The 144,179-nt window shown below is 42.8% G+C and overlaps 1 long non-coding RNA gene across 1 annotated transcript; it reads right to left on the bottom strand.

The window, feature by feature from the left end:
* Positions 1-16,236: 16,236 nt before the first annotated feature.
* On the bottom strand, positions 16,237-68,931 carry LOC116755653. Its single transcript, XR_004350416.1, has 4 exons — positions 68,844-68,931; positions 23,163-23,236; positions 19,916-20,037; positions 16,237-16,302 (listed from the first exon to the last, which is right to left on the bottom strand). It is a non-coding gene; the product is annotated as an uncharacterized LOC116755653 (long non-coding RNA).
* Between the last annotated feature and the right edge of the window lie 75,248 nt (positions 68,932-144,179).

Consider the following 144,179-nt stretch of genomic DNA (forward strand, 5'->3'; position numbering starts at 1 on the left):
CAACCTGGAAGAAATGGACAAATTCTTAGAAAAGCACAACCTCCTGAGACTGAACCAGGAAGAAATAGAAAATATAAACAGACCAATCACAAGCACTGAAATTCAAACCGTGATTTAAAATCTTCCAACAAACAAAAGCCCAGGACCAGATGGTTTCACACGTGAATTTTATCAAACATTTAGAGAAGAACTAACACCTGTCCTTCTCAAACTCTTCCAAAATATAGCAGAGGAAGGAACACTCCCAAACACATTCTATGAAGCTACCATCACCCTGATACCAAAACCAGGCAAAGATGTTGCAAAGAAAAAAACTACAGGCCAATATCACTGATGAACATAGATGCAAAAATCCTTAAAAAATACTAGTGAACAGAATCCAACAGCACATTAAAAGGATCATACACCATGATCAAGTGGGGTTTATCCCAGGAATGCAAAGATTCTTCAATATATGCTAATCAACCAATGTGATACATACACCATATTAACAAATTGAAGGAGAAAAACCATATGATCATCTCAATAGATGCAGAGAAAGCTTTTGACAAAATTCAACACCAATTTTTGATTAAAAAATCTCTCCAGAAAGTAGACATAGAGAGAACTTACCTCAAAAAAATAAAGGCCATATATGACAGACCGAAAGCCAACATTGCTCTCAATGGTGAAAAACTGAAACCATTTCCTCTAAGATCAGCAACAGAAAAGGTTTCCCACTCTCACCACTATTATTCAACCTAGTTTTGAGATTTTTAGCCACAGCAATCAGAGAAGAAAAAGAAATAAAAAGAATCCAAATTGGAAAAGAAGAAGTAGTGGTGTCAGTGTTTGCAGATGACATGATACTATACATAGAGAATCCCAAAGATGCTACCAGAAAATTATTAGAGCTAATCAATGAATTTGGTAAAGTAACAGGATATAAAATTAATGCACAGAAATCTCTTGCATTCCTGTACACTAATGATGAAAAATCTGAAAGAGAAATTAAGGAAACACTCCTATTTACCACTGCAAAAATAAAGAATAAAATACCTAGGAATAAACCTACCTGAGGAGACAAAACACCTGTATGCAGAAAACTATAAGACATTAATGAAAGAAATTAGAGATGATACACACAGAGTTGAGATATACCATGTTCTTGGACTGGAAGAATCAACATTGTGAAAATGACTATACTACCCAAAGCAATCTACAGATTCACTGCAATCCCCATCAAACTACCAATGGCATTTTTCACAGAACTAGAACAAAAAACTTCACAATATGTATGGAAACACAAAAGAACCCGAATAGCCAAAGCAATCTTGAGAACGAAAGACGGAGCTGGAGGAATCAGGCTCCCTGACTTCAGACTATACTACAAAGCTACAGTAATCAAGATAGTATGGTACTGGCACAAAAAACAGAAATATAGATCAATGGAACAGCATAGAAAGCCCAGAGATAAACCCACACACATATGGCCACCTTATCTTTGATAAAGGAGGCAAGAATACACAATGGAGAAAAGACAACCTCTTCAATAAGTGGTGCTGGGAAAACTGCACAGCTACATGTAAAAGAATGAAATTAGAACACTCCTTAACACCGTACACAAAAATAAACTCTAAATGGATTAAAGACCTAAATGTAAGGCCAGACACTATAAAACTCTTAGCGGAAAACATAGGCAGAACAAAAACATAGGCAGAACACTTTATGACATACATCACAGCAGGATCCTTTTTGATCCACCTCTTAGAGAAATGGAAATAAAAGTAAACAAATGGGACCTAATGAAAGTTAAAAGCTTTTGCACAGCAGGGGGAACCATAAACAAGATGAAAAGAGAACCCTCAGAATGGGACAAAATATTTGCACACGAAGCAACTGACAAAGGATTAAACTCCAAAGTATGCAGGCAGTTCATGCAGCTCAATATCAAAATCAACCCAACAAACAACCCAATCCAAAAATGGGCAGAAGACCTAAATAGACATTTCTCCAAAGAAGATATACAGATTGCCAATAAACACATGAAAGAATGCTCAATGTCACTAATCATTATAGAAATGTAAATCAAAACTACAATGAGGTATCACCTCACACCGGTCAGAATGGCTATCATCAAAAAATCTACAAACAATAAATGCTGGAGAGAGTGTGGAGAACAGGGAACACTCTTACACTGTTGGTGGGAATGTAAATTGATACAGCCACTATGGCGAACAGCACGGAGCTTCCTTAAAAAACTTAAAATAGAACTACCATACGACCTAGCAATCCCACTACTGGGCATATACTCTGAGGAAACCATAATTCAAAAAGAGTCATGCACCACAATGTTCATTGCAGCTCTATTTACAAGCGCCAGGACATGGAAGCAACCTAAGTGTCCATCGACAGATGAATGGCTAAAGAAGATGTGGCACATATATACAATGGAATATTACTCTACCATAAAAAATGAAATTTAGTTATTTGTAATGAGGTGGATAGACCTAGAGATTGTCATGCAGAGTGAAGCAAGTCAGAAAGAGGAGAAGAAATACCGCATGCTAACACATATATATGGAATGTAAAAACAGAAATGGTTTTGAAGAACCTAGGGACAGGATGGGAAAAAAGACACAGATGTAGAGAATGGACTTGAGGACACAGGGAGTGGGAAGGGTAAGCTGGGACGAAGTGAGAGAGTGGCATGGACATATATACACTACCAAATGTAAAATAGATAGCTAGTGGGAAGCAGCCGCATAGCACAGGGAGATCAGCTCGGTGCTTTGTGACCACCTAGAGGAGTGGGATAGGGAGTGTGGGAAGGAGACGCAAGAGGGAGGAGATATGGGGATATATGTTTATGTATAGCTGATTCACTTTGTTATACAGCAGAAACTAACACACCATTGTAAAGCAATTATACTCCAATAAAGATGTTTAAAAAAAGAAAAAGAAAGAAAGAAATCACAGACAGTCATATCATATCATGTTACAGGGGCTGTAAGTATCTCTAAATATCATTTATACTCATCATGTCTTGAAAATTATTGTGGTTATTAGATCTGGTACTAGGTCTGTTATTTAACACATGAATGATGAAACTCAGTCATTATTTATCACAAAATTATTTTTGCTTAATATTTTGATGATTGCTTTTCAATATAATCAGTTTCATTTGTAATCATGTATATTTGATTCCCTGCATTTAAAAACATCATTCTGGTTTATAGGCTTCACCTGAGAGCCAAGGGGCCTATGGCACAAAATCGGCGAGGCACCCCTGTTCTAGGTCATCTAAGTGTACATAAGGATCACCTAGGAGTCTTATTGGAAGTAGAGAGCCCTGGGTCTTATCCCCAAAGGATCTGATTCTATTGGTGAGAGGGGGACCCAGAAACCTACATTTTTATAACATACCATATGATACTGGTACAGATGGTTCATGGACTGCATTTTGAGAAAAAAGTGCTCTGAGTATTCTTAAATTTATTCTGGGGTCAACTAAGATCACCAGAATCAAGCCCTTGAATACTGTTGCTTTAACTTATTATCTAATTATTTCAGGGTTTACACTTCACTATGTCATTGGCACACTGGGAAGATGTCATAAGTAGTGGCTGTAAAAAAGTTGATGCTGTCCCCATTGTCAGGATTCCATGAATGCTGTCAGCTTCATCATTGTATATTTTTATGGACATCCCTGGTAGAATTTTTTTGTTGAAGTATAGTTGATTTACAATGTTGTGTTAGTTTCGGGTGTACATCAAAGTGATTTTCAGTTATGTATGTATATTCTTTTTCAGATTTTTTTACCATTATATGTTATTACAAGATAGTGAATATAGTTCCCTGTGCTATACAGTAGGACCTTGTTGTTTATCTGTTTTATATACACAGTAGTGTATATCGGTTCATCACAAACTCCTAATTTATCCCTCACCCCTCTTTCCCCCTTGGTAACCATGAGTTTGTTTTCTATGTCTGTGGGTCTATTTTTGTTTTGTAAATTTTATGGCATTCAAATCAGAAAAAGTTGTGCTACTCCAAAGAAATTTTTAAAAAATCTTTGAACATTATTAATCCTGAGATGATTTTCCTCTTCACATTGGCCATGAGAATCTTAAACACAACTTTGTGTCTTACCTTTAAAAATCACTGATAACCTATGATATGCATCTGTGTCCAAATACTATTCTGCATGACTTCAGCTATTCTCCATTCAAATCATATGACAAGCATTCCTTTGCTATTTCTGGGAAACATTGTTCCAGCAGAAAAAAAAAACCAAAAAGGAACAAAAAGTGTCAGGGGCTCAGCTTCTGAGCTTCAGAGTCGACTACTGAGTCTCATAGCACAGAGAACAGAGGAGACGATCATTTTTAAGTCTCAACTAGCATGTCCGTATCAAATGCCACAGCCCTAAAAGGATCATGGCATAAAGTTTATGCTACAAATAATAAATTTCGAAATTACTGATAAAGTGCCAGACTACCCTGTTCTGACCAGCTGATTCTTCTGCAGGCTGGAGGATGGGAGTGCATGGTGGGAGGAGACTGTCAAGCTGGTGAATATCCAGACGCTGAGCCTGCAGCCTGCCCTCCCTCCCCTCCCCCAGCCCCTAGGCAACAGGACAATAGATCCAAAAGAAGCAGAGACCTGGGTGCAGCTGAGGAGGAGCTATTCAGGCAGGGTCCCCACCTCTCCTGCCAGCATGCCGGGGCAGCCCCACAGCAGAAAGGGCCTGGGACAGCCCCCTCAGGTCCTGCAGTCGAGAGTGATGGAGGATCAAGTCCCAAATATTCCTGTTCTCAATTCTTTTTTTTTTTTTTGCACATTTTTTTCACATCTTTATTGGAGTATAATTGCTTTACAATATTGTGTTAGTTTCTGCTGTACAACAAAGTGAATCAGTTATATGTATACATATATCCCCATATCCCCTCCCTCTTGAGCCTTCCTCCCACCCTCCCTATACCACCCCTCTAGGTCATCACAAAGCATCAACTTGACCTCCCTGTGCTATGCAGCAGCTTCCCACTAGCCATCCATTTTACATTTGGTAGTGTATATATGTCAATGCTACTCTCTCACTTTGTCCCAGCTTCCCCTTCCCCACCATGTCCTCAAGTCTGTTCTCTACATCAGCGTTTTTATTCCTGCCCTGCCACTAGGTTCATCAGTGTGATTTTTTTAGATTCCATATATATGCGCTAGCATACGGTATTTGTTTTTCTCTTTCTGATTTACTTCACTCTGTATGACAGACTCTAGGTCCATCTACCTCACTACAAAAACCTCAATTTTGTTCCTTTTTATGGCTGAGTAATGTTCCATTGTATATATGTCCTGCACATTTTTTAATTGAGGTGTTTGGGTTTTTTTGTGTTTGTTTGTTTTACGTCTTTATTGGAGTATAATTGCTTTACAATGGTATGTTAGTTTCTGCTTTATAACAAAGTGAATCACTTATACATATACATATGTTCCCATATCTCTTCCCTCTTGCGTCTCCCTCCCTCCCACCCTTCCTATCTCACCCCTCTAGGTGGTCACAAAGCACCGAGCTAATATCCCTGTTCTATGCGGCTGCTTCCCACTAGCCAACTATTTTATGATTGGTAGTGTATATATGTCCATGCCACTCTCTCACTTTGCCCCAGCTTACCTTTCCCCCTCCCCATATCCTCAAGTCCATTCTCTAGTAGGTCTGTGTCTTTATTCCTGTCTTACCCCTAGGTTCTTCATGACGTTTTTTTCTTAAATTCCATATATATGTGTTAGCATATGGTATTTGTCTTTTTCTTTCTGACTTACTTCACTCTGTATGACAGACTCTAGGTCTATCCACCTCATTACAAATAACTCAATTTCGTTTCTTTATATGGCTGAGTAATATTCCATTGTATATATGTGCCACATCTTCTTTACCCATTCATCCAATGATGGACACTTAGGTTGTTTCCTTCTCTGGGCTATTGTAAATAGATCTGCAATGAACATTTTGGTACATGACTCTTTTTGAATTTTGGTTTTCTCAGGGTATATGCCCACTAGTGGGATTGCTGGGTCATATGGTAGTTCTATTTGTAGTTTTTTAAGGAACCTCCATACTGTTCTCCATAGTGGCTGAACCAATTCACATTCCCACCAGCAGTGCAAGAGTGTTCCCTGTTCTCCACACCCTCTCCAGCATTTATCGTTTCTAGATTTTTTGATGATGGCCTTTCTGACTGGTGTGAGATGATATCTCATTGTAGTTTTGATTTGCATTTCTCTAATGATTAATGATGTTGAGCATTCTTTCATGTGTTTGTTGGCAGTCTGTATATCTTCTTTGGAGAAATGTGTATTTAGGTATTCTGCCCATTTTTGGATTGGATTGTTTGTTTTTTTGTTATTGAGCTGCAAGAGCTGCTTGTAAATTTTGGAGATTAATCCTTTGTCAGTTGCTTCATTTGCAAATATTTTCTCCCATTCTGAGGGTTGTCTTTTGGTCTTGTTTATGGTTTCCTTTGCTGTGCAAAAGCTTTGAAGTTTCATTAGGTCCCATTTGTTTATTTTTGTTTTTATTTCCATTACTGTAGGAGGTGGGTCAGAAAGGGTCTTGCTGTGATTTATGTCATAGAGTGTTCTGCCTATGTTTTCCTCTAAGACTGTTCTCCATTCTTAAACATAGTTGATGGAGGGCATGATCCCCAAAGAGGCATGGTGGCTCAGAAAACAGATGCCTTAGCTAATTCTAGCACACATCGTTATCAGAAACCAGGTGGCAACACCTCACAAAAAGCAAGAATGACTTTCTCAGGCCACAAAAGCCGGTATACACATATGGAATGTTCTTAAATTTCCATAACGTGACTCACTTTCAAACCCAAGTCTCTGTCGTGCTGACTAGTGAAAATTTGCTTCTAGTCAATTCAGTATTTTCCAGCCCACTGGATGTATTTTCCCTCCTCTGCTTGTTTCACTGGTGTGCCGATGTTCTGGGGTGCTGGGGACAGTGTCTTGGTCAGCTCAGGTTACTATAGCAAAATATCATAGGCTGGGGGCCTAAAACAAGAGACATTTATTCCTCACAGTTCTAGAGTCTGGGAAGTCCAAGATCAAGGTGCTGGCAGATTCAGTTCCTGGTGAGGGCCCTCGTACTGGTTTCTAGATAGAACCATCTTGCAGCATCCTCATGTGACCTCTTCTTTGTGAGAACAGGGAGAGAGAGAGCTTTGGTCTCTCTTCTTCTCATAAAGACACTACTCCCAGGAATTCCCTGGTGGTCCAGTGGTTAGGACTCGGTGCTTTCAGTGACATGGGCCCGGGTTCGATCCCTGGTTGGAGAACTAAGATCCCACAAGACACATGGCACAGCCAAAAAAGAAAAACGAAAAAAAGACACCCATCATGGGAGCTCCACCTTCATGATCTAATTTAAACATTGTTACCCTGGGGCCCTCCCTGGTGGCGCAGTGGTTAAGAATCTGCATGCCAATTCAGGGGACATGGGCTCGACCCCTGGTCCGAGAAGATCCCACATGCTGCAGAGCAACTAAGCCCACGTACCACAACTACTGAGCCTGAGCTCTAGAGCCTGCAACCGCAACTACTGAAGCCCACATGCCTAAAGCCTGTGCTCCGTAACAAGAGAAGCCACCGCAATGAGAAGCCCTAGCACCACAAAGAAGAGCAGCCCCTGCTCACTGCAACTAGAGAAAGCCTGCGCGCAGCAACAAAGACCCAATGCAGCCAAAAATAAAATAAATAAATAAATTTATAAAAATGAATAAGTAAATAAACCTAATTACCCCCCACAGACCCCAGCTCCAAATGCCATCGAATTAGGGATTAGGCCTTCAACAGATGAATTTTGGGGGGACATACAACCAGTCCATGACAGGTGGAGAGGGTCAGGGTTGCCCCCAGCCCTGGTCACCAGCTGTCTGGATGGCATCTCCTGGTGCACCTTCATCCTTGCTGCTTTTTCACCACCACTCACACCCTCTCAGAGCTCTGTTCGGCCAGTGGCCTCAGCGGAGATGCTCCCGGGATCTCACCTCCATGACTGCTTCAGCTACTTGGCCTATGGAGGCTCCGTCTTGGAGGCTGGAACGGTGGGACTCTCCATGTGTTCTTTCCAGAAACCCTGTGCTCTGAATCCTGCAGGACTTTGATTTTCAACCCCAAGCAGCTCTTTTCTCTCAAATGATTATCTCAGTTACATATTTCAAAGATCCGGTTGTAATGCCAAAACTGACCTATGCATTGACCATTTCTGCATCTCTGCTTCCAAGGATGGTGGCCAGACCAAGGAGAGAGGACAGTGAGCAGGGGCAGCCTGGAGGGAAGTGGCAGAGGGATTAAGGGATAAGAGGCCGAGCAACTGATGCTTCCAAATGTATCCTGAGTGCAGTCTTACCTCTGCCTCTAATATTTTCCTACCTTTACCCTGATTTTTATGTTATTCTCTTGAATTTGTGTTCAAGACAGAATTTGTTCAAATATTTTGCAGGTTAAAGTGAGATACAGATAACAAAATGTAACATATCATGGCGGGAGGGGGGTTCACTAAGTTGTAGCTATTAATTATCTCCATTTTACAGCTAATTAATAGTAGGTGCTCACTAAATAGTGGGTATCTTATTATCTCCATTTTTTACAGCAGAGGAAATGAAGAATCCAAGAGTTTAAGTGACTTGTTCAACATAATACAGCTAATGTTTGGGAGGACCAGGAGGGAAAATTCTGCCTCTAAACCCTATGCTTTTTCCACTGTAACAACTTTGTCCCTTTCTAATACTTTTTCAAGTGATTTTATATTCAAGCATCTAGTGGATTTATGAACCTTCCCTACCAGGGTGTTAAGATAGATCTTCAAATGGTATTTCTAAAGAACTTTGAATTTCCCTAGTGAAAATTCTCATTGAAAATAGCTGTATTGTCAGCTCTTAATTATTGGTGACAGTGAGAGACCGGGATAGAGCAGTTGGATGAGATTCATAAGTAATCATCTTTTTTGAGTCAAGAGTCTCAGGCTGCTTATTCCATCACTTCTCCTGCTGGAGCTTCCCACGGGGAGAACCTAGTTTCCCGAGAGGCTGAACTCCCAAGGTTTGAGCTGGGGAGAGTTGTCGTGATCAGACATCTGCATTAATATGGCATGGAAACAGCAATCCAAGAGAACAAAGGAACACGGGTAACTTAAGGAGGGAGTGGAGTGATCCAAGGAAGTGAATTTCAAGACAGTTTTTTAACCAGAAATAAGTGCTCAAATCAATGCGATGAATCTGGTCAGATTCTGCATTACCACACTCACTGTTTTTCTGGATCAGTGTCACCCTTTTTGGAAGGGACATGGGATATCCTTGTCTGTCAGAAAATCTGAAAAGAGACAGTAATCTAAAGAGTTTGTCACTTTTAAATTTTTTATTTCTATTTGGTGAGTTATTGGGCCAATCTCCATTTTTGCACCTAGATCCCCAAGGAAAGTGGGAATAACGGAGATAGCTAGAAACTTGCTGTTTTGTTGTAGAATAGATGTTACCAGAGCCATGAACATTATTAAATACCTACTATGTGCTAGGTAAAGAAAAGTATTGATTACTGCAAGGTAAGAGCAGCCACGCACCCTCTAACATTTAGCGTAAGAGCTTACAAAGGAGCGAAAGTCATCCAACAAGGGAAAAATAAGGGGGGGCTTATACAGTGAATACCATGGAGAAATAAGCAACAAGCCAGAAGTCAGACCAGAACTAGAACCATACATCTGCTCCCTTGATCTCTGATAGAGAAGCTCAAGGTGTCTACCTCTACACTCAGTCGAATACATTAGAATTAGGTATAATCCCATGTTTCCATGACAGTGTAACCAACCAACTCCAGCACATGAGATTGAGTTGGACAAAGACAGATCTGAACCAATTATGATTTCCTGGTACTGGTATGAATATAGAAGTGACAAAAGCAAAATGCCCAGAGGAAGACTGGATGTAGCTCAATGATCTGTGTGTTCACCAGACCTACCTTACCCCAAATAGAGTCTCACCTTTTAGCTGCTCCTCACGGAGTGGTCTCTGAAATTTTGAAGGCTACAGAAGAGATCCCACTTTATTTTTAGATCTGCCCTAGGATGAGGGTTTCTGATCTTCCATCTCTGCAATCTTAGCTGGAACCAGGGAGGCCTCTTTCCTGCTTCATCCTGGCCAACCCCATAATTGGGAACCAGCTCTGAGGTTGGCACCAGAAAGCTTGGGTTTTATTTCTCTGAAATAAATTAACCCCCCAAAATGACACATAAATAGAACAGTGAATGAGGCAGGTAATTGCAAGGCTTCCCCTGAAACACAGCCATTTGCAAACCTCTATCAAATGAGAATAGAGAATTTCCCTGGAAGAAGAAGAGAAGGCAGGGGTATGACCTAACTCTGTGCCTGGAATCTGGGTTCCAGTGACACAGCTTCCACTTCTGGCTACGTTTTTTTAGGGACCTGAGAAGTAGAGTCTAGAAACTATCCTGGAAACTGGAAATTATCCTGGAAAGTAGCCTAAGATCTTCTTTCCCCAAGAAAAAGGCCAAAGGCTCTGTCCCTGCTTATGGACACTGATCATGTTGATTAAGGGGGCTCTAATCCAACTGTTGTCATAAGGTATCCTCACATGGACCAAGGCTCTGGGCTAGAAGAGGAGACATCTCTATCTACCCTACAACAAAGCAGGGAGTCTCTTGCTCTCACTGACATTTACTATCACTGGTCAAAACTGTAGTGGTCCCTTATTTGGAATTCAGACTCAAAAATGGAGATTGTCTCAATAACTGCCCAAATGCCTTGGAGTAGTCAGGCACTGAGAGAAATTAACAAGCAGAAGTTTATCCAAATGGGATCATGAACCAGTTCTTCAAACTCAAAAAAAAAAAAAGAAAGGAGCTCTGAGTCAAATGCATGAAGCCTAAATCTGATTTTCAGAGTGTCAATGGTATAAAATCTGATTATCTATGCATGACTCTACTTTATACCCTTTCTAAAGTCATGTAAACCAGTTAATCGTAGTAATATGAAGTGGGGTTAAATATAGCCTTTCATAGCAATCTATTGTACGTAAGTATCGATAAATCCTTACTTCTCCACTCTGGGCTGGTTCCGGACCTGAGTTCCTCAGTGGTCAAGAATGTTAGGAAACTGGAGACCTTCCCTGGAAAAGGAAGATGAAGAGGAGAAGGAGGAAGAGGAAAAGGATGAAGAAGAACAGGAGCAAGAGGAAGAGATGGAGGAGGAAGAGGAAAATGAGAAGAAGAAAAAGAAGAAAAACTGTTCCTGGTGGAAGGGATCCTTGTTAAATACTCAAGAGGCTGGTACCTCAGAAGCAGGTAGAAAAAGAAAAAGCAGTGATATAGAGTCTAAAGACAAAAGCCTTATGAAAAAGATGAAACCCACACCTGGATCTAAAAAGCCAGGATCTACAAAATGAGGAGCAAGGAGTGGCCTGGCTGAGTGACCGAGGGAGGGCCCAAGAGGCCACAATGCAGAGTGGGCCTTCCTGGGGGTGTGCTGCAGGCACAGGGTATACCCCCACCCCAGACCCCTCCATCTGAGTCTGAATGTGACAAGGGTGTTGAGGGGTCTGGGGGCGACACACACTCCCCTCTCTCTCCATTCTCCAGTTTCAGCAGAACCAGGAGAGAAGAGCCCAACCTCACGGCTATAAGACATTTCCTTTGTGGAAGGGGAGGAGAGTAGCAATTTTTTTATCACAACAGATTAAAAGGTGAAGAAACATGGATAAGAAAAGTTATCTTTAAGACAATGATGATCATATTTGAAGGGTCTTTAGAGAAACACTCTTTTAGGCTCTTTGAGAAACTGACCAGGGAGGCCTGTTTTGTTGCCTTTGTTTCCTCCTGGCAGATTCCCCTGTAGCCAGCCAGACATGAGCTCACTCCAAGAGCTGCCCACTGCCATAGATATTGTGCTGTTGGTGCCCTATGTTCTTTGACATCACCACATTGCAGGTTCCTTCTGCTTACCCCTGTGCCTTGTACATTGCCTGGCATAGGGTAGGCCCTAGGTAAGTATTTGTCAAAGGCCATTAAATAGAATGACGCCTTTATGCATCTCGTCAGTAGTAGAAGATTCCTCCTAGACCCTCATTCTGCAAGTCTGGCTCCAATTGGATTCTATATAAGCCTGTCCCAGCTGGTCAGAGACCACCATCAAGCTGCCCATGAATGGAGTGCCCTGTTGGATACCCCATGTTCTTGGAAGTATTATAATTCTTCATCTTCCATGGTGACCACTCTACACCCTGTTAAATTTCTGACCATCTTGTCTACAGCCCTTCCTTCTTCTCTGACTCCCCTCTTTACCACCATTCTAGGTTCAATGCCTATATGGATGGAGAAAGATAGATAGATAGATAGATTGATAGATAGATAGATAGCACTTTGGTCTTATTACTGTAGAAAAATCAAAAAGAATGAGAGGTGCTACCCACCTCCTCTTCTTCCTCTCAAGAGGGTATGTAAGGCTTTGAGTCCTAGAAACTGTGCTTCTTTTGCCCAAAAAATAGGGTTAAAAGATATTTATTGTTAAAAATCATGTGATCTCAGAGACCAAAAGACCAAAAAAAAGAGTTGTCTGAAAAGAGGACTAGTACCAGAGCTTGGGATTGGGACAGGAGACAGTAACATGACACAGGCAGACCTTAGAGAAGGTTGGAAAGATTACAAGACACAGAGAGTTATGGGAGTTCTGGGAGTAGGAAGGGTCTATATACTGCTCCCTTGCATGCGCATAGGAGGTGTCAGGACCTCAGAGAGCAATGCCTCTGTAGGCTGCATCTAGGTGACTAGAAGATGTAGCTTGGGCTAAGCATGGGCTTAGCCCAAGAACTAAGCATGGGCCTCAGCAAAGGCTGTATGTGCCAGCTTGCACAGAGGCAGCCAAGCTTCAAGGGACTGTGTGGGCTTGAAAATTGGACAGTGTCATTTGAACTAAAGACCAGAGGGTGCCCGGCAAATAGTCCGCACTTTTTAAGATTCTATGACTCACACCTCAAGGAAGGCATAGAGCCGGGGGAAAGGAGCCCCAATTGTGGCTAAGATTGGATTTTCCATTGGCCTGGCAGGATGTGGGCTCAGAATAAAATAGAGTTAGAGGGAAGAAAACTTTCTTTATAACTCACCTTGTAAGTAGAGTAAAATTCATCCTTGTGCTGCCCTCCCAAGCAGCCCTGTACAGCTCAGCCTGGCTGGTCCCAGACATTCCAAGGCAGATCCGCCTTCAATATGCATGAACCAACGCTAGTTAGAAGTTAATATTTCATGGGTTTCCCTTACTATACTGTGGCTTTGCGATGTCAGAGTTTCAAAGCTTTGTCGTGAATGCTGTCTACCAACTTCCCAAGGCCCTCAGCTCTGAGCAGGCACTGAATGCTCAAAGGTACCTCCCTATTTCAGTCACCATTCCTGCCACAAAATTGCAAGCTGCAGCCCTCGGAACAACTTTGTTCTGTCCATGTATTACTTGTCATCTGTAAGGATTGAATCTGATATGTGGTTATAAAGTAATGAGACTGATTTTTAAACAAATCACAGACCTTATGAATCCAGATGAGTGCTGGCCTTCAGTGATGTCACCCTGGGAGGCTGACCACACACTTACAGCAATGAGGCTGCCACTCCAGGCACCAAGACTGGCATTTCTCTATGGAAACTGACTGCAGGGACCATTAGCCAATTACAGAGGAAAATAGAAAATCAGTCCCACCACTTGGTGGCACTAATGGTTCTCAAGTGTGGTTCATTGTTTGTGTGTCAGCCTCCCCTGGTAGCCCGTGTCCTCCTCAAGGTCATGTGTCTCATCCATCATTGCATCGCCCAGGCAGTGTACAGAACCCAGTACAGAGGAGGTACTTCATAAATGCTTGGTGAATAAACAATGGGCTCCTCATTGGCCCAGTGATTTTTTTCCTTCCCCTTTTTTCCATCTTCTCCATTAGATGCTTATTTTTTTTATCCATATCCTCCTTTTCTTGCTGTGTAAGTCACAACAAAAAATACCTAGGGAGGGAGCTAGAATTGGCCACAGAGCACAGAGGGACTGAGGCTTCTGTATCCATCAGGATAGGCTAGACTATGTCATAGTAACCAGCAACCCCCAAATCTCAGTGGTTTAAAAGGGTGAAAGTTCATTGCTACCTCATTGTACAGGTACAAAGTGTAGAGGTAAAGGTAGGGGGCTCTGCTGCATATAGTCAGTTGCCTACCTAGGCCAACAGAAACCACAATACTCTCAGCAGACACTTCAGGGTTCATACAGTACAGGAGGAATGGCAAGGCCAGAGGTGTTCACCCCAGAAATTAAATTCCCTACCTGGAAATAACATAAGTCCACGCACAGCCCACATGACCCACTGGTCTCATGACCTCACTATAAGGAAGGACAGGGAAAAAACTGTCATCCTCCTATGTGACTGGAAGAAGAGGAATACAAGATCAAGATAAGGGTAAGCATTCGAATTCTCTACCACTTCTGGATGTCAGCAAGAGCTGATCAATGAACACATCAAGTGTGGTATATTGTTACGTTAGTGGCCCCTCAGTGGATCATGCCTCCTATTCCTTTTCTTAGTTCATCCTCACATTGACTATGAACTTGGCCAAGTTACTTTCTTTGGCCAATGGGACATCAGCAAATGTAATGCAAGCCAGGGATTTATAAGTGCTTGCACACTGAGGCTTGCTCTCTTGAAATGCCGCCACTACCCTGTACCCTGTAGAAAGTCCAGACTTTCTGCTGGAGAGGCCACACAGAAAAGAATAGAGGTGCCCCTGTGGATAGCCCCAGCCAACTGGAAGATGTGCACGAGGCCATCTCCATCAGCCAGCTCCCAGATGAACTGACAACTGAGTATAATAAGCATATGACTGAACCCAGCCAACATCATGCGGGACAGAGATAAACCATCCAAGCTAAGCCTGCCCAAATTACTGAACCACAGAAGAGTGAGCAAATAAATGGTTCTTGTTTGAAACCACAAAAACGTGGAGTTATTTGTTGTACAGCGTTAGATAACTGCTAATGCAATTCTTATCTAGAAGGGGAGTACTGCCATAACAAAAATCTAAAACATGTGGTATTGGCTTTGTGACAAACCAGAGGATAGGAGCTGGGAAAGCAGTGAATAGATTGTCAGCAGAGGCTGGAGAAATGGTGAACAATCTTTTAGTGTATGCTAAAAATATAGTAAGGAAATTGTTACTAGGAGTTGGGAAAAGGACAATCTATGTTATGTAGTAGCAGAATCATTGGCAAAAATGTTGCCTGCAGTAACTTAAAAGATATAAAGTACCTAATGAACTTATGGATTTAGCTAAGGAAATTTCTAGACACAATGTTGAAGGCATCAACTAGATGCTTCCAGTTGTATATGGTAAGATACCACCAAGAGAGATAAGCCAAAAGAGAATGTGTTCAGTATTCAAGCATATTTTAGGAGAAATGTAGAGAGCCCAGAAATTCCTGGTTTAGAAAAAATCAAACTGTTTTTCATCCCTAGTATCTCCAGCCAGGCAAAAATTCTCAGATAAAAAGTGACCTCAGTATAAAGATCAAATCAGGGGTATGCTTGTAAGACCTCTGAAAGGAAGTGCCTAGGAGACCCTCTCAACTAGATAAAAGGACTTCTGAGAATCTTGAGGGCATTGTCCCACAGCAGCTTGATATGCTCAAAGAGAGGGGTCTGTCTCAAAAAAAAATTATAGATAAAGTTTTGAGGGCATAAAGTTAATCCCGATAATATTCCTAGTAAATGCACAAAAGTTTTGAGAGCTTTATCAATGAAAGCATTACAAGGTTCAACTAAAAGTGAAAGAGATCATTCAAAATGAAAAGAGGCCACTGAACCTCCACTTTCTGCAAGCAGGAATCAGACTGAGAAGGCTACTTAGCTACAGACATGCATAATTTCCTATGTGAAAGAAAATACATCTCAGAGGTTGGAGCTAAGGGCCCAGAGGGAAGAGCCACAGAGAACAATTGGCTAGGTATCCCTCTGAGAGAGCAGAATCGGGTCCTAATCAAGGAACATTTTCTGACCCTTATAGGGGAAACCAACATGTGACCAGCTGGACTTCATAATTTCTGTAAACTAGTGACTGCTTTGTGGTTCCCATCCTATCCACTTTAAATAAGAGTGGCTGTAGTGTCTATCCAGTTCCTTTCTCATTACTGTGTTTTAGGGGTGAAGGGATAGAATACTTACCTTTTAAGTTGAAGAGTTGAAGGTGAAGGTCTCTATATCAAGAGAAGCTTGGTGCTTTGTGTCCACCTAGAGGGGTGGGATAGGGAGGGTGGGAGGGAGATGCAAGAGGGAGGAGATATGGGGATGTATGTATATGTATAGCCGATTCACTTTGTTATACAGCAGAAAGCTAGCACACCATTGTAAAGCAATTATACTCCAATAAAGATGTTAAAAAAAAGAAAAGCTAAAAATTAATAAATAAATAATATTTTAAAAGAGAGAAGCTGCATCTGAAAAGCCATATTTGAGAAGTCTTACCTACGTGATAACCTGGTACAGATCATCATATAATGGTGAATAAACTATTATCCAGCTTGATGTCATAATGAGATAAAACTTTGGGGGGCCTTGGGAAGCGTGAGTGTATTTTGCACATGCCAGGGAGTGATTTGCTGAGGCCAGGGGATAGACTGTCATATACTGTTTCTACAGATGGCCCATTTCTTCCACCCATGCAATGTGACTCTGCAGCTCTCTCCATTGCAATGGGAAACCTATCTCTCCACCCCTTGCATCTCAGCTGGTTCTGTAATTTGCTTTGGCCAATCAAATGTGGCAAAAGTGATATTGTGTGACTTCTGAGCCCTGGCCTCAAAACAGCTGCTATCCTCGTCCTCTTGAAAAGCGACTGTCACCATGTAAAAGAAAAACTGATTATCCTGCCAGGAAGGGAGAGACCATGTAAAGGAGAACCAGAAACCCCAGCCAAAAGCCCTAGCTGGGGGCATGTGAATGAGACCAGGCATGTGAGTGAATCTGTCTTGGGACATCCAGCCTCCATCGAGCTGCTGGATGACTGCAACCACAAAAGTAACCCCCAGCTAAGCCCAGTCCATATTTCAGAACCACGAGCAAATAAATGATTGTTGTTTTAAGCCAATATTTTTTACATGGTTTATGTACAAATAATAACTAGATAATAATAACTAAAGTATAAAGAAATAGACTAATAGTTTAGTTAGTGTATCTGTGCTATATAAAAGCCAACTATCCATAAATAAACACTTTATAATACACAGTCTTATTTGATTTCCTCCCTGATTTGTGTCATAGCTGTTATTATCTCTATCTATAGATAAAGAAACAGAAGCTCGGAGAAGTTAAGTAACTATTCAGGGCCATGCAGCCTGTAAGTGAACCAGGACTCAATTTTTCCAGTTCTAAAAGCCAGGGTGCTACCTGTTTTTAGTAGTTCAAAGTCCTGGGCCAAGAGAAAGGGCATCTCTGGAGACACACTTGAGGAGCCTTATCTGCTTCTGAACCTGATGCAGATCATGAGATAATGGACTTCATGTCTGATGCCATAATGAGAAATAATTTTTTGTTATACCACTGGTGCCTCTTAGATCCTACAATTAGATAACTTCAACATAGTCTAGAAATTCAAACTCCTAGAACTTGAAGACTGGAATTAACAGTTTATCTATGGGCAGGTAGACAAGCATGGAGATGCATGGAGTAGACAGATGTTAATGAGACCAATCACACCCCTGCTTCCAGGCCTTCGCGCTTGCTCTTTCCACTGCATGAACCACTCCCCATGGAACCCATTGCGGATTGAACCTTCCCCTCCTTTAAGTCTCTGTTCTATGTTGCCTTGTCTGTAGGGTCTTCCCTGGCTGCCCCAGACAGACCCATGCACTGTCTATTCCTCTTTCTGGTTTGCTTTGCTCCACAGCACTTACCACCCTCTGACATGCTATTTGTTTTACTGCTTTATTTGTTTATTTATTTGTTGTCTGCCTCTCCCCCACAAGGATGGAAGCTCCATGAGGATAGGGATTTTCATCTTGTCTTACCAGTGCATCCCCAATGCCTAAAACAGTTCCTGGCACTTGGTAGGTGCTCTGTAAATGTGTGCTGAATGAATGAATACATAAACAAAATAGTTTTCACCGGCTCAGTAAGAAAGTTTGGCTTAAAGATGTTTAAATTCTAGAAGCCTCTGTCTGAATATCTGTAAATTCCCTGGCTCTCTGTGAATTCTGTTTTCCGTGCCTTTTGTGAAATCAACCTTCCCTCAGCCTCTGAATTCTAAAGGAAACTGCTGGCCCTCTTGGGATCCTAAGAAATGGGGCTATTCAGTCCCAATTCTCCCAATGTCCTGACCCCAGAATTTCAAGATACTCATTCTTCCCTGTTTTCCTTTCCCCTTTTCCATATGCTTTCCAGGGAGTCCCACGGCCACTGACTCAGCTCTTCTCTAACAAGAGCTTATCTGTGCACATAGAAAGATATACAAAGTGAAGTGATGAAAGGGGGAAAGGTAGAGGCTTCCTCACAGGTTCCAAGCAATGAACGTAGAGAAATGAGCATTCTGAGTGCTCTTCTCCCATAGGACAGGTGGAGCTCCTTGGAAAAACAGTGTGGGCTCTTGAACAGACCCTGCCATAACTGCTTGTTTCTACCACAGTACCTTTGTTTATGCTGTACATACACACACACACACACACACACACACACACACACACCCCTATCTGAAATACCAAACTCTAACCCCAGATCAACCCCATATTTCAGAACACATTTATTCCTTGCTATTTATTCTTACCACACTAACACTGGTTTTTCTCCTTCGGAATGTTACAGCATTTATGGTCCACAGCAATCTATATTAGTCAAGGTCCCAGCAGGAAACAGATGTCACAGTCAGCTGGGATGTTTAAAGAGATGTTTTATAGAAGATCTATTTACAGAGGTGTGAGCAAGGGTTAAAGGAACTGTGTTATTCTGGGTCCTCTGTGAAGAAGATGCCAAGACTAAGATTAAACTTGCAAGGATTTTTCAGGGGAAATATCTATGAGGGGAAAAAATGGGTAGGGTCCAGATAAAGCTAGAAGAACAGTCAGACCATGATGGAAGTTTGACCCTAAAGGGAGGCCAGAGGAATAGAATGTTGGGTAGAAGTATCCTAAAGGATGATACAATCTGAGGAAATTTTAGGAGTCCTCCAGCCAATGTCGGTCATCAGAGGATCTTGTGTCTCCCAAGAATGGACCTTCCTTACTATACCTGCAACACTCATTCATTGACTGGGAGCAGCCCACGGGAAGTGGAGCCTCAGTGCAAATGTGGTGGTGGGCTTTACAACTAGCACCCTTAGGCATCTGTGCTCCCTGTAGTTGGAGGTCTGCAAGGCTTATTCTCATGGTCACCACAGCCTATCCCTTCCACCAAACAAATCTACTTCTCTACAAGATTTGGGCAGCAGCTCCCCCATGGTTCCAGGGGGCCTTTTTTCCTGAGGGGGAATCAGAAGAGGGAGGTTAGCAGGGTGAATTACTGCTCCCATCTTTGCAATTGACTGTGGGGTCAGAACAAATACCACCCTCTCCCTGCTCCACTACCCTTTTTTAAATTTTCCTCAAGCTCAGCTATGACTCATCAAGATTTTGCCAGGTCTTGCTGGCTTCCCTGGTGGTGTGACCTAAACCTTCATTCCTGAGGGTTATGAACTCATGATAATCACTCATCTCAGGCCAGGGTGATTGCATGTGTCCATTCATACTTACAATGTGGCAAAGGAGCACAAGGAGAGACCCAAGTGGATCACCCAGTGTGTTAGTCAGCTCAGGCTGCTTTAAACAAAATACCACAGACTGGGGGGCTTAAACAATATAAATTTTTATCTTCTCACAGTTCTGAAGAGTGGAAGTCCAAGATCAAGATGACAGCAGGTTTAGTGTCTGATGAGAGCTCTTCCTTTTGTTGTAGACAGCCACCTTCTTGCTGTTTACTCCTATGGCTTTTCCTCGGTACCTGCACATGAAGAGACAGAGCTTTCTGGTGTCTCTTCTTGTAAGGATAAGAGTCCAGTCAGATCAGGACCCCATCTTTAAGACCTCATTTAACCTCAATTACTTCTTTAGAGACCCCTATTTCCAGACACAGCCACACTAGAGGCTAGAGCTTCAACATATGGATTTTGGAGGGACAGGTTTAGTTACTAACATCTGGATTCCGTGTGTCTTCTTTCCTGCCACTATTGTGTAAAAGCAGAGCTGCATCTTCCTGCTGGTCAAAGTCACTTGCCCCTGTAAGCGTAGTGACTCCTTTCCTTGCCCGTTGTCTCTGGGCACAATGAACCTAATGTGCCCTGACAGCATCTGCAAGTTGTATTTCAATGGTACACTTGCTGTGACCCATGACAAGGGTTCACCTCTTTAGCAATCCTCCAACCTGCAGAACCCAAAGCTGCAGGGACAAGGCATATAACATCCCCCCATGGGTCATTGGTATGATGGTAAATTTGGCCACCCCTGCTGCTACTCCTTGGTTCCTGGACCCTTGAATTCTTATTGGAGACGGAACAACACATAAGAGTCACTGACTTAATAAATATTCTTCATCCTGAATGATGGCATCCAATCGCTTCAGAATGTTTCCTCTAAGCTAGGGCTTCCGTGGTACTGATAGGCTATTCTAGTGTTCCATGAGGATGGCTGCCTCTGAGTATGTAGTATGTAATAAAACAAATATATCTGCTAGTTGTGGTCCCAGTCTCACACTTTCTTCAATGTGAAGTGGATCTTCTGATTGTATGCTGTACTGTTTGGGGTTCCATACCTATGGATCAGGCATTCTATAAACACCTAGATAGTAATTCTGGCTGAGGTTTTGCTGGTAGGAAAGGCAAACCCATACCAGCAAAGATATTTATCCATGTGAGAAGGAATCATTGACGCTTTCAAGGTGGAAGCAGGCCAATGTAGTCAACTTGCCATTAAATGGTCAATTGGTTTCCTTGAGGACTAGTGCCAGGATGAATTGGTTTCTTTTGTTAACAGTTGGGACATTCAGAAGCAACAGTAGCTAGATCAGCCTTGGTAGGTGGAAGTCCATGCACTTGGGTCCACACATATCTTCCTCTCTGATACTGTGGCCACTCCACTTATGAGCCCATCATACCAGCCATCAGTTGTTGATGATGAAGGCTGGCTAAGGTTCACAGACCAAGTCATTTGATCTGCTTGGTTATACAGTTGATGGTGGACACTTACTTGTGAGTGCAAGTGCAATACAAAAATCTTCACACATCATGCCCACTCCTACATGTCCACCACATGCCTCCACCCCAGACCTCCTTGTCTGTGTTCCTCTATTCCTTTTCTTTTCTGACCCCAGACCAGGCCATAAGCTATCCACTTTGGGCCACTTTTCCTTTCCTACAAAGAAGATGATCAGGTACACTGCTTGTAGTTCCACTGGGAAGACTTTCCCCTCTTTACTCTCTTTTAGGGACAACGCTGAATGTGGGAGAAATGCAGCTGCTGTCAATTTTGACTTACACACATGTACTGAGTTAATCTATCTGTAAACCAAGCTCAGGCTTTTTCCTCCTCTTCCAGCTGGTCATAAGTGATTCTCCTCTATGGCCATAAGCACAAGTCAGAGAAGAACATTGATCCAACTGTAATGGGTGACAAGCAGGTCTGGGCTACCTAAACGTGCAGGTTAGTTATGCCCTCTGGTCCTACTAGGGCTCAACCTTAGATGTACTATTTCCAGACCACAATGGATGCCTGCTGGACCTGCCTGGCTTTATGGTTTGGAGGTCTGACAGAACCCAGCTCATAATGGGCAGTTCCAGACACATTGTCACTTGATGATTATGGCCAAGTACTCTGCTTCTATCAGGTTACAGTAATGTGCCAAGAGCTATTTCTCAAAGGGTGCATAATTCTCCACTGAAGACAGCATGACTTTGCTCCAGGATCCCAGGGGCCTGCATTGTGATTCTCCCACTAGAGTTTACCATAAGCCAAGGTCACCCCACCTACCCTTCCCTCCTCCAGCCAAGTCTCTGGCCCCTTTCATCTTATTTATTTACCTCAAGACTCTATGCATTGACTTATATAACATTCTATTAGTTTGCTGGGGCTGTCATAGCAAAATACCATAAACGAGCTGGTTTAAACAACAGAAACTTATTGTCTCACATTTATGGAGGATAGAGGTCCAAGATCAAGGTGTGAGTAGGGTTGGTTCCTTCTGTAAGCTCTGTGGGAGAATCTGCCCCATGCCTCTTCCTTAGCTTCTAGTGGTTTGCTGGCAATCTTTGCCATTCGTTGCCTTGTAGAAGCATCACCGCAATCTCTGTCTTTATCTTCACATGGCATTCCTCCTGTGTGTGTGTCTGTGTCCAAATTTCCCCTTTTCATAGGGACACCAGTCATTTTGGATTAGACACCCATCCTACTCCAGTATGACCTCATCTTAACTAACTACATCTGCAGCAGTCTTATTTCCAAATAAGGTCATACTCTGAGGCATTAGAGTTAGGACATCAATATATGAATTGTGTGGGACACAGTTCAACTCATAACAAACATCTTGATGTTCTCTCCTCATTGAACACCCCTCTCTGATGCTTCCTTCCTCCTGGGATGAGGATAACTGCCTCTTACATCATCCAAACACTGTCATTCATTGAATCTGAACCACTCAGTTGGGATGGTAGTGAGCATGAGGCCCAAGAAGCAGCCTTCCCACTGACCCTCACATACTCATGACAGGCCCCGCCCTTGCCAGACTCTCTCAATCTCAAGACAACAGGGTGTCCTGAAGCCTGTCACTCTTCCTGACTTCAGCACATCCAGTTCCTCACTGAAGCCCTCACTCCAGACTTGGCTTTGACACACCACATTTCACATTTTCCTCACTGGACAGAGCATGAAAAGACACTTTTTAAAGAAGCTGTGTCCTCCCCAAGAAACACTGACTGGACATAGCTGTGAAAGAGCCCAGATGACTTCAGGACCCCAGATTCTTTCATCACTCTCATCAGGCCTTTGGAAACTCACAATTCTACCCTGCCCCTAAACATCCCTATAAACAAGTAGCACAATATAATAAAGAGAGCACTGAGCTTGGAGTCAGGATACCTGTGGTGCAACCAGACTCTGTCATTTAGCGCCCAGTTGGCCTTAGGTGAGTCACTTCACTTCCTGGTTCTCACCTGTAAAGCAAATAGGCAGATGAGTGACTATTAGATGATCTCTAAGTTGCCTTCAAGCATGAATGACCTAAGGTTCATTAACCACCAGCCCAGCTGGGGGTTAACTTGTCCAAAGAGAGAGGAATGTATTTTCTTAGATAGGACAGCTTATTTGAAAATGTCCCTTTTCCTCAATATGACTAATTATTAGAGAAATGCAAATCAAAACTACAATGAGAAAAAAAAAAAACAAACAAACAAACAAAAAAACTACAATGAGGTATCACCTCACACCAGCCAGAATGACCATCATCAAAAAATCTACAAACAATAAATGCTGGAAAGGGTGTGGAAAAAAGTGAACCCTTATACACTGTTGGTGGGAATGTAAATTGGTACAGCCACTATGGACAACAGTATGGAGGTTCCTTACAAAACTAAATATAGAACTACCATGTGATCCAGCAATCCCACTCCTGGGAATATATCTGGAGAAAACCATAATTCAAAAAGATACATGTACCACAATGTTCATTGCAGCACTATTTACAATAGCCAAGACATAGAAACAACCTAAAAGTCCATCAACAGAGGAATGGATAAAGAATATGTGGTACATATGTACAATGGAATATTAATCAGCCATAAAAAAGAAAAAAATAATGCCATTTGCAGCAACATGGATAGACATAGAGATTGCCATACTGAGTGAAGTAAGTCAGACAGAGAAAGACAAATATCATATATCATTGCTTATATGTGGAATATTTTTAAAAATAGTACAAATGAACTTATTTACAAAATGGAAATAGAGTCACAGATGTAGAAGAGAAACTTATGGTTACCAGGTGGGGAAAGGGGGTGGGTATCGATAAATTGGGAGATTGGGATTGACATATACACACTACTATATATATATACTCAATAACTAATAAGGACCTACTGTATACCACAGGGAACTCTGCTCAGTACTCTATAATGACTATATGGGAAAATAATCTTAAAAAGAGTAGGTATATGTATATGTATATCTGATTCACTTTACAGTACAACTGAAACTAACACAACATTGCAAATCAACTATACTCCAATAAAAATTTCTTTAATATTTTTAAAAATTAGGGAATTCCCTGGCAGTCCAGTGGTTAAGACTCCATGCTTTCACTGATGAGGGCCAGGTTCAACCCCCGGTCAGGGAACTAAGTTCCCACAAGCCTCACGGCAAAGCCAAAAATAAAATACTTTTTAAATCCTTTACATTTTTAAATTAAAACAAAACTTTTTAAGAAAAAAAAGAAAAGAACTTGTCCCCTTTCTCTGAAAGTAATAGTGAAACAGGATAGAAGACACGTTGGTTCATATTGAAAATTCAGGGGGGAAACCTTCAAGATGCCAAAGGAGTAAGACATGGAGATTACCTTCCTCCCCACAAATACATCAGAAATACACCTACATGTGAAACAACTCCTACAGAACACCTACTGAATGCTGGCAGAAGACCTCAGACTTCCCAAAAGGCAAGAAACTCCCCACATACCTGGATAAGGCAAAAGAAAAAACAGAAACAAAAATTAGGGATGGGACCTGCACCTCTGGTAGGGAGCTGTGAAGGAGGAAAAGTTTCCACACACTAGGAAGCCCCTTCACTGGCGGAGACAGGGGATGGCAGGGGGGGAAGCTTCAGAGCCTCAGAGGAAAGCACAGCAACAGGGGTGCAGAGGGCAAAGCAGAGAGATTCCTGCACAGAGCATCAATGCAGACCAGCATTCACCAGCCTGACAGGCTTGTCTGCTCAACTGCTGGGGTCAGGTAGGGGCTGGGAGCTGAGGCTCAGGCTTTGGAGATCAGATCCCAGGGAGAGGACTGGGGTTGGCTGCATGAACACAGGCTGAAGAGGGCTAGTGTGCCACAGCTAGCTGGGAGGGAGTCCGGGGAAAAGTCTGGAACTGCCTAAGATGCAAGAGACCATTGTTTTGGGGTGTGGGAGGAGAGGGGATTCAGAGCACCGCCTAAATGAGCTCCAGAGACGGATGCGAGCTGCAGCTATCAGTGTGGACAACACTAACAGTAACATAAACAAAAAAGTAACATAAACAAAATTGATAAACCATTAGTCAGACTCATCAAGAAAAAAAAGGGAAAAGACTCAAATCAATAGAACTAGAAATGGAAAAGGAGAAAAACAGCTGACTGCAGAAATACAAAGGATCAAGAGAGATTACGAAAAGCAACTATATGCCGATAAAATGGACAACCTGGAAAAAATGGACAAATTCATAGAAAAGCACAATCTTCTGAGACTGAACCAGCAAGAAATAGAAAAAATAAACATACAAAACACAAGCACTGAAATTGAAACTGTGATTAAAATTTTTCCAACAAACAAAAGACCAGGACCAGATGGCTTCACAGGCGAATTCAATCAAACATTTAGAGAAGAGCTAACACCTATTCTTCATAAATTCTTCCAAAATATAGCAGAGAGAGGGACACTCCCAATCTCATTCTACGAGGCCACCATCACATGATACCAAAAACAGAAAAATATGTCACAAAGAAACAAAACTACAGGCCAATATTATTGATGAACATAGATGCAAAAATCCTCAACAAAATACTGGGAAACAGAATAGAACAGCACATTAAAAGGATCATACACCATGATCAAATGGGGTTTATCCCAGGAATGCAAGGCTTCTTCAATATATGCAAGTCAATCAATGTTATACACCATATTTAAAAATTGAAGGATAAAAAGCATATGATATTCTCAAAAGATGTAGAAACAGCTTTTGACAAAGTTCAACACCCATTTATGATAAGAACCCTCCAAAAAGTAGGCATAGGGGGAACTTACCTCAACATAATAAAGGCCATATATGACGAACCCCCAGCCAACATCGTTCTCAATGGTGAAAAACTGAAACCATTTCCTCTAAGATCAGGAACAAAACAAGGTTGTCCATTCTCACCATTATTATTCAACATAGTTTTGGAAGTTTTAGCCACAGCAATCAGAGGAAAAAAACGAAATAAAAGGAATGCAAATTGGAAAAGAATAAGTAAAACTGTCACTGTTTGCAGACGTCATGATACTATATAAAGAGAATACTAAAGATGCTACCAGAAAACTACTAGAGCTAATCAATGAATTTGGTAAAGTAGAAAGATACAAAATTAATGCACAGAAATCTCTTGCATTCCTACACACTAATGATGAAAAATCTGAAAGAGAAATTAAGGAAACACTCCCATTTACCATTGCAACAAAAAGAATAAAATACCTAAGGATAAGCCTACCTAAGGAGAGAAAAGACCTGTATGCAGAAAAGTATAAGACACTAATGAAAGAATTAAAGATGATACAAACAGATGGAGAGATATACCATGTTCTTGGATTGGAAGAATCAACATTGCGAAAATGAGTATACTACCCAAAGCAATCTACAGATTCAATGCATTCCCTATCAAACTACCACTGGCATTTTTCACAGAACTAGAACAAAAAATTTCACAATTTTTATGGAAACACAAAAGACCCTGAATAGCCAATACAATCTTGAGAAAGAAAAACAGAGCTGGAGGAATCAGACTCCCTGACTTCAGACTATACTACAAAGCTAAAGTAATCAAGACAGTATGTACTGGCACTAAAGCAGAAATATAGATCAATGGAACAGGATAGAAAGCCCAGAGATAAATCCATGCACCTATGGTCACCTTATTTTTGATAAGGGAGGAAAGAATATACAACGGAGAAAAGACAGCCTCTTCAGTAAGTGGTGCTCGGAAAACTGGACAGCTACATGTAAAGAATGAAATTAGAACACTCCCTAAGACCATACACAAAAATAAACTCAAAATTGATTAAAGACCTAAGTGTAAGACCAGAAACTACAAAACTCTTAGAGGAAAACATAGGCAGAACACTCTATGACATACATCACAGCAAGATCCTTTTTGACCCACCTCCTAGAGAAATGGAAATAAAAACAAAAATAAACAAATGGGACCTAATGAAACTTAAAAGCTTTTGTACAGCAAAGGAAACCATAAACAAGATGAAAAGACAACCCTCAGAATGGGAGAAAATATTTGCAAATGAAGCAACTGACAAAGGATTAATCTCCAAAATTTACAAGCAGCTCATGCAGCTCAATATCAAAAAAAGCAAACTACCCAATCCAAAAATGGGCAGAAGACCTAAATAGACATTTTACCAAAGAAGACATACCGATTGCCAACAAACACATAAAAGGACACTCAACATCACTAACCATTAGAGAAATGCAAATCAAAACTACAATGAGTATAGCAATACAAGCCCACCTTAAGAAGCAGGAAACATCTCGAATAAACAACCTAACCTTGCACCTCAAGCAATTACAGAAAGAAGAACAAAAATCCCCAAAGCTAGCAGAAGGAAAGAAATCATAAAAATCAGATCAGAAATAAATGGGAAAAAAATGAAGGAAACAATAGCAGAGGTCAATAAAACTAAATGCTGGTTCTTTGAGAAGATAAACAAAATTGATAAACCATTAGCCAGACTCATCAAGAAAAAAAGGAAGAAGACTCAAATCAATAGAATTAGAAATGAAAAAGAAGAACTACTGACACTGTAGAAATAAAAAAGATCATTAGAGATTACTACAAGCAACTCTATGCCAATAAAATGGACAATCTGGAAGAAATGGACAAATTCTTAGAAATGCACAACCTGTCAAGACTGAATCAGGAAGAAATAGACAATATGAACAGACCAATCACAAGCACTGAAATTGAAACTGTGATTAAAAATCTTCCAACAAACAAAAGCCCAGGACCAGATGGCTTCACAGGCGAATTTTATCAAACATTTAGAGAAGAGCTAACACCTATCCTTCTCAAACTTTTCCAAAATATAGCAAAGGGAGAAACACTCCCAAATTCCTTCTACGAGGCCACCATCACCTTGATACCAAAACCAGACAAAGATGTCACAAAGAAAGAAAACTACAGGCCAATATCACTGATGAACATAGATGCAAAAATCCTCAACAGAATACTAGCAAACAGAATCCAACAGCACATTGAAAGGATCATACACCATGATCAAGTGGGGTTTATTCCAGGAATGCAAGGATTCTTCAATATATGCAAATCTATCAGTGTGATAAACCATATTAACAAATTGAAGGAGAAAAACCATATGATCATCTCAATAGATGCAGAGAAAGCTTTTGACAAAATTCAACACCCATTTATGATAAAAACCCTGCAGAAAGTAGGCATACAGGGAACTTTCCTCAACATAATAAAGGCCATATATGACAAGCCCACAGCCAACATCATCCTCAATGGTGAAAATCTGAAAGCATTTCCACTTAGATCAGGAACAAAACAAGGTTGTCCACTCTCACCACTTTTATTCAACATAGTTTTGGAAGTTTTAGCCACAGCAATCAGAGAAGAAACAGAAATAAAAGGAATCCAAATCGGAAAAGAAGAAGTAAAGCTGTCACTGTTTGCAGATGACATGATACTATACATAGAGAATCCTAAAGATGCTACCAGAAAACTACTAGAGCTAATCAATGAATTTGGTAAAGTAGCAGGATACAAAATTAATGCACAGAAATCTTTGGCATTCCTATATATTAATGATGAAAAATCTGAAAGTGAAATCAAGAAAACACTCCCATTTACCATTGCAACAAAAAGAATAAAATATCTAGGAATAAACCTACCTAAGGAGACAAAAGACCTGTATGCAGAAAAGTATAAGACACTAATGAAAGAATTAAAGATGATACAAATAGATGGAGAGATATACCATGCTCTTGGATTAGAAGAATCAAAATTGTGAAAATGACTCTACTACCCAAAGTAATCTATAGATTCAATGCAATTCCTATCAAACTACCGTTGGCATTTTTCACAGAACTAGAACAAAAAATTTCACGATTTGTATGGAAACACAGAAGACCACGAATAGCCAAATCAATCTTGAGAACGAAAAAAGGAGCTGGAGGAATCAGGGTCCCTGACTTCAGGCTATACTACAAAGCTACAGTAATCAAGACAGTATGGTGCTGGCACAAAAAGAGAAATATAGATCAATGGAACAGGATAGAAAGCCCAGAAATAAACCCACGCACATATGGACACCTTATCTTTGATAAAGGTGGCAGGAATGTACAGTGGAGAAAGGACAGCCTCTTCAATAAGTGGTACTGGGAAAACTGGACAGATACATATAAAAGTATGAGATTAGATCACTCCCTAACACCATACACAAAAATAAACTCAAAATGGATTAAAGACCTAAATGTAAGGCCAGAAACTGTCAAACTCTTAGAGGAAAACATAGGCAGAACACTCTATGACGTACATCACAGCAAGACCCTTTCTGACCCACCTCCTACAGTAATGGAAATAAAAACAAAAATAAACAAATGGGACCTAATGAAACTTCAAAGCTTTTACACAGCAAAGGAAACCATAAACAAGACCAAAAGACAACCCTCAGAATGAGAGAAAATATTTGCAAATGAAGCAACTGACAAAGGATTAATCTCCAAAATTTACAAGCAGCTCTTGCAGCTCAATAACAAAAAAACAAACAACCCCATCCAAAAATGGGCAGAAGACCTAAATAGACATTTCTCCAAAGAAGATATACAGAATGCCAACAAACACATGAAAGAATGCTCAACATCATTAATCATTAGAGAAATGCAAATCAAAACTACAATGAGATATTATCTCACACCAGTCACAAAGGCCATCATCAAAAAACCTAGAAACAATAAATGCTGGAGAGAGTGTGGAGAACAGGGAACACTCTTGCACTGCTGGTGGGAATGTGAATTGGTTCAGCCGCTATGGAGAACAGTATGGAGGTTCCTTAAAAAACTACAAATAGAACTACCATATGACCCAGCAATCCCACTAGTGGGCATATACCCTGAGAAAACCAAAATTCAAAAAGAGTCATGTACCAAAATGTTCATTGCATATCTATTTACAATAGCCAGGAGATGGAAACAACCTAAGTGCCCATCATCAGATGAATGGATAAAGAAGATGTGGCACATACATACAATGGAATATTACTCAGCCATGTAAAGAAACGAAATTGAGCTATTTGTAATGAGGTGGATAGACCTAGAGTCTGTCATACAGAGTGAAGTAAGTCAGAAAGAAAAAGACAAATACTGTATGCTAACACATATATATGGAAATTAAGAAGAAAAAAATGTCATGAAGAACCTAGGGGTAAGACAGGAATAAAGACACAGACCTACTGGAGAACGGACTTGAGAATATGGGGAGGGGGAAGGGTGAGCTGTGACAGGGCGAGAGAGAGTCATGGACATATACACACTAACGAACGTAAGGTAGATAGCTAGTGGGAAGCAGCCGCATGGCACAGGGATATCAGCTCGGTGCTTTGTGACCGCCTGGAGGGGTGGGATAGGGAGGGTGGGAGGGAGGGAGACGCAAGAGGGAAGAGATATGGGGATATATGTATATGTTTAGCTGATTCATTCTGTTATAAAGCAGAAACTAACACACCATTGTAAATCAATTATATTCCAATAAAGATGTTAAACAAATAAGTAAAAAATAAAATTCAGGATCTTAGGCACTTTCATTAAATATGTTTCCAGATCTCTATCGCTTTGTAGTAAACCATCTCATAACTTAGTGGCTCTAAACAATAATTGATGATTATCCCTCACGGCTCTGTGGTTCAATTGGGCTCAGTTGTGTGGTTCTTGCTTGAGGGTCTCTCATGCCGTTGTAGACAGCTGGTCTGACCCACTCACATGGGCTGGCAGGTGAAGCTGGCTGCCAGCAGGCCACTCAGCTGCTGAACTGAGCAGAGCACCTACATGAAGTCTTTCCATGTGCCTTGGCTTGAGGGTGGATTCCAAGAGGAAGTACCCAATGGTGAGTGTGCCAGAGAGGGAACCAGAAACCACAAGCCTCCTCTGTCCAGCCTTGTAAGTCCCAGAACACCACTGCTGCTGCATTCTGTTGACCAGAAAACTTTTTTAAAAAGCCTAGATTTAAGGGGAGAGGAATTGATTCCACCTCTTGATGGAGAATTGTCCAGACAACCTTGCAGAAGAACATGTTGGACAGGAGAATCATTACATTCAACTTTGGAAAATGCACCCTACCACAGTATGGAAATCTATGGTATAAATCTATATGATAGAATGTATAGAAATGTATAGAAAAGACATCAATAATACTTATCTCTGGGTGAAAGAATTTTCATTTTTTTTTGAAAAGTGCTTACACAGTGCTTGCTATATACCAGGCACTTTTTAAAAGACCTGAACACATATAAACTCATTTAATCCTCAAAAATTCATTCAAGCCCCTATATTACCTTCATTTTACAATTGAAAAACTGAGGCACAGAGAAGTTAAGGAAATTGCCTAAAATCATACAGCTAGTAAGCTGGAATTTGAACTCAGGCTGTCTGGATCTGATCTATATACTGCAATTAAGGTGAATGTTTATTTTTCTTTTTATTGAGCTGTACTTTCCAATTTTTATCAATGAACATGTATTATTTTACAAGTCAGAAAAATGGATACTCTCTGATATTGTGAGAAGTCTAGGCATATGGCTCTGGAAAGTCATCTGTGCACTGTTTGGTCATGAACAGGGTATTGCAGACATAGAAGTTCAGTCTAGACTGAAGGAGGAACAGGGGAAGCTGAGGCAGTTCCTGAAGGAAACAGTGTGGTGTTTTAATTCCTGCCCTGGGACTCGGGGCACTTGACTTCTTCTAACAGATCTAACTTTACTCACTCCAGTAAAATCAAGCTCCCCAGCTGTGGAGCTTCCAAATAAAATCTTTTCAGATAAACAGCAAACACTTCCGTTGCATAAGTGTGTCCCAAATATTGCATGGGATACACTTAAACAAAACAGGTATTTGGGTTTTATCTGAAATTGATATTTAACAGAGCATTGTGTATTTTTATTTGCTAAACCTGGCAACGCTGTCTGCAGTGAATGTGGTGAGATGCTCTGGGACCACCAGGAAGCCTGCAAGGGTGGGTGAGCCATCAGGATCCAGGGACAGGACTTCATGGAAGAACTCAGCTCCATGGTTTCCTTAATGGAGGCTGAAGGGGAGGAAATTCTGAAATCAGGAGCACCCCCAATTGAGGCTGTTCTGTGCTTGTGCCTAACAATAATAAATAAGTCAGAGAAACAAAATGAGTCAGAAGAGTGGGAATCTTTTATCTGAGCCACCTTCTACTGTGTCCTTAGGCTACAGTTCTTTGCTGTCACACTACGATATGAAACCACTTCCTTTGCTAGCCCTGAGGAATGATGAAGGGGGAAGGGTGGCATGGGTTATGGGGAGATGGACAATGCAAAAGGGCTTAGGGTTTACTGAGAGAACTTCTAGTTAAATCTGGAGAGAAATTTCCTTCCTTTCTTAAGGTTAAACCTGGATGAATCACTAATTCCTAGCGACAACACTTGTTTCAGTGGACATTTCTTGCCTGATGGTCTTTAAGGAGTCCTCTTTCTTGAGTTGTGGAGGGGAGTAATTTAACTCTGACATCCATTGCAATCCTATTTTCTGGGCAGGGTGTGCCAGGATGAGGACCATGAGCCTTGGATTTGCATCCCTGTCCCTCATATGCTAACAATGACTTGGGCATGTAATTTAACCTCTTTGGGCATCACATTCTCTCTTTGTAAAACAGCAGGCTCTCAGTCAGAATTAGTCTCCCCTCCCTTTTCATTCTTCCCAGTCATTACTCTTTCCAGACCCTCCCTTCCCCAACAGGAAGCGCATTTTCCCAGTCCCACTTTCTTGCTGCCCCACCACCCAATACTCTCTGAACCCTTTCTCTCTGTCCCTTCTCCACTCATGCCCTCCTCTACTGCCACCTCTCCTTGTGTCCACTGGCCTTTGGCTGAGAGCATTCCACATCTTCCTGTCTGCGGAGGTCAGCTCTTTGCTGGATGCGAGGGAGTGGCAGGCACTTGCAATGGCCCAGGAGTGCCAGGAGGGTGTTACAATGCAGTCAGTGCTGGATCAAGAGCAGAACCCAGACAACGAAAGGACTGTCTCATGAACACTTTTTATATGACAAGAGTGAGTGAGCAGGAAGCTTACAGCAACCATTAGTGTGCAATGAAGCAATTCCAGATATGATGTGTTTCAGCAACTTAGTATCTACAAAACCCTCTGCCTGAGGGAAGCCATAATCTTGCCCTGCACGCACACGCACGCACAATTATACACATTTCAGAAACTCCAAGAATCTTCATTTGGATCTAGGAATTCCATGGGGTCCTGAGCTCCAAGCCATATCACGGAGTTCCCTGATCATTGCCTTCCCGGAAGGCCACAGAATATACATTCTTGTTCCCAGGACGCTACTCCCAGAGTTTGCCCTCTGGCCAGGCTCTGTGAGGGATATAATTACATCCCAGATGTTCAAAGCATTCTGGTAAGAGTTGTACCACACTGTTAGTTTAAGTAGAAACAATCCCCCGTTCTCATCACCACCTCATCATCATCGTTTTGTAAAGAGGCCAGCCCCAGAGAATGCTTTCCTTATCTAATCATCTTAACTTCCATAATTATTTCCCTAAAAGGACAATTAGCAGATACACCTCTGGGATTTAAAATATATAGATAGCACAGCCTAATACAAAAAGTGTATCACAAAAGGGAGAAGAGACTAAAACACAGAAGAAAAGAGAGATGAAAAGATGGGGGAGAAGACAGAGGTGGGAAAATAAAAGGAGCAATGCAGGAGAAAGGAGAAATGAAAAGAAAGGAGAAGGGCAGAGAGAGGACTTGGAAGAGGTGAGGAAAGAGAGGGAGGTGTTGGCAGAAAAAGTGGTAAAGCTGGTGAAAATGAACGTCAGCACCCCTCCATCCCAGCAGCCTGAGTGCCTCTCCTCCTGACAACATGTCGGTCAGAGAATCCATCAAAAGTCATTGCAACCAGGATCTCCAATCCAGAGAATTGCTCCAGCTCCACACTTCTGGTGTGGCTGTCCCAGTTCTCTCCCATTGCCTAAACCCAGGGCCACCCTCACTGCCTCATCCTCCAGGTTGACAACGAACCTGCTGATAAGCACGCTGCTTCCTAGGCATCACCCTTGGCTCCAGGGACCAGAGCTTCTAGAGAAGTGACTCCCACTCCAGTGCCCTGGCCAAGCTTCTGGACAGACATTGTGCCTTAGGCTGAGCCCTGTCCTGGGTTGCTTCTTGTCTGGGAGTGGGCATGAGACAACAGACCCCTGTCACTCCTCCGTCTACCATCCCTGGAGTGTATGGATGTGCCATTAAGAACTAACTTGGAGAACAGGAGGCCTTGTGGCAGCATTACAGTTTCTCACCTCCTGCAGGTATCACAAGGCAGGTATGGTGAGGATCAAGCCCAGAGCCTGACAGTTGGGGCTGTAGAGTCCCAGCACAAATTAGTTCGCAAACCTGCCAGACCTTGGATGTAAGGTAAGGGCGCTAGTGGAGAAGTAGCAGCTCTCTGAAATACAGAATGGGGAACTTTGAACAGATACTGACAAGGCTGACAAATTTGATCCCCCAAATTCCCCTGCACCTCTCTGGCTCTTCAGGATGGGGTGGAAACAACGCTATTGCTCCTGGCCTCAAGTTCATGCACTGTCCATTACACCCTGCCCGTGCCTGTGTACCTAGTCCTTTTCTAAATTAACCCTCTTTACATTATTCCCATCTGAGCGTGCCAGCTGTTTCCTCTGGGCCCAAACTGATGCAATGTTAACAAATGTTAAGAGGGGAAAGGAGTTCTATGGCCAAATAAGGTTGGAAAAGTCCAGTTAAATGGAACCAGGATTTCCAGCTGCAAGTGATAGCCAAATAATGTACTAAGATATCAATATGCTTTTCATTCTCATTACTGTAGGAGACTCAGAAGGACTGGGCTGCTTCCCAGCCCTCAACCAAGAAGTTGGCTAACCTTTTTCTGAATCTGGTCTCCAGTGCCTCACAGTGGGAGTGGGGTTAACAGCATATTATGTCTCAGAGCCAAAATAATGGACACTGATACCAAACACCTGAATGACAAACCCAACTGAGATGTAGTTCAAGAAGTGGAGACCAGCAAAAGGGGAAGGGAAGGATCCCCAGGCCCAAAATGAAGAAAATAAAAAACAAAGATGAAAAGTAGGAAATAAATTTAGAAGATAATCCAAGTTCAATAATTATGTAATAGACATTCCAGAAAAAAAAAGAAGAAAACCATCCAATATGTGCTACAAAAACGTTTCCCATGAACTGAAATATATGAGTCCCCTGACTGAAATGGCTCTCTGATTGCCCAATAAAGTTAATGAATAAAAACCTCACATCTAGGCTCCTCATCATGAAATTTTAGAACAACACGGGTAAAGATAGCATCTTAAATGCTTCCAGAGAGGAAAAATGTCACATCCAAAGACATGAAACATGAATCACAATTGAATTCTCAATAACCACATAGGACTTTAGAAGACAAAATTCTGAGGGAAATTTATTTTCAACCTAGAATTAAATTCCCAACTGAACAAAGATTCAAGTATGAGGATAGAATAAAGATATTTTTAGACCAACAAGACACATTCAGGCTTTTCAGGAAGCAACTAGATAGGTAGTAGAAGATATGAGGAAGAAAGACAAAAAGGAGAAGAACATGGATCCCAGGAAACAGGGCTCCAGACAGGAGAATGGGAAGGTATATCCTAAGAAGACAGAGAAAATGAGTCCCAGACTGCACCTTTGTAACAGTCCCAGAGAGCAGCTGATCCAGATGGGAACAGTCAGGCTGCTGGCTCCAAGGAAGGATGGCATTTAAAAGAGAATCAAGCTGTTGTAAAACCTGATGTGACCATACAAGAAAGGAAATGTAATTATGGTATGCTACTTGGTTCAGCAGTACACTGATTCATGTACTATAATCATGTAAATACTGAATATTGGCTCAAACAAAATTTGTGATATAACTGCATTGTTATGGTGGCAGAAATGGTACAAAGACAGCTAAAGTGTTATTTCCCACAATAAGAATGTGCACTTCTAACTGCCAAGAGAGGGGCAAAGTAGGCATTCTCTAAAAATATGTCTAACTACAGAAAACCTTTGTGGTCAGGAATCCTGTGGGGCTGGTGTTCCACGGAATATCAGTGAAGGATTTTGTCCACCACTCTCTGATTCCCTCAACACAGGAGCTTGCAACGTGGTAAAGAGACCCAGCACCTGAGGCTCACATTTCTTGGGCATGGCACAAATTAACTCTACCTCTGAAACCCCAACATTGCTCTCTCAGACCACAGCTTCCCATCCAGTCAAGTAATTCCATGAGTTATATGGTTCACTTAACACTTGTTCAATTATTAAACTTAAGCTTGTTCATGTCTTTTTAAAGTCTATAATGGTGCTGTAACGTTACTATTGCAAGCAGAGTCCATTCAACGTGCTTTGAAAATGATGTGGCAGTTTTTGTTTTTTGTAGGTTTTTTTAACATCTTTATTGGAATATAATTGCTTTAAAATGGTATGTTAGTTTCTGCTGTATAACAAAGTGAATCAGCTATACGTATACATATATCCCCATTTCTCCTCCCTCTTGTGTCTCCCTCCCACCCTCCTTATCCCGCCCCTCTACGTGGTCACAAAGCACTGAGCTGATCTCCCTGTGCTATGCGGCTGCTTCCCACTAGCTATCTATTTTATGTTTGGTAGTGTATATATGTCCATGCCACTCTCTCACTTCAGCCCAGCTTAACCTTCCCCATCCCTGTGTCCTCAAGTCCATTCTCTACATCTGCGTCTTTATTCCTGTCCTGCACCTAGTTTCTTTAGAACCACTTTTTTTTTTTTTTTTTAGATTCCATATATGTGTTAGCATACGGTATTTGTTTTTCTCTTTCTGACTTACTTCACTCTGTATGGCAGACTCTAGGTCCATCCACCTCACTACAAGTAACTCAATTTCGTTTCTTTTTATGGCCGAGTAATATTCCATTGTATATATGTGCCACATCTTCTTTATCCATTCATCTGTTGACAGACGCTTAGGTTGCTTCCATGTCCTGACTATAGTAAACAATGTTGCAATGAACATTTTGGTACATGACTCTTTTTGAATTATGGTTTTCTCAGGGTATATGCCCAGCAGTGGGATTGCTGGGTCATATGGTGGTTCTATTTTTAGTTTTTTAAGGAACCTCCACACTATTCTCCATAGTGGCTGTATCAATTTACATTCCCACCAACAGTGCAAGAGGGTTCCCTTTTCTCCACACCCTCTTCAGCATTCATTGTTTGTAGATTTATTGATGATGGCCATTCTGACCAGTGTGAGATGATATCTCATTGTAGCTTTGATTTGCATTTCTCTAATGATTAATGATGTTGAACATTCTTTCATGTGTCTGTTGGAAATCTGTATATTTTCTTTGGAGAAATGTCTATTTAGGTCTTCTGCCCATTTTTGGATTAGGTTGTTTGGCTTTTTTTGATATTGAGCTGCAAGAGCTGCTTGTAAATTTTGGAGATTAATTCTTTGTCAGTTGCTTCATTTGCAAATATTTTCTCCCATTCTGAGGGTTTCCTCTTCGTCTTGTTTATGGTTTCCTTTGCTGTGCAAAAGCTTTGAAGTTTCATTAGGTCCCATTTGTTTATTTTTGTTTTTATTTCCATTTCTCTAGGGGTTGGGTCAGAAAGGATCTTGCTGTGATTTATGTCATAGAGTGTTCTGCCTATGTTTTCCTCTAAGAATTTGATGGTGTCTAGCCTTGCATTTAGGTCTTTAATCCATTTTGAGTTTATTTTTGTGTATGGTGTTAGGGAGTGTTCTAGTTTCATTCTTTTACATGTAGCTGTCCAGCTTTCCCAGCACCACTTATTGAAGAGGCTGTCTTTTCTCCAGTGTATATTCTTGCCTCCTTTATCAAAGATAAGGTGACCATATGTGTGTGGGTTTATCTCTGGGCTTTCTATTCTGTTCCATTGACCTATATTTCTCTTTCTGTGCCAGTACCATACTGTCGTGGTTACTGTATCTTTGTAGTATAGTCTGAAGTCTGGGAGCCTGATTCCTCCAGCTCCGTTTTTCTTTCTCAAAATTGATTTGGCTATTCGGGCTCTTTTGTGTTTCCATACAAATTGTGAAATTTTTTGTTCTAGCTCTGTGAAAAATGCCAGTAGTAGTCTGACAGGGATTGCATTGAATCTGTAGATTGCTTTGGGTAGTAGAGTCATTTTTACAACATTGATTCTTCCAATCCAATCTTTAAATCTTTCATTAGTGTCTTAAAATTGTCTGCCTACAGGTCTTTTGTCTCCTTAGGTAGGTTTATTCCTAGATATTTTATTCTTTTTGTTGCAATGGTAAATGGGAGTGTTTTCTTAATTTCACTTTCAGATTTTTCATCATCAGTGTATGGGAATGCAAGAGATTTCTGTGCATTAATTTTGTATCCTTTTACTTTACCAAGTTCATTGATTAGCTCTAGTAGTTTTCTGGTAGCATCTTTAGGATTCTCTATGTATAGTATCATGTCATCTGTAAACAGTGAGAACTTTACTTTTTCTTTTCTGGTTTGGATTCCTTTTATTTCTTTTTCTTGTCTGATTGCTGTGGCTAAAATCTCCAAAACTATGTTGAATAATAGTGGTGAGAGTGGGCAACCGTTTCTTCTTCCTGATCTTAGTGGGAATGGTTTCAGATTTTCACCATTGAGGATGATGTTGGCTGTGGGTTTGTCATATATGGCCTTTATTATGCTAAGGGAAGTTCCCTGTATGCCTACTTTCTGCAGGGTTTTTATCATAAATGAGTGTTGAATTTTGTCGAAAGCTTTCTTTGCATCTATTGAGATGATCGTATGGTTTTTCTCCTCCAATTTGTTAATATGGTGTATCACGTTGATTGATTTGTGTATATTGAAGAATCCTTACATTCCTGGGATAAACCCCACTTGATCATAGTGTATGATCCTTTTCATGTGCTGTTGGATTCTGTTTGCTAGTATTTTGTTGAGGATTTTTGCATCTATATTCATCAGTGATATTGGCCTGTAATTTTCTTTCTTTGTGACATCTTTGTCTGGTTTTCATATCAGAGTGATGGTGGCCTCATAGAATGAGTTTGGGAGTGTTAGCAGCTTATTTTTAAGATACATCTATATGTCTGTGTGCATTTCCCTGTGTATGATTACAATATGCAAATAATTATGTCCTTTTCAACTGGTAAACTAATGATGAAAACTTACATGTCAACTTCAATATATATGAAGGAGTATATTTAAAAGCAGCTTTCCTGCTCTCTTAACTCCATTATACCTTCTTTTCAACCTCAGTGATACCTGGTTCTTTGGAACTGTGTCTTCTCCAACTATCTTCTCTTGCCTTTCCTACACACTCTAGAATTCAGGTCAAGAGCTTCATGTATCCCTACATCAGACTCCTTAATTTTTTTCTCACATTCACATTCCTCTGTCACAGCTGCCCTAAAAACTCCTTTCTCTACAACTGCATCTGGGCATCTGAACAAGGCTAGAAAAATGATAAAACCATAGGGGTTGGAGGTTTGTTGATATTTTCTAGTCTCAAGTGGGTGCAAAGTACACACAGGAGTCTTTTTATTTGTCTGTGAATGCATCCTTTCCCATTCACAATCTTCCCTGATCTCTTTAAACTTGTAGCCTCTTCCCTCCTCCTACTTCATAGTGGAAGAGGCATCTGCCTTCAGGTTCAAAGTCAATCTCTCCACCCGTGCACTTGTTCTCACCTATTCCTACCTCAATCAATGGCACTCATTCATTCACATCGTGAGCTACTCCTCTCCACTTTCCCCTTCACCTCAAACCTTAAAAAATCTATGTCACTTGTAATTATTACCTTATCTCTCTCCTATTCTATTCTTAGTTTCTTAGGGGAAAGAAAGTCTGCACTGTGCCCCCACTTTCTGATCTCATATTTACTCTTTAATGTAAATATGTTGTAATATTTTTCTGCTCCCTTCATGCCAGGGAAGTTAGTCTTGCCAAAGACAACTACCAAGTGAAATGGATTCTTCTTAACTTTTAAATAACTTTATTCTTTGGTGCGTTTGGAATTCTTGACAGATAATTCCTTCCTTTCTCTCTCTCTATGGCCACACCCTTCCTGCTTCTTTCTCCTTCCTCTTTGATAATTCATTTGCTCACCCAGAAAACGTTTACTGAGCACCTCTACCATGCACATCTGGACACAGGAGCTTACGTCCGGTGGAGGAAGGCAGTCGGGGAGACCAGAGCACTCTTTAAAGTGCTACAGGGGCAGTGCTGGAAGTTTAGGTGTCAGAGGAGGCCTAAAAGAAGGGAATTGTCATTACATTTAGGAGGGAATTCTTCAGAAGGGAGCATATGCCAGAAAGACAAGGGGAGGCATGCCATCCTGGCAGAGGAGCTGAGGAAGTGCAGCCTGGAGGCCTGCAGGGGCCTGGGCCCCCAGCCCCCCATAAGTCATGTGGGGTGGCTGGGGGATAAGAGCAGGGGCTGCTCATCACTAGGACCTCTTCCTCCACCCACTCCCTAAAGTTGCTGTCACCATAGTCTCTCCCTTGTCTCTGTCTTCTTCCTCCTCAGAACCCTCTCACTGAGTGGTCTCAGGTCCATCCCCACCTATATGCACAAAATAAAACCTCATCCTCCTCCTGTATCCCGGTTGTTGGATACTGTACTCATCCCCCAAGGGACCAAAGATGGAAGCCTGGGGGTCATTCTTGACTCCCACCTGTCCTTCCCCTCCCCCCAGCAATACCCGGGTCCCATCAATGCCACCCCCACATCCCTCTGCCTTCCACTCCCCATGGCCAGGCTCTCAGCTTCTCCAAAGAGTTATCATGAGGGCCTCCTAACTGGTCACCCTGCCTCAAATCTCATTCTCCCTCTTCATGCAGACCCCTCATTTGACCTTTCTAAAACAGACAGGATGGTGACTCATCCCCGTACTTCCTGTCACCACTGCAGGCCTCCTCATACCCTCCAAGAGATCCCCCCAACCACGGAACAGAGCAAACACACTGCCGCTTAGGGGCTCGTCCAGGACTCCAGCCGAGGGGACTTCTTCCCCGAGGATGTTCAAGTAAAATTAATGTCTCAAGAAGATTGCTCTGTATCCATTTCTCTTGGGCCTTTAGCTGTCCTTTTTTGTACCGCCTTGAGCCACCATCTACATGCCTTCCCCTGACTGAGGAGCAGAAATGCCAGCCCCCTGGCCTGGCACATATACCTGTCTCAGCCTGTCCCATGCCTGGCTCTCCAGAATGAGTTCTTACCTCTCCCCACCTCACATTCATTACCCTCTCTCCCAACATTACCCTCTCTGTATCCTCAGATACAGCACAGGGCCTGTGCAGAAAAAAAATTTAACTAATTATACTCCGGTTCAGAAACTGTCTTCAACCAGAAGTCCCCTCTTGCTTTAAAACCTCAGGGCTCCCAGATTGCAGTGGACTTCTAGAAAGCTCATTATGTTGCATTGTTATTTTTATTAAGTAATAAAGTTACCACTCTTTATAAAACACACATGTTCATTATTTTAAAAGCAAGCAATAGAAAACTAATAAGGACCTACTGTATAACACAGGGAACTCTACTCAATATTCTGTAATAACCTATATGGGAAAAGAAATCTGAGAAAGAAAGATACATGTACATGTATAACTGAATCACTTTGCTATACACCTGAAACCAACACAACATTGTAAGTCAATGAATCTCCAATAAAAAAATTTTTTTAAAGAAAAATAACAGTATAAAGAATGCAACACGTTTATCAAACTCCCACCACTACCTAGAAATAACCAATGTTGACACATAAACCCCACTGTGTGTATGTAGCTTTGTGTTCATTTGTATGTCTGTCTCTAACACAATGCAGGAACTTCTCCAGGGTCCCAGCACCTGTGGGATGCCTGACTGTGTTGGAGAAAGGAAGGGGATCCCCAACTCACATCCTCCAGGAACAGGAGTCCACCCTCCTGCATGAGCCTCCCTGCTTCGCTGACCATTGGCTCTTAGCTCCAAAACAAGGGCTCCCCCAGTCCTCCAGCTCTCCCCTCTCCCATCACCCACCTTCACCACCTATTCCCAACCTTCTGCTCTGGGGTAGAGGCTTGTCCTGCGAGACTCTGGAGGCCCTTCTAATTACAGGGGAATTGACAGGGCGGGGTGGAGAAATTTGTATGCTTAGCCAAGGTGAAGAGAAAGGAGATCAAGAGAGGAAAGTTTCTGTCGTAAATTTCCCAGCTCCTGCTCCTGAACTCAGTGGGTTCCCAGGGTCTTGAACTTGCAAAGTTTTGGAATGAGAGAGAGCAAAAAAAAGCTATGGGAAGGCTGATGGGAGGGGAGGAAAATGGTTAACACTGCCGTCAGACCATCGGTTTTGGAGAGGTTTACAAAACAGTGAAATGTGTTTACTGTTCAATGTTGGAAAGCTAACAAGAAATAGATACAGAGGCAGCATGACGCTAACTGCCTTTGACACTGGTGATGGCCCTTTGGTTGGAACAAATTCACCCAGTGCCGAAACAGATTATTTCATGTGTCTGTTGTCTTGAGAGCCAACCTTTGCAAATATTCTAATGCCCAAATTGGCTCATCTGTCCATTTATTGATTTATTTGAAGGCAGATTGGTGTGGAGAAGCAGCTGGCAGGAAGGACCCTGCAATGATGCAGGGGCTGAAGGTAGGGAGGATGAGGTGGCTAATGGGAATCACTCCCGGCTCCAGGCCCTTGGGTCAGGTGAGGCATGGCCTCCAAGGGCCATCTTGGGCCAATAACTCATTCTGACCTGCCACTGCCACTCATTTAATCTTTGCAACTACACAAGGAGAGAGGAAGTGTTACCCACACTTTATAGAAACTGAGGCATGCAGCAATGATGTAGCTGTGATGTGGCCGAGGTAGAATTTTGGCTGAAAGTCCGAGCACCCCTCACTGCCTAACCCTTTCTCTATGTCCTGCTCCTTGAGAAAGGAAATCAAAATCTCTTCCTTCTGGCAACCTGAGCCAACCTCTCACTCCATGTGGGCCTGAAGAACTACCCTGCAGACATGCTCTGCCCTTGCCCAGCTTTCTTACTGGCACTGGGGTCCATATTCAGGGGTACAGGGATTAGGCTAACTCTGCTTCTTGAAATAAGTGCTTATTTATGTTTTCTGAGTAATGGATGTTTTTTTAATGTTTCAAATATATTTTTGAAAATAGGTAGATTAATATAGTTCAGGGACACCAATTCCCATTGACTGGTTATAGCTGCCTGGGTTAAGCTCTGAGCTGAGATGGGTTCTAAGGCCAAGTCCAGGTTTAGTGGGAAAGAGTCCAGAGGTTAATGTATAGTTGCTTTCTATACATAGAGTCATAAGCACATTTAATTCACTCAAATGAAATCATTTGGGCTCTATACAAATGAAAAGAGAAAGAAAGAGGAATTTTAAAAGTGTGGGTGATTCTACCCATCTTTACAGTCAATTAGCACATGCCCACACTGAGGGGGCAGTGCGCTCTCAGCGCCCTCCTGCATCCCCTGGTGTGAGCACCTCACAACACTCGGTAGAATTCTGGTGAAATACCAAGTATTTTCATACAATAAACTCCCAGATGAAAACTAAATACTTCATCCACACTGTCCTGTTCAAACACTGGAGGAAATTCTTAAAAGGCTTGATGTTTCCAACACAGAGCCTTCCTCAGGGATTCTCCAGGTTAATTTCATTTATATATAGTTTCATAAGGAACACATCGCTCACATCAGATTACATATGCACTGCTTGCCATCCTGGTGGAGTGAAGGTACACTGGCCTGGGATTTACAGCTGTCGGCTCTACAACTTACTACTTTTCCAATAACTTAGCAGTTTCCTAAACTGCCCTGCAGGCCTCATTGGAGATAGAAATCACTACCACGAGGCATTCCCCAGAGCCAAGTGCTGAGAAAATGCTTCAGCTGTATTGTTCTTCCAAGTTCTTAAGTTTATTTTCCTACTCCTCCTACTAGCTAAGCCAACTTTGGCAAAGTGAGTCACCTTTCTGCATCTGTTTCCTTATATTTAAAATGGGGCCAATAATCCATCATAGGGTGGTTTCAAAGAACAAACCCAATAAGATAATGTAGAGAAAGATGGACATATATACACTACAAAATGTAAAATAGATAGCTAGTGGGAAGCAGCCGCATAGCACAGGGAGATCAGCTCGGTGCTTCGTGACCACCTAGAGGGGTGGGATAGGGAGGGTGGGAGGGAGGGAGACGCAAGAGGGAAGAGATATGGGAACATATGTATATGTATAACTGATTCACTTTGTTATAAAGCAGAAACTAACACACCATTGTAAAGCAATTATACTCTAATAAAGATGTTTAAATAAAAGAGATTTTGAATTTTAAAAAGCACTCTAAAAATGCATTTTTGCTTTGTTTGTAAGTAGTTTTCTGTTTGTGTTTTTAGGCTGATGTTGTTGTATATTAGAATGCAGACCTGATTCTGTCACTAGTGTACCTAAAATCCTTCTGCTAGAGACTGAACATGTGTGCCCCTACAGAATCCATACGTTGAAGCTCTAAAGCCCAATGTGATGGTATTTGGAGGTGGTGTAGTTGGGGGTGATTAGGTTTAAATGAGGTCATAAGGGTGGTGTCCCCGTGATGATATTAGTGTCTTTACAGGAAGAGACTTGAGATCTCTCTCTCTCTCAGCTCCCAGTGCACACACCAAAGAAAGGCCATGTGAGGCCAGAACCAGGGAGAGGGCTCTCACAAAAAACCCAACTGTGCTGACACCCTGATCTTGGACTTCAGCCTCAGCACTGTGAGAAATAAATGTTTGTTGTTTAAGCTACCCAGTCCATGGCATTTTTTAGAGCAGCCGGAGCTGACAAAGGCACCTTCACTGACTACCCGTGCCCTTCGGGTAGAGACCACACTCCAGCCTAACACACAAGGCCCTTTATCAACTGGCATCAGTCTATCTTTTCAGGCTCACCACCTCTCCCCCCACATTCCTATAAACACATGCCTAACTTCAATTTCCCTAAAAAGCCATGCTTTAAATAACTCTTTACCAACATGCGTGTTGTTCCCTCTGCTGGCAAATGAATGAGACTTTAAGAATCAATGCAAAATCATTTCTCTGTGAGGCTGAATCAATCATTCTGTTGTCTATCCTTGTGCCCATTTCTACTGTAATGCTTATCGTAAATAAGTACCCTTATTTCTGAGTACTTAAATACCTTTCACTCCCAACTGACCATGGGTGGCATGAGGAGCTCTCACTCCTTTAATTAGTGTCAACCCTTAGACAAGAGTTCAAGCAAATGATGGGTGGATGAATTAATGAGTGAGGAATCCATTGGTTATGTGTTTATGACTATCTCCAGGCAATTTTGAAAGAGAGGAAAATATTGTTAATAGCAATTTTACATGGAGATTCTACTACATTTCCACTGAAAAAGGTAGTTTAGATATGATAAGGGAATAAAAACCTGAAGGTCTTGCTTTCTCCATCCACCTAACCTGTGTGTTGCGTTTCTTCCACATCCCCACTGTAAAGAGCAGGCTTGGAAAACCCTATGGGAACTGCTCTTTTCAAAGAGCACTAAGGGTAGAAACAAGGGTAGAGACCATAGTGATCAAGTTGAGGCACCAAGTACTTTTTATTTTGTGCCATTTAAAAAACATTATTGGACTTACCGCTAACATGGTACCTAATCCAAGATCTTCCCATACCCTTTTAAAATGCCCACAAAGATGCTGAAACATGAAAATGTGTAACAAAGGAAACTAAGAGAACTTTATGGGAAAGTAAACAGATGTATATTGGGGGGGGAAACCTAGCTAAGCTTTGCCTTATGAAATATCAAAGTTCTGTGTCATGTGAAATAAAGACTCTTTTTTTAAAACTTTAGGATAACATTTTATACTTTCTCCACTGTCTGCCTTCTGACTCCAAGACTCAGAAACACAGGTCTATGCCAAGCATAAATCTGAGGAACTGTCCCTTGGTGCTGATAGGAGTTTTGGCTGGAGAACAGTTGCTTAATCTTTTTCTCCCTCCTACTGGCCTCCAATCTTAATCTCTGCATCTTTTTACATTTCTTCAGCAAGAACCCTTAGAAATCACTTGTCAGAAGTAGAGGTCTTCTAGGAAATGTACTTTCTGATGTATTCCATCCATTCAGCTAATCAGAGAACAAGGCAGTGGCAGCAGGAGAAGATGCCTTCTAGGTAAATTATTACTAGAGTTTGGCACTTTGACTAGAGAGAGTTTACATGCACAAACCCAGCCAACAATTTTAGGTTTGGGAAAGTAAGTGTTAGAGATTTTGCCTCAAGTGAACTCAAAGAACAGGGAAACCTCTATACACAAACCTCTAACAAAAGAAGAATACAGATTTTAATTTGTTTGAAGATGAATAAAGGAAAAGTAATTCAATGAAAGAAAATTGCTGAACAAGATAAATAGAACATCATCTAAAACTCAGAGGAACAACATACCTCTGAAGAAATGAGCACCTCCAGGCATCAGGAAAAAAATTCTGGAAATTTGTATCCTCAATAGAATGAAACAAGTCATTACCTTTTATGGAACAGAATGAAAAGAATCTGAGATTTAAAAGACAACAGAATGGAAAGGGGAAATAAGTAAACTATAAAAATAATTACAAATCTTCTAGCATTCTAATGGACTAGACCTGCTGGATTATAATAATCACCTTTTAAAGCATTTTTGAGTTCTCAAGAAAAGGAAATCTACAAGAGAGGGAGAGAGGGAGGTAAGGAACACTGAGACATATAAAGCCAGGATTGCTATGTAATTAAATTCTTATATCTGCATTAAGATCAAGAGACTAGACTTGTGACCTTATGCTAATTGGGGGAAAGGAACATGAAGATCTTTTATTAAACTGAGGTCCTTCAAAGAGGCTGAAGTAGTCCTAGGGCAATAATGCTGCTTGCTTCCTAGTAGAAATAAACACAAATCCTCCCTGAGTAAAAATAACCCCATTAGAAGTTCTTAGTATTCCCACACATTAAGGTCAACCAAAGATTAACTCACACACACACACACAAAATTTATCCAGTCCCACAAGCAAATAAGCTAGCATGATTAAGAATCAATAGAAATAAAATACAGCACATTACAAAATCTATTTGAGGAAAACTAAAAAACTCTGATTTAAAAAATCAAAAAAGAACTAACTAAATGGAGATATATTCATGGATAGAAAGACTCAATATTGTCAAGATGTCAATTCCTTCCAACTTGATCTATAGATTCAATACAATTCCAATCAAGATTTCAGTTTTATAAGTGTCAATGAATTAATTCTAAGGAGACTGATACTACTTGACTTCAAGACTTAATATAAAACTACAGTAATCAAAAAAGTGTGATATTGGTGAAAGAACAGACAAATAGATCAATGCAACAAAATAGAGTTCAAAAACAGACACACACAAATACAGTCAACTGATCTTTGACAAAGGAGCAAAGGCAATATGATGGAGAAACAACAGAAATGTTGCTAGAATAACTGGACATCCATGCCAAAAAAAAAAGGAATCTAGACAAAGACCTTACTCCATTCACAAAAATTAATTCAAAATAGATCATAACCTTAAATGTAAAGTGCAAAACTATAAAACTCCTAGAAGATAACATAGGAGAAAACCTAGATGACCTTGGATATGGCAATGCCTTTTGAGATACAATACCAAAGGCATGATCCATGAAAGAATCAGTAAGCTGAACTTCATTAAAATGAAAAACTACTGCTTTGAAAAAAACAATACTAAGAGAATGAGCAGACAATCCACAGACTGGGAGAAAATACTTGCAAAAGACACATTTGATAAAAGATTGCTATTGAAACTACTGTATATAAAGAACTCTTAAAACTCAATAATAAGAAAACAAACAATTTGAATGAAAAAAAAGTAAGTCACACTGCACAATACTATTTTATAAAGCCATTAAACACTATATTGTTTTAAGATACATACTTGTGATAAACTGTTTCTTAAAAATAAAAGAATGACAAATATAAGTTAATGATGGAGGTTACCTGTGGGGGTGAAGCAAGCAGAGGAAGTCCTTTAATGTTATGGTTAATATTGCAGTTCTTAAACTGGATGGTAGAGTCAGTTGTGAGTTCTTATTTTAATGTCATAATTCATAACTTACATAACTTATATGTTATATATACATTATAACTTATATGCTACACAAAATTTTAAAACAAGAGAAATTGCAAGAAGTTTTCAAATACAGTATCAGAATTAAACAAAGACAGAAAGTAATAAAGAGCTGTCCTGACTCTGCTAAAACAAGAACAGTGCTATGAATTATGCATTTCAGAAGCCTTTTCTAATAAATGGGAAAGCCCAAAGAAACAAATACGAAGAGAGGACACGTTATGAATACAGAAGACAGTGAATGGAAATAAACATAATTGGAGTCCTGGAAGGAAAAAAACAAATAAAGAAGCAACAAGCAGAGACAAAATCGAAAAAAAAAAACTTTCTTGATATGAAAAACACCTGGATTTGCCAGACCAAAAGGAGTCACTTACAATGAAGTTTAAAAAACAAAAGAAAAGAAATGCTTTAGAGAAAATGATTAATTTCAAGAAAAAGACAAAGACTCATATAAAAATATAGTCAAGGAAAATAAAACAGCTCTCCTAAAACAAGATAGCAAACTAACTTCAGAATATACCTCTTAAACACCAAAGACAATGAAACAATAGAGACAGAGTTTTGAGAGAAAATAGTTACTACTTGAAAATTCTGTGCTAATTAACTTGTTGCTTACATGTGATGGCAACAGAAAATATTCTTAGATATACAAGAACACAAAAAATATAACAATCACAAAATCTTGAAGGAAATAAAAACTAGTCAAAGACAAGAAAGCTGAAAAAAGAAATGAATAAAAATAAAGGACTCAACAATGAAGAAGTCATGCTATTAAATGAGAGGTAAATATTGAAATCATTAAGACAAAGAATCAAATGAAAATATCTGCTCCCAAAGTAGTTATAAAACAAAAGGAAATGTCAAAAATAATTATAAAAAGAAGATATATAGGGGATGGAAAAAGATATTGCATGCAAATGGAAATCAAAAGAAAGCTGGAATAACAATACTCATATCAGACAAACTAGACTTTAAAATAAAAACTGTGACAAGAGACAAGGAAGAACACTACATAATGATCAAGGGATCAATCCAAGAAGAAGATATAACAATTGTAAATATTTATGCACCCAACATAGGAGTACTACAATACATAAGACAAATGCTAACAGCCATTAAAGGGGAAATCAACAGTAACACAATAATAGTGGGGGGCTGTAACACTCCACTTACACCAATGGATAGATCAGACAGACAGAAAATTAATAAGGAAAAACAAGCCTTAAATAACACATTAGGGCAGATAGACTTAATTGATATTTATAGGACATTCCATCCAAAAGCAGCAGAATACACTTTCTTCCAAAGTGCACACAGAATATTCTCTGGAATATATCACATATTGGATCACAAATCAAGCCCCGGTAAATTTAAGAAACTTGAAATTGTATCAAGCATCTTTTCTGACCGCAACGCTATGAGATTAGAAATCAATTACAGGAAAAAAAACTGCAAAATACAAACAAAGATTGGCTAAACAATATGCTACTAAATAACCAACAGATCACTGAAGAAATCAAAAAGAAATCAAAAAATACCTAGAAACAAATGACAGCAAAAACACAATGACCCAAAACCTATGGGGTGCGGCAAAAGTGGTTCTAAGAGGGAAGTTTATAACAATACAATCCTACCTCAAGAAATAAGAAAAATTTCAAATAAACAACCTAAACTTACACCTAAAGCAACTAGAAGAAGAAGAACAAAGAAACCCCAAAGTTAGTAGAAGGAAATAAGTCATATATATCAGAGCAGAAATAAATGAAATAGAAACAAAAAGAAAAACAAGAGCAAACATCAATAAAACTAGAAGCTGGTTCTTTGAGAAGATAAACAAAATTGATAAACCTTTTAGCCATACTCATCAAGAAAAAAAGGGATAGGACTCGAACCAATAAAATTAGAAATGAAAAAGAAGATACAACTGAAACCACAGAAATACAAAGGAAAATAAGAGACTACTACAAGCAACTATGCACCAATAAAATGGACAACCTGGAAGAAATGGACAAATTCTTAGAAAAGTACAACCTTCCAAGACTGAACAAGGAAGAAATAGAAAATATTAACAGACCAATTACAAATAATGAAAACAAAACTGTGATTAAAAATCTTCCAACAAACAAAAGTCCAGAACCAGATGGCTTCACAGGTGAAATCTATCAAACATTTAGAGAAGAGTTAACACCTATCCTTCTCAAACTGTTCCAAAAAATTAGAGAGGGAGAAACACTCCAAAACTCATTCTATGAAGTCACCATTACACAGATACCAAAACCAGACAAAGATATCATAAAAAAAGAAAATTACATGCCAACATCACTGATGAATATAGACGCAAAAATCCTCAACAAAATACTAGCAAAAAGAATACAACACATTAAAAACCTCATACACGATGATCAAGTGGGATTTATTCCAGTGATGCAAGGATACTTCAATATATGCAAATCAATCAATGTGATATACCATATTAACAAATTGAATAATAAAAACCATATGATCATCTCAATAGTTGCAGAAAAAGCTTTTGACAAAATTCAAAACCCATTTATGATAAAAACTCTCCAGAAAGTAGGCATAGAGGGAACCTACCTCAACATAATAAAGGCTACATATGACAAACCCACAGCAAACATTATTCTCAATGGTGAAAAACTGAAAGCACTGTCTCTGAAATCAGGAAGAAGACAAGGGTGCTCACTTTTGCCACTATTATTTAACATAGCTGTGGAAGTCCTAGCCATGGCAATCAGAGAAGGAAAAAGAAATAAAAGGAATCCAAATTGGCAAGGAAGAAGTAAAACTGTCACTGTTGTCATATGACATGATACTATACACACAGAAAATCCTAAAGATTCAACCAGAAAATTACTAGAGCTAATCAATGAATTTAGTAAAGTCACAGGAAACAGAATTATTACACAGAAATCTCCTGCATTCCTATACACTAACACCAAAAGATCAGAAAGAGAAATTAAGGAAACAATCCGATTAACCACTGCAACAAAAAGAATAAAATACATAGGAATAAACCTACCTAAGGAGGCAAAAGACCTGTACACAGAAAACTATAAGATACTGATGAAAGAAATCAAAGATGATACAAACAGATGGAGAGATATACCATGTTCTTGGATTGGAAGAGTCAATATTCTGAAAATGACTACAATACCCAATGTAATCTACAGATTCAATGTAATCTCTATCAAATTAACAATGACATTTTTCACAGAACTAGAAAAAATATTTACAATATGTATGGAAACACAAAAGAACCAGAATAACAAAAGCAATCTTGAGAAACAAAAATGGAGCTGGAGGAACAAAGCTTCCAGACTTCATACTATACTACAAAGCTACAGTAATCAAGACTGTATGGTATTGGCACAAAAACAGAAATATAAATCAATGGAACAGAATAGAAAGCCCAGAAATAAACCCACACACCTATAGTCACCTAATCTATGACAAAGGGGGCCAGAATATACAATGGAGCATAGAAAGCCTCTTCAACAAGTGGTGCTGAGAAAACTGGACAGCTACATGTATAAGAATGAAATTAGAACACTACCTAACACCATAAACAAAAACAAACTCAAAATGGATTAAAGACCTAAATGTAGGCCAGACTCTATAATACTCTTAGAGGGAAGAGACCTTCAAGATGACAGAGGAGTAAAACGTGGAGATCACCTTCCTCTCCACAAATACAACAGAAATACATCTACATGTGGAACAACTCCTACAGAACACCTACTGAATGCTGGCAGAAGACATCAGACCTCTCAAAAGGCAAGAAACTCCCCATGTACCTGGGTAGGGCAAAAGAAAAAAGGAGACAAAAGAATAGAGACAGGACCTGCATCTCTGGGAGGGAGCTGTGAAGGAGGAAAAGTTTCCACACACTAGGAAGCCCCTTCACTGGCAGAGATGGGGGTGGCAGTGGGGAACTTTCAGAGCCACGGAGGAGGCAGAACAATAGGGGTGCAGAGGGCAAAATGGAGAGATTCCCGCACAGAGGATTGGTGCTGACCAGCACTCACCAGCCTGAGAGGCCTATCTGCTCAGCCACCGGGGACGGGTGGGGGCTGGGAGCTGAGGCTCCGGTTTCAGAGGTCAGATTCCAGGGAGAGGACTGGGGTTGGCTGTGTAAACACAGCCTGAAGGGGGCTAGTGCACCACAGATAACCGGGAGGGTGTCCAGGAAAAAGTCTGGAACTGCCTAAGAGGCAAGAGACCATTGTTTCGGGGTGCGCAAGGAGAGGAGATTCAGAGCACCACCTAAACGAGCTCCAGAGGCAGGTGTGAGCCGCAGCTATCAGCACAGACAACAGTAACAGGCATGAAACGCTAAGGCTGCTGCTGCAGCCAACAAGAAGCCTGTGTGCAAGCACGGGGCACTATCCACACCTCTCCTCCTGGGAGCCTGTGCAGCCCACCACTGCCAGGGTCCCGTGATCCAGGGACAACTTCCCCAGGAGAACACATGGTATGCCTCAGGCTGTTGTAATGTCACACCGGCCTCTGCCACCACAGGCTCGCCCTGCATTCCTTACTCCTCCATTCTCCCGGCCTGAGTAAGCCAGAGCCCCCTAATCGGCTGCTACTTTAACCCTGTCCTGTCTGAGCGAAGAATAGACGCCCTCGGGCGATCTACATGCAGAGATAGGGCCAAACCCAAAGCTGAACCCCTGAAGCTATGCGAACAAAGAAGAGAAAGGGATATTTCTCCCAGCAGCCTCAGGAGGAGCAGATTCAATCTCCACAGTCAACTAGATGTACCCTGCTTCTGTGGAATACCTGAATAGAAAACGAATCATCCCAAAATTGAGGCAGTGGACTTTGGGAGCAACTGTAGACTGGGGGTTTGCTTTCTGCATCTAATTTATATATGGTTTTAAGTTTATCTTAGTATAGTATTTACAGTTTATTATCACTGGTAAATTTGTTTATTTATTTGCTGACTCTCTTCCTCTTTTTTTTTATATACAGATTTTTTTTCTTTTTCTCTTTTTGTGAGTGTGTATATGTATGCTTCTTTGTGTGATTTTGTCTGTGTAGCTTTGCTTTTACCATTTGGCCTAGTGTACTGTCTGTCCATTTTTATTTTTTTAGTATAAATTTTTAGTGCTTGTTATCATTTGTGGATTTCTTTTTTGGTTTGGTTGTTCTGTTCCTTCTTTCTTTCTTTTATATTACTTTTTAATTTTTTGTTTATTTTTAATAATTTTTTTATTTTAATAATTTTATTTAGTTTTCTTTCTTTCTTTCTATTTTTCTACCTTTTCTTCTGAGCCATATGGTGGACAGGGTCTTGTTGCTCTGGCCAGGTGTCAGGCCTGTGCCTCTGAGATTGGAGAACCGAGTTCAGGACATTGCTCCAACAGAGACCTCCCAGGTCCATGTAATATCAACTGGCAAAAGCTCTCCGAGAGATCTACATCTCAACACTAAGACCCAGGTCCACTCAACGTCCAGCAAGCTACAGTAATGGACACCCTAAGCCAAACAACTAGCAAGACAGGAACACAACCCCACCCATTAGCAGAGAGGCTTCATAAAATCATAATAAGGTCACAGACAGCCCAAAATATATGACCAGATACGGATCTGCACACTAGAAAGACAAGATCCAGCCTCATCCACCAGAACACAGGCACTAGTCCCCTCCACCAGGAAGCCTACACAACCCACTGAACAAATCTTAGCCACTGGGGGCAGTCACCAAAAACAATGGGAACTATGAACCTGCAGCCTGTGAAAAGGAGACCCCAAACACAGTAAGTTAAGCAAAATGAGAAGAAAGAGAAACACACAGCAGATGAAGGAGTGAGGCAAAAACCCACCAGACCAAACAAATGAAGAGGAAATAGGCAGTAGACCTGAAAAAGAATTCAGAGTAATGATAGTAAAATGATCCAAAATCTTGGAAATAGAATGGAGAAAATACAAAACGTTTAACAAGGACCTAGAAGAACTAAAGAGCAGACAAACAATGATGAACAACACAATAAATGAAATTAAAAATTCTCTAGAGGGAATCAATGGCAGAATAACTGAGGCAGAAGAATGGATAAGTGACCTGGAAGACAAAATAGTGGAAATAACTACCACAGAGCAGAATAAAGAAAAAAGAATGAAAAGAATTGAGGACACTCTCAGAGACCTCTGGGACAGTGTTAAATGTAGCAACATTCAAATTATAGGGGTCCCAGAGGAAAAAGAGAGAATGAAATGGACTGAGAAAATATTTGAAGAGGTTATAGTTGAAAACTTCCCTAATATGGGAAAGGAAATAGTCAATCAAGTCCAGGAAGCGCAGAGAGTCCCATACAGGATAAATCCAATGACAAACACACCAAAACACATACTAATCAATCTATCAAAAATTAAATACAAAGGAAAAATATTAAAAGCAGCAAGGGAAAAACAACAAATAACATACAAGGGAATCCACACATGGTTAACATCTGATCTTTCAGCAGAAACTCTTCAAGCCAGAGGGAGTGGCAGGACATATTTAAAGTGATGAAAGGGAAAAAAATACACCCAAGATTACTCTACGCAGCAAGAATCTCAAACACATTCAACGGAGAAATTAAAACGTTTACAGACAAGCAAAAGCTAAGAGAATTCAGCACTACCAAACCAGCTTTACAACAAATTCTAAAGCAACTTCTCTAGGCAGGAAACACAAGAGAAGGAAAAGACCTACAATAACAAACACAAAACAATTAAGAAAATGGTAGTAGGAACATACATATCAATAACTACCTTAAATGTAAATGGATTAAATGCTCCAATCAAAAGGCATAGACTGGCTGAATGGATACAAAAACAAGACCTGTATATATGCTTGTCTACAAGAGACCCACTTCAGACCTAGGGACACATACGGGTAGAAATTAAGGGTATAGACAAAGATATTTAATGCAAATGGAAATCAAAAGAAAACTGGAGTAGCAATTCTCATATCAGACAAAAGAGACTTTAAAATAAAAACTATTACAAGAGACAAAGAAGGACACTACATGATGATCAAGGGATCAATCAAAGAATATATAACAACTGTAAATATTTATGCACCCAACATAGGAGCACCTTAATACATAAGGCAAATGCTAACAGCCATAAAAGGGGAAATCTACAGTAACACAATCATAATAGGGGACTTTAACACCCCAATTTTACCAATGGACAGATCATCCAAAATGAAAATAAATAAGGAAACACAAGCTTTAAATGATACATTAAACAAGATGTACTTAATCGATATTTATAGGACATTCCATCCAAAAACAACAGAATACACTTTCTTCTCAAGTGCCTATGGAACATTCTCCAGGATAGATCATACCTTGGGTCACAAATCAAACCTTGGTAAATTTAAGAAAATTGAAATCGTATCAAATATCTTTTCCAACCACAATGCTATGAGACTAGATATCAATTACAGGAAAACAATCTGTAAAAAAATACAAACACATGGTGGCTAAACAATACAATACTAAATAACCAAGAGATCACTGAAGAAATCAAAGAGGAAATCAAGAAATACCTAGAAACCAATGACAATGAAAACACGACTACCCAAAACCCATGGGATGCAGAAAAGCAGTTCTAAGAGGGAAGTTTATAGCAATACAATCCTACCTCAAGAAATATCTGAAATAAACAACCTAACCTTACACCAAGAGAAATTAGAGAAAGAAGAACAAAAAAAACCCCTAAGTTAGAAGAAATAAAGAAATCATAAAGATCAGATCAGAAATAAATGAAAAAGAAATGAAGGAAACAATAGCAATGGTCAATAAAACTAAAAGGTGGTTCTTTGAGAAGATAAACAAAATTGCTAAACCATTAGCCAGACTTATCAAGAAAAAAAGGAAGACTTAAATCAATAGAATTAGAAATGAAAAAGGAGAAGTAACTACTGACACTGGAGCAATACAAAGGATCATGAGATTCCGATAAGCAAATTTATGCCAATAAAATGGACAACATGGAAGAAATGGACAAATTCTTAGAAAAGCACCTTTCGAGACTGAACCAGGAAGAAATAGAAAATATTAACAGGCCAATCACAAGCACTGAAATTGAGACCATGATTAAAAATCTTCCAACAAACAAAAGCACAGGGCCAGATGCCTTCACAGGCAATTTCTATCAAACATTTAGAGAAGAGCTAACACCTACACTTCTTAAGTTCTTCCAAAATATGGAAGATAGAGGAACACTCCTAATCTCATTCTACGAGGCCATAATCACCCTGATACCAAAACCAGATAAAGATGTCACAAACAAAGAAAATTACAATCCAATATCACTGATGAACATAGATGCAAAAATCCTCCACAAAATACTAGCAAACAGAATCCAACAGCACATTAAAAGGATCACACACTATGACCAGGTGGGGCTTATCCCAGGAATGCAAGGATTCTTCAATATATGCAAATCAATCAATGTGAATCACCATATTAACAAACTGAATGATAAAAAGCATATGATAATCTCAATAGATGCAGAGAAAGCTTTCAACAAAATTCAACACCCATTTATGATAAAAACTCTCAAGAAAGTAAGCATAGAGGGAACTTTCCTCAACATAATAAAGGCCATATAAGACAAACCCACAGCCAACATCATCCTTAATGGTGAAAAACTGAAACCATTTCCACTAAGATCAGTAAGAAGACAAGGTTGTGCACTCTCACCACTATTATTCAACATAGTTTTGGAAATTTTAGCCACAGAAATCAGAGAAGAAAAAGAAATAAATGGAATCCAAATTGGACAAGAAGTAAAGCTGTCACTGTTCACAGATGACATGATACTATACATAGAGAATCCTAAAGATGCTACAGGAAAACTACTAGAGCTAATCAATGAATTTGGTAAAGTAGCAGGATACAAAATTAATGCACAGAAATCTCTCACATTCCTATACACTGATGAAGAAAAATCTGAAAGAGATATTAAGGAAACACTCCCATTTACCATTGCAACAAAAAAATAAAATACCTAGGAATAAGTAGGTACCTACCTAAGGATACAAAAGACCTGTTTGCAGAAAACTGTAAGACACTGATGAAAGAAATTAAACATGATACAAACAGATGGAGAGATATATCATGTTCTTGGATCAGAAGAATCAACTTGTGTAAATGACTATACCACCCAAAGCAATCTTCAGATTCAATGTGATCCACATCAATCTACCCATGGCATTTTTCACAGAGCTAGAATAAAAAATTTCACAATTTGTATGGAAATACAAAAGACCCCTTGTAGCCAAAGCAATCTTGAGAAAGAAACACAGAGCTGGAGGAATCAGGCTCCCAGACTTCAGACTATACTACAAAGGTACAGTAATCAAGATGGTATGGTACTGGCATAAAAAAAGAAATATAGATCAATGGAACAGGGTAGAAATCTCAGAGATAAACCCACGCACCTATGGTCACCTTATTTTTGATAAATGTGGCAAGAATATACAGTGGAGAAAAGACAGCCTCTTAAGTAAGTGGTGCTTGGAAAACTGGACAGCTACATATAAAAGAATGAAATTAAAACACTCACTAACACCATACACAAAAATAAACTCAAAATGGATTAAAGACCTAAATATAAGTCCAGACACTATAAACTCTTAGAGGAAAACATAGTCAGAAGCCTCTATGACATAATTCACAGCAAGATCCTTTTTGACCCACCTCCTAGAGAAATGGAAATAAGAACAAAAATCAACAAATAGGGCCTAATGAAACTTATTTTTGCAGAGCAAAGGAAACCATAAGCAATATGGTCTCAGAATGGGAGAAAATATTTGCAAATGAAGCAACTGACAAAGGATTAATCTCCAAAATTTACAAGCAGCTCATGCAGCTTAATATCATAAAAACAAACAACCCAATCCAAAAATGGGCAGAACATTTTAAATAGATATTTAAATAGACATTGCTCCAAAGAAGATATACAGATTGCCAACAGACACATGAAACATCACTAATTATTAGAGAACTGCAAATCAAAACTACAATGAGGCATCAACTCTCACTAGTCAGAATGGCCATCATCAAAAAATCTACAAACAATAAATGTTGGAGAGGATGTGGAGAAAAGGGAACCCTCTTGCACCGTTGGTGGGAATGTAAATTGATATAACCACTATGGAGAACAGTATGGAGGTTCCTTATAAAACTAAAAATAGAACTACCATACGACCCAGCAGCTCCACTACTGGGCATATACCCTGAGAAAACCATAATTCAAAAAGAGTCATGTACCAAAATGTTCATTGCAGCTCTAGTTACAATAGCCAGGACATGGAAGCAATCTAAGTATCCATCAACAGATGAACGGATAAGGAAGATGTGGCACATACATACAATGGAATATTACTTAACCATAAGAAGAAACGAAATTGAGTTATTTGTAGTGAGGTGGATGGACCTAGAGTCTGTCATACAGAGTGAAGTCAGATAGAGAAAAACTAATACCATAGACTTACACATATACATGGAACCTAAAAAAGAAAAAAAACAGTCATGAAGAACCTAGGGGCAAGACTGGAGTAAAGACACAGACCTACTAGAGAATGGACTTGAGGATACAGGGAGAGTGAAGGGGAAGCTGGGACAAAGAGAGAGTGGCATGGACATATATACACTACCAAACGTAAAATAGATAGCTAGTGGGAAGCAGCCGCATAGCACAGGGAGATCAGCTAGGTACTTCGTGACCACCTAGAGGGGTGGGATAGGGAGGGTAGGAGGGAGGGAGAAGCAAGAGGGAAGAGATATGGGGACATATGTATATGTATAACTGATTCACTTTGTTATAAAGCAGAAAGTAACACACCATTGTAAAGCAATTATACTCCAATAAAGATGTTAAGAAAAAAAAAAGCTACATTGAGGTACCACCTCACACTGCTCAGAATGGCCATCATCAAAAAATCTACAAACAGTAAGTGCTGGAGAGGGTGTGGAGAAAAGGGAACCCTCTTGCACTGTTGGTGGGAATGTAAATTGATGCAGCCACTATGGAGAACAGTATGGAGGTTCCTTAAAGAACTACAAATAGAACTACCATATGACCCAGCAATCCCACTAGTGGGCATATACCCTGAGAAAACCATAATTCAAAAAGAGTCATGTACCACAATGTTCATTGCAGCTCTATTTACAAGAGCCAGGACATAGAAGCAGCCTAAGTGTCCATCAACAGATGAATGGATAAAAAAGATGTGGCACATATATACAATGGAATATTGCTCAGTCATAAAAAGAAACGAAATTGAGTTATTTGCAGTGAGGTGGATGGACCTAGAATCTGTCATACTGCGTAAAGTTAGTCAGAAAGAGAAAAACAAATACTGTATGCTAACACATATATATATGGAATCTAAAAATGAAAAAAATGGTTCTGAAGAAACTAGGGGCAGGACAGGAATAAAGACACTGACATTATGAATGTACTTGAGGACATGGGGAGGGGGAAGGGTAAGCTGGGACAAAGTGAGAGCATGACATGGACATATATACACTACCAAATGTAAAATAGATAGCTAGTGGGAAGCAGCCACATAGCACAGGGAGATCAGCTCGGTGCTCTGTGTCCACCTAGATGGGTGGCATAGAGAGGGTGTGAGGCAGATGCAAGAGGGAGGAGATATGTGGATATATGTATATGTATAGCTGGTTCACTGTGTTATAAAGCAGAAACTAACACACAATTGTAAAGCAATTATACTCCAATAAAGATGTTAAAAATAAAAATATATATATACCCACAGAAGATAATGCCATTGTATTAGCACACCCACTAAAAAACTCTTAGAGGGAAACATCAGCAAAACACTCTTTGACATAAATTGCAGCAAGATATTTTTGGACCCACCTCCTAGAGTAATGAGAATAAAAACAGAAATAAACAAATAGGACCTAATGAAACTTAAAATCTTTTGCACAGCAAAGGAAATTATAAACAAGATGAAAAGACAACATTTAGAATGGAAGAAGATATTTGCAAATGAAGCAGCTGACAAAGGATTAATCTCCAAAATATACAAACAGCTCATGCAGCTCAATATCAAAAAAAAATGAATTAAAAAATGGCAGAAGACATAAATAGACATTTCTCAAAAGAATACATACAGATGGCCAACAAACACATTAAAAGATGCTCAACATCACTAATTATTAGAGAAATGGAAATCAAAACTACTATGAGGTAGCACACCAGTCTGAATGGCTGTCATCAAAAAATCTATAAACAGTAAATGCTGGAGAAGGTGTGGAAAAAGGGAACCGTCATGCATTGTTGGTGGGAATGTAAATTTAGACAACTTCTACTGAGAGCAGTATCGAAATCCCTTAAAAAACTAAAAATAGAGCTACCCTATGACCCAGCAATCCCACTACTGGGCATATACCCAGAGAAAACCATAATTCAAAAAGACACATGCACCCCAATGTTCATTGTAGACTATTTACAATAGCCAGGACATGGAAACAACCTAAATGTCCATCAACAGAGGAATGGATAAAGAAGATGTGGTACATATATACAATGGAATATTACTCAGCCATAAAAAGAAACAAAATATGAGTCATTTGTAGAGACATGGATGGAACTAGAGACTGTCACACAGAGTGTAGTAAGTCAGAAAGGGAAAAACAAGTATCGTATATTAATGCATATATGTGGAATCTGAAAATATTGGTATAGACAATCTTATTTACAAAGCAGAAACAGAGACACAGATGTAGAGACCAAACATCAATACAAAGGTGGAAAGTGTAGGGAGGGGGATGAATTGGGAGATTGGGATTGACATATACACACTATTGACACTATGTATGAAATAGATAACTAGTGAGAACCTACTGTATAGCACAGGGAACTCTACTCAATACTCTGTGGTGACCTAAATGAGAAGGAAATCCCCAAAAGAGGGAATATATGTATACATATAGCTGATTCACTTTGTTGTACAGTAAAAACTAACATAATATTGTAAAACAACTATACTCCACTAAAAAATAAAAACAAATTAAAAAATTTAGAAAAAGAAGATACATAATGCAAGATGTTAGTAAATCACAGTAATTAATCCAAACATTGCAGATTAAATCGATGCATACTCTAAGTAAGGGAATGATTGATGGGGGGAAGTAAATATGCTAATTTCTAAATAATACATAAAAAGGTTTTTGATAATATTAGATAATACTGATAATATTATATATTTAGATATTAGATACTTGAGTGACATTGATACTTAAAGAAAGGGGACAAGTATATCCTTCTAATTAAAATTAATTACTAGACGAAAAAAATCACTAGAGAAGAAAATAGAAGGTCTAAATCAATTAATAAAAATAAAATGAAGGATGTATATTTTTAAATATAAAAGTGGCCAACAAAAACATGATGGCAAAAATAAAACAAAACTTACCTGTGATAGTAGTAAATAACAGTAGGATAAACTCATCTACTGAAATCAAAAGCCACTCAGATTGTATTTTTAAAAGAATCTAATTATAAATTATCTCCAAGACATACTTTTACAATGACACAAAAAGGTTAAAAATAAAAAGATGGGGCTTCCCTGGTAGCACAGTGGTTGAGAGTCCGCCTGCCGATGCAGGGGACACGGGTTCGTGCTCCGGTCCAGGAAGATCCCACATGCCACGGAGCAGCTGGGCCCGTGAGCCATGGCCACTGAGCCTGCACGTCCGGAGCCTGTGCTCCGCAACGGGAGAGGCCACAACAGCGAGAGGCCCGCGTACCGCAAAAAAAAAAAAAAAGATGAACAAAGATGTACCTGGCTAATGCAAATAAAAAGAAAGCAGAGGCCATAAGATTAATATTAAAATGGAACTCAAAGCAATATGCAATGAACAAGATAAAAGAGAATCACATTTATTAAGGACAAAATCCACAATGCAGATAAAATAATATAAAATGTCTATGTTTTGAATAACATAGCATCAAAATACATGAAATAAAAACTATTCAAATCACAATGAGAAGTTGGCAGAAATACATTAGTAGCATGATATTTCTTAATACATATTTCTGGGCCTTGATAGAACAAATAGGAAGCAGAAGAATCTGGAAAATGTAATTAATAAAATGACTTAAATTCTTCATTAAACGTGGCACTTTATGGAGGATGTACCTTCTTTTTCAGTGTCCATGAACATTTATAAAAGTTGGCCATATAATAGGCCCTAAAAAAAAACCTCAACAATTTATTCAAAAGCAAAAACTGTCATCCTCATTCTCTAATTTACGCTATGATAAGACAAAAAGCCAATGCAGATGCACACATATAGCCACTTAACCTGGAAATTATAAAATGCTCTCCTAAATAGTTACGAAGCTAAGGAGGAAATCAAAGTCATACTTAGAGAAAGCCTGGATAAAACAAGAGACAGACCATGTTCCCCATAAAAAGATTTAACATTATAAAGAGCACAATTCTCCACATGATTTAACTTACAAATTTAATGTCATTCCAACCAAAATCCCAATGATTTTTTTTTTTAATTTGGGGAAAGAATTCTAGAATGTATATAAAGGGTAAATTGATGGGCTTCATTTTTTTTGTAAAAAAAGATTTTGAAAAATAAAAATAATGGAGGGGAACCACAACTGTAAATTAAAATAAATGATAAAGCTAAAAACAACATTTAAAGAAGGTACTTAAACAAAAAAAAATTTATCCAAAGGTCTAAGAATATATAAAACTTCAATATATTTACATAATGTTTCAAATCAATGGGAAATGAGTATTATTATTAACAAATGGTGCTAGCAAAATTGATTAACAGGGACAGAAATAAAAAACCTATATCCCATCAACAAAATATTATACCCAGGCGACAAAAGTGTTCAAATTGAAACAACAAGGTACTATTTAATAATTAGGGCAACCTGCCTTGGGGACAATTTGATAATACATTTCACAAGTTTTAAAATATCCATCACCTTTTACCCAGAAATTCAACTTTAATTATTGAGAACTTGCACAATGGAAAATAACAGAGATATGAATAAAATTAAACTGATAGAGATGTTTACTACAGTATTAATAACATTATTAGAAAATTTTTAAATGTCCAATATAAAGGAACTATTTAATTGAGTACTAGAGATGTAGTCATTAAAAACATTATATTTAATAATATGAGAAGGGCTTCCCTGGTGACGCAGTGGTTGAGAGTCCGCCTGACGATGCAGGGGACATGGGTCCGTGCCCCGGTCCGGGAAGATCCCACATGCCGCGGAGCAGCTGGGCCCATGAGCCATGGCTGCTGAGCCTGCATGTCCGGAGCCTGTGCTCCGCAACGGGAGAGGCCACAACAGTGAGAGGCCTGTGTACCACAAAAAAATAAAAATAAAATAATAATAATCTGAGAAAATATTTATAATCTGGAGAAAGCTATATAGCATTGTTACTTTTATGTAGATCCTATAGGACTTTCTATGTAGACAATTATACTCTCTGAGAAAATAATAGTTTTCATAATCGGGATGTTTTTATTTCTTTTTCTTACCTTATTGCACTTACTTATTGCACTTAGGCTGTCTATACAATGTTGAATAGAACTACTGAAAGGTAACATCCTTGCCTTGTGCCTGATCTTAGGAAGAAAGCATCTAGTACTTCACCACTAAGAGTGAATAGGCTATAGAAATTTTGCAAATGATCTTTCTCAGGTTGAATAAGTTCCCTTCTATTCTTAGTTTGTAGAGGGTTTTGGTTAGGAATAGTACTGAATTTTATCAAATGTTTTTTTCTACATGTATTGAGATGGTCATGTGGTTTTGCCTTTTTAGTTTGTTAATATTATGAATTACACTGATTATTTTTTAATGTGAAACAAACCTGTGTTCTTGGAATAAACCCCACTTAGCCATAATGTATTATTCTCTCTCCAGGTACTAAGTTGGGGAAACCCTGGAAATCATATTATTTGTTTCTCATCTCTCAGGCTTCACTGTCTTTTGTTGCCTGAACTCCAAAGACTTGAAACTGTGGTTTCATATACACACATATATATATGGATGTGTGCATATGTACATGTATATATGTGTGTGTATATTTGTGTGTATACATATGTGCATGTGTGTGTATTTTTTTTCCACTTGTTTCACATAGGAGGATAAGTTGGAGCTCTGTTTCTCTAACTTGCCAGAAGCAGAGATCCTGACTGATATCATTTATTTTATTCTTCAAGAGATATAAGCTCTTTAGAAGCCAGTTCTAAGAAAGTTTTTACCAAGTCAATTTTACATCTGAGCCTCTGAGAGAGAGAAACACAGAACAAGAGATATTCTGAGTAAAAGTATGTTTCCTAGTATAGTAATTAGGACTGCTTAAAACAAAAGAAAACAAATCAAACATAAAAATTAACAAAGTCTATGTAGAAAAGGACATCATCAAAAAAACTAATATTCAAGAGAAATAAGCCAGACAGAGAAAGACAAATACTGTATGATCTCACTTATATGTGGAACCTTAAAAAAACTGAAATAGACACAGGGAACAGACTGGTGGTTGCCAGAGCCAGTGGGAAAGGGGGGACGGGGAGGGGAGATGGGGGGAATGGGTGAAGGGGGTCGAAAGGTACAAACTTCCAGCTATAATATAAAAAAGCTCTGGAAATGTAATGTACAGCATGGTGACTATAGTTAACAATACTGTATTTTATATTTGAGAGTTGCCAAGGGAATAGATCTTAAATGTTCTCATCACAAGACAAAAATCTGTAACAGTGTGAGGTGATGGATGTTAACTAAACTTATTGTGGTGATCGTTTTGCAACATATAAATATATCCAATCATTGTGTTGTACACTTTGGTGTAATACAATGTTATATGTCAATCATACCTCAGTAAAACTGGGAGGAAATTACCTCCCTGAAAAATAGAAAGATCTGCAGTAACAGCTTTGCTATATTCAGCTAAAGAGCTACTTGACATTAATAAAAGAAAAAGAAAAAAAGAGAGGAAGGAAGGGAGGAAAAAGGAAAGAAAGAGAGGGAAAAAAGGAAAGAAACAGGAAGGAGGGAAGGAAGGTAAGAAGGAAGGAAAGAGGAAGGAAGGAAGAGAGAAACCTAAAATGAAACAACACTGAAAACTTAAAGGCATGGAAAAAAATACATCAAAAAATTAATAAATGAAGCTGATATAACAGTATTTTTTAAATATCAAACATTTAATGAGGCAAAGAGAGACATCATTTGGTATTTTTAAAAGAAGCAATCTCCAAGATCATAAACAAACTAGCCTGGAATGTATAAAGGAAAAAATTACAAGGATAAATTGACAAATTCATGATTACAATGAGAGATTTTACATCTCTTCCTCTCAGAAACTGATGGGACAATCAGATGAAATTATTAAGATATAGAAATTTAAAACATACTTTTAGAGAAAGAATCTTATACTCAACAGAATAACTATTTTTTCAAGTATGTATAGAGATTTACAACAAAATGACCATATATTAGACCAGAAAAGACATCTCAGCCTCCCCAAAAAAGTAAATACCCAGATATCAAAATGGGAGAAAATATTTGCTATCTATAAAACTGAAAAGATAGTCTGTAACTACGGTTTCACTAATAATTAAGCAATAAATTAATGAAAATAATTTCACTGGTTTATTTTCATTCTTTTAATGTGGCTACTGGAAGATCGTGTGGCTCACATTATATTTCAATTAACCAATGCTGATCTAAAATATACAAGGAGCTCATGAAAATCAACAAGGAAAACAGCTACAGTAACCTCAACAGAAAATGGGCAAGGGATACAAGCAGGCCATGTATAGAGGAGAAATCCAAAATAATAAGCATATGAGGATTTGCTCAAAATAATTGAGAATAAGAGAAATTTAAATTAAAACAGCAATTAAAAATACCTTACATATTGACAAAAATGTAAAAATGAATAATGTCAAGAGTTGTTAATGATTTGGAGAAGTGGGAACCCTTTGCACTGCTGGTGGGAATGTGGATGGGTGCGGCCATTCTGGGAAACAATCTGCCAATACCTAGTCGAATTAAACAGATACATATGCTATGACACAGAAATTCCACTCCAATGTCTATATCCCAGTGTAATTCTTAGACAGCTACTAAGGGGCATATGTACAAGGATGCTCATTGCAATGTTATTTGTGGTGACCAGGAATTGGAGGCAACCTGGGTGTGTGTCATTGGGAAAGAGAACATAAAATAAGTGGTTGGTACTCACGACAGCACACTATGCGGTAGCTGAAAGCAGTAGATTACATTTAAACAGAGCAATTGGATGGATCTTGAAAACATAATGGATGGTGAAGAATATATGAGATAAATTTCTGTATACATCATATATTATATACCTGTATATATAAGATACACATATTATATATATATATAATGATACATACACATAAATATACATGTGTATAAAACAATACCCATTTGTAGGAACATAGTCTAACATAAAGTTATACACTCAACCCATCAGAATAGAGTTGTCTGTGTGGGGTAGTAAGGGAGGAGAAGGGTAATGAGAACAGAGTTTAGGGATAATGGTAATAAATACATACATAATATATACATACATACAAATTCGTATACATACAACAGAGAGCTCCTATGATGATAATGTACCTTCAACTGGGGATATAATAAACTCAATCCTCTACAACTTTGGTTGAAGAAAACTGGGACAAATTGTTGCATCTATTCCAGGACAAGAATAACTATTAAATTTGAGAACCTAATTTATCTGATTTTCCTGGCATCCAAGGCAAGAAGAGAAACACACAGAGTAACACATCTGAGTTATATCAACATAATCACCACTATCTGTGAGACGAGACAAATTTTGTCCTAGCACTAAATTCTCAACGTAAAGTCTACCTTAGACTAACGCTAACGATTTTTACACTGTGCTCAATGGAGCCCTTTAACAAGGGGTCATGCAGGGGACTGTGAAGTGGTGGGTAAGAAAAAAACTAGAGAAAGAAAAGCAGGGAGAGAGGGAAGACAAGGCTCTAGGACCTCCAGCTTCCACTTCAACCATGTTGATCTATTATAGGCATGAAGTTTCCACGTAAGCTTGTATTTGAAGAAAGGATTTTGTGATTAAAAAGAAAACAGTGGGAGCCACTCTCCTAGGCCTTTATATAAGATATTGAACAATCTAATGAACCTCATCCTCAACAGCTGTTCCGCAAAAGTTGCAGAGTATTCTTCATATCACTGTTTCTTTTATCAACACTGGACGGAAACTGAAGGCATATTAAATCACTGTTCTCTGGAAAGACATTTCTATGGGAAGCTAAAGTAAGGTAGTACAGTGTGTGTCTCCCTGGCTACAGAAATCGCTAAAGAGAGAGTAAGCTTAGACAATCCAGAAGTGATGGTTAATGTCCTTTGGACTAACTCTCCAAGGTCCTTGTCAGGCTGCTTCCAGGAGATTTAACAGGTTAAATACTCCAAGTTAACAGATATGTTCTATTGTTGACTGAAAGGGAGCCATCTATTTTAAGAAAAATTGCAGTGTTATTAAACACAAAGAGCTCAGTTTGTATTCTTTCCCAAATGGAGGGTCCCCTAGCTCCTCTCCAATGCACCAACATGCACGTACATATATGCAAGGATCCACACACACCTGCATGTAAGTGGGTTGCAGAATCACTTATAAGTAGGGACAAATTTCCACAGAAAGCAGTTTTCCATCTGCATAAGTACTTGAATAGTGGCTCAGCTGAAGTCCTATGCAGCCCTCCCAGGAAAGGGAAAAGTTGGGGGGGGGGGTTGCCTACATGATTTTAAGATCAGTCATAACCAATCTATTTAACCATAGAAGACCATAAATATTTTTCTACTTCTTGTAAACCATCAGAGGGCAGAATATCCGACCCTAACATGGGATCTGGGACCCTGGACCGGATTCAGGGGTAAACAAAATTAACTCACAGGCTGCCAAGCACAGACTGGAAGATTGGAAATTTAGCTCATGGACTTCCAGCTTTTGGCGAGAGTGGAGTAGCTCATACTGAACTAATATCCACGCCGCGGACAATTATAAACTCTGGACAATATATTAAAACAAGCACAACTATTTGAAGAGCTGCAGAATGACCTATAGCAGGGAGAATTAGAGGGGTGAGACTTAATTAAGGGGGGTGTATTTGCTTATTAAGGCTTCTGTAACAAAGTACCACAAACATGGTGGCTTGAACAACAGAAATTTATTGACTCACTGCTCTGAAGGCTGGAAGTCTGAGATCAAATTGTGGGGCAAGATTGGGTGCCTCTAAGGGGTGTGAGAAAGAATATAATCCATATCTCTCACCTAGCCTCTGGTGGTTTTCTGGCAATCTTTGGCATCCCATGGCAGGTAGAAACATCATCCCAATCTCTGCCTTCATTTTCACATGGAGTTCTCCCTATGTGTGTGTCTGAGTCCAAATTTCCCTCTTTTTAGGACCCACCCTAATAACCGCATTCCAACTTGATTACCTCTGCAAAGACCTTATATCCAAATAAGGTCACATTCTGAAGTACTGGGGGGTAGGACTTCAACATAGGAATTTGGCAAGACAGAATTCAGCCCATAGCAGTAAGAAAACTGGATGATAATGGCATTTAACTGGTTTTTCTTCTGAAGGCATGCCTGAGTCCACATGGCGCATGGGAAATAGATTTTGAACAGAAAGCGGCCATCTTACTGTGCTGCAAAGTCAGAGATTGGAGTGTGGGTTGTCAAAGTGGCTAGAAATTGAGGAGGGAAATCCCAGAAAAGAGTGGGCCACCAAACTGTGAGCCACAAAAATATGCATAAAGTCTGCCTTCAAAATCTTAGCTGACTTCTGAACTGCCCATGTGTTAATAGAGGCTCTAAGAAATCCTGCAGAAAGCTCTAACTGATAGGCTAAAAGAGGTAAGAAGACCATCTTAGTCAGTTTGGGCTGCTATAACAAAAGTACCACAGACTGGGTGGCTTAACCAAGAGACATTTATTGCTCACCCTTCTGGCAGCTGGGAAGTCTGAGACGAAGGTGTTGGCAGATTAAGCTCCTGGTGAGAGCCCACTTCCTGGTTTGCAATGGCTGCCTTCTCACTGTCCTCAAATGGCAGAGAGAGAAAGAGCTTTAGTTAGGATCCCAGAAGTCCTTGAAACTCTTCATTTTTTTCAGTCTATTCTCTGCTGTGCAGATTGGGTAAGTTATGGTTCTGCCTTCCTCTGACACCATTCTAGAAGGAGATGGGGAGACACTGCCTCTTTACTGCTGGATGAGGGTAGAAGTCCAGCTTCCCCACTTGGACCCTCAGGTGGGGAGGGGCTCGCCATTACTGCAGGGTGGGGCTGAGAGTTTGGGGTCTTCACGAGGCCTCCACTGAAGCCACCTGGCTGGGAGCATGGAAGGGAGGCGTCCTTAATTCTCTCTGGGTGGTCTCTTCTGGGGGGTGATGTCATGGTGACTGGGTGATGCTCAAAGTCCTCACTGTTCATTGGCCCTTACCTCCATGCCCCAGCATGGCTCAGGCACCTCATTACAGCCTGGTGAGAGTTAGAATCCAGGCTCCCCACTCGGCCTTTGCTGGTGGGGGCTAGGCTACAGTCTCTTCTGTGGTGTCTGTTTGGGGCACAGCAGTCAGATTCTAAAAGTTTTCTGTCTTGCTCAAGGCCCCTTTCCTGGTCCTCTGGCTAGAGAGCAGGCTTTCGGGGAGGCTTTTTGTCTCTCTGCACCTGTTAATATGCCTGGGTTGCCTGCTTCTTCAGCTCCAACTCTGAATATAAAAGATAATAAGAAGACCCAGGGAACTCACCATTGGGTCTCTTCTTGGGTTCCAAGAGCCCTTAAATGGTGCACCTTCTTTCCTCAAACTTTCAAAGTCTCTTTAGGCTTGTTTTATATATACATCCAGGATTTTTTCATTGTAGTTGGCAGGAGGAATAGGGAAAAGTACATCTGCTCCATCTTCCCAAAGTGGCAGTGCTGAATTACATTTTGCTTTTTCACCATTTTCTCATCCGGTGGAATGCTTTGAGGACAAGACGCAAACTTGATTCATTTTGGTTTCCTCAACACCGGGCCAAGATCATGTGTCCCGTAGCCACTGATGAACAAATGTCTTAATGAGTGTAGTGCCTAAGGGCCTGTAAAGAACCCTCTGCAGCACCCAGCTCTTTCCACTCTGCCTTACAACCTTTCACATGCGGAGGCTGTGGGTACTTCTTACCTATATGCATCCAGCTGGGACCCTGAGATCCCTCACTCTTTGCCATGGGCTTACACTCTGCTTTGACTATATGCTGTCTTAAAGACCCACTGCAGAAAAAACAGACCAGAGACAAGGAAAGAACAAAGGCCAGAGTTCTAAAGTGTCAGGAGGGCATGCCCTTCAGCAGAAAGATTCCAGTGAAGAAAACCCCAGAAAGCCTTCAGAGGGATTGTGCCCAAATGTTTTCATCTCATCTCTCCATTTTCTGCTGCCTCTGAAGCTGCTAGGTTAGAGTCAGAGCAAACAAAGCAGGAGCGCTCTGGGAATTTCTCAAATGGAAAGAAAATTGCATCTCATTAAAATGTGTGCACACACTCACAAACACATAGCACACTCGAGTTCTGAATTACATGAATTCCCACACCGCTGGGTAATTTATTCAGTTCCTATTCCCATGCCATTGAGATACACCGAACGAAGTACAACCCACCAAACATGAATAATGAACAGCTTTCGTGCCTTAATCAATCATAACAATTGTGTTAAGTCCCTCAAGAGGGGCTTGTAATGAAATCCTCCATTCGTGGTTTGGGGTGCCCCATTCTCATCTGGGAGACTTGTGGGCCAGCTTCTCCCCTTCTGTGATATTATTGGAAGGGGCAAATCCCAGTCTGGGGCAGTTTTTTAACCAGAACTAGTCAGTCTTACACACCCCAGTCCTTCAGAGGAACAGATATGATTAAATGAGCCCTGTACAGTAGAAATAAAATCTAAACCACATAGGAAATTAGAAATTTTCTAGTAGTCACATTACAAAAAGTAAAAAGAAGTAGATGAAATTAATTTTCATAGCACATTTTATTGAATGCAATATATCTAAAATACTATCATTTCAATATGTAAACAATGTTTTTAAAAATTTTTGATGAGGCGTTCACAATTTTTAGGCTAAGTCTCTGAAGTCTAGTGTGTATTTTATGTTTATGGAGCATCTCAGTTTGGTCTAGAACATTTCAAGTGTCAATAGCTACAGATGGCTAGTGGCTACCATATTGGATAGTATGGATATAAACCATGAGTGAATAAATATATGAGTGGGTGAATGAAAGAATAAATCAGTGAGGGAATTCCCTGGTGGTCCAGTGGTTAAGACTTCGCCTTCCAATGCAGGGGTGTGGGTTCGATCCCTGGTCAGGGAGCTAAGATCCCACATGCCTCGCAGTCAAAAAACCAAAGCATAAAACAGAACAATATTGTAACAAATTCAATAAAGACTTTAAAAATGGCCCACATCAAAAAAAATAAAGAATGAATCAGTGAACGGATGAAAGACTGACCACTCGTCAGCCCCTCATGCCCATCACACATGCTGGTTAGAGATGGGTGGTCAAGAACTAAAGACTTCTCCATTATTACCAGTGTAAATATTCCTGCCTTATGCTTGTATGCCAATTCACTCTTTCCAGAGTTTCTTCCCGTGCACCCTTTGTTCCTCAAGACAACCTTGTGAAGGTGGTAGGAATCTGCAGGAATCACAGGATCCCAGGCCTGGCAGACAGCTCCACTCCCACTCTGCTGCCCTCTCAGCTACGGGCAAACAGACAATGCCCCAGAACCACCCCCATGAGAAATTCTGGGCTAGGGAAGCTCTCTCTTCTCATGTCTCCTCAGCAGGAATGGTTCACCTCCACTGACTGCCTTTTAGGTGCTGCCATGTCTTGTTACTCACTTGGCGAGTGGCACCTGCCATGTTTTATTCCAAAGGCAGCCAGACCCATGGATGTTCTCCGGAGGAACTGCCTTCCTGGAACAGGTAGTAATGCCCATCCTTGTACTATAGACTGTACTATACCATTCACCAAAAACTGTCACACACACCTCTAATCTCTCCCCTCCCAGGGCCAGGCCAGGCCAGGCCATCTAGGCCTCAACCTAGAGGACCAATTCCAGGATAGGGTTTCAGAGCCCAGGGTGGAATCAGGCAGGATGTTTTACCCAGAGTAGGAGCACAGGAAAGGGCCATTGAGGGAATGCACACACACAGATCATGAGACCCAAAAGTTGTGTTTGCAAAGAACCAGAGGGAGGCCAAGGTGGTTGAATTATCGCAATCAGAGGGGAACATGGAACCAGATGAGGTTAGGGAAGGAGGCAGAACCCGGTCAGCCATGTTGGCCTGGAAGTGAAGTTAATCTTAGAAATTCTGTAGAGACAGAAAGCAGACCAGTGGCTGCTGGAGGTGAGGGAGGCGGGAAGAATGGGGAGTGACTGGTTAAAAGGTGTGAGGTCCTCTTTTTGAGTGATGAAAATGTTCTGGAACTAGGTAGTGGTGATGATCTCACGACACTGTGAACGGAGTAAATGCCACTGAATTGTACACTTCAATAATGGCTAAAATGGTAAATTTTGTGTTATATGTATTTTACCACAATAAAAAAAAAAATGAGTGCTAGAACTCACATGCAAAGCTTCTCACCAAGTCCAGCTCCCCTTCCCCATCAACCAGGCCCATGCAGCCCAGTGCAACAGACTCTTTCCATGGCTCAAGGGCATCTTTAGAGACAATCAAAATCATACCAACCCTAAATGCCCTGCCACACCCACAGAGAGGAACCCCCAACCAACAGCAGAGCAGCCCGGCCAAAGAGACTGGGAATTACCAACTGTCAAGTCTGGAAGATTTGATGCCTTCTATCTCTGACAATAGAGCAGAAAGCCCAGTCAGAGGATGAATGTTATGTAAAGGGTAGCATCCTAAAGTCCTAAACTCCATTCCTCAGCTCCTTAGGGAACGTCGATCTTTGAAATTTGTAAACCTTTCTTGAAGTTATTTATATGTTCAGCTAGTGCAATATCTCTTGGGGATAAAGAGTTGCATAAATTTATACTACTCACTGGGTAAAGCACAATTCCCTTTAGTTATCCTAAAATTATCTCCTGTCAAGTTTTATGGAGTTGTAGGAGAGGGAGGAATTTAGGTCTAAGATGTCAGGGTTTCAACATATACTCTCTCTTTCATGGTCAGCTAACTTTTCATCTCATCCTCTCTCAGACTTGATACTTCCAGACTTAAGAACTCTAATTGCTCCCCCGTCCCTCTTGATCATTTTAGTTGTCTTTTCTATAGCTTTTACCTGTTTGTCCTTTTGCTCTCTCTCTTAAAGGGGAGTGATTAGAATCTCCTGAAATACTAGGAGACGTTGAAGCAGCAGCATCTACCATTACTGAATCTACTATATGCCTGGCCCATCAGGCACATCCATGAATTTAAAATTCAATTCATCCCCCCTTCCCCCCTTGGCAACCATAAATTTGTTCTCTACCTCTGTGACTTTATTTATGCTTTGCAAATAAGTTCATCTGTACTATTTTTCTAGATTCCACATATAAGCGATATTATACAATATTTGTTTTTCTCTTTCTGACTGACATCACTCTGTATGACAATCTCTAGGTCCATCCACGTCTCAGCAAATGGCACTATTTCCTTCCTTTTATGGCTGAGTAATATTCCATTGTATATACGTATCATGAATTGGGAGATTGGGATTGACATACACTACTATGTATAATATAGATAACTAATGAGAACTTATTGTGTAGCACAGGCAACTCTACTCAGTGATCTGTGGTGACCTAATTGTGAAGGAAATCTAAAAAAGAGTGGATATATGTATAACTGATTCACTTTGCTGTACAACAGAAACTAACACAACACTGTAAAGCAACTATACTCCAATAAAAATTAATTAAAAAAATAAAATTAACATCCTCTTCCTAGGCTCACAAGTCTGTGGGGCCCTGCATAATCCAGCTCCCACCTTCCTCTCCAGCCTCATCTCACACCACTCTGCTTCTCGCTCACAGAGCTCCAGGCACCCTGGTTTCTTTCAGATGCATCAAGATCCTTTGAACCTCAGAATTCTTGCACATGTTCCCCATTTAACAGAAGAGAAACTGCGCCTGTTATGGAGAAAGCACTCCATACGTATTTTTTGAGTGATGATGACGCAGAGCTTAACCACCTTCTAGGCACTTGAAATTCAGAGATGAACAAAACACAATCTCAGCTCACAAGGAATTCTTAACCTCCTGGGAAAGACAGAAAAGTAAAGCAATGAGTAACAACTACAAGCAACAACTGCATTCATACTATGGTGGAGCAGAGCTGGGAATCACAGAGGAGAGTCATGTGGCCCAGGTGATGGGCATCAAGAAAGGCTTCCTGGAGGAAGTGACATTTGACATGAGCTTGGAAGGATGAGTAGGAATTGTCCAGTGGTGGCGGGAGCACCTCTTCCAGACAGAACAAACCACATGAGCAGAGGAACAGAGGAATGAGAGAGCTCTGTGAGTGACTGGAAGCAGGGTAAGTGGCAGAAGACAAGCCTAGGAGACAGATATTGGAAGAACTCAAGCAGCCAAGTCTTTTCAGAACCTCCCCTGAGCTCAACACCAAAACAAGTGCAAATGGGGACATGGAACTGCCCTCTAAGAGCATGGAAACTCCAAATGGAGCTGCTGCGGTCAATACTGTAGACTTACTCGGTTTCTTTCATCTCCTTCCTGTGGAGCAGATACTCCTTGGTCCTAATGGCCATCAACATTCAATACCCATTCATTGGAGACCTACAACATGCAGGCATGAAGCCAGGAGTGGAGAAGATACAAAGAAGAATATCTCAGGGCAGCTTTGATTCTTACACACACACTATGTTCTCACCGTCACTCATACACACTCACACCAGGGTAGTGGCCCCTCAGCTTTTGCTCCAAGACCGACTGGTAGCCCCCGATGAGGACTGTCCCTCCTCAAAGTCTCCCACCCACTCCAGTACCTCCTGAGATGGCTGGGGATCCATTGACCAGGGGGAAAGTTTCCATGATGACTTGAGAGGGAAGGTTCAAACTACAAACATACTTGAGAGAGTTATCTTGTCTGAAAGTCTCTCACACGCTGGTGCCCATGAGCAAGTGATCCCTTTTTGTTAAGTCTAGGCCCAACCCTCCAAACAGCTGGAGCTCCTGGGAAGCAAAGCCTCTTAGTCCTGAACCCCACTTGTAGACACTCACCCATGTGTCTTGGACTTTCAAGATTTTGGGTAAGTGTGTCTCCTCGGCCTTTCTCATGTGTCTTCCTGGAGACCTCCTGCTGGCATCTTCAATTTCTACCTCTCCTGGGTCTCCTCAGAGGTGCCACAGTACATTTGGTATCATTGCTGATGTACCCCCCCCACTAGATGGTGACCTCCCCAAAGACAGGGACCGTCTCATTCACCTCTCTCCCCACGACATCAAACACCATGCCAGGCACATGATAAAAGCTTGACTGAAATAAATAAATCAGAGAAGTCAAGGGGCAAGTTCTTTTCTGGCTGATGGAAAAGTTGCTGGATTATAAGGCCAGCTCCCCAGTTGCCCTCATGCCTCAGGACCCCAGCAGGCACTTGGGTTGTGGCTCTGTTAGAGGACATGATTACTGAAGACCATATCACTGGTGACAGATGGTTGCTTTACTGAACCGTCTCATACAATACCACCTTCCTTCAGCAGCCATGAGACTCTGCCCTGAGCTCAGACCTAGAGCTCAGAACCGGGAGCTTCCAGCTCACTACCATCTCCAGTGATGGCCTCGTGGGCCGGTGTGTAGAGAGAGGCACACAGAACAATTCTGAGCATTATTCCAGATGATCTGGCCCCTGCCTGTGATGCCACCAACAGCCCAACTCCTGCTTCAGACTGCATACCAGCTCCCCTGCCAATTCCCCATCTGGCTGTACCACAACAGAGAGGCAGTTCCCAGACAGGATGCTATAAGCCCCCTTTCCCCTGCTCCTCTCTTCAAAATAAGATGCTCGAAGATAATTCAACAGACAATCATAAAATTACTCTCCAATGCAGAGGAGGGTCGGATTGGGAGCTCAAGACTTGGAAAATGACTCGGCAGCAAGGACACTGGGTCTTATTTGTCTGACCCATATGTGCCAGACTGTGTACTGAAGAGACCACAGCCCAGAACCACCAGGTATAGACAGAGAAGTCAAAAGAAAGACACGAAAGACTGCTGTCTCTGGTGAAGGGGCTGGGAATGGAAAAGCCCAACGAGAACTTGGCCAGGAAACCCTTACCAAGTGGCCCAGTCTGCTGACGGCAGCTCCACCAACACAGCCTGAGCAGGCCGACTCTCCCGCATCTCACGATGCAAGCTCAGTATAAGCGTCTTCTTGTTTCACCACACGCGCCCTCCCATCCCATGGAGACACTGGGATCAAAGCCCTGCCAGGCCCACGCTCCACCGCGCTGCCTCTGGGAGCCCCCCGCTTCCCGCTGCCCTCAGATCAGAGCCCAGGCTGTCTCTGCTGCTCTGCCACAACACACCTGCTCACTGGGCCCCCAGCTGCTCCGGCTACCACTCCAAGCCCCTAGGGGCACCTGCACTGCAGCTGCCACCCACCCTTCAACATTCTTTTTCTTCTGAGTTACACTCTCTTGCAAGGGCCCCCCCAGCTGCAGAAATTGAGGGAACACCCCAGAGCCTCTTCCTCCCCAGAACAAGCGCATGCCGCCCACAATAGCAGGGCTGGAGGTTCTCAAATAGCCCCTACACTCGCCAAAGCCTTCAGGGGCCCCTGAGCCTCGGATCTGCCCCTGAGTCCCTTCCCATGATCCTATCAGCCAGGTTCTTTCAAGAGGCATCAGTTTACCCCAGTAATTTGTCCTCTTCCCGGAACCTATTTTCAGTTTACCAGACATGTCTCATCATGTCTGAACCCCAAATTCAGACACAGCTGGGCTGTTTCCCCCCCCCCCAGAAGCTTTTAGCCGCCATGCAAATCAGTGAACACCAATTGGATTTGCTACATAGCCCCAGATTCCACATGCTGAAATAAATCCAAACTTCTCCTGCAGGCCACCCTGGACTCCGTTAGGCATTTTGCTTAGGTGTGTTTCTTCAGACATAACCCACGTGTCTTCTGTAGGAAAATTAGTCTGACGTTTTACAAAAACCAACTTCCAAAGTCAATTCTCCAGTGGCAGCTGGAGGAGCAATTTGGAATCATCTGGACAGAGTAGCGCTGGCCCAGGATAGCAGACAGAGGAGAGCTGGTGGTGGGGCGTGTCCTCCGTAGGAGCCATAGAGGAGATTTTCTCCAGCTCACAAATCTAGAGTCATCAACTTCATTTTGAGTGGTTTAATTATGGCTAATTAACTGGATTAACTGCTTTGTATTATGGTAGTATAAATAAATACTTCTTTCCTTTGTCTTAACACTGCTGTTTCAATCCCAAGACCCAAGTTCACGTGAGTGTGTTACACATGTGTGTTTTACCCAGTTCACTTCAGGTGGCTAAAACTAGATAGAACGAGACCAGGAAATTTGGGGAGTGGGGATGGGTGGACCACACTGTCAGTGACCTCACCACTGACATTGATGGATCCTTCTCAAAAGTTCTAGACTACTTACACATATTATCATGGCCTTATAGGTTTCATAAGCATCACTAAACCCTGTGTGACATACAATCTCTTTTTTTTTTCTGTCCTACAGCTCTAAGGCAGTGTTTCTCAAAGTATGATCCATGGACAGCCTTCAACAAAATCACCCCAGGGTACTTGTTAAAAAGGGAGATTTCTGGGTTCCAGTGAGACCTGATTCAGGGTCTCTAGAAGTGCAGTCAGGAAGACACATTTTAAATAAACCCCTAGCTATTTCTGTGTTACTCCACACTCTTGGTAATTTTTTATTTATGCTCTCCTTTACCAGATCATGATGCTGATGACGGTGACAGGGACAATGATGGTGATGGTGATGGTGGTGATGGTGATGGTGATGGTGATGGTGGTGATGGTGATGGTGATGGTGATGGTGGTGATGGTGATGATAATGATGATGATGATGGAAGATACAATAAGATTCCTTCACATTTCTTTGGTGCTTTACCACTTATAAAGTTCTTTCACTTTCATAATTATTTCATTTAATTCTCACCAGGACTTGATTGTTGCAATCCCATTTACAGATGATGAAGGAGCTAAGATTTAGAGCGAGGTTAAAAGACTTCCCAAGCTCGGCAAAGTATTTGCTCTGAGCCATTTTCCAGAGGAGACAGACTTACATGAATCACTTCATTCTGAGCCTTTCCCTTCTCCCCAGACACCACAACCTGGAAGTTGATTGGGTCTCACCTTAAGGCTAGACAATCATTCAACTCAAGGGCTAACCCTAAGCCCTTGAGTCATGTTCTATGCAAGCGGGAAGACTCCAACCTGCCTGAGCCAACTACTCCTTACCTGGGAAAGGCCTACAAACCTCTTCAGCCTTCACACCCGTCAGAAACACCATACGGCAGTCAGAAGACCTGGTGTAAGTTGTGACTGTACCTCTGCTAACCAAATAGGTATCCCCAGATCAGTCACCTAACAGAAATCCCATCACCTGTAAAATGACAGGTCATAACAAGATTAAATGAAAATTATGCTTGTGAAGGTTCTCTGCAATTAGAAAGCGTACAAATGTTATCTCATAGGACTGTTAGGGTCATTATCATCTTTTGGGTTTCAAGTTCAGACCTCCTTCCCTCTCCTCCCTGCCACCTCTCCCCACCCTCCCCTGGTCCAGCCACCAGCACGGCTGCTCAGGCCCCCAACATCCCAGCAAAGAGTGGTTGGTAGTAATTCAAAGGCTGTTTTTCCTGCATATTTTACAGCAGTTCAGAAAGGCAAGTCACAGCCATAAATTGTGTACGGAAAGGACAGCGTGTCACCAAAGGGACCATTACCTCCTTGCAAGTCAAGCAACATAGATTAGAATGGAAATTATATGGGATCTTCATCAGTCACCTAAAATTGTTCAAAGCTCAGCAGTTCACTGAGGTCTGCTACCGGATCATTGATTTCAGTGGTGAGTGTGTATGTGTGAGTGTGTGAAGGTGTGAGCATGCATGTGTGTGAGTGTACATGTGTGTGCTCCATATTTGGTTGAGGCTCAAACAGAAAAGAAAAACAGAGGCCACCTCAAGTTCTCAGCAAGCTGAGATTGCCCCGAAAGTCTGAGCCTGGGTATTCTCAGCCTAATTCAGTCTAACAAAGTCTTCGCAGGGCCACAGAGAGATCCCCGTAGAACAGAAAGCTGCAGAGGGAGAAGGCTCAGTATGGGACTTCTGGGAAATTCTTTCCAGAACATGAAAAACACTACAGCCAAGGACAGGGCAACCTAGAAACCCAAAGACATCTTTAGAGCTGAAGCCTCAGACCCAGGTGCCGTGAACCCAGTGCGCCCACCCCTGGTCCTAACTTTGCCTCGGCCTCACCCAGCCTGGGATCCAGCTGCCCAATCTCATCTGCTGTACGCCTGGGTCAGGGCAGGAGTGCGAAATTAAGAACAAGAATAAAAGCTGAGCTTTATCAAGTGCTTACTCTGTGCCAGGCTCTGTGATAAATGCTTTACGTGCTTCATTTCATTTGATCCCACAAAAACCCTCTGAACTGGGTTCTGTTATTATCCCCAGTTAATAGATGGGTGAAGCTCACCATCACTAAGTGACTTATGCAAGATCACAGAACCCATCACAGGGGCAGCCCAGATTCCGTCTCCAGTCTCACTCTAGAACCTTGCACATAACTGGATTTTGCCAGTTCAACCCATTCTTCAGGGTCTGGCCCAAGGAAGGTGTAGACCAATAGTGCACAGGTTAAAAACTCAAGTTCTGGGACTAGACTACCTGATTCAAAACCCAGTGTTACTCTTCACTAGCTCTACTTTAGCCTTTCTGTGGCTCAATTTTCCTATTTATAAAATGGGTGCAATCCACTTCATAGAGTTTTAAGAGAGGTTTATATAAAGTTGTGTATGTAAAGTCATCTGAGGTCCTGGCACACGTGAATATTCAATAGATGAGTATTTGAAATAGAGAGATTTAAAGAGGCTGAGAAGCCAAACAGGAGTAATGGGACGACCCAGAGATTAGCAACCACAAAGAGCCACTAACCTCCTGGGCGGGTGGAACAAAGGACGAGGCTGGATTAAAGAACCCAGGGGCCTCTGTGACCTGCAGGCCTGGATTTCTGGTAGACCTACTCACTGGGGACTGGAAAGTTGGAGGAGATACAGCCAGTGTTAGAAACTCTGCCCAAGACAGAGAGAGAGAAATACCCCAGCTTCTTTCTCCTGGCCTCCATCTCCTGCCAGCATCTCCCACTGGCTGAGACCAGCTACAGGCCTGCTGACTCAGAGCTTGGAAAACCCAGCCTGTGAGGGTCAGCTCTGCCACACAGAGCAGAGCAAGGCCAGGGCAATGAATGTGTCAGAGGGCAGCAGCAGACTCAAGACGGGCTTGGTTCAAAGGACAAAATCCACACTCCTCAGCATTGTCCGCCCCCGCCAGCCTGACCTCCCTGCTCTGTGGCTACACAGGCCTTCCTTCAGCTCCCAAGAGCCCAGTTCCTGACAGCCCCGTTGGCTGCATTCATGCTTCCACCAAGCCCCCTTCTCCCACTCCGAGCTCTGTTCATCCCCACTCTTTCTTCACGTCTCAGCTCAAATGTCAAGTCCTCTGAGAGGCTTGCCCCCCTACCCCCAATCTAGAGTGGGTTCCTTATTAATTTTCTTTCCAGCACCCTCTTCTTTTCCCTGTTCTCCACTTGCCCCAGGCATCTAGCACAGGGCTTGGTAGATAATGGTTGCTCGATGCCTATTTGTTGAGCAAGTGGATGAGGATGGGGCCCAGCCCTCACCTGGCCAGCCAGACAAGTGCTCAGAGGACCAAGCCATGGCTCCATCCTCCCCGAGGCGCCAGGCTCATTATTCACCTCTTGCAAAGGCCCCAGGAGTCCAGCTCTACCTTAGGTCACTAACAAATACCTCCTCTGCAGCCTCGAGAAAGCTGGCACAGGTCAAGAGCAGAATGACCCCTCGTTTCACACCTATTAACACCCTTAGAATATGCCAGGCATCAGTATCATTCAGCTTTATAAGATCCTGGGGTCATGTTAAAGTTTTGGGGGTTCCTAGAGGTGCAGACTAGAGCCCTCAGAGGCTTCCAGGGTCTCCTTTCCCAGAGGGATGGGAGGAAAGAGCAGGAAGAGAGATAAGGAAGCGAGGGCGCTGGCTCGGAGGAGAAAAGGAGGGATGGGAGAGCAGAGAGTGCGCAGGCCCAGGAGGCTTGGGAGCTGCCGGTAAGTAGGCCATAGGGTCTGGGCTGAGAATGTGTGATTAGTACCGCTAATGATTTCACCAGCTCAAAATAGGTTCTCTCCTCAGAAACCATCGTCCCAGGGTCAGCCGTGGCTTCTGATTAGCCAAGGATGCTGCTGAGCTGCAGCAAGAGAGAAAACAACTCGCCAGAGGGTGGGAGGACCTGACATGGACCCCAGCGATCTGTGCCCCCGGAGGTCACTCCCCAGCCTCCCTGCACCCCCTGCAAGGGGGTACCTCGTGCTCATTGCTGGGGGACACCGTGAGAGGGGTGGTTCAAGCCCCTGCTCAGACAGCTGAGCCCAGCCAGCTGGGAGATAATTGGCAGGGCCTGGGGCCAGCCCCCGGGGGATAGTGATACAGGAGAATATCCTGTCTTCTGGATGTCACCCTCATTTAGCCTCGGGGTGCTGTGGCCCCCGGAGCCTCTCTGGGAGCTGTGTCACATCCTCTTCCAGAGCAGCATCTCTAGTGATTAAAACCACATGGCCCCTCCGTTCAGACCACTGTCATCTGTCGACCCAGCCACCTCGGCTGCCAGACGAGACAATCATTTTCTCTTCTCCTATGAAGACTCTTGTTCAACATGGTTGTTGGGAAGGGGGGCCAGCGGGGATAGAGACACAGAATTACAGCAGCCGTTAATTGCCTGGGTGGTGGCAGGGCCGACACGGGAACACGGGGGAAATGTCTGCCTCACAAGCCAATTTGGGTTCTCTGCTGAAGGTCATTAGGAGGAGGCCAGCTTCAATGTCTTCATCGCACAAGGACACATGGAAGATGACACGTCAGCCGGGCCTGAGCATGACACAGCTTCAAAGGTAGAGGCAGCATCTCGGTGGCCTGGGGGCACACTCCTCCTCTCCCTGCAGCCTTCACGTGGCTGGCACAGTTAATTGACAGCTGTGGGAACACAGCTGAGATGTCATTTCCCAGGACAGGTCCCTTTAACCAACAGCCCCGAACTCTCCCTTGCCTTATTCCTATCCTGCCTGGTTTTGCGGGCCCATCTCCTCCATGGAACCTGTCCTGACTACACTGCACAAACCCAGTGTGTCACTTGCCGGCCGGGAGGTAGGCTGTGCCTGAACCAAAGGGAGTGGGGAGCCAGTTCTGCGTTGGAGAAACAGCAGACGACATCGGATGAGTTCCAGGCAAGGCCCGAGTATCCAAAGAGACCCTGCCCCAAAGAGGTGATGAACACCAGGCCCCAGCCTTCTCTGGGTGAGGGGTAGGCACCTCCAATGGGTAGATGGAGAACAGAGGTGGGGGAACGTGCTGCAGGTGCGTGGTCCCAGAGGAGCCCTCCACAGGCAGGTCACAAATTCGAAGGGGGCCAGTAAAGGAAAAGCCCAGGCCAAGCCCACAGGGACTGAAGGCAACCCCTACAGGAGACAGTTTAGAGCGGACCCCCCAAAGCCAGGCCCAGAGGGCCGGAGAGCAGACCATAGAACTGCTTCTTCAGCTGGTTCTATAGCCTCAGGTGAGGACACACTCTGAACCCTTAAAGGACACAGGAAAGGAGACCCAGAGAAGCCCACAGCACGGCTCACCAGAAACTGGCCAACCAGGGAGACTGGTCTGGGCTGTGGGCATGAGCCATTGCTCTCCAACCCCATTCCCCCGCAAAGCTGGGGAGCACGGAGAGTCAGCCAGCAGGCCTGCCCACCCAGCCTGGAGAGCCGGGATTGGCCTCTGCCCAGGGTTGGCGCAGCTGCTTCCCAGCGCAGCCCAGCCCAGGCACAGGAGCACAAGGGCAAGCCTTCAGGCAACATGCAGCCCCGTTTGCTTGGGAGGCCCGCAGAGGCTGCCTGTCCTTCTAGGCAAGTCTGCTCTCCCATGCCTGTGAGTGGGTCCTGGGACTTTGGTCTTGGCTGGGGCAACAGGATGTCTGCCCCCTGAGATCATCGTTAGGGACGCTGGCCAGGCAGGCCGCAGCTGCCCACAACCAGCTGCTTCAGACAAAGAGCAGTGAGGCAACTTTCCCCAGACCCACTGCGCACTGCACAGCTGGAGTGCACAGACGCACACGTGCCCCCCACCCAGTAACACAGCTCCCCGATCTACTCCACGGCCACAGCTCCCAACGGGCAATGTATTATACACACTGCTGACTAGTCCTAATTTCTAGCTATTCCGTCCTGATCATTTTAGGGATTGGGGTTCATATAGGGACTCTGAGACCTCTTTCAGAATGCAACATCCCTTTCACAATGGCCTCAGTTTTGTTGATGAGTCAACTGGATCAGAACACTTGTCCAAAATCACAATAGCCCTAAGCATCTTGGAGGCATGAGAGAGGGATTCATCTAACATTAAACATGGTGTCAGACCCTGGGGTCTACAACCCAAATAATGCACAGTGTACTTGGAAAGACGAACATAAACACTCGCAATTACATCCTAAGGATCAACAAGTGGTCAAATTAAATCTGTCTGGGAGGTCAGGGACATCTTCACAGAGCAAGTGACACTGGACCTGCATCTCGAGGGATGAACAGGACCCCTCCAGCTTTATGAAGGGCCAGCAAGCAGTAAGAACTTTCCATGCACCGAGCGCTAGGAAAGGTGCCTACAGAGATCATCTCAGTTAATCCTCGCAACATCCCTAGGAGGTAGACAGTTTCCGTATTTCCACCTCACAGACGAGGGGAGTAAGCCTGAAGGTGTGTGACCCAAGTCACACAGCTGGAAGGTGTAGAGCCGGGATCTTAATCTTGGTGGTGTGACTGCAGGACCAGCACTCTTATCACCGTGTTGGACCGCTGCCCACTATGGGAAGGGGGATGGTTTCGGTAACAGTTTCCAGGTGGGAAATGAGGGGAAGGGCATCTGAGGCGTGTGCCCAGCATGTGCAAAGGCACGGGGATGTCCTGCAGACCTGTGAGCAGCCACATACAGCAATGGAGGGGTTGTCCCTAGAGAGGCAGGTGGCATCCGGTTTGGGGGTGTGTAAGCCAGGAACTCAGCCCTGTAGGTAACAGGGAGGAATTTCAGGGATTTAAACAGAGAGTTAACACAGTGAATTTTGCACGTCACCAAGATCAGCCCTGGACTAACAGATGGAAGGCTAGAGACAGGGAGATCAGTTAGGAGACCATGATCGTGAACAGAGATAGTGCCTCTGAGCCTGAAGACAGTCCCCAATTTGATGTGGGGAAAGTGAGAAAGAGGTAGGAGTCTAAGTTAGCTCCTAGGATCTGGCACCCAAGAGGAGGGCAATGAAATGAGCCCAGTTAGGGGCAGGTTGGATGGGAGGAGCGGCACTCAGGTGATACTATCTAGTGGGCAGTTCAGACCAAAGTCTGGGATGCAGGAGAGCAGTGTGGCCGGGAGGTAAGTGTGTGAGTGGGTGGAAATGAGCTAACTCATGGGGGAAAGCCTTGGTCTGGTGAAGGATGGAAAGAAAGGGAAAGGGGACAGAGAAGGACTCTGGGAGATAAGGGTTGTGAACACACTCAGCAGAAGAAAAGGAACCAGCAAAGATACTGGGAGATACTGGTCAGAGACCTCGGGAGAGGGAGAGCCAGGACAGCGTAATGGCTCAGGTCTAAGGGGCTTTCAGGGAAGATGGGTAGCTGGCTAATAAATGTCTCAGGGAAGTCAGGTGAGGGGTGGGCTGTAAAAGGGCACATCAGGGTCATGGGTGGCCTTTGTCATCAGAATGGTAGTTTGAAGAGGAAGCAGGAAATGAAGTTGGAGATAAAAGGCTAGGTGATCTTCAAGGAACTTCACTAAGATGGGACAAGCAAGACACCGGTAGCCTGGTGGAAAGAGAGTTATTTTCATTAAATCTGATTTTTTTTTAAATTATGCAATAGTGGATACTTGTGAGAGACTCTATGTAAAGTACCGATGAACCCTCCATTAACCTAAGAACCAGATCACTCCCAGGACCACGGTAGCAGACACCTCTACTCCTCCCCACTGCCTCCCCATCCAGGGAGAGTTGTATGAGCTGGGACAGGTTGGAGCATGTTTAAGGCCTGTGAGGAAGGAACTAATAAAGTGAAGAGGGCCTTGGGGGAGTACGTGCAAGAAAAAGTGGACCGGGAGGGCTACAAGCACAGGAGAGGTGAGTGGACAGAAACATCATTCCTTGCCCTGAGCCCAGAGGAGAGGAGGTGAGGGCTGATGTACTTGGATGAGTTGGAAGTTGCTGAGGGCGTTTATGCCAGATGATCCTCATCTTCTCTTCAATAGAATAATAATACTAACAGTAATAATAAATGGGCCAGTGGACCTTGAGGGGAGTGAGCTGACCAGAGATACATAAAGGCTATTGCCAAGCAGAACCAAGGGCCTGCCCAGTGGATCTGTAGTAGCTCCATCCCCCCAATTATGTAATTCCCTCCAAGAGTTCTCAGCAAGCTAAGTGAGGAGGGTTGCATTGACCCAAAGTGCCAAAGTCATCAGGGCGGGTCTAGTCCAACTAGAGGGCATCCGGGCTGGTGATCAGAATTGGTGCTGATTAGAATTGGGTTGAACGGATGCCCCCATAAGATCTTGGTTGTCCAGAGGAGAATATGACACCAGAAAGAAGACGGGATGTAGCCTGGGGACAGGGGGAAGGATCAAGGGACTGTACCTCCGATCAGATGACACAGTCAACACCCGCGGTAGGTGTCAAAGGAGTGCCGGAAAGCGCACTCATGGGGTTTGCATCTGACTTTGACACCTATGGGTTGTGTGGCCTTCGGCAGATTTTTTTAACATCCCCAAATCCCCAGAAACTTATTCATAACAATTCTTCTCTCAGGGGGGTGTCACAAGGCTCAAAGGAAAGAACAGTGTGAGTCCTTTGTAAACTGTGTGCAAACCTCAGCCTTGGTGAATCAAGCAGGGAGGTCAAGGAAGCTTTCAGGTTTCAGGCAGGATGGGGTTCCTTGCAGTTATCTCTGTGGCTGCCTTTTCCTCACTTTGCCTTTGTCCTTCCGGAATCTCATTTGGTTGGTTCCTGACCAATTTCTAAGACCTACTGGAGTCCATTTGAATTCTAATCTGATCCTCCAAGGTGCCCCTCCAGCCTCAGCTGGGTGTCATCAATGAAATTAATGAGCGTGCTCTCTGTTTCATCATGTAGTTCATTGTTGGAAACATTAAATAACCCAGAGCTCCAGACTTCGAATTGCTCCAAATGGCCTCTAGCACTCCCCAGGGATTTTCTTGTTTCGAGACAGACGGTGGGAAGGCAGGCTCCCTTCCTCCTAGAGTTTAACCATAACCCCTCACCCCAACCTCCATTCTCACCCAGAGAAGTGGTCTTTCTGTGAGGTACAAAAAGGACCACAGACATTTTGCAATAAAAGTTAAGGCCCCTACACTTCCCTGAAGAGCCCTCTGCTTCTACCCTCTAAGGCTGGACCCACAGCCTTGACCCTGACTCCCACCCAGTGCCCTTCTTCTAGGGACCTCTGAGTCATCCTTCTCTCCATTCATGATGTTTAGCGTAGAAGCAATCATTTACCACTGACCCAGGATTCTCGGGGCATCAGCTGGAAATGTCTTGGAATGCAACCCGGTACTACAAATCTGCCTCCACCCTGCTTTGCCTACAAGCCAGTCCTGAGATCCAGACCCTGGAGGCTGCATGCTTCTCCCACCTGCTGGCATGCTTCTTCCCTCCACATCTGCATGGTTCTCAAAGTCAGCACCCCGCATTCATTCAACTCTTATTCACTACCAATGAAGTGCCAGCCTCAGGCAGTGGCACACAGCCTTGAACGAAACAAACACATCTTGTCCTAAGGATCCTTCAGTCCAAGCTCTCTCCTATTCACCGTCTTCCCCAATCTCCCAAAACAGTTGTTCTCCACATACCACCCCGATCCTAGTTGGCAAATCCGCTGACTTCTTGCCCTACATGCTGAGGAAAATCCCCTTTCACTGCTGATCTTCTGCTCCAGTTCTGACTCCTGGCTCACCCTGAGCTCTTCCACATCATCTTTGTTGCCTTCCCTGCTCCTTTCTATTTTCCACCATCTCTCTATCTTGTGTCTAAGCAGGCATTCCTTCCCTCTCTTATAGGTCCTATCCTCTCCCACCTGAGCCATGACCAACCCTCCTTCTCTCCTCTTTCTGTCTCCATCGTGTCCACTTCCAGCTAATGAGCCAGTCAACAGTAATTTACACTTACAAAGCAACTTCTTTGCAACTCAGCTCTCTGGGTCCCAAAGTGGTCTGGCTTTGGCACTTCCATAATGGGGAGGATGCCCAACATCAGATGCTGGTGCCTTAGTGTCTCACATCTCAAGGCAGGAGAGCCAGCGCTTTTCTGGTGGAAGTTGGGAAGGATGCCCCACAGCTCCCCTCATGAGGGATCAGACCCTTGGGGTCCACTGGCTCATCAATCCTTTGACAATAATGACTGCAGCCATGCCTGGCATGGTGCTAGTCACCAGAAATCCAGAAATGATTAAGATGCACTGTAGTGCATGAAACTACTAACATGGAAACAGAGACAGTGAGAACAAAAGGTGTAGACAAAGCACAAAAAGAAAGAAATTCTTTTTTTTTTCTTGAGATCAGAAATATTTCATAGAGGTGACATGCAGAGTCAAAAAAGAGCAAGTAAAGAAAGTGTAAGCAATGACACTGTTTTTAACTGGGCAATCTGTCAGCTCTGCAGGGAAATATTGTTTTGCCTACCCTACTGAGCACACAGAACAGCTGAAACATGTGTGTGTCTACAGGGATCCAAGCACATGTTTGCACGTGTCAGTGTTGTCAGCCCTGGGAGGAAGGGTTGGTGATAGAGTTTCCTTTTAAGAAATTATAGAAGAGCCAAAGAGGAAGGAACTTGAAGGGCAAAGGGCAACTTCAAAGACCTCTGGTAGCCCCACCATCAAAATTCTTCTCTATTTGATCCCATCTACCCAACCATCTAATGGAGACCTTATTAACCCTGCTTTCCGAGCACCTCTTGCATCTGTGCATTTCTCCCCACTGCACTGTCACTTCCTAAATCAGACCCTCATCATCTCTCACCACGGTTACTACAACAGTCTTTTAATTGGTCTCCCTGCCTCCATTCTGACCAAACCATTCTCCCCACAAAGCCATGGTGTCCTTTCTGATGCACAGATCATGTCCCTTTTCTTCAGTGGCTCCCCCCTTGCCCCTTGCCTAATGAGGCTCTCCATGTCTGCCACATATGGCCCCCACTGATCTTTCCAACTTGATATCTCACCACTCTCCTGGCAAACCCAGGCTCGATGCCCCAGCCACACTGCACTGTTCTCTTCTACCTCCGTCTCTCAGGTGTCCTACATCTTCCTGAAACACCTTTGCCCTTCTCATCCTCTCACCCCCTCTTTGCATGGTTGATCCATAGTCAACCTTGAGGTCTCAGCCTAAGCTTCCAGTCCCCTTTCCTGGCCCCAGTCTGGGGTGGGTGCCCGCCCCCATTATCACAGGGTAATGTGATCATCTGTCTATTCATCTGATTCCCATGAGACTGTCAGCTTGGAGAAGGCAGAAGTGGTTCTTGTTCAAGACTGCTGTATCTGTGGCTCTAAATCAGTACTTGTTGAGTTAGAGGGGCTCGATGTTTATTGAACAACTGGATATGCTGTGACTCCTTAGTAAGGCTCCACCTTCAGCATTGGCTTCCCAACTAAAATGAACCATTTTGGTGCTTTCTCCTGAAAAATAATAGAATCCAAGTCTACGAGAAGTGGGGAGGACCTCGGAAGTCACCAAGTTCAAATCTCAGGTGTCAACTGAAGGAACTGAGGCCTAGAGAGCAGGGAATCCCCTCAGGCTAGAAGGAGAATTAACATGATCATTACTCTAACATTGTATGTGGTCATAAGTTGTACCAGACCACATCCCACACAAAGAAGGCCCCAAAGAACCCTGTTCCCAACTACAAAGCAATTTTGCATCCTCATCTCATTTCTTGTTTGAGCCACACAACTCCTACAAAATTGGTCAGGAAAACAATCTCAATGCCCCCATTTTATTGATTAGGCTATTAAGGCTCAGAGAGCCCAAGCCACAAGTCTGAGAGATGGAGGAAGGCTCCTCTGAATCCAGACGTCCTCCCCTCTCACCACACAGCATCTGGCCCTTTGCCCTTTCCCCACAATAAGGTTGGATGCCAGCAAGGAGTGGGATGATGCAGGCAATGCCATGTTGCCACGGCAGCACGTATCCAGGAAGCTGATAGCCCACAGACCCCCAGGAGGCAAAACCTCAGCTGAACCAACACTGTGTCCAGAGCTGTGAGGGTAAACATGCAGGCAACGGCTCTCAAACCTGCCAGCCTTCTGCCAGGTGCTTGATTTTATTTAAGAAAATTATTTTTCATTCAGTCTCATGGGCGATGGACTATGTCCTGGCTTTTAAAAATGAGATTGGCTAGCTGGAGCTGACCTGACATATCCCTCCAGTTTCCCTATGCACACTTAAACATTCTGCCAAAACTAATATCTTTATTCCTAAAATCTTCAATTCATGGAGGGAAAGCAGTGGCTGCCTATACTGTACGGAGCGTGCACTTCAGCCTTTATATTACCCAGAGGAATGAGCTGCTATTATGAAATCATTAAATTAATAACTTGGTAATATAGGCAGATATATAAAACAATCTGTTCATAGAACAAAAGAAATTACTACGTTCCAAACATTCATAATTTAATTTAACAGCAAATTAAAGTAGCATACATAATTTTAGCCTCAAAATGTCAATAGAATTATGTAAATACAGCACCAAGTCCTATTGCTGTGCGTGCATGTGTGTGTGTGTGTGTACGTGTGTGTAGTTGTGGGTGTAAAGGAAGGGCGGGGTGCAGAGCTGACATTTCCGTACAGTAGGCTGCTCTTCTTCACAACAGAGAAGCAACTGACAGAAATAGATGAGGTGCCCAGGTTTTAATTAAGAATTTATTAAACGTTCAAAGAGCTGTAGAGGAAAAAAGCTAACAAGGCACTCTGCTGGCTGCCAGGATTGGGTGCTGAGCAAACAGTAACAGTCAAGGAGAAGGGACCAGTGGGGCTCTGCCAGGGCTCCCTTGGGAAGAGCGAGCATCAGAGGCCAGCAGGCCTAGGTCCTGTCATCTTAAAGAGATGGATCTTACGAATATGGAGATTAAACAGTAGAAGGGGGGCTGCTGGCCAGTGTGGAATTCTTTGGGGGGAATGACCAGAATAGGGGAGCTATTCTCCTGCCCCAGCATTTGGTAGGAGCTTCCTCCCACCCATCCCTCTGAGATGGGTAAGGAGTAGAGTAAGCTGGACGGGCTCTGGCTTCCAATCAACTCCACAAACCACCTGCCTTGTGTGAACCAGAGGAATGTGAGCGAATATAAGGCTGTGTCAGGGACAGTGAGCCGCTCCACTGCAGAATTCTTGACTCCCCTCCCTGTGGACCTGGGAATGTCTCCTGTTAGAGCAGGAAGAGAACAAAGGCCTTCCTACATGAACTGAATTTGCCTCCATACAAGCCTTTCTTACCTCTGGGGTATAATATCTGTTCCTGCTCGCCTGAACTGTTTTTTAGGGACAACAGCTATCCGGTCTCACGGACTTTCAGCACTAGAAGGGACCTGACCTGTGAAGTCTGCAAGCCCAGCCCCTCTTCAAAGAAACAAAATACATATGTGCACACACACAGAGTTTGGTACACAAGTTCAGGGGGCTCACATATTCTGCAGATGAACCAAAGGTTAAGAATCTAGTCTAGCTGAAGACATGAAGCATGGAACTATGTGTACAAAGAGCAATGTGCCTCTAGTGCCAAAGATATGAGCCAGAGAGTAAGACAGGAGTTCACAGAAGGCTCGCTGGAGGAGGAGGAACATTTGAACTTGAAGGATGGTTGAACCTTAGATAAGGACATAGGAGGATGAATGGATGGGGCCAGGATTTTCTTTAAAAAAAAAAGCATGAGTGTATAAAGGATGATGAGCATTCCATGGATGAGGATAGGAGAGGGAAGAAGGTGTCCTATTGGGAAAAACCCTGGTTAACAAAAGTTTTTGAATAAAATCTTTTATCCTCTTAGAAATATTTTTTTTCCGTGAACATGAATGCTAATCTAGAAAAGAAAAGATTAGAACCAGGTAATCCAGTTAACCAACAATCATAGTAGTTTAAGGGTGAGGGGAGCAGCAACAATGCTAAAATAGTCTAAATAGGCATGGAACAGAGGAGACAGTGAGAGACATTATGAGGATGGTCTTGACAGGAATTCCGAATTGGGGGATTAGTCTATAAAGTCTGACCACTGTAATAAATAATCACAAAATCTAAGTGGCTTAACATAGTAAAGGTTTATTTCTCATTCACATCACAGTACAATGTGAGTGAATGGAGGGTCTTGATCCATGCAGTCATTCAGGGACCAAGGCCCCTTCCACCTTGTGGCTCCCACATAGTCCTCAATGTTTTCCTTCTGCATATGGCCAGCAGCTGAGGGTAGAGAGATCACGTAGATGGATGTAAAGAAGCTTTTATTGCCACCGCAGAAAGTAGTAAACATCCCTTCTGCCCAGGTTTTTTAGCCAGAGCTCTTTCATCTAATTGCTGGCAGGCTGAGAAACGTAGCCTCACTGCCCAGGAAGATAAGGGAAACAATTTACCAGTCTATAGCTGGCTATGAAGGGAGGGGACTGGAATTCAAGAGTAACTATTTTTAGGTCTAGAAAACTAGAAGACTGATGGGACCATTGATACACATAAGAAAATTCAGAGAGGAAGATAGAAGAATCATAAGCTTGGCATTGTAAATCCCTATGTCAAAGAATTAAACTAACCCAAGAGAATAATAAAATAGATTTGCACTTGTATCCCAAAGTTTTAGCATAACAGTGTGACTTTTCCTTACCTGACACAAGAAGTAATGTGTAGCTATGACACCAAAAGCATAGGCAACAATAGATAACTTGGACTTCATCAAGATTAAGAACTTTTATGCATCAAAAGACTCTATCAAGAGAGTAAAAAGGCAAACCACAAAATGGCATAAAATATTTGCAAATCATTTACCAGATAAAGGATTAATATACAGAATATATAAAGAACTCCTTAATGCAACAACAAACAAATTGTCCAATTTAAAAATGGGCAAAGGAGTTGAGTAGACATTTCTCAAAAGAAGATATACAAACAATCAATACGTACACAAAAAGAAGCTCAATATCACTAATCATTAGAGAAATGCAAATCAAGATCTCAGTGAGATGTCACTTCACACCCATCAGGATGGCTATTATCAAAAAACAACAAAAACAATAGAAAATAACAAGTGTTGGTGAGGATGTGGAGAAATCAGAATGCTTGTGCATTGCTGTTGAGAATGCAAAATGATGTAGCTGCTCTGGACAACTGTACGGTGGTTCCTAAGAAAATTAAACATAAAATTACCCCATGATCCAGCAATTCCAATTCTGGGTACATACACGAAAGAATTGAAAGCAGAGACTCAAACAGATATTTGTACACCGATGTTCATAGCACCACTCTTTACAGTAACCAAAAGGTGGAGGCAACCCAAATGCGTGGATAAACAAAATGTGGTTTATACATACAACAGAATATTATTCAACTTTTTAAAGGAAGGAAATTGGACGTATGCTACAATATGGATAATCCTTGGAGACGTTATGCTAGATGAAATAAGCCAGTCACAAAAGGACAAATAGTCTATGATTCCATTTATATGAGGTCCCTAGAGTAGTCAAATTCATAGAGACAGAAAGTAGAATGGGGGTTGCCGGGGGCTGGGAGGTGGGGGAATGGAGAGTTAGTATTTCATGGTACAGATTTTCAGTTGAGGAATATGAAAAAGTTCCAGAGAAGGATGGTGGTGATGATTGCATAACAATGCGGATGTACTTAATGCCACTAAACTGTATGTTTAAAAATGGTTAAAATAGTAAATTTTGTTACCTATATTATACCATAATAAAAAAAAAACAATGTGGGTAAGTTCATCTTCCTAAAAACACAGACTCTGTTTAAACACGATTAGCTTACAAGACATATTCTCTGAAGCCCTCTCAGTCCCACATCTGCCTTTCCAGGGAGTCCATCATCACTCTTCAGCCCCAAATCTGCTTTTCCTGAGTTCTTCACCTCAGTCCATGTGCCCACATGCTCCCCAAAATGAGCTTAGAAACCTCGTTGTCTGTCTCTTCGCTTCCCTCCCATAAGCCTCCAGATCCAGCAGGTAAGTGTCTCAAATTCACCCTCTCCTTTTCTCTCCATCTCCCCAGTCACTGCTTTCATTCTGGCTTCACAAAAGTGTAGCTCACTGTCTCTCATACTAACAATTCCATCAGCCTCCAAGCAAGTCTCATACCCCTTACGTCTCATCCAACTGTCCTCTCATCAGAGTGGACCTAACCCAGGTCCAGTTGGACTTGCTCTCAGGTAGGCACTGGGCAAACTGCATGCATTGTCTTACCAAAGCCTCACCCTAGGCAGATGCACTTCGACTGCCCCATTTATAAAAGAGGAAAGTGAGGACTGGAGAGCTTCAGCCATTACTTCAAGGTTATGTAGCCAACAAATGGCAAAGCCAGGAGTCCCACATGGGCCATCGAACACCAATTAATAATAACAGCTGACACCAACTCAAGGCTAACTATGTTTCTGGCATGACTCTAAATGCTTTCTATCTAACAGTTCATGGAATACTCACAATTCCATGAAAAAAAGATGATTATCATCTCCATTTTACACGTGACAATTCAAGGTAGAAAGAGGTTAAATGACTTACCCAAATCAACCCAGCTGGCAAAGAGTGAACAGAGGTTCAAGCCCTGGGCAGTCTGGTACTCAAAGTACCTACCACAGACAGTGGTCCCACAGTGTTAGGCCACATCCCTCCTCCAAAACACACAGAGTAAACCTCACCTTCTGTAACATGAGAACCAAAGCCCAGCCCCCACTAGCCACAATTTTCCATCTAGACACCCTACTGTGATCTACACACCCTGTGGCAGCCATACCCAACTAGTCACACACCCTCCACCAACACCTCGCACAGTTCCTCTCTACCCATAAATACCAGGTTAATCTTTACAAGGTTTGACTGACTGTCATCCACTCTAGATGTCCACCCTGATACCCAGGACCCATTTATAATTCACTCATTCAACCAAATGTATCAAATACTTTGGCCCATCTGTGTGCCAAGTGTTGGGGATACATTGATAAATGGGACGGACTCAAGCTTCTCTGTTAAAACAGTGCCAAACACGTATCATCATTTGATCCTCTTCCGTGGATTCTTGGATTATCATGAACAATTTATTTGTTTGTCTATGTTGCTACGTGGTGGGCCCCCAGAGATCAAGACGACATCTTATCAAACTCTGTGTCCCTTTCCAAGTACCTTGATCTTCGTAAATAAACTGAGAAAATGTGTTCGATGAATCAATGCTTGCATGACTCAGTGGACCCCATTGAAATTACAGGTCTCATGAAATAAAATGTAGCCTCCCATAATGAGTCCTGAGATGAGTGTCTTCATCTGTAGGACTGGCCTCGGCACAGTCCGCTAGGCTGACTCTCTTACTGCTACTACTGTTCCACTGGCAGAGCAGTCAACATTTTACAAAACATTTTCACATCCATTTTCTCACTTGATTCTCCATGGCAAGGAAAGATAATCTTTTGCATTCACTTGAAATTAATTTTCTATATGTTCATAAGCAAATTTTGATTGCTCCTGATTAAGTTGTCAAACTAAAGAAGATTCTAGAATTAAACGCAATATCCCTAAGTCATAATCTGGAGGGAGAGTGCCTGGGTTCATACGAGTCTTGGAACTGAGTCCTTATCTTTTCAATGGAGGCACCAACCTCATGGAGCCACTGTCAGGTTTAAGGGAAATAAGGGTACACACAGAACTTGGTACAGAGTAAACAATACATATGATAAAGGTTAAGTGTTCTTTACTAATAATGGTAACAAGGCAAGAATTAGGTTGTTGAACAGATCAGGAAACTGAGGCCCTGAGAAGCTGGGTTTAAGTGACTTTCCCAGGTCACAGAGTTTGCCTTAAATCCTAAAGTCATGGTCATTTCTAAGCCTTCAGTCTTTCCTGAAAGCATAGTTTCTTTTGGAATCTCACCCAGTCCTCACTCAGATCCTAATTCAAGCCCTAGAGAAATGTTCAGCACTTAAAAACCTACCCCTTCCTGGCTCTGAGTTGTTCATTCAAAAGTTCCAGTTCAACATTCGCATTTGAAAGACATGATGTTTTCCATTGGTTTGAAATTAATTTGCGGTAATTCACACCAGCATATTTTGATTGCTTTTGATTAAGTTTAACAAACAAGAAGTCTGCCGAAATTAAACATCAGAGTAAACAATGCCTTTTCTAAGGCTCCTTGTGCATAATTATCAGCCTTGTCATTCTTGCTAAATATATCCATTATGTGACAGCCCCTATGCCTGGGTAGCTGTTAATTAATACAGAATCCCAGAATCAATTCTAGAGAAATCCTCAAAAAACCAAGGGAAGCTCATTTGCATAACTTCTAAAATATCTGAATGAATTGTTTTGAAACCGGGATGGAAAAAAAGGGGCTTTTACAGGTCAGGGTTTCTTCGTAAAAATAAATAAATAAAACTGGCTGCATATTTAATGTTGGGTTTGTGTAAAGAAAAATATGTCTGGTGAAAAGTATGAATAAACAGGTAAATGGCTCTATGGAGCCATCACTTTGCGGAAAGCCTCATCAAAATTAATGGCTAATAATTAACCACCTAAGAAACTAATGTGTTGAGAAAAGTTCACAGGCGGCTTTGTAATGTTGCCGAAAATGATGGTAATTAGAGTTAATAGAGTTTTATTAAAATGTGGGAAAATAACTTAAATATGGGTATAAGGGGGGGGAAATGACCTCTCCATGCCTCCGTGTATTTACTTTCATCCAGGGAAATACAGAAAAAAAATACCAGCACTGGAACTGAGCTGCCCTCTGCAAAACTCCCTCTGCTGCTTAGAAGCTGAGTGACTCTGACACAGGTTCCATTCTCCTGAAGCCTCAGCGTCCTCATGGAAAAATAGCGACCACCGGCTCTGTTCCCAGAGCACTTGGTGGGGAGGGGCAGGGGCCCAGAGCGCTCAGCTAGTATCTCTTCTCTGTGGGGCCCAGTTCCTCTGACTTCAATTCTTCTCCATAATATCATCAATTATTAATGATAATAATAGCAAGAAAAAGAATATTTATCAAGAGCTTATCAGACCCTGTGCTAAGCACTTTTCTTAACGTTACCGCTTTTAATCATAACAATGACCCGATGAGAAAGTTACTCTTAGCATCATCTTTTTCTAAAAGTTCAAACAACTTTTCTGATGAGGAAACTCAGTCTCGGGGAGGGCAGCCAGCTAAAAGGCAAAGTTGGCTTCTGAACACGTGGGCCTGTATCTTTAACTGTTGCATTATGCAGTGGCCCTCAGGAAGGGATTTCCAACCTGGACCCACATGGGTGAGCTTCAGGAGGCAATATAATCTCTGAAAATATTAGAAAAATATTTATATATATGATTTTGTGAAAGTGTCCAAAACATTCACTTGATTCTCAAAAGAGTCTCTTACCCCCAAAAGGTTAAGGTTAGACGTTCTACATTGAACCAGACCCAACAGCCTAGAATGTTTTGCTATCTGAAGTGCAGTCCACGGACAAGTAGCATCAGCATCACCTGGGAGCTTGTGAGAAAATGCAAATCATCAGCCCTATTCCAGACACACTAAATCAGAATCTGGCTCTTAGCAAGATCCCCAGGAGATTGCTGTGTCCCTAAACCAACCTGCGAGAGCAAGGAAGGTCTACCTGGGTGAGGTGAAGCATGAAATAAGCACTAAGTGATGAGAAATGATCAGCCAAGGGATGGCGGAGGTGGATAAAGACATTTCAAACAAAGCGAAATGCCCAAGCAAACATGTGAAGGATGCAAGCTCAGGGGAGGCTCTGGGGAGCCACAAGCAGGTTAAATTGCTGGTGTGTGTGGTGTTAGGCCTGGGGTTCCAGAGGTACGAGGTGGAGAGGATGGTTCAAGCCACACTAAGGGCTTGGAACATATGCAGAGAGCGGAGTGGCTGCTTATGAAGGAGCCAGAGGTGGTCAGATGCACATTTTAGAAAATCACTCAGGTGACAGAATGGAGGCTGGACGCAGCCAACCCTCAGGACATTACTAAGAGGAATCGTTCCTCCCACCCTCGTATCACTCCTCCAGCAGTGGTTTGCTTCCCCCTCATAGCAAACCTATCTACACCATGCCCTGCTTCTGCTCCCAAATGCCTGTGACCTGTATTCCTCTGATCTGGGATCAGACAGGTGACAAAGACCACAGCTGACCATATGGTTAGATGCCATCTCCCTGAGAACAGGCCTGTGACTGTCTCCTTGACCACCCATCCCCAGGTCTAGAAGAGGACCTGGCACTGAGTTCTCAGCGAGGATTTCCTGAAGGAAAGAATAATACGAGATTAAGTCAGAGTTTTTCCCAGGAGCACTAAGACTTCCACAGGCCCCTGGGGTATCAAAGTGCATGGTGAGAGGGACCTTCGTCCTGCTCCTGCAGGTCTGTCCAAATGCAAGGATGCCTAAAAATGGAACAGAAATTCTGTTGCAATGCATTTGGCCAGTGAACAGGGTCTGTGAACTTGAGACTGAAGGAGAATCGTGAGCTGGTGTCCCCTCTGCCTCTCAGAGGCTGCAGGGGGAAGGGCGGATGTGGGTCAGCAAGGGTCCATAGGCCATTTTCCTTTTACTTCGCAGCCCCTTCCCTGAGTCCCCTCACACTTCTACCCCACAAGAGAAGCACTTATTAAGCACCTGCCATACACTAGGAAATAGAGAGTCAAGAAAAATATAAAAGGAAGGAAGTGGGAGGCCGTCTCCTGGTGGTATATCCATGGAAAAAGAGTAGTGTGGGTCCCCATTCCCCACCCCCAGAAGATTCTGAGCACAAACACCTTTGCCTAACAGTTCCCCCGAGCCACCTCTGGGGCTCGCCTCGCGGCTCCCGTGCTCATCAACTCCGCCACGGGGATGGGGGTGTTGAACATGAGGTTGACTGCCTCCCACCATCACTTTGAGGCTGCTGCCTGTGGAGGTGCCCTGGGTGCCGGGCCCCACCAAACTCTCGTGGCCACCGAGCTACTATGCCTTGTCTGCCCAGAGGGGGCGCCCTTCTCTAATTCACAGAAAGGTGCCATGCAGGCTAGTGGTGCCCTCTTCACATCCAAGCCAGGGCTTCCTTAAAGACCAGCTTCGCACAGGGAGATCAACTACATGCTTTGTGACCGCCTGGAGGGGTGGGATAGGGAGGGTGGGAGGGAGGGAGACGCAAGAGGGAAGAGATATGGAAACATAGGTATAATTATAACTGATTCACTTTGTTATAAAGCAGAAACTAACACACATTGTAAAGCAATTATACCCTAATAAAGATGTTAGAAAAAATATTCTGTAACAACCTAAATGGGAAAAGAATTTGAAAAAGAATAGATCCATGTATATTATAACTGAATCACTTTGCTGTACGCCTGAAACTATCACAACATTGTTAATCAACTATACTCCAATGTAAAATAAAAAGTTAAAAAAAAAAAAGACCAGCTTCGGACTCTGTTTGGGGAGTGAAATTGAGGAGCAGAAATTTCATTTTGTGAGTGCCTAGTAGGGCCCACGCACTGTGCTGAGAGCCTTACAGGCATTACCTAATTCAATTCTCACAACCTGGTGTACTCGGATCTTCTATTTACAGATGAAAAACTGGGGCTCAGAGTGAAAGGTAGAATTGATCCCCGAGTTGTGAGTGGCTGATTGACCCATCTCTGTCCTGCCCAAAACCCAGCTGCCTTCTCCCCCACCCAGCCTGCCGAACCAGAGACCCCAGGACTCCCATCCCTCCCCCTCGTGCTGCCATTTCCTATTCCCTCTTTTATTGTAAACACTAAATGAGAAAGTAAAAATCAATGAGAAATAATAAGCATTAAAAAATGACTCCATAAAAAGACAAATACAGTAAAAACATAAAAAGACTTAAAAACAGTAAAAACAAAAGTATGGCTTTAAAATATATATAGGCAAAATCAGCACAGGGGACCAGCCGAGGAGATTAATCTGAATGTTAACATCTCAAACAGTGTGGCAGAGAGACAAGCCAGAGGCCCCCTGCAGCACAGGTTTTAAAAGATGGGGGAGGATTTGGAGGTTGGACGCCAGTCCCCACACTCCCCTCCTCCTGGTTGGCAAAGTCAGCATTCATTGCAGTGGTGCAGGAAGGCTTCCTGGAGGAGGTGGAGTTTAGCTGACCTTTGAAGTTGGGCTACATTTGAGAGGGCAGTCTTCTCAGGATAGGAGAACTTTCCAAACAAAGTCATGGAAGCAGATGCAAACTATTATATATAGGATGGATAAACAACAAGGTCCTACTGTAGAACACAGGGAACTATATTCAATATCCTGAGATAAACCATAATGGAAAGAATATTTTAAAAAAGAATGTCTATATGTGTATAACTGAGTCACTTTGCTGTACAGCAGAGATTGCCACAGCATTGTACACCAACTATACTTCGACAAACATATATATATATATATATATATATATATATATATATATGATTAATTTTTAAAAGTCACAGAGACTAGGTGGTACAGAATTTTGGAGGATTTCAGTGGCAGTCACGCTGACTGGAGCAAGTTCTTGCCCTAGGGGAGGGGTGATGCAGAAGAGCCAAGTGTTGGTTTGGGACCAGCAAGGGAGAACCTCAAGCCCCAGTCCAGTAGTCTGAACCAAGATCAGTGGCTCTGCCCCATGAAACAAGGAGAGAGGGCCAAAGGGTCCCTCCAGGAAGCTTCAAGGTCACCTGTGGCTCTGTCCCAGCCAGCGGGGCTGAAGGTCAGCATCGCTGACTCAAGGTCATAAACCATGTGAGAGGCTCAGGCAGGGCCAGGCCCCGAGGGAGCTGAGTCCTTTGCTGAATAAGGACTTGGCCTAGTTTTGCTTCCCAAAGTGACTATGTGTCAGGAGGATGTAAAGGCTCCTTTACACAACAGCAATTCTTCTTGGCAGGATGTGAGAAGTCTGGCGGGGTGGCTGATCGGCCTCTCCCTCCGGCAAGGGGATGGACAATTAGAGTAGGGGAGAAGAGGAGGGGAAAGAGCACAAGGCAGGGGGAGGGATGGGGGGACAGAAGGGAGGAACGTCCCTTATAACTGAGCGGGCTTTCAGCAAGTCAGGGTCCTGGGATAATGTGCCAACTCCAGCTCCTACCGCTGTGCGCACCCCTCCCCTTTCCTCCCATCACACTCAAACACCTCGCCCTTCTCCCATCCTCAACACACACATGTGAACACACTCATCTGTGCACTCACAACCTCGCACCCTAACACTTACGCTCATGGAGACATTCACACACTTCCCTTCCCGCACACAGACTCACACTCAGGTTACCCACTCACACGCAGGCATAATCAGCCAAGCTTCAACTCAAATTACTAAAGCTTTCATCCACCTCCGCAAAATTAGTTTAAAAAAGGCAATACAGAGAATTTTTCCCCAATGCTATATTTATTCAATTTAAAGGACTACGCATTATTCTGAGATTATGTCCCTTCTCTCTTCTTTTAGGAAAGGGTGTTGATAACAGATGGCAGGGGTTTTTTTCTTCATGTCCTTTCTTAGCAAAACACAAAGCTGGTAATCCTATATCAGTTTCCAATTCTTATTGACTTCATCCGGTCTGTGAACTCCAGAGCCAGGTAACCTCCACCCAAGGCTGAGCCACAGAGGTTCTGGAACAGATCAAGCCCCTCCTGCCCCCAGACCTCTTAGCTGGAAGCACCTTTCCTCCTTGTCTCCCTGATGCCCTCTGATTGTTCATCCCCCCCCCCCCACACTGTGTCCCTCCTCTGAGAAACAAAGGACAGCCCCAAATCAGAGGCAGCACTGTGCCCTGGGGCCCTGCCCTCCAAGCGCTGCCCATGATGTGGGGGGCGGGCAGTCCTGGAGAGTTTGCTGGCAGGAGAGTCTATGGAATGTGGCAAGTTCTTCTGACCACAAAGGACTTCATCTCCCACAGCGATGGGGCTGGTGTATCAGCAGTCTGACTTCTGTACGGTGCCAAATCCAATCTCTCCTCCTCCACGCAGAGCAGATCCCTTAATGGCACCTTGGGCAGATTCTCTAACCTTCTGGTCGATTTTGATTATTAAAAAATTTAGTCCATTTTAGGCTTGCATCTGGGTCCATTTAAAATTCTTCTCCTCCTCAGCTCTGGACATGCTTCAGCTCCAAGACCTAGAGAAGCAAGAGGGTGTGGTCTGGTCTTTCACATCTTCCTTTTTGTCTCTCTGGGGTACTGGATAGAGGCGTGAGGACTACCTCAAAAACACCTCCTTCCTCTCCCTCTTCTTGGGTGTTGGGGTGGGTGCAGAATGAGACAGATCTTTTTACTTGACTGCCTTCCAGTGGCACAGAGGTCTTATGGACTAAGTGTACCCCACGCCAAAAAAAAGTTTGTATGTTGAAACCTGAACTCCCAACGTGACTATATTTGGAAGACAGAGCCTTTAAAGGAGATAATTAAGGTTAAATGAAGTCACAAGGGTGGGGTCCAAATCCCACAGCACTGTCCTTCTAATAAAAAGAGAGAGACCCCAGAACCCTCTCTCTCCATGCACACAGAGAAAAGGCCACGTGAGGACACAGCACCGGAAACCACTCTGCTGGCACCTCGACCTTGGACTTCCAGAAAGATGAGGAATAAACGTCTGCTGTTTAAGCCCTCGCACCCCTATCTGTGTTCTCTTGTTATGGCAGCCTGAACCCACTAAGACAGAGGTCTCCTGGGTCTCGCTCTGATCAGCCTGATTCCATGGACTGCAGGTAACCTCTGCCTGAGGGCACAGTTTCCTTAAGGCATTTCATGCCAGGTAAGTCCCTATGAGTCACCGCTTGTTGCCACAGGGCTAGGGACGATTCTACAGCATCACAGGGCATGGATTAAGGGGTAGGCTTTGTTGGAGAAAGGGAAATTTACAAGCCTGAGTCAGCCAGAGAAGAGAAGGTCGGGCCCCCATCCTCTCATCACCCCACAAGAGAGGGGTCCAGCCGCTCCACTGGACATGTAAGTGTGATCCCCTGTGCAGTGGAGACAAGCTATCTGTTCTCCCTCTGAATATGGTAAGTGTGGAGCAACATGGTCAGTGGGGGAGAGTTAGATCACTTTGGTGCCCAGTAGGTTGGGCTTGGGGTACCCACCATTTACAGGACTGATTGGGGAAGCCAGAGACCCAGTACCTGGAAAGCCCCTGGAATCCCTTTCCTAGAAATCCTGCTCATGCCAGATTCACTTGGCACCCTCATTGCTGATAACAGAGAAGGGTCAGGGTGCCCCTTTTCAGCCCTCTTGGGCTCTGTGCCCTCAACCTGCTCTCCTGGCCGGTGTGTCCTCCCTAGCTCCAGCCTCCTGCCCTGCCCTCAAGGACACTTCCCGCTGAACCCTGGGCCCTAGGCAGGGCGGCCGCCGTTTCCTTCTGTTGGGCAGCCCACCCAATTCTGCTATCCCCACTCCCACCCATGAACTGCTGCAGCCAATCTCCCACCGCCAGAGACCCCAGGTGACAAGCAGGCACCAGGATCTGTGTTCTGGTTCACCTCCAACTCCTGGCAACACACACCAGCTGCCCCTCAAGGTCCCTCGCTGCCTCACATACCATCCCAAAGATAGCACCAGGATGAGCCTGCCAGCACCCAGCGCAGCAAGAATCCAGCTGGGGATAGAGCTCATACAACCTCAGTTTCTATGAGTGATTATCTTATCTCTCATTATTGCCTTTGGAAGGAGATGCCCTCCCATCCAGATATAAAAGGAAGGGAGTATCCTCGGAACTTCTCATAGACAAATGAGTTTTCCCTCCCCAATTCCCTCCTCTCATCTCACAGGTGGGAGGGGGTAGAAGTCGGTAAGGTGGGCCCTCATCCAAAATGACTGGTGGCCTTGTAATTAAAGGAGATTAGGACACAGACACACACAGAGGGAAGATCATGTGAAGACAGAGGAAGAAGAAATGGCCACCTACAAGACAGGGACAAAGGTCTCAAAAGAAACCGATCCTGCAGATACCTTCATCCTGGACTTCCAGCCTCCAGGACTGTGAGATAATACATGTCTATTGATTAAGCCCCAGTCTGGTGTGTTTTGTCATGACAGCTGAGCTGACTAACATGCCATGCCTCATGGTAGGAGAAGTTTCCAGCCGTTTACCTCCTTTTCCCTCATTAGAGCTCCATAAGTGGCAGGGCCAGGAATCATCGTTCCCATTTGAAAGTTGAGGTAGTTGAAGCTCAAAGCAGATTAGTACCCGGGAGGACACTGGACCCTCCAGCATCTGAGTCTAGGACCCCTTCCCCTTCACCATGCTTCTCTCTGCTCACCTGGGCAACATGAGGGCTCAGGTCACCTCCCTAGCCCTCGCCGGGCCTTGGAAGGAGGCTCGGGACTGTCTAACTCCCCCCACATCCCACCCTTCCCCGCCCTCCACCATTCCCGAAGATCTCCTGCCCCTGTCCCACCTGACGACTCTGGGCTGCCTGGACCCACCATCATTTCCCAGAATGTCCAGGTCCTCCTCTCCCTGGAGGATTAGTCTGCACACAGCTTGGTTGGCAGCTGAACTGAGGTTAATAACAGGCTGAGTGTGCCTCCCACTGAGCAGCAGGGTGTTCATGGCTTGGTTAGGGGCTGGGGGCGGTGGAAAAGTTCAGTTAGTGAAAGAGATACCTGGGCACCAACCCTGAGGTTTGGAAAAAGAAAGCAGGAAGAGAAGGAAGCAGGAGGAGAGAGGGAGCGGGGAAGAAAATCAAACGAAAAAGGAAAGAAAAGAGGAGCTAGAAGGAGAAAAAAGGGAGATGTGAAGGAGAACAGAAGAGGTTGGACTGTCCGTGGTGTGGACCACAAACCCCGCCAGAGCAAGCAAAGTCCTCGGCTCCTTACCTCAGTTTTGTGGATGTCGTTTTACTCTGTGAATGCAAAACAACTTTCTAGACGGGGGAAGTTGCAAACCACCAGACAAGGGAACACTCTGTGTTTGCCCTCACCTTCCCTTCTCTTAGCATCACTTCCCTTCCATCTGTACCCTTTCTGCACCTCACTAGTTTTCACGCCCCCTTCCCCACCACTCCTTACAGCCCCCACCTTTCTTCTCAGCAGAACAAATCCACATTTTCTCCTACTGATTTGCTCTCTCTCAGCATAAAATGTGCGGAACAAGCAAGGCACACAATGTTCTTTCTGTTGGGCGGCCGTGGGGCTTGATGAATGGGCGAGGCGGACGCCAGCAGCTGTACAATGGTTGACAGCAGTGCATACATATCTTCACTATGATGCAGACTGTTGCACTCAATCATGTATTTACAGGCTGGGGCTATTTATAGACACACGTGCCCATAGACTATAGCTTGCAGTGGCCTTGGCCCTTCAACCTGCCATCTATGGGGACCTCACAGAAATTATGCCACCTGTTCTCAAAACAGTTTCGAGAGCTTTCCCTGTTTTTCTGAGCAGAGAATGCTCAAAGTCATGCTATTACTGGCTACCATTTATTGAGCATCTATTACGTGCTGGATTTTCACATACATTTTTTCTGATCTTTCTAACAACGCTCTGAATAGCCATTTGTATCCCTACTTCACAGATGAGGAAACTGAGGTTCAGAAAGATTGGGGAACTATCCACCAGTTCTGCAGAAGGCCAGGAGTGGGTCTGAGGTCAAAGCCAGCACTCTGTGATATACCACAGAAGGGGATTCATATGACCTTCAATGTACCTCCCACCCACAGCCAGCTTGGTCTGTTCATCACCATGAAATTAAGCTTTTCTAGTCTCCATACATCTTTCTATTCTCAAAGCCCAGCACATTTCTCTGGGCACAAGAAGGATTCAATAAATGATAAAGGATGATGAGAAAGCCACACAGGCAAACAAAATCCTGACTAACCAGAATTCTGCCCAAATGGACTCCCAGGTAACTAAAACAAAATCGTTGAGCTTTGATTTAAAGTGAATCAGGCAAATCACAGCAACATAGACCGGTCTCTGACTGTAGTTTTATGGAGATTCCCCCTTATTTCAGGTTAGTGGACTAGACAGACAGTGGAGTGTGTTGAGGAACACATGCGAGCTTGCAATGGGGTCAGTGTCTTGGCTCCACTGTCTGTGTGCCCATCAACTATCTTGCTCAGAGAGAACTGATAAATACAAACTTGACCCTAAGGCCCAATAAAACTACTAATATTCGACAGAATCAAGAAGGATGATGAGGTCCTATTTTGTTAAGCGCACTGCATTAGGTATTGAATGAAGTCTAGAATTATAATAACGGTCCCAACATGTACATTACATTATAGTAGCTGAGGCAGGAAAATAGTCAGAGACTACAAGAAAACTTTCAATGGTCAGGGTGGAACAGTACAATCTGTTGAGTTGACTCACAGTTAACTTGACAATTCAATTACCCAAGCTAACCAGTCTCAGTTAATCGAGGTTACAATGCAATTGGAATTGCCTCTACAGATTGCTTATACCCTGATGACCAAAATGTTCCATAAATATGTCCAGTTTTCAGTTCTCATCAGCTTCACCCCACCAGCTGCTTGTATCAGCGACTCCTCTCATTGATCAGCACATCTCTTTCTGAGTATATTTCTGAGCAGGAGGGGTTGGTGAAAAGAGACCAGGCTACAGAGTCAGCCAGGACTGAGCTCAACCTTGGCCATCTACTTACTTTCATCTTGATAACACTGGGCAAGTTGATTTACCCTTCAGGGTCTCAGTTTCCTCATCTCTAAAGGGGATACATCTCTACTCCCTGGAGTTCATTATTTATTCATATATATTCTTACTTCGCTCCAGATAAGTTTGAAGAGGGCTTATGAGATCACAATAAGATAGCAAGATAAAGGTTGAAACTCATGCCAAAAAGGAAAGGAATAAAGGTAGGGATAAAGCAGAATCCAGAAATGAAGCTGGAAAAGTGAAGATGGCAAAGATCTAAGAGTTGGCCACACACATGACCCCCAATGTTTTAGAAGCTGATGTGAAAAGGGAAGGTTGGTCATTTATGTAGTTCATAGGGTTCCTAAGAGAAACACTAAATGACCAGCAGTATAGCCACACTTGGCACTAAGGATGGAGAGGATGGTGTCTGTGGAAGCCTCTTAAGGAGGACCCCACGTGAGGCAATGAGCAACACCCTTGTAGTAAACACCTCCGCGATTTTTTTAACCACTCCCAGTATGGACTGAGAGCAGAGCACCCCACTAAAGTTTCATCTAGTGAAAGCAGTAAGATTCAGGGGAGGGAATATGGCAAGAACAGAGTGATGGGATCTCAGTCTCCAACTCTATTGATAGGACTTGAACTGGGATAGATGTTAGACTCTTTAGACTCCAGGTTGTCACTTGAACAATCTCCTTAAATATTGTTTCTCTTATCAGAATTTTTTAAAGTCAGTATTGAGAGACAATGAGCTCAAGGTTGTCCACCCTGAAAAGCACCCAGAGTGCAGCTAGTCTCACCTGCCATTTCAAACCCATGTTCCTTAACCAACAGCAGAGCCAAGAGTGAGGGTGGCATCCTCTTGTAGGAGCAGAGCTGAGGAGCCCCTCAGGGAGAATGGCTGAGGAGAAGCCATTCCTTCTCCAACTGGAGAAGCCAGTGGTCAGGCAAAGCCAATGTCCTTCTTGGGTCAATCCCAGTGCACAGATAAATGGGTGGGCAAGGCCACACCATGGAGAATGACCGTAAGAATTTTAGCCTGTAATTTTTTAAGTTGATATGCACAGAAGCACAATGTATGGACTTTCATAGCAAACTCTTTTACGTGTCAGGCTACTCTGGGAACTCTATAGGTATTAAATTATGTAAACTCACCAAGGAAGAAGGCCCTACTACTAAACATAGATGAAGAAAATAGGCACAGGGTCACACAACTAAGAAGTAGAAAAGCCTAGATTTGAACCCAGACCATTGGGGTCAAAATTTATGCTCCTAACCATGCACAATTTTTGCTTATAAAGCAGTTAAATCATTTAAAAATCTACAAAAAATTAGTAACATTGCTTCTGTGATCACTGCTCTGGAGGTCTCCTTCTAGCAGTAGGTATTAGACCCTTTGTCTCTTCAGGTCACACCTAATTCAAGGCAGTGAAGAGTATGATATAAAACAATGTGTGCCTTTCTACTCATTAACCTGGGGGGCTGGTGTCCCATTCATCTGGAAGGTGATAACAGTTAAGATACAAATTGAAATGATGGGGTTCAAAATACTTCCTGATTTTACTGCTCCATCAACTGACCTTGACTGCTATTATGAAACTATAGTACCAAGTATGTATAAGTATCAATAACTGTGAGTCTTTGATGAGCTTATATGTTAGTTTATAATCAGTATAAAGGCTAAGGAAGAGTCAATACAAACCACACGTGATCTAATATTGTTCCTGGAGGCCTTCACCACCAGGTTAAAACATGGTCTGTGGTTGAAAAGCCTTATCTAAAAGCCTGTCTGCTTCTCACATAAAACATTGGTCTGAGAACCCAGTTAGTTCATCAAGTTAGTTCATCCAACATACACTTCCTATAGAATGTCCAAAAACTAGTAAGTCTGTATTTGGGAGAAGCAGAGAGATGTCTCTTTTTCTAAGATGGTATAAACTACATCTTTGTCCAGGCAGTCAATCAATGTTCATAGACTCAATAAAGCTAAGCGAGTTACTAGGGCAGGGAACCCACCATTCAGAGTCAACAATAGCTCTTAGCACAAATGATCTTCCTCTGGTGTGGTATTCAGCTACAGTTTTGAACACTATTTGCTACAATTTTATACAATGTGAGAGGCTCCAATAAGAGCAACTTGGGATCTGCAAACATTGTGGTGGATGGCTTTTAGAGCTGGAGAACAAGCCTCCAAGACTCAGTTGGAATCTGAACCCCATGGTCTTAATCCCCATGGTGTGCCTCAGGTAATTGTCCTGAAGTCTGTTTTTATTACCAGATCTATCAGCCACATTCAGGTCATCTCACTAAGTTTTATCACAACTAAATGTTTTCCAGGCAATGTAAAATTTATAACAGACTTTAAATTTGATAAGGTCCCAGTTGGACACTTTTGATTTTTGCATGGGTCTCCCCTAATCGAGTTAATTTTGTGTGCATGTGCACTTTTTTGTTTTGGAGATGTTGTTTTGTTTTGTTTTTGACCATTAAGTCATTCTTGTCAAACCAGGAGCCAGGAAATTAAGGCTCAATTTCATTGGAACACTTGGCAACTAAACTCAATTTTAAGTTTTCTACACTCTGCTAGTAAATGAGACCTCCACCTTAAAAACCTGGAGAGAAAATATGTTGAGATCCCAAAGAGTTTGAAAGCTCTTTTGCCCATCCATTTCAGCCGCCTAACTTTTCCAGGACAAAGTTGTAGACCAGTGGATCGTGACGATCATGTCCATGGTTGAAACAAGAGGGACATACTCCCTTTCTATCCAATCCAGATTATACATTCTTTGGATGCCGTTAACCCAAGGTGGGCTGACTAATAGTGTCAATATTGCTAAAGGTGGCCCAATAGAGAAGAGGTACCACTAAAATTTCCCCCGATGTATTCCACAAGCTACCATTCCACACCATGGTTTCTACCTGTTAATGAGTTTCTTGAGAAGTTTCTCTTTCAATCAGGATAACTGTCTCTAAAGATTTGTCACATGAAGACGTGATCTACCCATCTCCCAGTGGCTCCCAGTGGAGCCCAAGCAAAGCTGCTGCCAATTCAGTTACTCAAGATCCAAAACAACCAGCTCTAACCGGAGTACAAATAAATAGAGTTCAAAACACCATTTTTATAAAACCATATGCCCAAACATACCTGGCAGGGGATTCTGAGTGTTAAGACAAATCACATCCAGCTTGCCAGGGAACAAGATCAACTCTAGAAGAAAAATATCCCTGTCATGTGAGCCAGGAGATCTGACAGCAGTTCCCCGGAGTTTGACAGAGATAAGAGTGGCCAATCCACCTTTACTTCTGCCAAAGTTATTTTTCTCCCTGATGGCTGGAGAGATAAAAGACCTAAAACCATAAACGTGAACAGGTGAATCTGTAAAACCCAGGTTCTCTTGAAATAGAAAATGTTATTCAAAAAACAAACAAACAAACTTCAAAACAGGAACAACCTCCGAGCTGTTATCTTTGGGGCCCCAAATGGCCACATTCCTAGAATGGAACTGAAGTCATTGTCGAGTTCACCCCAGGATGTGTACCAGGTCTAAAAAATGTTGGCATTTGCTTTTCTGGTTGGCTGGGAACCTTCCAAGTTATCTTCTTTCTATGTACCAACAGGCCTCCTATTTGCAGGCAAGACCAATCCCAGCCAAAGGGGAGAAGGGATTCTGAGGGGCTGAGATCACACTGGAAGTATTAACTGGGGAAGTGGACAGGGGGCAATGCTTGTAGGCTGTTACCAGGAGGAGAGGAATCAAGTATTTTTCCAGGAGAGCTGAGCAGTTGTAGTGAGACCATCCCTCAGTCAAGGGTGTGCTAGGGAAGGGGTTACACAGTAGTGTTTGATAGCAGCAGAGGGCTCCCACTAGTTGAGGTAAGGAAACAAACCACAAGAGGAGAGAGCTTCCCCAGTAGGGAAACTCATAGAGACCTGATGGGGATTTGGAACATGATCTATGTGGATTAAGAGCTCACAGTGGATTGAGCTACCTTTCAGGGACTATGCCATCTACTGGTGAATGAGACCAAAGATTCCCATTCCAATAGTTCACCCTCAGAGCTAACTTCATGCTTCAAGGGCATAGAGCGTTGTGCCCATGATATAACAAAGGGAGGATCCATCCTTCTAAGGGCTGCCTGGAGCCACAAAACTAGGGGGCAACTAACCCTTTTTTATAGCCCCAATCAGGGTGACCTTGGACCCAGTGACAGAGCAAGGAAGCCAGGAAGAATCACTACAGAATGGCCTTCTCACTGCCTTGCTGAGAAAGTAAGTGGAACAACCAGGCAATATATTGAGGTGAGTCTCAGGGGTATCTGCTGGGAATATCAACACTGTATGATTCTTCATCAAGACCAAGAAGGGAAGCAACGAGCCTTTCTCTCCTGGGATGTGACTTCTTGCCAATCTTCCTGAGTCATGACACACTGATGGGCATGTGTCTTAGCTTGGACTGCCAAAACAATCATAGACTGGGGCTTAAACAACAGAAATTTACTTTCTCACAGTTCTGAAGGTTGGAAACCTGAGATCAGGGTACCGGCATGGTTGAGTCCTGGTGAGAGCCCTTTTCCTGGCTTGCACATGGTGTCTATCTTGCCACGTGCTCACATAGCAGAGAGAGAGAAAGCTCTGGTATCTCTTCTTAAAAGGGCACTAATGCCAAGCCATCATGAGGCCTCACCCACATGACCTCATACAACCCTAATTACCTCTCAAAGTTCCCATCTCAAAATACCATCACACTAGCCATTAAGATTTCAAGATATGAATTTGGGGGAACACATTTCAGTCCAGAGCAGCATATTTTGCCAAAAATCAAATCACTCTGTTATGGATCTACATTAACAAGCAACATTGTTTCAACATGTCAGCCTTGATGTTAGCATAGTGAGGCTATGGTTCTGTGGAGGCTATTAAAAGAGACAATAGACAAATAATTGGATAGAATAAACGCTTAACAAATATTAGTCCTTCACTCCAACTCTTCTCCCCTTTTCTTCTAGAAAAGGATTTCTAAACCCTGTGCTGTGGCTCTAAACCTCAAAGGTCTTCCATTTTCTCTGCTCCAAACCAATTGAGACCCTGGTTTCTGGAAACTTCAATGATGACAGGTCACCAGCTCGTGAAATATCTTTCTGGCACTACCGTGGAAAGATTGGAAACTGAGAAAGAACACAAGACACTCTCCACCCACAAGGTGTGCAATGAGCAGAGACCCCAACTATTACCAACACCTATTTCTTGAAACCAGCACTGTGCTAGACACAGAAGAATGCAATGAGGAAGGTCCTCAAAGAACTTGCATTACCTTCATAGAGAGCACTGACGTTGTAATTTATGTGGTTCTGACTGTAGGTGTTGAAAGGGCTTGAAAGAAGGAGAGATCTGGGTCAGCCAGAACAATCAGAGAATTTATGTAGGAGGACATATGGGAGCTGGAACTTGAAAGACAGGTAAACATTTCAGAGAGGAGAGGAAAGAGTTTTATCAGGCAGGAACCAACATGCAGGAGCCCATAGGCACAGACCTGACAAGGGTAGGGAGTATGAGTAGATCTATGTAGCTGGAATGGTGGCTAGGTGTTAGGATGCATTCATTCATCGACTCATCCTTTCCTTCATTAAAAAATATTTATTGAGCACCTGTTATGTTACAGGAATTATTCTAGGAAAAGAGAACTAGATAGCGAAAAACAACAAAATTTCCTTGGCACATGGAGCTTTTAAGAAAGAAAAATATATAAATATATATTTCAGATGGTGATAAAAATTATGAAGAAAAATAAAGGAGGATTAAGGTTTCCAGTCAAGTAAGAGGGACCATTACTATTCTGCTTAAAATATTCAAAATATTAACAAAATATGCAATGCAGTGATTTTTAAGACACTGAACCTCAGGCAACAATAGACTGTGATTCTTGAGAGACAAGAAATAAACAAAGTGAACTCTACAATATTCCCAGCTTGAGAGAGTCTCCAGGTCAAGGTACAAAAGCCAGATGGAGCCCAGCAGGTTCCTTTAGTTGAGGATACAGAGTTGAGAGTCCAGGGAAGCCAAAGTATCCAGAGTTCCCAAGATAGACTAGAAAAGGAGAGAGATAACTCTGGAAATCAGGAGAAGGGTTCCATTGAATAGTCAATTAAGTACTGATCAGCACATGTGTATGTGTAAAACATCCAAGGCCCAGGAAAGAACCATCCAAGATGAGAGGGAACAGTGCCCAGTGTTTATACAGGGCCAGGAACAGTTCCTAGTCCCAGCAGCCATACTGTCAAACTTCATAATTCCAAGGTCTTGCCTCAATAGTGAGGAATAATAAGCCCTACACTGAGCATTGCTTTGATCCCACCTAAAAATCTTAAGCACAGGACCTAGAAAGACCAACTATTTCCAGGTAGTTTAACTTCATGGCAGAACAAAGCTCAAGAATACTTATATGAAAACAAAAATATCCAGCTCCTAAGAAGGTAAAATTCACAATGACTGGCATCCAATCAAAAATTACCAGACATACAAAGAACAGGAAAATACAACCCATAATGAGGAGAAAAGTCAATCTATTGAAACCAACTCAAAACTGAGACACACATTAGAATTAGAAGACAAGCACATTAAACAGTTATTATGACTGTAATTCATAAAGTTAAGACCAAAAATAGAAAGACACAAAAAAATGTTGGACTTGTGGAGATGAGAACAACAATGTGTGAGATAAAATTGAATGGTGTGAGATTAGTAGGAGATTAGGCATTGCAGAGAAGACATTAGAAAACTTTGAATACATATCAATAGGAACTATCCAAAATTAAACTCAGAGATAAAAAGAGAATTTTTAAAATGAAAAGAGTATCAATAAACTGTGGAACAAATTCAAGTGGCTTTATCTATGTGTAATTGAAGGCAAAGAAAAAGAGGAGGAAAAAAGAAGACAGAAAACTATTTGAATATTGGCTGAAATTTTTCCAAATTTGATAAAAACTATAAACCCGTAGATTCAAGAATCTCAATGAACACCAAGCCTAGGAAACATGAAGAAAAGTATACCACGTCACATTATAATCAAATTGCATAAAATCAATGATAAATAGGAAATCTTAAAAGCATCTAGAGGAAAAAAAATGCATGTTGTATACAGAGGAACAAGGGTACTATGACAGCAGATAGCTCATCAGCAACAACACAAGACAGAAAACAGTGAAGTAACATCTTTAAGTTACTGAAAGAAAAATTTAACAACCTAAAATTCCATAAAACAAAAATATATTTCAAAAACAAAGGAAAAATAATAACTTTTGAGATATACAAAAACTGAAATAGTTTATCACCAGCAAACTTTGATTACAAGAAATGGTAAAGAAAGTCCTACAGGCAGAAGGAAAATGTTACCAAATGAAAATGTCGATCTACACAAAGGAATGAAGAAACCCAAATATGGAAAATACATGAGATTTGTTTCTTATTAGTTAAATATCTTTAAAAGATAATTACACAAAAATAATCACAATGTAGTGTGAGGTTTATAATATCTATAAAAGTAAAATGTGTGGTAACAGTAGCACAAAGGACAAGAAATGGAAGTATATATACTATTATAAAATTCTTATATTATACATGAAGTACCATGATATCACTTAAGGGTAGACTGATAAATATGTATACTATAAACCTTAAAGCAACCACTAAAACAAAACAAAGAGTTATAGATAATCAGCTTACAAATGGAATAATAAAAACAATCAATCCAAAAGGACATAAAAAGAGGAAGATGAGAAAAAAAAATAGATGGGACAAATAGAAAACAATGAGCAACTCAACATCATTAATCGTTAGAGAAATGCAAATCAAAACTACAATGAGATATCATCTCACACCAGTCAGAATGGCTATCATCAAAAAATCTACAAGCAATAAATGCTGCAGAGGGTGTGGAGAAAAGGGTACCCTACTGCACTGTTGGTGGGAATGTAAATTGATACAGCCACTATGGAGAACAGTATGGAGGTTCCTTAAAAAACTAAAAATAGAACTGCCATACAACCCAGCAATCCCACTACTGGGCATATACCCTGAGAAAACCGTAATTCAAAAAGAGTCATGTACCACAATGTTCATTGCAGCTCTATTTACAAGAGCCAGGACATGGAAGCAACCTAAGTGTCCATTGACAGATGAATGGATAAAAAAGATATATACAATGGAATATTACTCAGCCATAAAAAGAAACGAAATTGAGTTATTTGTAGTGAGGTGGATGGACTTAGAGTCTGTCATACAGAGTGAAGTAAGTCAGAAAGTGAAAAACAAACACCGTATGCTAACACATATATATGGAATCTAAAAAAAAATGGTCATGAAGAACCTAGGGGCAAAACGGGAATAAAGACACAGACCTACTAAAGAATGGACTTGAGGATACAGGGAGGGAGAAGGGTAAGCTGGGACAAAGTGAGAGAGTGGCATGGACATATATACACTACCAAATGTAAAATAGATAGCTAGTGGGATGCAGCTGCATAGCACAGGGAGATCAGCTCGGTGCTTTGTGACCACCAAGAGGGGTGAGATAGGGAGGGTGGGAGGGAGGGATACGCAAGAGGGAAGAGATATGGGGACATATGTATATGTATAACTGATTCACTTTGTTATAAAACAGAAACTAACATACCATTGTAAAGCAATTATACTCCAATAAAGATGTTAAGGAAAAAAAAGAAAACAACGAGGAAGATAACAGATTTAAAGGTAACTATATTAATAAGCATATAAAATGTAAATGGTCTAAATACTCCAAGTAAAAAACAGAGATTGTCAGATTGGGAAAAGAGCAAGACCTAACTGTGTGCTGCCTATAAGAAACATGCTTATATAAAAAGTACAAATATGTTAAAAGCAAAAGGATGGAAAGGATATACCTTGCAAACACTAACCAAAAGAAAGCTGGAGTGGCTATACTAATAGCAGACAATGTATATTACAGATAAACAGTATAATCAGAGGTAAAGAAAGTCATTTCATAATGATAAAATGGTCAGTTCATCAAGAGGACAAAACAATCCCCAAAATATGATGCACCCAAAAATAAAGTTTCAAAATACATGAAGCAAAAACTGATAAAACTATAAGGAGACAATTTTAGTCAAGACTTTCAACACTTCTCTCTCAATAATTGATAGAACAAGTAAACAGGAAAGCAATAAGGACATAGAAAATTTAAGCAACAGTATCAACCAACTTGACCCAATTAATATTTATAGAAAACTCCACACAACAAATATATAATACACATTTCCTACAGGTGCACACAAAAAAATTCTTAAGATAGACTGAATTCTAGACCACAGATTTAAAGTTTTAATAAGTTTTAAAGGATTCAAGTCATACAAAGTATATTCTCTGACCACAATGGAATTAAATTAGAAATAAAAAACAAAGATCTCTGGAAAATCCCTGAGACATTTGCTAACACACTTCTAAACAAGCTAACAAACAAATCAAAATGGAACTAGGAAGTATTTTGAACTGAATGAAAATGAAAACACAACATAGAAAAATTTGTGGTATGACATTAAAACACTACTATAGGTAAATGTATAGCACTACACACAATTTTGGCGGAAAAAAAACAGTCTCAAAACCTCAGTTTCCACGGGAAAAAACTAGAAAAAGAAAAATAAACTAAACCCAAAATAAGTAGAAGGAAATAATTAATAAAGATCAGACCAAAAATCAATGAAATAAGAAACAGGAAAGCAATATAGAAAAAAAATCAATAAAACCAAAAGACAAAATTAGTAAAATTGATGAATTTCAAGCAGACTGATCAGGAAAAAAAGAAAGAAGGCATAAATTACCAATATCAGGAATGAGAAAGGTAACATCACCACAGATTTTACAGATATCATAAGGATGATAAGAAAATATTATTTTAAAAACTTTATGTCAATAAACTAGACAACTTAAATGAAATGGGCATATTTCTTGAAATATACAAACTACCAAAGCTCAATAAAGAAGAAATTTAAAACTTGAATAACCTTATATCTATTAAAACATTTCTTCCCACAAAGAAAATTCCAAACCCAGAAGGTTTCAACTGGCAAGTTTTATCAAAATTTTAAGGAAGAAATAATATCAATTCTATACAAACTGTCTTAGAAAATTGAAGAAACACTTCCCAATTCTTTCTCTGAGATCAGCAATACCCTGATACTAAACCAAATACATTGCAGTAAAACTGCAGACCCATATCCGACAAAGCAGGTGTCCATATGTAAAAACAAGAACGATAATAAACTCCAACCTGTATCTTATTGGATAAGATAATAAATGAATGTTCTTTTAAATCACTAAGTTTATGGCAGTTTATTATGCAGAACCAGAAAACTAATACAATGGAAAAAAGTTTTGAACAGATACTTTACCGGATAAGACATATGGGTGGCAAATAAACACATGAAAAAAATCCTAGACATAATTAGTAATTAGGGAAATCCAAATTAAAACCTCAATGAGCTACCACAACACAGCTTTTAGAATTACCGGGTATTGGCAAGGATATAGAGGAACTGGAATTCACATACAATACTGGTTTATCTGTAAAATGGTACAGCACTTCAGAAAATAATTTGATAGTTTCTTGACAATTAAACATATACCTACCATATAACCCCACTCATTAATTTTTGAAGTATTTACCCAAAAGAAAGGAAAGCATATATTCACCCAAAGCCTTTTACACGAATGTTCCAATATCTTTATTTGTAATAGCCAAAAGCTAGAAATACCCATGTAGCAATAGGTGAAAGGATCAACACACAATGCAATACTACTTGTCAATAAAAAAGAATGATATCCACTACAACATGGATGAATCTCAAAATAATTATGTTGAGTTAAAGAAGTCAAATTACAAAATACATACCGTATAACTCCATTTATATAAATTCTAGAAAATGCAAACAAATCTATAGCGACAGAAGGCAGATCAGTAATTGCCTATGTGTGTGTAGAGGCAAGAAGAGATTACAAAGCAGCAAAAGTAGACATTTGGGAGTAATGGATAGGTTCATTATCTTGATTGTTCTGATGGTTTCACTGATGGATACCTGTGTCAAAACTTACAAAAATGGTGTATTTTAAATATGCGTGGTTTATAGTGTGCCAATGATACCTCAATAAAGCTGTTAGATTTTAAAAACAGAAAGAAGAATTAGTGAATAGGGAATGACAAAGGTGTGTTTTAGATATGATGTTTGCTGAAGGCTCTCTACAGAGGTGCCATTTGTGTAGAGACCTGAATGAAGTGAGTGAACAGTATGACCCTCTGGGGAGGAGAGCAAACCAGGCAGATGGAGCAGCAGGTGCAAAGGCCCTGGAGTAGGATCATGCTTAGCACATCAGAGTGTAATGTGGCTAGGACAGAGTGAGCAAAGGACCACAGTGAGATCAGAGGGTAGAGAAGGCCCAGATCATGTAAGACTTATCTGAGAGAAATTGGAATGTATTGGATTGTTTTGCACTGACTTGTGACATGATCTGACAATGTTGTTGTTTTTTTAACACATTTATTGAAGTATAATTGCTTTACAATGGTGTGTTAGTATCTGCTTTATAACAAAGTGAATCAGCTATAGACATTTCTCCAAAGAAGATATACAGATTGCCAACAAATGCATGAAAGGATTCTCAGCATCACTAATCATTAGAAAAATGCAAATCAAAACTACAGTGAGGTATCACCTCACACCAGTCAGAATGGCCATCGTCAAAAAATCTGACAATGTTTTTAAATTATCATTCCACATAGAGAACAGACTTGTGGTTGCCAAGGGAAAGGGGAGTGGAGGAGGGGTGGATGGGGTATTTTGGGCTTGCAAATGCAAACTATTGTACGTAGAATGGATAAACAGCAAGAACCTACTGTATAACACAGGGAACTATATTCAATATCCTGCAATAAACCATAATGGAAAAGAATATAGAAAAGAATATTTTTTATGTATATATGAATATATCTGAATCACTTTGCTGTACAGCAGAAATTAACACAACATTGTAAATAACTATACTTCAATAAAAATTAATATAAAATAATCATTCTAAATTATCATTCTAAAATATAAGAGAGAAGAACAGAAGCAAGGAGATATCAGTGGACAATTGCAAGGATTAGGCAAGAGATCATGGTGACTTACTCCAGGATGGTTGTGATGAGGGAGGGGAGAAGGAATTGGGGCAAGCTTATTTCAAAGACAGAGAGAGCTGCCTTGTTCTGTTGATAGGTTAGATGTAGAGAATGAGAGGAGGAGAGATGTCAAAGATGATTCTAAGGTGTTTGGTCTGAATACCTGGAAAAGTTAATTCTCCATTACTGAAATGAGGAAGTCATTGCCAGTTTCTAAGATGTGTTCAACTTAGGATATGTTAAATTCAGGATGCCTGTGAGGCAACCAAGGAGCAGGATTGAGCAAGCTGGATATATCGGTCTGTAGGGGAGAGCGGTCAGAGCTGGGGTCAAAGATGTAAATTTAAGAAGGAAAGTGGAAAAGAACTAAGCACAAGGAGACTCCAACAGTATAGGGTTAGGAATAGGAAAATCCAGCAAAGATGACTGCTAAAGATCAACCTGAGCGTGAGCCAAGGGAAGAAATTGTTGCAAAAAATACAGTGGTCAACTATGACAAAAGCTATGACCTCACTATGATATGAGGACTCCTCATTGACCATTGAAGTTATCAATAAGCAACCTTGGCAAGAGCTATTTCAGTGAGGTGGTAGGAATGAAGGCTTGATTGGAATGGGTTCATGAGAGAATGAGAGGTGAGGAAGTGGAAAAAGCAAGTTATTGACGAGGTTCACTGTCAAAGCAAGCAGAGAAATTGAACAGTAGCTGAAGAGGGATGTGGGGGTCAAAGGAGATTTTAATTTTTTAAGATCGAAGGTATTACAGCATGTTTGTATTCTGGTGGGAACACTCCAGTAGAGAGTAGAGAGGTAAAAATTAATGATGCAGGAGAAAGAAAGAGGACAATTGCAGAAAAATAAGTCCTTGAGCTGTGGGAACAGTAGGAGATAAAGATGAAGAGGTGAGAAGAATCCAACTGTGCCGGGCTTTTGCCCAAATCTACTGCTCCAGATCCAGTACCAGGATCTAAAATTGATGAGTGCCTACAATATGCTAGGTACTTCCTGGTTATTCTCAGCCACCCTAGTAGAGATTATTTTTAGCCTTACTCTACAGATGTGGCAACTGAGGCTCAGAGAGATGTGATGACCCTCTGTATCACCCACAGCCAATCACAGTGACACCGAGCCTGCAGCAGTTACCTGAGCACAAGAAGGCTGCTTCCTCTCCCACCACACCGTCCCAAACTGCTCATCATGACGACATCCAAACACTGAGCCTGGGTCCAAGGCCAAGACTGTGCAAACACACTTTTACTCTCCCCATTCAGCTACACAGGGCAACGTAAACCATTGGCTTTCTTATCACCCTCTTTCCCCACAGATAAAAAGTGTAAACACTAAAGCCAAAATAGATCTCAAAAATCACCCAGCCCACCTTCATTTCCATAAAAGGAAATTGAGGCTCAAGGTTACAGAGCCCATGGTCAAAGACGAGCAGAACAAATTGTCATCTTATTGCCCATGAGCCATCAAACACCATTCCCTCCTTGTCCCCAGAGAGGTGACTGCACATGTCCATGTGTAAACAAACAATTTGAAGATGCAAATTGGCTACATTTAATTTCATCCAACTGTCTTCAAAATTTAAGAGCTCTGCTGGCATGCACAGAGGAAAGAGTAAATTGTCCCCCTGAGAGAAATATTCTTGGAAACGGCCTCGTGTGTCCCTGTCCAAGGTGCTAGACGAGCAGAGGACTTGAGGAAGAAGATTGTGTCTGCCAGGTCCAAATGTATTCCTTTGTAAAAAGGAACAGAAAGAGAGGCTGAGGTTTGGAACAGAGGCAGATAAAGGGATCCAGTGGAATCTCTCTGACTTGGAAATGAATTGACACCTTCACCCAGGACTCCCAGTGGAGTTGTATCCTGAGGTAAATCCATGTTATGTGGGAGATGCATGATGACTGGTGCAGAACATTCCTGCCTGCTCTAGTTTTAGAAAGAGGGTGGAAGAAACAGAAGTTTTAAATGGCACTGTTACTCTCAAGGAGACACAGGGACATTCCCTGAGTGTCAAGGCCTCCAGCACAGGACATCAGTTGCCCCAGGACCTGACCTTCTGACTTGGCAAATGGATTCACCCAAAAGTTGCTCAATCAGAGCCCTACAGATTGATTAGACCAATGGTTTTCAAGCGCTCTTTTAGAAGCAGAAACATTGTTTCAAACACAGTCTGATCCAGTAGACAGCAAACACAAAACTACTGTGCTTGAGGCAGGAATAGAGGCCTAGCAGCCCACCCCTTGGTGAATCCCAGACCTCAGAGGCACCTCTGTAGCACTGTAGGGTTTTCAGAAGAAAAGAGTTACAAATCACTAGATTAAGTTAACTCACTAAAGGTCTGCAGATCTCTGCCCCACCTCACTTTTTGGCAGATAAATAGCCCTGTCCAGTCTCAGTCTTTAATGAATCACAGATCATATGCCCCCCACCACCAAATCCCTTGGCAGCAAGACCTCTGTTCCAGTTGCAAAAATCTCTGGTCACTGACAGACCTGGATTATACCACATTTATTGATCACACTGTGCGCTTTCTTGTACCCTACTTGCAGCTTCTTAATGACCAACACGGGCTTACTGTCATCTCAAGTCCCCACCCTGCCCTGATATATGCCTGGGGATGACCTCACACCACTGCCTCTTTGAATGGACTTTTTGGACTTTGAATGTATCTCTCTGTAAAGGATGCTGTCAGTGACCTACCCAGATCCCTGTTTTGGTGGCATATTGCAGCAAGTACATGTAACTATCTGCCTGAGAGCCTTCCTTCATCCTGCAAATCCACAGGGCAGTCCAGAAGTTCTGAGTCAATATGCCCAGGAGAAGCCATCGGCCAATAATCCTTGGGTAAGAGAACATCAGAAGAATGCTCTTATCTATTTCCAAGTTTCCTAGTAGAAATTAGTCCACGTTCCCACAGTAGGAACTTGCAGTATAATACACCCTTTTCGGCTTTCTTCCCTTCCTTGTACCACTTTCCCACTGTCCTACACGTGCTTCCTAAGATCAACTTTTAAAGAAACTACATGTATGCAAATCTTTGGCTCAGGTAATTCTTCTGGGGGAACCCAACTAAAGATATTTGCCAGAATAAAGGTAGGAAGCACACCTTCAGCATGTTTCTGGGTTAAGATCACATGTCAACTGAAAGATAATGAAGACCCCATTACTGGTGATAAGTGGGGGGTGGGAGCTGGGTGACAACTCCAGCATACTCTAGCATAACATTTACTAAGACTCTTACCCACAGTGAAAAGCACTGAGATGGAACACAGGCAGAAGGGAACACACTGACTTACAAAATAGGTCTAGCACAGCACTACTCGAAGTGTGGTCCGTGGGCCAACCCCCGCCCATGAACTCTTTGATACTAGTCTCTGACAAGGTAAGTACAGAGACTGAGAAGAAGGATATGGAAATTTTATAGCAATTTTCAAGGGTACTTTTATGACTATTGGGTCTAATAATTTTAAAAATTAGACCTATATCATGTATGATTTTATTTTATTTTTCTAGTAATCCATCAGTCCACAAAAGATTTTTTAAACTATTCCTTAATAATAGATAGTCTGAGAAGCACTGGCCTAGACTTAAAAACTTTGGAGGTAATGTTAATTATGACAGTGTGGAGCCAGTTAACTGTTGTTAACTGCCACCAAAGTTTTGCAGGAAAAATATGACAAGCTGAAATCAAGCAGTAATCCATTTAAAAGCCGGAAGGCCTCCAGGGCCGTGTTAAAGAGGTCCTCATCCCCTGCATCTGAGAGGCAGACTGAGCTGAAAACCAGGCTCAGTATCTGATTTTAAGAGTGGCAGAGTTGCCAAGGGGGAGGGAGGTGGGAGAGGGAAAGACTGGGAGTTTGGGACTAGCAGATGTAAACTATTATATATAGGATGGATAGACAAAAGGTCCTACTGTATAGCACGGAGAACTATATTCAATATCCTGTGATAAACCATAATGGGAAAGAATATAAAAACAAGAATGTCTCTATGTGTATAACTGTTGTATGGGAGAGATTGGCACAGCATTGTAAATCAACTCTACTTCAATAAAAACATTTTTTTAAATAAACACACATACACACGCACAAAAAGAGTGACAGAGTTACAAAGGTGGCTGGATTCATAGCCCCAGCAAGACTTCAATGTTAACAGCAGGGCCCCAGTAAGAAATGAATGGGACCCTGAGACCCACAATAAGGACATTTGGGTTGGGATCCTTGAGAATCTTGAAGTCCCAGACTCCCTGAATCCTCTGGGCCAGCTGAAGTGCACGCTTGCCAAGCAGAGGAGACAAGTCTTCATTTGTCTGTACCTAGGCAGAAGCCTGACCAGAGGCTCATGTCATAAAAAATGATTCTAATCCTCTTCAAAGGGTACCTCCATCTCCCCACATTGTTTCTAGACCATTATCTAGGACCCAGTCTCAGCATGACTTGACTAGAGAAGTATGCCACTTCTTGTGGAAGAAGATGGATTACTTAGCAAAAAAGGCTGCTGGAAGACCAGCAGGAACTTGAAGAATATTCCTGGGAAAGAATCCTGAGAGTGCTGGAATGGGTGGGTAGAATTTAGGATTGAGTTGTAGATGGCACATTGATAGGAGAGCCCTTTCCCGTGACTCAGGATTTAGTGCCCTTGCAAGGACATCTAAAGCCAGTTCTAATACGCTGTTGGCATGACCCCTTGGAGCCTGGAGGCAACAATGGCCTACAGCAGGGGTCCCCAACCCCTGGATGGAGGACTGGTACTGGTCTCTGCCTGTTAGGAACCGGGCTGCACAGCAGGATGTGAGTGGCGGACGAGTGAGCAAAGCTTCATCTGCCGCTCCCCACCGCTCCCCATCGCTCGCATTACCACCTGAACCATCCCCCTTCCACCATCTGTGGAAAAATTGTCTTCCATGGAACCAGTCCCTGGTGCCAAAAAGGTTTGGGACTGCAAGTCTACAGTATATGTGGTGGAAATGCCAAATCTGCCTTGGCAGAGTTAAGAAAGAACAAAAGGCTCAGATAGGCACACTTGTTGGAATGAATTTACTGTTACACCAGAGAACACCCTAACTATGTTCCCCAGGAGGGCCCAGAGGACATTCCCTTCACTAAAGTAATAAAATAATTGGGCACTGCGTTCAGTGGTGGCTATTGTCTGAGGCTAGAAAAAATGGTAGGAGATGCAGCCATGGCTCCCAAATGTCAGTGGAGCTAAGGTTCCATGATAACAAGAAGCAAGTCAAAAGCAAAGTGAATGCAATTACATGACAGGCAGCAAGGCTGGAATGATAACCAGAGGCCTTGACCTGCTGGTATCTGTTGCAATGTCTAATAATCCATGATTTTCCTTGAGGTGAGATAGATGTTCTCTGCCAACAAAGGTAATGCTTAACCTATACAACCAAAATTTGTCAAGAGGGTGTGAGCAGAAGGCTGTCGGCCACCACGATAGAAAACTATAATCCCCCCTCCAGTTTTCAGAGCTGAGCTAGTTCTTGGACCCAGAAACCACCAATAGAAGAGGACACCAGGTGCCTTGGCAAAAGACCCTGAAAATGCCACACAAATATCTATAGTAACAATACTCCCATTCCTTCCCTAAAAAGACTTTTGGCCATTTATCAGATAACTGTATACTGGGGAAAAGAGAATGCCCCCAAAATTCAAAGCTGTTATATACGGGTTCTGAGCACACTGATACTGATACTTTGGAACATAATTAAAGTGGGGGCATGGAGAAGCCATATAATAAATGGACTCCCAGCTGATGTCCATCTCACAGTGGGCCCAGGAGTTTGCAACCTTAATCTGTGGTCATTTCCCAGGTCCTTGATGCATGATCCAGATAGATACACTTAGCAGTTGGCAGAACTCTCACAGTTGACTTGCATAGCAGAGTCATTAGCATAGGAAAGGCCAAGTAGAAGCCTTCTCCTGCCACACACACACAAACACACACAAACATTAAACACAAGCACACACTCACATGCTCATACCTGTACTCACACTCAAACACACACTACACACACACACACACACACACACACACACACCACACACTGTGCCAAGAGAGTAAAACTGAAGTGATACTGCATCTTAGTTGGACTGATAGAGACTAGACTCACCCTCAAAGACTTAAATGATACAAGGCAATGGTCCCCATTATATCCCCTTTTAATTCATCAGCAAAATCTGATGGATCATGGAACATAACAATAGACTACTATAAACATAAACAAGGGGTAGCCTCGACTACAACTTTTTTGCCAGATATCTTTGGTAGAACAGATCCACACAGCCTCCAACTCTTATATGTGGTTCTCGATCATGTGAATGCATTCTTTCCAATCCCCTTCAAAAAGAATCAAAATAAGTTTGCATTCACTTGGAAAGCATAGCTTATATTTTAATGGTCTTGCCCCGGATCCATTTAACTCTTCTGCTCCCTGTGACCATATGGTTCAAAGAGACCTTGGGACTTCCCTGGCGGTTCAATGGTTAAGACTCCACGCTTCTGCTGCAGGGGGCGTGGGTTCGATCCCTGGTCGGGGAACTAAGATCCTGCATGCTGCGGGGCGCAGCCAAAAAAACAAAAACAAAACAAAAAAACCTCTGTTCTTCCTCAAAGAGACCTTGCTTTTCTGAACATGCCACTGACATCAGCCTGGCCCATTATACTGACACAGCATCATAATAGGTCTGGTGAGCAGGAAGTGGCAAGTACTCAGGAGCCCTGCTAAGATGTGTGCACCAGAGATGGGAAAAAAGCCCAACAAAGACCCAGAGGCCTGCCACATCCATAAAGTTTTTAAAGGTCCAGTACTCTGGGGCATATTGAGATATTTCCTTCCAAGAAAAGGAGAAATCACTGGACCTTGAACACTCCACCTTTAAGAGAGAGGCCCTTACTTGGGACCATAAGGCCTGGCAGATTCTATGATGATAGCAAAATCTGGGGTAGGTAACAATGTTGTTTGGAGTCTCTGGCAAGTTTAAGCAGGGGAGTCACAGGACAAAACTCTAGGATTCAAGCAAGGCTGTGCTATGAGTAGAAAAAAAAAAATCTTCTCACTATCAAGAAAGCAGCTTTGAACATGCTTTTGGGCCCTAGCAGGAACTGAGAACTTGACCGTGGGACATCAAGGACCCATCAAGCCCATGCTAGGGCTGTCCACCAGGAACTGGGTGTTTCCAGACCTGCTAAGTCATCATTTGTGTGGACACTGAGGCATTCTGTCATTTAATGGAAATGGCACACTCGGGACCAGGCTCAAGCAGTTCATAGGGCACAAACAGGTGACCAGGATTGCATGTCACCTACTTTTGTTGCACCAATGTGTTTCCTTCAGCTCAGCCTTGAAAGGAGCTCCCCATCACCAACTGATGGAGAAGGAAAACCCTGGGCCTGGTTCACAGATGACTTAACTCCACGTATTGGCATGAGCCAAAAATGGACTCCCATCTCCCAACAGCCTGACCCAGAGGTATCCCTGAAAGACCCAGAAGAGAGGGTCTTAAACACTTCAACTGATCACCAACATGACGTGGTGGGAGAAGGGGCTTGCGGCTATGATATTCACATACCCCTGGGCAGTGAATGGCTTAAAGCTGGTTGTGGTCATGGGCTTTCAAGGAGCAAGACTGGAAGATGGGGATAAAGTGTATGTATCTCTCTCGATGCCCACCACAGAGGAAGCACTGAACCACTGGACAGGATGCTGGGGACGTCAGCCAGCCTCTGCCCTTGACCATCCCACTGAATGGAGCCATGGTGACAGTGAAGAAGGCTCTCCAAGATTCCCTCTTACCACGGCTGATCTAGTTACTTCCAGGAACTAATATGACCCCTTTTGATAGATGCTGAGCCCTCAGTATGGTACCATCCCTCAAGGAAACCAACCACCTGCTTCCTGGCAAGTTGACTTCCCTAGATCCATTCACCCTGAAAGATATTCTTCATTCTTACTGCACTGATGCATATTCTAGGAACGGCTGTGCCTTTTGACCCACAGCATCTTGGTCAGAACCACTCTCCAAGGGCTTACAGAGTATCTCATTTACTGTTACAGGATCCTGTGTAATATAGGCCAAAAGGCTCACTTAACACTGAGAGAGGTATGATGGTGGGCACGTGACCACAGGACCCAGGGGTTGTACCACACACCCATCACTCAGAAGCTGCCCATCTGATGATGGAGCTTTGGAATGGTTTCGTGGAGGCTTGACTAAGCATCAACATAGTAATGACACCCGCAGCGTTGGGCTCTAGTCAAGATGCGGCATACTGTTAGAGCCAATGGCTATGGTTCTGTGTTGGAACCAATGGTTTATTGTGCTGTGTACCCCAAAACTAAAATACATGGGTCTGAAAACCAAGGACTGGCAAGAGCCATGGCCCTTCTCGCCATTCCTCCCAGTGACCCACTTGAGGAATTTGTGCATCATGTCTCTGCACCCTTGAGATCTGAAGAATCTGGGCTCCAGGATAAGGGAAAACCTCAAACAGAGCTTCCTCTAGCCCTAAAGTAAGGGCTGCTGCCTGTTCACTGGGGTTCCTCATGCCAGCGGGGCAGCAGGCAAAGAAAGAAGTCATCCAACTGACAGGGAAAACTGACGCTGATTATCATGAGGAGTTAAGATTTCCGCTAGAAGGCGGACAGAAAAGATTATGTCTGAAACTCAGCCAGTTCACTGAGGGATGCCTTTTGATAACCATGAATGGGAAATTGTGGCCACCAATGGCCTCACAAAGGCCCAGTGCCCGGGGGCTCAGCCTCTCAGGGATAATGGCTTGGTCTGTCCCACCAGACAGGCAGAGAACAGCAAAAATGCTGGTGAGCATGAGAATTTAGAATTGGTGGTAGAAATAGCAATACCATAACAATCAAGTACTGCCTCAGAACCAACTGCAGCAGCAAACCTTCAGTTTGTCTCACTAACCTTCCAGTTGTCTTTTATTTTTAAGAAAGTATGATCAGTCACCATTTGGAAGCAGCAGTGAGGACATAGTAAACTTCACTGGGTCAGGAACAGGTCTGAGTAGGTAGTACAGGCAGTGGACCAGAGCAGATGCTGTCACTTCCCTGCCCGCATGCCCTAAGAACTACTGTTCCAGTCCACACTGACAACATCTCACTGCACTAGCAGCTCTCCCTGCAAACCCGCCAGAACTGCTGGGGAATCAACACACCCAGAAGCAGCATCCACCAATGCTAGAGAGTTGGGGGTGTTGAAGGATTCATATTCATTGTCCTTACCCATCTGGTGGGATAACACTCCAACGTGTTTTGTACTGTCTTCCAGAGTTCCCCAGGGACTGAGTCACAGTTTCCCAAGGATGTCACCTGCTCAACAGCATACCCTTTATTGGTTTTCTTCCCTGCCCTGCCTCCATCCCCCACTCTCCCATCAGAGCTACCTAGGATCAAACTCTTAAAAAACTACTTGCAACTTGCACTCAAATTCTTGGCTCAGAATTTGCTTTTGGGGAAACCCAACTTAAGATATTCCCCCAGGTGACTCCAATTGCGGTCTCCCTCCTGGACACATCCTCTTGGGACTCTGCATATTTAGCTCAAATTCTGGGCTCGCTCGTGGACCACCTCTTCTGCCCCTGGTAGAGGCAACTTCTGGGGTCGCTCTCCTTTTAGGTTGCTTTCCAGACGCCACTGCAATCAGGTCCTCCTGGCCTTCAGCAGAAAAGCCTCCTGCATCACTGTCGTGTCCAGTCAACCTTACCCAGGAGACTCAGAAAGCCCAGGGTAGCCAACATCCTGCACCCAGGCCCACAGGTTGCTTGAGTTCCAGGTCTGGGAATTCTCTGATGCATTTCAGGGAAAAATGGTACAGCCTACCAAAGAGGTAGAGTTTTCCTGGACAAAAGCATGCATAGGGGAGTGCATGACCTCAGAGATTCCTCTTGTCCGTGCTCTCTTCCTGCATCTCTGATGTCCCTCCAGGAGCAGGGTGCTGTCCTGCTCCTCCCCAAAACCATCAGCACCCATCAGGTCAATCACTATTTCCTCACAAGAGCCTATTGACAGTGTAATCCCTTCAAAAGCATTCACCATTCCCTTAGGGGCAGGGACCAGGGTTTACAAATTTTCAATGGGGACATTTCAGGCATTGTAACACTGGGTCAGGTTGATACTCTGAGCTCTCAGGGCCTTCCAGGGTCCCTGAAATCACAGCACATTAAGAGCCACACATTCCCCTAAAGCACTCTAGAGAGCCTTTGAGAACTCTTGGCTCACAGGTTCCAGCAATGGAAGAAGATAATTCTACACTAAACCTCAAAAGTGAGGGAAGGAGATGGAGGGAGACCCTGCAGGAAATGGAGGACAAAAGAGAGGCATCAAAGAGGATGAGATGAAATAGAAGGCATCAAGGTAGGGGCTTAGGGGAAAAGGAGGATGGGGAAAGGAACTACAATCCCCCAGACAAACAAAACACACAGATACACACAATCAAAGAGGAAACAGCAGCAGAGACCACAAATGAAATTTAAAGTTGTTATGGCAACTGGAACAGGTGGGCAGGCGCTTGTGCCTACTGAATTTACAAAATTAAAGTAAGCATTGCATTTGCTAATTAAATAATGCCTTCTAAATATTTCTAATCTCCCTGCGATCAGGCACAGAGGAGGATCTGGAACACAGAGAGCTGGAGCTCTTATTTATTTACCTGGGGATTTACCTGAGAACTGCCTCATTAGGTGGCTCTGGCTGAGGAAGTGGAGGGGTGTAGGGGAGCAGATTGGGGGGAGGTGCAGGCAGCATGAGGACATCCCTTCCTAACTCTAGGCTAAAGCTAGTTCCAGCGAAGAATAAGCAAAGGCATGAAACTCACTCAGAGCCTCCGAGGAGAAAGATGAGAAAAGGCAGGGCTGGTCTGGCACTGTTTGTCCTTAGCCTCAGTCATCCTGTAGTCCCCTCCCCTCCACTCCCACCCATGACCACAACAGAAAGAGGATAGGTGATATGGGGTCCCAGAGAATTTGCAGGGACCAGAGTCTGAGCCCTCTGCTAAGGCATTGTGAAACTCAGAGACACCAGTCAAATAAGGCCACTAGATGGAGGAGACAATTTTCCTTTCAGGGTAGGGGGTGGCTTGGTTTATTTTTAAAAAAAAGAAAAAAGAAACCTCTACAGGAATCAGATGTGCCATCTTAGCGGATCTTCCCTGGGGAAATAAATTACACATAACACTGTACACAAACACAGCTCCAAACACAAACCCAGCTGGCAGCATGGTGCCACTTCTGTCCCAGGGGAAATAAATTCCAATGTCTATATATCTCTATCTGTAGATACATACACAGAAAAGGTCACACTGTGTCTCCTTCAGTGCTCCTTTCACTTGAAATTAAACAATAATTGTTCTGGTGTTTAGTCTCCAGCAAAGGAACAGAGCCGATGGATGGGAAATCGACCATGAAGTAGCTCACCTAAACACACAGGCAGTGCAGACCTTCTTGTTAAGCCCTCGGGCAAAGTAAGAGAGGGTGTGGGACACCAGGATGCAGAGATGTGTGTGACATGAGCATTTGAGGAGGCCCCACCTGATGCAGAGAATCCAGCCAGAGCCTGGAAACATGTGGGTTACCCCTCAGGCAACTGGGGCTGCTCTGATGTTTTCCTATGTCAGTGATGGTTGTGGTGGTGATGCTGGTGTGTATCCCCAGGAAAGGACACGTCCTGTTATTTCCTTCCACAGCTGTGACCAGCCCTACTTAACTAACTGTAAGCTCCATTGAATTTGAAAGATTTGGAGGCAGAAGTATAATGGAGCAAGAAGCTATGGGTTGTTCCCAGAACAGACCCCACCCCCATGACCTCTGCCTGCATCTTGTCCATACAAAAACTTTAGCCAAAGAATTAATTTAATCAGAGATGTGAGAAAATGCAGAAGCAAAGGAACACAGTCAAAGAAGACAAGATAATAATAGTTTAGCGATTAAACAAAGTCAAGGACCTTTAGTTCCTCCTAATGAGCTATACATAATATTCTGAGCCATACCCTTTGAGCTGTTTTGTAGATACTGAAACACCCACCAGATGGAAAAAGTTAACTACATGATGACCAGACTATAGCCATGACACAAGCTGTTCCATCTTATACAATTCCAAGAACTGGCCTCAAGGAAATGGGAACAAATCCACCCTGGAACTGAAGATTAGCTGTACTTAAAACAATCAAGATGATGCTGCTCAAAATCAAAACTACAATGAGATATCATCTCACACCAGTCAGCATGGCCATCATCAAAAAAATCTACAAACAGTAAATGCTGGAGAGGGTGTGGAGAAAGGGGAACCCTCTTGCACTGTTGGTGGGAATGTAAATTGATACAGCCACTATGGAGAACAGTATGGAGGTTCCTTAAAAAGCCATATGACCCAGCAATCCCACTACTGGGCATATACCCTGAGAAAACCATAATTCAAAAAGAGTCATGTACCACAATGTTCATTGCAGCTCTATTTACAAGAGCCAGGACATGGAAGCAACCTAAGTGTCCATCAACAGATGAATGGATAAAAAAATGTGGCACATATATACAATGGAATATTACTCAGCCATAAAAAGAAACAAAATTGAGTTATTTGTAGTGAGGTGGATAGACTTAGGGTCTGTCATACAGAGTGAAGTAAGTCAGAAAGAGAAAGACAAATACCAGATGCTAACACATATATATGGAATCTAAAAAAAAAAAAAAATGGTCATGAAGAACATAGGGGCAAGACGGGAATAAAGACACAGACCTACTAGAGAATGGACTTGAGGATACGGGGAGGGGGAAGGGTAAGCTGGGACAAAGTGAGAGAGTGGCATGGACATATATACACTACCAAACATAAAATAGATAGCTAGTGGGAAGCAGCCGCATAGCACAGGGAGATCAGCTCGGTGCTTTGTGACCACCAAGAGGGGTGGGAGAGGGAGGCTGGGGGGGAGGGAGACCCAAGGGGGAAGAGATATGGGGACATATGTGTATGCATAACTGATTCACTTTGTTATACAGCAGAAACTAACACACCATTGTAAAGCAATTCTACTCCAATAAAGATGTTAAAAAAATTTTTTTAATTAAAAAGTAATAAAAAGATGATGCTATTCAGACCATTGCATGACCAATTTCAAGATGACTGTCAGAGCTGGCTGTGCTGTTCTGAACATAGCCCCTGCCCGACCTGTGCACCCCTGAAATTCCCCTTTAAAATATCTTGCCCCCTGATCAACACGGGGGAGTTGGTCCTTTGGGACATGAGCCCCCCTTCTCCCTGTGATTGCTGTCTCCTTCAATAAAGCTATCTTTCCTTTTACCCAGCACTTGTCTCTCAGTATTGGATTCTTGAGGGACAAGCAGCTGAACCTGAGTTTGGTAACAGAAGCAGTCTCATTTTACAGATGAAAAACTGAAGGCTGGATTTGGTCACAGAAGTTCATGCAAGCTCCACGAGGTCAGCAGTTTTGCCTCATGCTCACTGTTATGAAGAGTGCTTGGCTCATATGGAAGGTGGGGAAGAGAGGGGAGGGAAACACCAGGCATCCTGTCTCCCTGTCCACTCTTCTCTCTACTGACCACCCATCTTCATTAAGGTGGGCACCAAGGTGTGGCAGCTCTGTGCCAGGTGCTGTGGCAATGACAATAACATGTCATGCTCAGAGTAGAGTTGGAAGGGTGGTGTTGGTGGCACCAGAGCCACATGCCGTGATTCCATCCAACTGGGGGCTCTTTGCTCTCCCATTCACAAAACTGCATCCTTCCCGACCCCTCTGTGTGACCCTCCCCCAGCACCCCAGCCCATGTGGACCCCTCCCTTTTCTGACTCCTCCCGATTTCATCTGCTTGCTCAGTCAGTGCCTTGTGTGTGTCACCTCACTCTATCCCCCATGAGTTATACGCCATGCCGGTTTGCTGTTTATGGATGTGCATGCACACCCATCTACCTCATCTCTCCGGCAAGAGGGTAAGCATTTGCTGGGGATGGTGCTGTGTGCACAGGTCATTGACGAATGCTTGATGGGTTGATGGATTGATGGGTGAACCAGTAGAATCGGTGGGGTTTTTTAGAGTACATGAGTCAGACTCTAGGATGAGCTGATGGGGATACCAGTTCTGGGTGTTGGCTCCAATTTGATGCCTTAAGCAGCCTTTGTCCCATCCAGATGAGCAGTGCAGTTTTAAAGACCCCATACTCATTTCTGTTTCAGCTCAGGAAGTCCCCTGGGCTCACTTTCTCCATATATGTATACCCTTTCTGACACCTCTCTGCCTGGTTATACCTCCCAGCACCTCTTCTCACAAAACCTTCTTTGGCTTCAGATGGTACATCTCGCTTAGACCTGGGAATCCACTGGGATGAGGCCCCCAGTGGATGTTCTCATGGTTCCAAAAGCTGACACTTGGGGCAAGAGCATCAATGCCCCCTCATCCTGGAACCCAAGATTCAGGCAGGCTGGGACCCCAGAGCCCCCATCCGCCGTGGTCTCAGGGTGGGAGAGGCAGCCGAGCCCTCAGAGCCCAGGCCCAAACTGAGAGATCCCTGCAGGCCCTGGTCAGTAAACTCAAGGCCGGCTGGCCTTGGCCTTCTTTGTCAAAACAGGTCCGAGCCGAACGGGCTGGCCTGCCTCTTAGCAGGGAGGTGCTGTGAGTGCCCTTTCACTGGCAGATTTGTTCCGGTAAAACGGCCTGTCGTTCCCGATCAGCTTCTGGGCTGTGAGTCCCCAGGGAGCAGGGAGGGAGAGGTCAAGCCACAAGAGAAGATGTCAGTTCCCATTGAGGTCTGGTACCGTGAGCAGGGAGAGAGGCTGCCTGTGACATGCTCTGAACTCTGCCATCATTGCCTCTCTTCCCTCATCTGGGGTGGCAGGCAGGGGGGAGTGTGTGAAGCCAATGGGCCAGGGCAGCTGGTCAGCTGCACACTGGCAGTGAGGTGTGGGCCATGTCCAAGGCTGCACCTCACAGCAAAATCAGATGGGACCCAGGTGCTGTGTGCCAGGCACTGCACCAGGCTCTGGGGGTTACAGTGGAGGACAAGAGTGACCCAGGCCCTGGTTCAGGGAGCTCATGCTCTAGAACAGGCTATGGCGATTCTGCGTGATGAGTGCTTTACTGCAGAAGGATGGGGTGCTACGGGAGCCATGGGGAGAGGGCAGAGGAACGCAAGTTCCTAGGACAATGATGCTCCCAGACCGAGGGCGCAGATAGACACTTAGTAACATGGTATGGGGGCCACAGGTGTGAGCTTGGGAATGGGACACACCTGGGTCTAAACTCTGGCTCTACATTTACCAGCCGTGTGACCTCGGGTGAGTAACTTAACTTCCCTGTGTCTCCGTTTCTTTCCGTAAAATGGAGATGGGAAAGATCAAAGTTCCTGTCCCATGGGTTGCTGTAAGAATCAAATGAGAAAATGAATATAGGGAAGCAGTGGCAGAATCAGCTGTCAGGGGTATGAACTTTCACCTTTGTCCTTTTTGATCATACTGTTGTTGATAAGCAATAATAATAATAGGAGTGACAGCTGTTGCTGTTGTCATTGCTGTCACCATTAGCATCTGCAAAGTCTCCCAGCACCTACCTGGTTGCTGCAGGCCAGGGCAACCTGGCCAGGGTAGTAGGATGGAGGTGAGAGCATAGGCAGGTGGCCCTACTCTGGAGTGCTTGGAGCACCTGAGAAGTTACCTGGACGGGGCCTTTGGCACAAGAAGCAAGATAGGACGCCAGATCAGAGTCCTGTCAGCCCCAGGGCGGTGATCTGCAATGACTTAAATCCCTCCCACCCCCTGGTCAGGATCAGTCTGGGAGACAGGGAGACTGCCCCACGAGGGGTCCAGAGAGCCTAACTGTGGGAGAAGGAAGGGCACAGAGGCAGGGTCCCATGAGGACTGGGCTTCCAGCAGGACTGACCTGGACAGAGGCAGTGGAAGTTTCCAGACACCAGCTCTGGACCACAGCCTTGCCAGGGACCATCCATTCTAAGGCTCTTAACCTGCTCCCTGTTTGGAGCAATTCCAAAATCTGATGAATGCCCTGGATCTTCTCTCTTAGAAAACTGCACATGAATTTCTATATGAAAATTCAGGGGTTGAAGGGGTCCCATGAGGTCATGAACACTGGAATAAGAAGCGCTCCAAGTACAATCCATCAGCAGCCAGGGGACACCCACAAAAATGCCCACCTGTGGTGTCAGCAATGAGAATAGAAGTGCCTTGCTGGGTCACCACCCGTCATGTCTCCTGCTGTTTTCTCAGGAGGGACACCAAGACAGCAGACATTGTCCAGAGGACCCTGAGATGCAAATGACTCCTTTAAGTTTGAGGATGTCCAAATGGCCCACAGCCCATGTTCATTCAGTGTTCTACCACCATTTATGGCACCTTGTCTGCGTGCCAGGCCTGTGAAAGACACTGCAAGGGATATGGGGTAAGACAAATCCTCAAGGATCTCATGACCTTAGAGAGGAGGCCAGCATGAACACAACTAACCCCAAGCCTTGGCACGGAACAGCGGGGACTGCAGAGGGACAGGCAGAGTCTCTGGGAGAAAGGAATCATTCACTGGGGGTCCCCAGTGGTGAGATAAGAGAAGACTTCCAGGAAGAGGCCTTGATTCCAAAAGGCAGAAGAAAGGTATTGTTGAAGGTAATACAGCAGAATGGCTAGAATTTTGCAGAGACAGGGGATAATAACCACATTTTCTAATTTTTCTATTTGATGTTTTGACATCTTCTGGCCTCACTGACACTGGAGGGACTGTCCCTTCCACACTAGCTAATTCCTAGAGATAGCAAACCAATCAACCCAGGGCCCACACCCCCTAGATCCTCCTTTATTAAGTTGTTACACTCCACTAGGGCCACTATCCCCCTGCCCTAATCACCCCAAGGCCAGGTACCAAACAACTAGGGACAACCTGTGTGCCCCAGAGCCTGCTGAAATTATTCAACTACCCAATCCTAAACCTGCTTACCCTGCTTTGCCTATTACTTCCTGCAGACACCACATAAAGACTCTTGCCCATGTTTCCCCCCTGCCTCTGCCTCCTGATAGACCTGGTGCTTCCCCATGTGGCCCCCCTTCATGGCTTGCCTCCTGTTCTTAGGGATCTGTGAGTATAAAAACGTATTCCCTCAGGACAGACATTTCTGTGTCTGTGTACCTTACCTCACCTGCTTCAAACAAATCCCAGGCATCTTTAATACGTGGGGTTGCCTCCCCGAGGGGAGGGCAGGCTGGCTGAGCTTGACCCCTAGGAGTCAGTGAATGATGGACAGATGCAGAGATTTTCTCATGGGACCAACTAAGTGAAGTAAGAGGACACTGTACGAAAGACAAGCCTAGACCTGCCTACCTTTCAGGACAGAGCCGAAGAGTGCCCCCAAACACCTACCGAAGACCTCTAGAAGCTGTGTGGCTTCACAGATGTTATGAACCTTCATATCAGAGAGAGCTCTAAAGAACAAGCCCTCTGGGTCTATTTAAAGACAGCCAGGAAGGACTAAAAGGTTCTACCTGGGAATCTTCCTAGGAGGAAACCCATCCCTCCCTCTGCGCAAGGACTGGTCCCTTGACATCCATGATGATATCTGTTGTTAACAGAGCATGTGACGTGGAATCCCACTGCACAGGGTGGGTGGTGGCCACCGGAGAATAGAAAAGCACACAGACCTGGTCCCTGGGGCCTGAGAAGAAGAGAGGGTTTTACCACTTTACCTGGCAGGAGGCCCGGGTGTGTTTTTCCTGAAATCCCTGCAGGCCCCAGTGAGAGACTGTGGGGAAGATGGGCAGAAGGAAGGGGGTGCTGGGTACATGCAGGGAGGTGGCGGGAGGGATTCAGCACCCGCCAGAGCTGGACTCAACCCACAGGGGCTGCAAAGAGGGAAGAAAGGCCCTGTCACCCCAGCCGTGCACAGCAGCCAAGACAGACTCAAAGCACAATCCCATGAGGTCAGCAGATGGAACCAAGAGAGCCGCAGGGCAAAGACTGGAACACTGGGCCAGTCATGTTTCTCTGGGGTCAAAGCCACAGCACGGTTCCCTCCCACTCGAGCCCCACAGCCAGGAAGCATGGGCCCCTTTGAGCTCCCCCACTGGAGGTCACAGGGGCACCTCTTCTAAGGCCCTCTTCATGTGTGGGGCTTGGACCAAAGACCTCCTGCTTCCAGCTGGCTCTGGTTCAACAGGGCCCACTGTTAGGGTCGGGGTGGGGTGGGGCTGGAGGCCCAGAGAGCTCTCAAGGGCTCTGAAGTTTGTTGGCCTTCACCCTGCTACCAGCAACCTTGGCCTCACTCAGGCATCATTCTCGGACTCCCTTGTGGGGTTCCAAGCAGCATGCTTTCCTGTATCATCAGTCAGAGGACGCCCTCAAAAATGCTCAGCTGTGGTCAATAAAGAGACTAGCATTGCCTTGCTGGGTCCCTGACATCACGTCTCCTGCCACGACCTCGTTTTAGATTCCCCATAACCCCAGGAGGTATGTGTCTGGAGCTGCAAGTCTGTCCTACACCAGGCTCCAGGCCAAGCACTCCCTCACTATTTGCATCTTGTCCATGCTACCCCCAGACTCCTTCCTGCTTTGACCCCTACCTAACCCTAACCCTCCACCTCCGGCCCTCCAACCCCTAGTGCAAAGCCTCCCAAGCCAGACTGGACTTGTCTCAGTTGGGCTTTTTGATCTCTTCCCAGCAGAGTGCCATACATCCTATTTATATAGAACAACCTTTCCCTCCATCTCTCGTCCCAATTTTAATATTAATAGCATCCCCTTTCACCCTTAGAAACGCTCCGTTTTGGAAGATAAATGATACGGCCAGCCTTCCTCTCGGGCACCCTTCAGCTGCTCCCATTCACTCCCTGCCCACCGCGGTTCTGGAACCTCAGGCCTAGGCAGCACCCCTTCCTGACCACGTGTGGCACTCCCGTCACACCCACCACACCAGGAGAATGGGATCCAGATGGCCAGCAATGAGGACAATGAGATGGGAGAGAGAGCGATCTGCCCAAATTGCTGGGTGGTTAGCAGCTGAGCTCAGACTATACAAGGGCTCCATGCCAGGTTTTTCACTAAATAGCAAGCCATCTTCATGACCACAGCCCCCCCACCGCATCTCAATTGCAGTCTGGGTTACCCACTTGGGACTTAACCTTTGCCGTCTGGCATTGTTCTGGAGTCGTTTCATGTATAATGGATTGTTCTGTGCCAGACTATAAGTCACAGAGTCCAGGAACTGTGTCTTCTCCTTTTCTTGGCCTAGCTACAGAGGACACACTCAAGAAATGCTTGCAGAATCAGCTCAAATGTTGCTGAGTCCTGGCTTTACCGGCCTCCCCCAGGTAACTGGGAAGCCTTGTTCAACACAGGTGTGATAGTGGTAGCCACTGGGGAGACCTCTCTCTAAACTACCTTTGAGTTCTTTTGTCAGGTCCTGTCTAGGCTGCCTGGGCCAAGGCCATGGGTGGAGAGGACCCCTCCCTGCCCACCAAGAGACATTCCTCCAGGGGGATGGGCTTCAGGAGCAGGGGCATGCAGCTATCTCAGAGAAAGGTGCTAGGCCTCCATTCCACGTAGGCAAGGTCCCAAAACCAGGCCAAGACTGGACCGCTGCTTTCAAATCTCAGGGTCAGACCATTCTCCATCCTGGGACCCACCCAGCTTTCCCTGTTTGATCCCCACTGGGTATGTGGCCTCAGAAACTCTCTTCCCTTCTCTGAGCCTCAGTCTCTCATCTGTAAAATGAGAGGGGTGGACCAAACCAGCGCTGCCTAATAGAAATATGATGTGAGATGCATATATAATTTAAAATTTTCTAGTAGTCATGTTGAAAAAGTAAAAAGAAATGTATGAAATTAATTTTAAGAATGTATATCATTACAAAACAGAAATAGACTCACAGACATAGAAAATAAACATGGTTACCAAAGTGGGGTGGTGGAAAGGGATAAATTTGGAGTCTGGGATTAACAGACACACACTACTATACATAAAATAGGTAACAAACAAGGATCTACTGTATAGCACAGGGAACTATACTCAATATCTTGTAATAACCTATAATGGAAGAGGATGTAAAAAAAGAATATATATATATATATTATATAGATATGAAAAACTGAATCACTTCACTGTACACCTGGAACTAACACAACATTGCAAGTCAACTATATTTTAATAAAAATTTTAAAAAGAATTTATATAATTGAATGCAACATACATAATACATTATCATTTCAACATGTAGTGAATATAAGCAAATTCAATGAGATCATTTTACATTCTTTCTTTTCATACTAAATTTGAAACCTGGTGTGTATTTTACACCCACAGCACATGTGAATTCAGACCAGCCACATTTCAAGTGCTCAACAGCCACACGTGTCAAGTGGCCGCCATATTGGACAAGACAGGACTAGATGATCCTAAGGTCCCTTCTCATTCAGATGACTTCTAATCTCGTGATCATGCTTCTCTGTGTACCTGACACCAGACCATCCATCACCAGCTCTGCCTACCTTCTCTCCAGAAGATGCAGTGCCACCTCCTGCCCTGCCAAGCTCCCCAGACAGTGCTTCATCACCCAGGGCTGAGCCTGGTACTCTCTGGATATGACATTTGGCATGCCTGTGCTTCCAAGCGGCAGGAGGTCTTGCTCCAGTGCCTGTCTCAGCCCAGTGTGTGAGTTTGGGTTTCCAAGTCCAGGATTCCTCACCACCCAACTCAGAACTTCTCTTCTAAGACAGCCACTAGACCCATAAACCTCGGAAAGAGACCAAAGAAACGGAGTTAGAAGCCTGCACACATGGCAGTCTTTCTCTCAGGCAACTCATGCCCAGCATAAGGCCAGCACTATGCCAAGTCTGGGGGCACCGAAAAAGCTAGATGATAGTCATGTCTTCCCTTTAGACCCTAACCCTGACATGCATGTGGTGAACAACTGAAGGATGACATAAAGCAATACATACTAAGTGTTAGATTGGACCCTGCACCATCAGAAGCCGTATTAGTCGGGGTCTCAGCAAGAAACAGATGGAACACTCAAGTTGGATAATTGAGGAGAGTTTAATGAGAGTGCTGTTTTTAAAATACATGGGAAGGAGTTAGGGAAAGCCCTAAGGGCTAATGTGCACCACTGCCCCAGGCCCAAAGAGGCCGGGGAAGGAGACATTGAGAGAGGACCGCTGTATGGGAAAGTCCACTTAAAAAGAGCTACAGCAAAAAAAAAAAAAAAAAAAAAGAGCCGTAGCAGCCAGAGGCAACTCCGTAGGGAATATGTACTCCCAGCTCACTCTCCTCCCACCCTTGGGTCTTCTGTTCATTCATCCCATTGGCTAAACCCAACCTGAAGCCAAAGGGAAGGGAGTCCAGGTAGGTCAGCCTCCCAGCATAGGGCAGGATAGGGTAGAGGTGGAGAGGCCAAGAGAGGACATCCAGCCCAGGGACCAGTATGCAAGCATCACAAGTGCTAAATGCAAGGGAGGTCAGGGTGCTTGTGGGGGTGGGGGCTGGTTCTGGGGGAGGTAAGACTAAGCCTGGGTCCTGGTAGATGAATAGGCTTTGGGAAGATAAAGAAGGAGGACCCTTCAGCTTGGACAGCAGAGTTAAGGGCAGATGGCCTGAGCAAACTCAAACAGTGGGATGTGAGCTGGCCCTCAGGGTTGGGGTGGCCCTGATAAACCTCTACAGGAACCTAAAAGTATTCCTTCCCTCACCAGTTACAAGATCACAAAATTCCAGTCTTCCTTCCTGGAAGGGTGGACTTGAATGAGGCCTTGTAAAGAGGGTAAGGCCTTGGAAGCTCAGAGAGAATGGATAAGAGTTGATGTTTGATACTTGCATGGTAAGGTCTGAGAGATGGCAAAGTAAGAGACGCACTTCATGGTCTAGTACAGAAGGGTAAATTGTTCCAATCTCTAGATATAGCCCAGGAGAATAAAGGTCTAATAGGAATCAGGGTAATAACTAGAGTATTCCCGAGTTTGAGTACAGCACCTTGCATGATGTCTTCACATTTGATTGTCTTAACAATGATAAAAAGGAACAGAAGGAAGTTGGGGAGAGAGATAACAAGCACAATGAATACCAAGTATGTGCCAGATACTGCATAGAGCATCATACACTCCATATGTCTACAACCCCATTCTGCCCATTATACAGAGAAGGACACTAAGGATCAAAGGGGTTAAGGGATTTGTCCAAGGTTGGAGAGCCACGAAGTAAAATGGGACCGAGACCCAACCTCTGATTCTACATCTCTATGGACTTTCCACGCTCATAAAATAGTGAGAGGACCATGAAAGCCAGCATCAAATGAGACCCCCCTGCCCCCCGCAACACATTGCTTTACAAGCTGTCAGAGCGCTGAGCTATTAAGACACCATTGTTCAGGACAGAATTGGGGCTGCTGACAGTCAGTGGTGGAGCTCAGAGAACGGTAGCCTGAAAGATCAGATGAGAGGACGTCACAGGACAGATGCAGAACATGAGAGCTGAGATCTTTGTGCATCAAAGTCAGGTTTCCAGGGAGACCAAACTCCCTCTTCTGGGAGCTGTGATCCACTCTCTACCACAGGCCATAACAGAGAGTGATGCTCAGCCTAGCGCTCACAATCCAAATTCCTGTTCCATGCAGTCAGTCCAAAAACAAAATTTCAAGTGTACAGGAGGATATATTGGGTTTAAGTTTAGAATCTGTGTGTGCTGCCAGCCAACAGAGTGAATGATGAGTGAGCTCCAAGTTATTACCCCAGCTACCGTGGAGAGGGGCAGAGACATACGTGTTCTACCAAATTTCATTACAACATTTTTCCCTTAGTTATAAAAAAGTTATAAAAAAGAATGCTTGTTAGGACAGACTTTCCTATTTGTAACATCTTTGGTTTGAAAATGCAGGTCATCATTTCTTATCTGGGCTGTGTCTGCAAGAGAAAAGCACCAGATGGGAAAGGGTCAGCCAGTGCTCCTGGTGGATTCATGACTGAATTAGCAAATATGGCTTGTTTGAGCCAATCTGATTTGGTATTTAAATGGGGTTGGGGGGTTGGTGATGGCAACAAGAGAAAAGAGAATAGATGGATCAAAGGACAGCTCCTACAAGGCACTAAGAAGGGGCAGTCAAGTTGTAGCATTGGATGAGCTGGAGAAGGCATCCTCCACACCTCTGAATCATGCCCCATGCATATCAGAATCGCCTGGAGAGCCCTGAAATAGTACCAATGCCTGGACCCCACCCATGGAGATTCCAATTTAGCGGTCTGGGATGAGGCTAGAAATTAATAGGCTTTTTTCTCCTTTTTTTTTTAATCGAAGTATAGTCAATGTACAATATTATATGTTACAGGTGTACAATATAGTGATTCACAATTTTTAAATGTTATGCTCCATTTATAGTCATTATAAAATATTGATTATATTCCCTGTGCTGTACAATATATTCTTGTAGCTTATTTCATACCTAATAGTTTGCACCTCTTAATCCCTTACCCCTATATTGCCCCTCCCTCCTTCCCTCTCCACACTGGTAACTGCTGGTTTGTTCTCTGTATGTGTGAGTCTGCTTCTTTTTTGTTATATTCACTAGTTTGCTGTATCTTTAAGATTCCACATATGAGTGATATCATACAATATTTGTCTTTCTCCGTCTGACTTATTTCACTTAGCATAATATCCTCCAAGTCCATCCATGTTGTTGCAAATGGCAAAATTTCATTCTTTTTTATGGCTGAGTGGCATTCCATTGTATACATTTACCACAGTCTCTTAATCCATTAGTCTGCTGATGGACACTTAGGATGCTTCCATATCTTGGCAATGCTGCTATGAACATTGGGGTGCATGTATCTTTTCGAATTAGTGTTTTCGGGGTTTTTTCAGATATATTCCCGGCAGTGGAATTGCTGGGTCATAAGGTAGTTCTATTTTTAGTTTTTTGAGAACTGTCCATGCTGTTTTCCACAGTGTTTGCACCAATTTACTTTCCCACCAACAGCGTTTGAGGCTGTGGCAACAGCGTACGAGGGTTTCCTTTCTTCCACATCCTCACCAACATTTGTTCTTTGTGGTCTTTTTGTTTTACTTTTTTTTTTTTTTTTGCGGTACGGGGGCCTGTCACTGTCGTGACCTCTCCCATTGCGGAGCACAGGCTCCGGACGCGCAGGCTCAGCGGCCATGGCTCATGGGCCCAGCCGCTCCGTGGCATGTGGGATCCTCCCGGACCGGGACACGAACCCGTGTCCCCTGCATCGGCAGGCGGAATCTCAACCACTGTGCCACCAGGGAAGCCCTCTTTGTGGTCTTTTTCATGATAGCCGTTCTGACAGGTGTGAGGTGATAGCTCTTTGTGGGTTTTATTTGCATTTCCCTGATGATTAGTGATGTTGAGCATCTTTTCATCGCCTGGAAATTAATATTTTTTAAAAGTACTTCAAATGCAACCAGAGTTGAAAAACACTGATGTAAATCCAATTCCACCTTCTCTGAAGCTCTGCCTCTTTTTCCTTTCCTCCCCACACCCAGTTTCTGGGGCCACCCGTCAACAGGAGGCAGTATGCAATAAAGGAGCCCCCAGGATCACTGCTCTGAGTGGTAGGGTGGCGAACTGTCCCAGTTATAAAACTGGAAGTCCAGCATCCTGGGAAACCCCTCAGTGCCAGGAAACTTGGAGGTTGGTCACCCTACTTCCAGGGTTGCCAGCCCACCTGACCCCAACATCTGCCCACTCACCTACCCATAGCGGGGAGCTGCCTTCCTCCTTGAACTTCCCTGCTCATCCAAGGCCTCACAGACCTTCAGGAGGACACTAGGGACCACCAGTCCCCGTCTGGCATCCAGTTCTGGTCCTGAATCCCGGGAGCTGCCCAGCCCTCCTGCTGCCCAGCCTGGGGTGCCCCACACATTTGAGAAGGGACAGGAGTACGCTGAGGCTATCTGGTTGGCAACCCCCAGGTTGATTTGCCCCATATCTGAAATTGCACTGTTGGTGCTAATGTGCTCTTTCCTGTGGTCCTGGGGCTCTAAATCCAGGAGCCATTTACTAAGCAATGTTCATATTTATTTGTGAAATTATATGAACTTTTATAGCACACTTACAAAGATGAATAAATCCCTGCTCTCGTGGCCCAATTTGTTGTTCTAACCTGACAATTTTGTGTCATACTCACCTTTCTTTCAGCTGGTTATGGCCAAGGCTGTTAGGGATTTATTAGAAGCATTTTATAATGTGCTTTACAAATGTTGTTTGAGGCTATGGCTTTGTTTATAGGAAAGAGAGGGAGGGGTGGAGGAATGGGGGTAGAGAGGGGAGAGCAGGTAACTTGGTGCATCTAGAAA

This window comes from Phocoena sinus, chromosome 6, assembly GCF_008692025.1.
Source record: "Phocoena sinus isolate mPhoSin1 chromosome 6, mPhoSin1.pri, whole genome shotgun sequence".
In the NCBI taxonomy this organism is placed as follows: Eukaryota; Metazoa; Chordata; class Mammalia; order Artiodactyla; family Phocoenidae; genus Phocoena; species Phocoena sinus.